Raw genomic sequence first — 144,179 nt, forward strand, 5'->3', positions numbered from 1 at the left:
GCAGACTTCTAAAAACATCTGCGTATACACATATAAAGATGAAAAAAAAAAATCGATAACTTGAAGAGAATTTCTGCCTGATTTTGCAAAAACGGAAGCATCTAAAAAAAACAGAGAGTGAAAGGTGATAACATAAATCAGAGGCTCAAGGCAGAATCTGTACTCGGGTCACTGTATTATCAAACAGCGTGCATGAGAGAGACTTCTTTTCAGACTGAACCCGTCATTGTTTTTTTTTTTTAATTATGCTTGGGTTGGCCCCTCTGCAATTATAGTAGCAGTGTCTGTCAACGCCTCTCGATGTTAACCAGCTATTAACCAGAATCTGTGGTATGTTGACCTCTGTAGTATCATTATGTTGATTAAGTTGCTTGTTAGAGCAACACGGCAAAGCTGAGGGGTTAGTCACCCCCTTAAACCAGTGCACAGATCTATCTCACTACTGCACACTCTGACTCTCCAGACCTCAGCTTCTCATGTCTACAGCATTTATATGATGTGTCCATAGTGGCTTATTTGTTTCTTTTGATATAACATAAGAAAGAAAGGAAGATTTTTCATCATGGTGTGTCTGAATCTTGTTGTTGCCACTGAAACTCACCCAAAACAATAGTGCCGATGTCATGTTTCATGTATATGTTGAACTAATAGCTTTATCCTATGATGTTTTGACTTCTTGATGATAAGGCATTCGCCATCCATAGCTCTTTTTTTCCCCCCCAAGTAGACCGTTGCCCTTTAAGATAAAAGATGTCATCATTTTATTATTTCATCCTGTAACTAGTTTGATTGAAACTTTGCGCTATCTCCAGATGTGTACGAGTTCAAAGGGAGTTCTCGATGTTTGTTAAGCTTTCTTAGGTGTTTTATGTGTTCAAGTGTAAATAATACGGTATGTGGTCAGTGGCGATTCTGGAGTCTGTTGGGGCCCTAGGCAAGAAATAACTGGGGGCCCTACAACCTGTATTTATCACCATTATGTCTGCCAGTGTCCCGATGCTTTCTCCTCATCCTCTTTCTGTTTTCTCTCCTATAGACGGATACTTCCTTTTCATTTTTCTCAATTGACTTTCATTGACAAACTTTTGGTTTTCACAGCAATGCTTGGCAATGCAACGAGAGTGAGTGCTGTCAGATGGGGCCCCCTTAGGGAGAAATTCACAGGGGGCCCCTCCAAACATCGTTCATCCTGATTATGTTACAAATAATCTGACAACAACTTGTTTTTTATCTTATTAAAGTGTTTTCCCACCATATTTAGGGCTAGACAAGCATCATTCAGTCATTTACTTTTATATAAGTGAGTGCTGTCGGATGGGGCCCCTTTAGAGGAGGTATCCTACTGTCATTGCAAAATGTGCAATCAATAGTCCATAAATACATACAGTTAGTGGCGATTGAATGCTTTTTTTCACATTTTTGAGAAGCAGGTCTGAGTATACATCAGCAAAACTATTCCATGACAATTTAACTACCTGCTTTTAGTCACTATAATCCACAATATATTCTTCCTCTTTGTAGGCCACTCTATCTTTTCCCTGATTTACGCTTGCATACACGACTTAATCTGCTTGAAATCTCATGTGCATGTGTCTTGCCAAGATGTCACTTTGTTCCTATTGGCACGGTGACATACTGTAGGTCATTGTGACCTCAAAACCCTCTGCCACAAGCCCACAGCTCAGTGCATTCACCTCAGAGTGAAATGGAGAGAAATAAACACGAGCTCTCCCAATGCATCAAATACATATGCATAGAAATTACTCAAAATATTCAATCAATCAATCATGTCCATGTTAGTGGCAGATAGCCATGGACCTGTCCTACTGTAGTCACACATATAATCCATACTGGTTACTCACCTGTACCAGGTCCAGCAGCATGCCGGCCGACACCATTCCCAATCCAGCCAGCAGGTATGAAGGCAGCACCTGGAGGCAGATCACCCTGGATGACTCTCTGGAGGAAACATGGAACTTCTCCTCGTCCATCTCCTCAGGACAACTTCGGCTGCTGAGGTTCATGTCCGTCCACAGCTGCCAACCATCTCGATCGATCCAAAAAACTGTTTATCTTTCAGTCTGAGAACCTGCACTGTCATGTTTCATCCCCCTCGTTGGTCCACCTGATATGTGAAAGATAAATATTATTTCCTTTGAAACATTTACAATGTTTTCAATTCACATTTTTTTGGGGTGAATTGGATGAGGTTTAGATTTTACATAGTTTTCCTTATTATGTAAGATATTTATAGAAGATCTTGAACAATTACGTAGCCTACAGTATTTCTTTTAGGTTTACTTTGAATTAAAGGTCTTTACATTATCTCACTTCTCTTCCCCTGATCTCTCTCCTGCCGTCTCTAAAATCTGGACACTTCCTTTGCTGTCCTTGCGCTTTGCACATTGTATGTATTTATTTGTGATGGAAATTTGTATCTTCATGTAGGCTCAACTCCATTTCAATCCCCATGGAAACCATATGACTTCCTGAGCGTTTCACGTCATGTATGCTATTGAATGCATAATCTCTTATTAAAGCAGATTAATTTATCTTAAGGCCGCAGGCGTGTGGCATGTTTAAACAGAATTTAGTCCTGTAAAAACAGGAGAAATAATGAAGCAGAGGAAACCTCACTCTTACCTGATGATATCAACACAGCATGAACTTTTCTTACCGGCATATTTATAATTTAGACGTCATATTGTTTACACCTTATGTAGTTTCACTGTAAATTCTACTGTAGGCTACCTGTGTGTTACATTTACAGAGGCAGATATCGTCCAGGAGGGGGCACCTTTAATTACATTAGTAACTTCTTGTCACAGTTTTTAACAGCTGCATAATGAAGAGATATAAAACTGTTTACAGTCTGAACGTTTTGCTCAAGAAACGGCTGGAAAACTTCTTCTGAATTCAAGTCAAGAGCACTCTTCTGTCATCTAGTGTCTAAAATGGTGCACACATTTTGTAACAGCAAACATTTGGAGGACAGAGCTCAAACTGGAACTCGTAAAATAAGAGTGTTAAAGAAATAAAATTGATAATACTGCTTATTCCCCAAAGACTGTGACCACATATTTTATGGGCGTCGCGCTTTGGATAGCACACAGATTAAAAAAAAAATTACTTTCTGACATGGAAGCATGACAGTCATGAATGCAACTGTTGTCATCTTGCACACCAAACTAGTTGCGTTGTTTTGTTTGTTTGTTTTGTAGGGAATTTGTCTCATTTGACCTCAGTCAGGTCAGGACTCATTTCAATAATTCACATCAGCTCCTAAGATGACTAAAGTTCCTTGAAAAAGATGGAAAAAGTAGATAAAAGACAATGTGATCTGAATGAGAAATATCAGCTAAAAAATATCACAGTAAGAGATTTGTCTTCCCTGGCTAAGTTAACGTTGACTAGCTCTTAACTTTGTGGTAATTTAGTATCCAGGTAACCAGAGGCATAAAAAGACCATTTCTACAAGGTGAACAGAAACAACCAAAGCTTTCACACTGTATGCAGGCAATGTTAAAAGTCAAGGTTAGGAGTTATTATAAGAAATTAAAATAGACACTAAGTCATTTATGACTAGGTACAAAATTATTAGATGCTTATGGTGTAGACTGCACTAAACTGCATCTCAACTCTGCAAACCCACTCACTGCACTTTAAACTATACTGCCACATTAAGTCTGCCATTCAAGGTTTCAACTGATATCAGGATCTTATCATGTGATTCATTCACAAAGATTCTCATGACCCGAGCTGGCCTGATAATCTTTCTGGCATACTGGGCATTTTTTCCGGGTGGATGAACATCATTCAGGTCTCAGGTTATATAACTACTTCAGGGGCGTGTCTTAACTTTTTTTTAACAGGGGTTGAACATCTGGGTCAATGACTAATGCAGGAGTTACATGATGTTTGTGGGCACACACACGCAAATTAATGTCATTTTTTTTACCCTTTCTATCCCCACTAAAATATGTACTTACAGAAAAAAGAAACTCAATTTGGCAACACATAAATCTTCTTGTAGCTTGATTCTTCATGTTTGTGAAAAGTTACAATTTCAAATACTTGTAGGCTGTCTAACGTTCACAAATACATTAAATGGCATTTAAGTCCATTGCAAGTGAGACAGTGTGAACAAGTTTTTTACCTTGGAAAATTTTACTGAATGAGCAAAGTATTTACTTACAACTGAAAGTACGACCATTTGGATTTTGGGGTGGCACTTGGGGTGGCCAATCAGTATTAAAAGTGGGGCAGATGTCAGCCCTCTGGATACGCCCCTGAATTACTTATAGCTTTTGCTACTAGTGCTGGGAATGACTGGCCCAGTAAACCATGAACAGCAACCCACTGGTTCATATTCTTAATTACAGTTAGCTGGCCCAGTCACATCTCTTAAAGGGCCCACGCCCTGCTCCATCTGTCCTCTTTTCTCCTGCTCAGATCATGAACATTTCAAATTGTCCTCATCTTACATCAGCGTCACAAATAATCCCCAGTTTTTATATTACCGGTCCAAATTTTAACTTAGGATATTTAAAACTAATTCATGGACATCTGGAGTGATTTTTCATTTTAGATATTCAAAGTTAAAAACAACTCTTTAAAAAAAAAAGGGAGTTAGTAAAGTCAGTAAAGTAAGAACAATCTGTGCGGCTTCATAGGCCTGTAATCATTCCTCTCAGCACTCGTTAAATGGGTTATAATTTTCAGTAATTTGCAGGGGGTGTGGCTTTACCTTATTTCACCTGTTTAGTTGTGTGGCGGGAGGAAGACAAAGAGGGTGCGTGGGTTCACATATTTTCTGTTGCTGGTCATCATCATGGCAACCATCATTATCATCATTATTATCTTCGTCTTTTGTACTTTTTGTTCAGAATTATTTTTGACTTTTTTGTTGAATAACTAAATAAATCTATTTACCTATCTGGACTGAATTTTATGTTTATATACAAACAAGTTGCAGTTACAGGCCAATAGCATTATTCAATCTTAGCTGCCACAATAGTGTCAAAGGTTGAACTTTTATCAGGAGCATCTGCCTTGCTGCTGATTAAAACAAGTTCATGAAGTTGCTTTCATGAAACACCCTCCCCTGACACTGCTGTCAGCTACAGAGAGAGACAGCTTCAGTCTTATTCTGCAGTCCTCCTCATGCAGCAGGACAGACGACGCAATACCATCCGTACACTATATGTGAAATTGTGATTCTGTGATTTGAAACCCATGAGTCTACAAGGGAAATAAAGATGATAAAAATGGCAACTTGTAATACACCTGTGTTTAGAGTCCTTATCTTTGACATTTCAGCTCTTACACACAAAAAAAAAAGCTACAAGTATTGCCTTTATTTGCCTGTTTTGGCTCAGGATTCTCACTGACTGGTCCAGGATTTGAAATCATATAGAAGCCTCTCTATGTTCTCCTTGTGCATGCATCCCCCCCAGACCCCGAACGGGAAAAAGTGGTATAGATAATGGATAGATCATCAATGTTTCAAACATAGTTCATCAGATATATGAATTAAGTGGTAAAAAGTTTGCTTTGAACAATCTGAATTCTCACTCAGCTGCTTTCATCAGTAAAATGTTTATGATCAGACATTAAAGAAGAATGAAAGAAAAATACTGTTAGTCAAGACCTGAGGAGGTAAAACTGACTTAAAGCTTCACATACGACGCTGGAATTCATAACCGAGGATTTACTGAAAATGAGGGAAGAAAGTTCACATTTCACAGTGCTGCTCCTCCTCCTGGAACAAATCACAGCTTGAAAACCCCTCCCTGTTCTTTTGCACTCAAACATATTCTGACCATATCATTCCTTGTTCCCTCCCCTTCAGATCAACAGGTGGAAGGGTGTGTGTAAGCACCAAGAGGTGACATTCATTCCATGACACATATGTTGTGTAGAGCACAGTTTAAACCAGTTTTAATCACAAGGAAGTGAAACTCAGAGGAGTCGTTGTCAGACTCACTGTCGCTGGGAGGTGAAATGGCGCAGAAAGGGGTTCAACTGGACCGGGAGACCTTCTCCTGTTCGATCTGTCTGGATCTCCTGAAGGATCCGGTGACTATTCCCTGTGGACATAACTACAGCATGAACTGTATTAAAAGCCACTGGGATAAAGAGGATGGGAAGAAAATCTACAGCTGCCCTCAGTGTAGGCAGACCTTCACACCGAGGCCTGTCCTGGTGAAAAACACCATGTTAGCAGTGCTAGTAGAGGAGCTGAAGAAGACTGGACTCCAAGCTGCTCCTGCTGATCTCTGCTATGCCAGACCTGAAGATGTGGCCTGTGATGTCTGCACCGGGAGGAAACTGAAAGCCTGCAGGTCCTGTCTGGTCTGTCTGGCTTCTTACTGTGAGAAACACCTTCAACTTCACTCTGAACTGGATCCATTCAAGAAGCACAAGCTGGTGGAGCCCTCCAAGAAGCTCCAGGAGAACGTCTGCTCTCGTCATGATGAGGTGATGAAGATGTTCTGCCGCACGGATCAGAAGTCTATCTGTTATCTGTGCTCCGTGGACGCGCACAAAAGCCACGACACGGTCTCAGCTGCAGCAGAGAGGACCGAGAGGCAGAAAGAGCTGGAGGTGAGTCGACAAAACCTCCGGCAGAGAATCCAGAATAGAGAGAAAGACGTGACGCTGCTCCAACAGGAGGTGGAGGCTGTCGATCGCTCCGCTGATAACGCAGTGGAGCAAAGTGAGAAGATGTTCGCTGAGCTGGTCCGGCTGATACAGAAGAGAAGCTCTGAGGTGACGCAGCAGGTCAGATCCCAGCAGCAAACTGAAGTGAGTGGTTACAGAGAGCTTCAGGTGAAGCTGGAGCAGGAGATCACTGAGCTGCAGAGGAAAGACGCGGAGCTGGATAAACTCTCACACACAGAGGATCACACCCAGTTTCTTCTCGACTATCCCCCACGGTCACAACTCGATGAGTCAACCGACTCGTCCGGCGTCAATATCGGCCCTCGGAGGGACTTTAGGGATGTGACAGCAGACGTTTCAGAACTCAGAGATAAGCTCCAAGAAGTTCTGAGAGGGAAAGGGACGAACGTCGCTCAGACAGTGACTCAAGTGGACGTTTTGATGTCGCAACCAGAACCGAGGACCAGAGCTGAGTTCTTAAGATATTCACACGACATCACGATGGATCCAAACACAGCAAACGCACTGCTGTCATTGTCTGAGGGGAACAGAAGAGCAACATTAAGGGCACACCACCAGCCTTATCCCGCTCACCCAGACAGATTCACTGAGTGTTGGCAGGTCCTCAGTCGACAGAGTCTGACTGGACGTTGTTACTGGGAGGTGAAGTGGTTCGGAGACGGAGTTTGTGTAGCGGTTGCATACAAGGATATCAGCAGAGCAGGAAGCTGGAATAAATGTGGATTTGGACAAAATGACAAATCTTGGGCGTTGGATTGTTACATCAACAATTCTAGCTTTTGGCACAACAAAGACAAATCCCCAGTGTCCAATCCTCTGTCCTCCAGAGTAGGAGTGTACCTGGATCACAGTGCAGGTGTTCTGTCTTTCTACAGCGTAACTAAAACCATGACCCTCCTCCGAAGAGTTCAGACGACTTTCACTCAGCCTCTCTATGCTGGACTTTGGATAAATAACTTCACCGCTGAAGACACTGCTGAGTTCTGTAAACTGAAGTAGACAGGAGGTACTTTAGGAACAGTGGGTTCACTTCTGTGTTTTAATTCTGGAACTTGATTTTTATTCACGTGTGCTGCTGAGAGCCGTCAATCACACCATATCAACGTCTTCTCATCTGTTGTGTAAGTGTTTGAGTTTCTTTCAGTAACACTCCTTCCTGTGACCTTTCACTGCTCATTGAATTTGAATTGATTTGTCATGTGTGCTATTTAGATTTGGGGTTGCTTGGTGGTGCAGCGGTTAGCTCCGTCGCCTCACAAGATACCTGTTTTTTTTTTTACGTCTTTATTTTAGAGATAGGAAAGTGAGTGGGGGATAGAGAGAGATAGAGAGGGGAACAGGAGAGGTTGGTTTTAAACCCTGGCCCCACCCACTTTTGAGGACAAGCACTAACCTGTAGGCCACCGGCGCCCCTAAACTCTTGTTAATATTTATATTAATAATGAATGAGAATTGTACTATTGGGTGTTTAAAAAACGTAATTATCCATCAATAATGAGACATTTTCGTTTATATCTGAGATTCTGATCAAACACTCTGATTGTGGGATTGAAGAGAATCAGACTTTACTGATTGGAAGTGAAGTTTACATCATGAATAAAAAAACATTTGAAAAGGTGTTTTCTTGTTGTCTTCATTGCACAAAGCTGGTAGAGAGAATGTGAAATGAGTAACAGTGAGAGTTTGTTTATTAGTTCATGTTTAGAGCTGAAGAGTATTTATCAGTCAGATTCTGTCTTTTCAGCCAGCATCACTAAAACATTTTAGAAAAGAGCAGAGGGTTAATTTTATGGTTTTACTTTTTAAAAACAACATTTAGTTTAATGAACTCATCTTTACTATCTCTCCCATGTGACCTGAAGCACAGTTACAGGTTGTCATTCATGTGAACAAACAGACTTAATATAAGATAACATAATAGGAAAACGGTTACAATGCATCAGTGCCATTTATTTATTTGTTTTATTTATTAGTATTACTATTGATTCGAGGGATGAGAGAGTGTGGGCAAAATGGATTAACTAAAAAAATTAAACTGATACTGATGATGTCTGAAGCTGCAAAAGTCTCGGTGAAGTTTTTCATGTTTTTCATCACAGCAGGTTTACAACTTTAATGTGAGAGAAGGAAAGCTCACCACATGATGGCACTGTTATTATGCCAAGGTAGAAGATGTGTTTTTGGTACACACTTTCTATCCCTAGTATAGTCCTTCAAGCGTTCTTCTCCTTCTCTCTCTCTCTCTCTCCCTGATCTCTGACTCTACTCACTGTCAAGTCTCTAAATAAAGGAATAAAAAGCCCAAAATTACAGTAAAATATACATACATACATTAAATATATAAATACATTTAAAATGAATTAAAATATTATTATATATAATTCTAGAGAAAAGTCTTATGTCACAGAATGTCTTGTTTTGTAAAAATGAAAAATAAACAGTTAAAAAAGAAAAATTAAAAACTGTATAAAATGTCAACATGCTGGCTCAAAATTTCAGCTGGGTCGTCTTAGTAAGAGGGTCTGATGTTGACACCTCCCAAAACACCCTGCAGTTTGGGGTCCAGTGTTTTCAAGGACATATTCACTGCAAGAGTGAGGAATTTAGAAGCCACGGCTGCCATTATTACGTTTAGATAAGTGAGTCCCAAGTTCACTTATATTACATCTTTGTGTTTAATCAGTGGGCCACTATCTATATGCAACACATGCATTGATTTTTACAGCAATCATTTGGCTCTGTTCTGGCCCTGTTCTTAGGTAGATATAACAATACACATCACAACATAATCATCTTACAATTTCATGCAAAATGAGCCTTCATACAAAGCAGTTCAACAAACATCAGAGACTTTCAATTTTAGGCACTCTGCCAATATTTAGTCCGGCAATAGGTTTCACCCCAAGGGTTCAAAGGTGTGATTTGTTGTCAGTGACTATAAAGAACGAAGAAAGGCATCCTTCAAAGATAAGGACACTGACTTCTGCTATAAATACAGGAGTCTGTCTACACCTCCCTTCCCTGGTTCAGGTCTCATGTTATATGTCAAAGGGCTGAGCTCAGAGGGTCAGAGCCATAGATTACAGTTTGTTGCAATCAGAGGTGGCTTTTGTAAGTCTCCTTACTAGATCATCTGTTGTTTACATTGGCATCATCGTAGCCACTCAAGATGTTGTGTTCCACTGGAGTATTACCGGTATTTCTGGCAGAGGCGGACTCTCGTCAGTCATCTGCTCACAGTTGGGTTTGTAGCGACTTTGCTTCCAGACTGTAAACAAGGTCAATGCAGGAGAGCAGCTCCAGACGTCTCGGCTGTAAAGGTTTGATTCTTTGAACTACATTCAGCATGCAGCAACTTATGCATTTTTTTTCCAATTGAATGGTTTTGTCAAGTCATTTTAGAATTCTAGGGATTGTTTAAGGTTGGGTTGTACATTGGCTGATTTGTTTCTCAAGGTGTGTTTCATGTGAAGAAGAACATGGCCTGGACTTGTGAGATGCCGCAGAAGAGAGGCTTTGGTGAAAACAACGGGATTCAGACTAAGACCATCAACGGCTCGAGTGGTGCATCCACAACTAGAATCACCACCATTCGTCTCCGGGACATTTACGATCCAAAGCCTCAACCCCAGAAAGTTCCCGTGCGGATTCGCCCTCCGGGTCCGAGACCTCCCTCAGTGAAGGAGCTCAATTCAAAACCGAGCTTCCCCGGCGATCCTCCAACAAAGACAATCATGAGGAGACGAGCTCAGTCTCTCCCTTTGTCTGCAGACAGGAAAAAGGAGTTCAGGAGCCTGCAGGTACGTTTTGTGGACTCGTTAGGACTCGAGTTAGAGGAAGTCAAGGTATTTAAAGCCCAAGAGCACCCATCGATACCTGAACATGTTTTGTTTAGACTACTGATGAGTTCTGAGCATGCTTTCGGGAGGTCAATGGAGTTGTCCCTGCCTTACTTCAAACCCTGTTTCCCTGAGAATATGGGGATTCATCCCGACTTCCTGGAGAAACTCTGCACTCAGAGTGTGTGTCTGGAGCAGGTTCTGTGTTCAGAGCAGGGGATAACAGGCACTATACAAGTACTTAACTTAGCATATGAGAAAAAGGTCACAGTGCACTATTCTTTCACAAACTGGAGATCCCAAACAGAAACAACAGCATCATGGCTATCGAGCGGTTACTGTAGAGACGGAGATCACAACGCTCCGGAAGCAGATCTCTTCAGGTTTCGTCTGCCCGTGCCGCCCTTCATTTTGCAGCCAGGAGCTGTCTTAGAGTTTGCGATCTGCTACAGTGTGAAAGGATTTAAACACTGGGACAACAACAATGGACAAAACTACAAACTGTCTTGTCACAGCTACAAAGTGACCGTGCCGAGGGAGTGTGAGGACAGCATGCAGCATTTTACCTGAGTGTCCACACTGCTACTACAGAAGCCCCCAGAGGACATGCATCCATACATACTATTTGGATTGTTTTCTCGAGATCTCAACTTATTTATCTAGATATTTTGGGATTATGGTGCGTGCCATTTTCCTCTGGAGTCGGATGTCGCATCTGGGAAGGTCGCCCGAGGCAACATGAGTATTTTTGTTTTGTTAGCTAACACCCGAGGCTCCATGAGTGTTTTTGTTTTGTTAGCTAACACACTACGTGAATGTTTTCATGTGGAAGCAACATAACTTGCAAGAGACTATTGGTGTGATTGTTAAAAAAAAATAAAAAAAAGACTAAGCTGCTAATAAACACTTTCATGTGCAGTTTAAACTTTACTGTTGATGCACAGAGCAGCCATGTTGGATTGTGAGCTCAGGTTACTGAAGTTCCTCCTGGTTTTCCAGCCAGACTTCTGACTTCAGGGCCGTTCCTGAAGACATCGACTTCGACTTACAACTGGAAATTTCTGTCCTCCGAGTTAAAATGGAACGCACCGCTACAATGCTGTTTTTTTCCTGTGATAAAACCTTAATTTCAGTCCTCTCTCTCGGGGCGTCAAGAAATTAACTATGAATTTGTTTTCATGGGAAAACTAATGCTGCTATATTTAGATATCAACACAGTTAAATTCAGATCTCAAGAAAAACAACCAGAGACTATTAGTTATCACAAGTTAAGAGTAAAATAAAATGTAAGGCTGTATGTCCACTTGGGGCCTCCGTACAGTGTCGATTCTGGAGTCTGTTGGGGCCCTAGGCAAGAAATAACTGGGGGCCCAACAACCTGCATTTATCACCACTATGTCTGCCAGTGTCCCAACGCTTTCTCCTCATCCTGTTTCTGTTTTCTCTCGGATAATTCCTCTGCATTTTTCTTGGTTGACTTTCATTGACAAACTTTGAGTGAGTGCTTGTCAGATGGGGCCCCCTTCGGGAGGTTTCCTACTGTCATTGCAAAATTTGCACGTTTTGGGCTGCTGCTGTGGTTTAACGTTTGTAAGCCCTCAGGGGCCCCCTACTCTGCATCCGTACCTACCTACCTATGTTTCTCTTAAGCAGTAATGAATGCAAATAAATAAAGTACTTGAGTAGTCTAGCTGGTGTGAATACTTTATCACAGATGGTTTTCTGCTGTACTCAATTTTAGAGGCAAATACTGAGGAGATATTTCTATTACTTAATGTTGTTTTTTGTAATGTGAGATGCTTTTTGATGTTACCATGAACCTTCTGCTAAGATAAACATGGCATCACCTCATTCTGCTTTTGTCTTTTTTTTTTTAAGTGGACTAAAGAGTGCAATGTTAACTCCACTGTTGCTCTGTGAGCTCCCTTGCATCCTTTACAGCGCTGACCTTTCACCGAAAAAAGTTTCCACTGAGAGAGGCCAGATTCCAGAGAACTTTTTGGCAGGCCGTAGCGTTTGGCTCGCAGGAGGACATTCTACCATCTGCATGAGTCACTGCAGCTGCCTGACGTGTTTTTAAAATGATAGCAGTTAAAACATTACTGAGTGTGTTGAGCTTTTATACTTCAGTCAGAGAGAACCAGAGGAACATGTTTATTAAAGGTGCAGTCTGATTAACTGTGGGGAATGGTAAATACTACCAGTAAAAATAATCATTTTGACAACTTAATTGATTGATTGGTCTTTACATAAAACATTTTTATTTGTTTCTGCAACAACAAACTATAATTGTACATCAGTATGTTTAATGATTTCTTCTTGAGAAACAAAAATAGATTCAAGAGTGTTTGCAAAAAGACTGAACTGACTGGAATAGAAAACAGCATTTAACTCTAGAACATTAACGTTGGGTGATTTTCACCCATGCGATTGTGGTCACATGAATTTCATTGTGTTGCTGCTGTCTAAGTAGCGTGGGTCCTTGGGTAGCTTCATGCTGCCCCTTGACGTCAATCAAGGTAGGCGTGTTTCCCTGCTCCAATCACAGGCTTTTTCAACAGGCACCTGTTCGGGGTGATTTTCACCCGACGTTAGTGATAGTGAATAAAATATTTCCCACACTTGTCAGTAATGCAGTGAGAGACTTATCCTTCCCAAAACAAGGCTCACATGTCCCAGGAACAAGTGGACTGAAAAACAACTTTCCAGCTCCTTTATTATTTTTTTTCAGGAATTTTTCCCTAATTTTTCACAAATTTTAGATACTTTTTGAAGGACCCCCCCCCATGATACCTTTTTTTCATTTTATGAGACTTTGTATAGGGGAAATAAAAGAAAAGTACTTCAATTTGTCATGCATTGTTGTACTTTAATATATTTTGATGGGAAGTATGTTTTATCGGGTGTATCAGGCAAAATATACGTTAGTGATGGTGTTAGAAAACCTGTTAGTTATAATGTTTTGTCATGACTCATATCCCCGTGATTTTCATAAAATGTACATGCACATCAGTTTAATTAAGTGCATCTCTGCAGGAACATCACACACTCACAGCGCTTGTAATTCTGATGAATTCATGCCATTAAAGTAGTGGCAAAGTGCACTTATGGTACACTAGATGGCGCCATTACTTAAGTCTAAAGCCTCTCAGCCTTTCAGTATGAGGATGCCAGCATGTACTTGGTTTATGTTTTCAGTAGAGGAACCTTTTCAGATTTCAAACAGGAGGAAAAGCATCCAGGTATTATAAAGTCATAAAGTCCTGCATGCTTAACCTCACTTGTGTTTTATCAGAAAATAGACAAGAAGAAGAACATAATATTAGTTATTACTATTTTATTATTCAGGTTTTTTAAGTGATGCATGAATTTTTTGAGTGTCATGGCTGATATTATTTCAATGTCTTTAATTACCCTTCATTATGTTAAATAGCTACTACTCGATTATTGTTAAGTACGGTACAAAAACAAGTATACATAATAAGAATAACAACCAACCAACCAACAAAAATAAATCAAAACTCAGTTGGCACAATGAAAATAACTTCACTGTCGCATGTAGCTTACTGGTTCGCCTATTGGCCCTTTAGAACAACAACATCTGTTTCATTCTAAAGATAACACCATCCAAGATTCATTCAACACAAGTGTCATTATTTCTTTTACTTGTTTCACCCATTTGAAACCTTACGGGCAAATATCTAATATTTCAAATATCGAATGACCTTCTGTTAGGCTTCAAATTCAAAGGGTATGGAGCCCTTAAAGAGACAGCATCATCTTGTGTAAATTGGACTGTTAATTGGTTATGGAGTGACTGATTGACTGATTGGCTGGTGTACCCTCATCATCCATAACTGAACCCTGTGCACATGTACAAACCTTTGTCTCTCACTTTCCTCTCATCTTTTGGTTGCTTATAACTTCTGCATTCACATCTTGTTTATTCCAGTGTAGCAGTTGTTGTAAGGTGAAGTGGAAAGTGTAAAGGAAAAAGCTGTGACCTGTTGCACTGTCACAACACTACAGCACAATCTTTTCCTCAGTGCTGGAAAGCTTCAGTCTGCACCCTGTGCCTGGAATCAAATCGTTGTTTCTCCTAAACCTCTTCACTGACGCACAGATGTTCATAGCTGTCGTGCCTGTGTGATGTCGGGACATACATCAATGCTGCCTCGCTGCACTGTGCCTTTATTTGGGGCTGTCATCTTCTGCTTTTTTGTCTGCAGTTATATAATAAGCCAACAAAGTAGGACGCAACATAATGCTCAATAGTCACAATTGACCGTTGAAATGTCGAAACTGATGCATAAATGAAGGTCCCAGTGATGATGACTTCCTCACATCACTAAGAGCCCGTTAGGCCTGTGTGTTTAGATATGAAACTGTGCCCTGTTTTTAATGACAGTGGAGAGCGTCAGAAATGGAGAGCGAGAGAGAGAGAGAGAGAGAGTGAGTAACGACATGACAGGAAAGAATCCACAAGTTGGACTTGAACCTGGGCCGCCCGCATGAAGACTATAGCCTCCATTCATGGGGCCCTCTAACTGTTAGTCCAAGAGCGCCCCAGAACAGTGCCCAGTGACGATTCTAGAGTCTGGTGGGGCCCGCCAACCAGTGTTCCTTACCATCATGTCTGCCAGTGTCCCGATGATTTCCCCTCTTCCTCTTTTTTCCTGTTTTTTTTTTTTCTCCTATAGACGGATATTTTCTCCTCATTTTTCTTTGTTGACTTTCAGTGATGAACTTTGGTTTTCACAGCAATAATGCGAGTGATGCCAAGCAGGGCAATGATGAGGTCTGTGGGATGGGGCCACCTCAGGGAGGTTTCCTACTGTCATTATAAAATTTGTACATCTTGGGCCACTGCTTTGGTTTAAAGTTTGTCACCCTTAATGGGCCCCAAGCAGTCGTCTGCCTTGCCTGTTGATTCTACTGTTCATTGTCAGTCTCCACTGTTTACTTCTACTCTCTTTACTTCTTACTACTACAAACATTTTATTAATATTAAGCTAATATACTGTGAATCTCTAAAGTTCAGGTTCAGTCCCTTTTACTAACCTGGTGTTGCCACGTTCAGACAAATGAAGGCAGGTCTCTATGTATTTAATGTTAAAATAGTGTTTAGTGTTGAATTTCAAACTCGGTCCAAGAAAGACATAAAAAATGTTCGTCAACGTACCAGTGTGAGACAGAAGGTTAAAGATTATCTGGCTCATAATGTGCATGTGCAACAAAATGCAGACACATCCTCTCAGAGAGTCTGCTGCACGATGACATGTAAACCTCAGTGAGTGACAGGAGGGACGCGGAGGACTCTGCTGCTTGTGATGGCTTCAGAGATGGAAACAAATGTTCAAATTAAGGGGGAGGGGAAATCGTTTTTGCCTTTTTTCAAGTGAGTTTTTAATGCTCTATCACAAGTTTTAAACAAATTGAGGCATTCTGATGCTTACACAGTCAGTGATTATGTTAACAGGTCCTCTCTCTCTCTCTCTCTCTCACACACACACAGTGTAGCAGGCTGTCTTACAAAGAAAGATCAAATCACTAATGTGTCATTTATTTATCCATATCCTGATTTTGTACACTGATAAATATTCTTTCTGGTGTAAATTGACAATTTTTATAGACTTCTCATCTTTGCTGTGCATGAGTTTTGTTTGAAATTAAGTAAAAGTCTGTCTTGTTTTGACGCCTGTCCCAAATAAAGGCAGGGTCGCTTTATAAACTGAAGTTAATAAAAGCCTGAGCTTTAACTTGAAGTTTAACGGTAACATAGAAATAACAGCTCCAGTCACTCACTGAAAGCGTTTGACGTAATTAAAGGAAAACTGTAGATAATATGACGTGTTTCGTAATCCTACAAAGACTATAATTCAACGAGAGAGTCATCGTCCTCAAACTTGGCTGACAAACTGCTGAACATATGTCCGGCATGTGCGTGGTTACCTTTGGCCCCGGCTCATCTGAGGGACTCCCGGAAGTCAGGGTTCCCCCCCTTTTTACGCTCATGGGAGCTTCCCTGAATTCCTCCCACGCAGCTCCACAGGTGAGCGGCCTGTTTCTGGAGCGGACAGGTTGCTCATTTTAATCACTCCACACAGCGAGCGGTCGTGGAGTACAGTCGAGACCACACTGGAGCTGCCATCTGCTCCTCCACGAGGGCTCGGACGAAGGCTGTGACTCACAGAACGTGAACGCTGATGTCAGAAAATAAGCTAAAACCTGCCCTGCCAACCCGAACACAGCTCAGGAGGTTACAGTAAAATATCAGGGCTGCTTCTATGATAGATATTTCCAGTGACCTCACAGGTGCGTGTAAGATCTCTATGAGTGTCACTGGAAATAAGTTGAGGGATAAGTGTGTTACACTAAAACAATAAGTTTGACACAACGGCTTATTTCTCTTTTTTCTTGATGGCTGCAGATCAATTATTAGAGATGCAGAAAACAGTTCATAATGATCAACAGGATAGATCCGCTCTCACAAATTGGACACATGAGGCCATGTCAGCTTCTTGAGGAGATTTAAACACATGAATCTGCTCACATGAAGAGGCCAGGTCCTCATCTGTTAGTGAATACTCTCCTGCCACGATGAGAAGAAAGAAGCTCACTGCCTGCCTTTTGGAAGCTAACTGCTTCTTGATCTGACGAAGCTGAACTTCTCTATAATTTCATCATGTGCTCACTTAAGCATGATGATGCTGAGATAAATCTGATGGGATTACACTTTAAAACACTCTTATGATTCTTAGTCTACCATTTACAACCACATTCTGACCTCTGTGTGAAACGAGGGTGGTATCTGAAATCACACACTCATTCCCTACTCCCTACATAGGGAGGGATATGTAGTGGAGTATATAGTGCACTCATTCAGCATGACAGTGGCATTATCTCCGGTCGAGGATCAAAAAATAACAGTAAATTACAGCATGAACTTCAGTGATAACTCACATTATTTTGAGTTTTCACAATAGTTAAAAGTAATTAATAAATGTTGTGTTATTAAAAAAAATTCTAACCAAAACTCATTTGTTTTGTGCTCACAGACTCTGGTCTCGTGTCTGTCATCATCATTAGGACAATCTGATGCTAACTCTGTTGACAATCTTTTACTTTTTGTTAAAACAGATTTTAAATTTCAGTAAAAACGCACCAAATATGACGTTTTTGTGTTTCTGTGGTCGCTTCTCTCGTCTGTCCAGATCTTTGAAGCGCAATGCATGATGGTATATATTAGGGCCCGACCGGTATGGAATTTTTTGGGGTTGATAACGATATCAGAGAGAAATAATCTGATATATCGTTCGATATCTTTCTTAGGATCTATGTTCGATCTGTAGAGATATATTCTGTTGCTCCCTCACATGCAGTTATCAAAAACTTGTAGAAAAAAATATATAATGAAGACAAAATGGTCACTGAACTGGAAAGTAACTGTGCATGTACGTGCATCACCGCTTGACACTCTGGAGAGTGATGATACTTGTTGTAATCCATATAGCGCCCTCTGCTGGTGACAGTGTAACACAACGATAATCAAATGAAATGCTTCTTGACTGGTGAATACATCTTGTCATATCGGCACATCTGAGATATTATTAGCTGAAACGGTTAGTCACTAGATCTGCTAATATCGGCCAATATTATCGGCTCCTAGTACGTGTTGATTGGATAGTGACCATCGGTTGTACACACTTTTTCACAATGCATTGTGGGATACAATGAGTGGACTAGACAGTGTATGATAAAGCTCACTCAGAATTCAGGCACCACTGAAAAAGAGCTTATTCCCTACATAGTGCACTATATGTTGAATGAGTGATTTCAGACCTTTGTGTGAAACATGGTCACACAGTGCTGTGATATTAAAGTTAGGCTCATCCTTTCATCATGGAGCAGACGGCAAACACTCAAATAAAAAGACTGAAAAAGGACCAGACATATACAGAAGACAAACACAGTTAGCTACAAATTGAAAACTTGTATTGTGCAGACAATAAATAGTGCTTACAAAGGGATTTTTGTCTTTTTACACAGACAAGGTTTCTGTTTACACTGTTGATATGAAACGCGTCATCTACTGAGTCGGTGAGACTCAGACACAGCTCGAGGATGTGACTACTGATACTGGAGTGGGACTGGGCGACTCGGTCACATGCACGTTTCCCCTCTGTGGTAGCATCAAAAAGAATGTCTTTCAAAAGAGTCTGTTTACAAAAAAAGGTCTCCGTTTGTCTATGGCGAATGCACGAGCTTGTTTCCTCCTGCCCCACTGCTGACGAGGTGAAGCGAGGCTTAAGGTCGTGTTCCTCTGAGCAGAAGTGGAGCGTTCTGCATGCGTCCTCGTCCACCCGCAGCTCCATTTCCAGAGACATAGCCTCTAAGGTTTGCTGGACATTAAAAAAAGAAAAACAGGACACCCACTGACTGTGGGCCAGGCCGATGGAAGACTCCGTGCAAAGCCTTCACTGACAGTAACCAGAAATCAGCAACTCTTCACAGAAGAAACCTTGCTAAGGCCGGTGGAACCTGCAAAGAAGAGAGGAGGAGAAACTGTGAATGTGGGCTGAAAATTCACACATAAGGGTCTCATCAATCACGAGCGCTATTATTAGCACAATGGGCAGCGCTCTTACACACAGCCAATGACCTCTCCTTAAGAATAGGCTCTTATGTAAGCATATCTCTGGTTAATTCAGGGTTTTTTTTTACCCCAGAAAGACAAGCTAAATATGGGCACACATTCATTTTTAGTAGGAAAGCTGGTGCGAAAGGTTGCAACTTTCTCATCTCAAGGGGGCCTGGTTGCAGCTAAATATAAATCCTTGCTCTGCAGGATGTCCACTTATTGATGCGAAACTGTTGGATAATGCACCTTTGTGTCTTCGCACAATGTCACACTAACCCTGTTAAGACACAACAGCGTAACAACAAAGCAGACAGAAAGAACCGAGAGAAGAAAGAACTGTTCTAACCTCGTCAGATGCTTGCTCGAAGAATGAACCTCCATCTCGTTACTTTTGAACTCGTTAAGCTCCTTGCGTATCGCTGCCTGCAGGAAAGACAAAAAAGAAAAATGGAGTGTGAGCACAGGTGTGTCCCCTTCGCACGTAGATGGATGTGCTCAGCTGGGGAAGCTTTTGACATGTTAAGAGAACGAGGAAACATCAGGTGCAGACTACGTAAGCTTAGGCAGTGATGCTGATGCCGAGCAGAGCGAACGTCAACACAGTTTCAAACCCACAAACAACGAAAGTGGCATCCAGGGAGTAATATTGTTGATCATCATAGTGGAATAAAACATTTCTAGATCAGCCAAGTTACACTGAAGACATCTTTATAACATTTAGACTTCAAAATAATATTTGTGTTGTGATAAAAAGGGAAAATATGCCCATACATGAGCAGCGTTTACCATGTAGTGTTTATGAAGTAATCAATAAAGCATTTAGCACAGGGCCTAAATAAGTGGCATAACATAAATGAATTAACAAACTATGAATTCATCGTCTCATAATTTCATCCACATTTTGATTGAAACCCGTCACTTGTTTTTATTAAAACAAGACGCTGCCCCGCTGCAGCAGCCTGAAGCAGTGACAGTGTGTTTCTACAGGATGGAATAGATGCTACAAAAAAAAAGTATGAAGCTGCTTCTTGCAACAATTCAACTTTGCATACTTTGAAGAGCCTGTAACCTTACAACAAAACATGTGTCTACTGTACATATCACTAACTATATTTCATTGAAGGGTTCCTTAAAAAAAAAAAAACGTGTCTATGTCTTTAAATGAACTTTAAGGAGCAATATGTAACTTTGACACCTAGTGTTTAAAATGGGTACTGCAGGTCAAATTCAAAACATTAGAGAGAGCTGTCTCCCCCCGCCTCTCTCCTCCCTATAGTGGTACATAGGGTACATGCTGTTGCCATGTCCTGGACACTGAAGCTTCAGTGTTTATCCAGCTCTGCATCGGTCTGTTAATCTTTCTGTGTTCTAACCTCTCTCCATTTTTCAAAAAGCATCTCCGATATTGATCCTAGTTTCTGCTCGTGGAGCTTATTAGAAACATGCAGAGGCTTTTTAGGTCGGGTACAATCACTTCTATCTGAACCACTTCTCTTGACCATCGCTGCAACACCTGTTGGTTTGCTGTTTGAATTACAAACCGTGGAGTGCTGTTTGGGGGTTAGCCTCTAAAACCTCTAGTCAAAACAAATCCAGAGCATTCAGGAGCAGAATCTAAAGTTAGAAGGAGGACATACTGGCTGCTGCGTTGTTGTCAGAGAAGCCAGCACTTCAACATAGCATGTTTCCTAAATGTCTGATCATATAGTAAGATCACTGTATGATTGATTCAGTAAATATTGCTCCTTTAACTTGGGTCAGAATCAAAAATGTACTGTAATTGGCAATAGCTTGAGAGGGGAAGCAATCTTGTAGCTTTCACACGCCCCCCCCTGCTGGAGAGTGGAGTGACATAAAAATTCTGGACCAAAAGATTTGTAAACAAACACAAGTTGGCTTACTTGGAATATGTAAACAAAGTGTGTTCCCATCACTTATGAGCCTCAGAACATGTGTTTGATACGAGACAGAGATAAAACGGAGGAGTGGGGTCACGCATTGTGTTTGTCAAATATTGCTCGCTGTAGTTGAATTATGTTCTTATGATTCACAAGGCCTTTTTGAGGACACCGAGTGAAAACGTTTAAAGACTTTCTTTGCCCACATGAACCCTGGAGAGAGGCTGAAGGTCTTTTTTAATAAAAGAGCTGTTAGAGCATACAACCACTGAGTGATATTCTCACACCTTCACATTTACAAGTGTTCCAGAGTTGCAGATCTGAGAAACGTTGAGTTGTGGTTACCTTGTCAGAAGCTGAGAGTCTGGTCCAGGGCTTGTCGGCTCTCCTGTCATAGTCCTGAGCTTTGGCCACTTCCACGTAGTCACTGAAACGAATGAGGATCTTTCTGTCCCGCAGCTCGTCTACTGTCGGCCGCTGGTTCAGCTGCAGGATGAAGAAAAAACAAAACGTCAGTTCATCAATTTCTTCTTTTATTGTGATGAATTAAAGGGAACGTCTTGAACCGTTGTGGTCTCGTACCTTTCTGTTCAGCCGCTGTTTGATTTCCCTCCTCTCTTCCTGTTCGGTCTGGTCGTTCCTTTCTGTTGACAAACACAAAAAGAAAAGACTTTTAGTACAACGCACACACGATTCAAGATAATGTAGAAACAGACGTTTGAAGATTAAATGGAAATCGCTTTAAAAGTGTGTGTGAATGCAGGCGGCGCCGGTAGCCTAGTGGTTAGAGCACGCCCCCATGTACGGCGGCTATAGTCATCCAAGTGGGCAGCCGGGTTCAAATCCGACCGACTTTACCACTTGTCATTCCCCAATCTCAGTCTATCCACTGTCCTCTCTCTAAATAAAGGCCCAAAAATAAACCTTTTAAAAAAAATCTAAAATGTGGGATATTCAATTCTGAAAGAGCTTGTTGATATTTGAACTCAGCAGCTTATAGCGTTTACAAAATAAGAGGCTTTATTCCCTTTATATGACTTTAAAAAAACAGTTTAATTGCATACCCCACTTTTTGGGACATGACCTGTCTTTGTACAGGTCGAGTAAATACACTCTCTCTCTGTGTTTTATTTGCTGGACCTGACGGTTGATTTCTAATTAGAGAGCTCATATGTCTAATCCTCCCGACAATCAATACTAAGTGAGCCGGTCTGAGCCAACTAAACCACTCTCTGACAGATTTAGTGCTGAATGTGAGTAGGAGAGAGGCACACGGGGATCTGAGGACTAATAGAATTTGTCTTAATTAAATCCAGCAGAAAGATCACTACATGTCATTTATATTTTCATTTAATCTCTCTTTTAATTTTTTCATTCGCCCCATTTTGAGGTACTTTGTAGCTTAAACAGAGCGGGCCGCTCTAAAGCTCTGCTTGTGTTTACTCTCTGGATGAATGCAGAGTAACAGGCATGTGTGGGTTGGTTTATTTTAGATTTTTCTATAGACTTTTATACTCTGGGTCGTATGTTTGGTTGATTGAATGTTGACCATGTTCCCTGTGTGGGAAGAGACGGCGTCAGTGACGAAACAGACAGCTGCGAGGAGCTCACAGGTGGCTCGTCTCAACTGGGAGGCGCAGGTCAGCACAAATATGGGACTTCGCTCGTCTCTTGGCTGTTTCGTAAATGTTCCATATCGTCAGGACAGAACGAACTGTTTCACAGATGGAAATGCTACGATCTGACACCTGCTCACGACTGACGAATTAGAACAGTTTTATCGCCTCCAAAAACGGATGCATTACATTTAGCATAAATCTAAACAACCACAACTAGGACAAATGATAAGTAACAGGCACACTGTAGAAATAACAGATTTATACTATTTTGAGGTATTTGTGGTGTGTGGTGTAGGCTGTACTTTCCAACAATGTAACATGACAGAGATGTCTACTGTCAGATGGATATTGTTAAGCATGGCTGCATGACATGTTTTTATCAGGCCTAATTTTTACATTTACATCAAAAATTCCCAAGCTTGATCAAATGTCTTTAATGTTTTAGCCTGATAAATTGCCAAAAACCCAAAAGAAATGCCATTTACAAATTGCAGTGCACATTTGAAAGATTGAGAAGGTCCATTTTACAAGGTCCACACATTTCTGCCACCCACAAAGCCTTTCAATTATAGCCCAGATACATTGAATTTCCGCTTTAAAAAAACAATAGATACATTTTATTTTGAAAAACCAACATGGGCCAAATTAAACAAATAGTCATAGTAACGATAAACTATCAACTTCAGACTTTTTTTTTTTTTTTTGCAGAGGTCTTAAAGCCATCATGTCAACATTTGCTGAAATGACTGCAGTAGTAAATGAATCCTATTATTCGGATTTATTTGGAAAATGTGCGACTTTTTTAAAGTTTTTTTTTTTTTTTTTTCCAAACACAAATAGAGCCTAAAGAACATTTTGCAGCCCTATCTCTAGTGGGATTTGACTTAACACATTCAGAGTTGCACAGGATAAACGAGTTCTCGATCAGATAAGCAGAAGTCATTCTTGGAGGCTGTGTGGATACTCACGCTTTAAGATGTTCCGGCTCTCCAGCTCCTCCACTGCCGGTCTCTGGCTCAGTCTCCTGCGGAAAAACACCAGAATTACATTCTGGACCATCTTTACTCCCACGCTGCTGGGTTTTCTTTTTGTCCTCAACCCACTCAAAAGTCTATTCAGTCCTTCACAAAGCCTACTACTAGCAGCACTTTGAGGTCTTCTGCCGATGTGCAGAGCGCCGAGATCCGCACATCCAAAACGCGAACACCGCGTCCCACCTGGAGTCCGAAAAGCGGCTGGTTTTAGTTTTAGAACATTTAAGGCTCCACATCAGGAAAAAGTCGGACAGCGCGTTGGATATCACGCGTCAGAGCCAGCTTAGAAAGGAATAAAGGGAGAGAGTTCCCCTCTAGGACGAGAGATGGGAAGTTTTGGAGAGGCGCGTTGGTTGTAGGTCCCGGCAGAGCGGAGGATGCTGCGCGCTCTGACTGAGAGTGAGTGAGTGAAGCACCGCCTGCCTCCTTTTTACCACATGCATAATACGAATGTGAGGGGGAGGGACTGAGGAGGAGATTCCCTCCACATGCACATGCACACACACACACACACTGTGCAGCACAAGCAGTTTTGTCACCACAGCTTTATCAGGAAAACATAGGTAGGGCAGCAACGAGCCAGCGTTAAAGTAAAACTAAAAAAAACCCTCTTTAATCATTTGTGCTTGATTAATTGCTCGATTAATTGCTAATTGATTGTTATCCGCTTATTAACTATAGCACAGAGAACTGTATGATGTTATAGGCTATGTAGCTTGGTGGTGAAAATGCAGCAAAAAGGAGTGAGATGACATGAAAGCAAACAGACTAGAGCAGGTACCAACCCTCTGAATGTATGGAGGCCTAGACCTACATGTTTAACTAGTTATGGTGATTTGCCTTGTCTCAGTTTTCCACATTCCCCATCATCCGAATTTCGGGATTCCTCGCATGACTCTCCAAGATTAACCTCCACCCCGCCCCTACACACACTCACTCACTGACACTAAATCTGCCACACAACTGTCAAGACAGCACCAGATTCCAAACAGGACACTTTTGTATTACACTCACCAGGAAACTAACCCTGATGTTAAAATTGGATCTTAACTGGGGTCCTTTAAAGCTTTCACACTTGGACAAAACTCCAGAAAAAACTCCTGACGTTTTTGGGTTGATTGCAGAGTTTTTCACTCTGACTTTATCTGGAGTTTCTCCTACCAGCAGTATTTTTGAACAGAAAGTCCAAGTTAGTTGATGGAGGAACGCAGAAGGATATAAAAGGAGAATTCACCTGGAGTGAATGGGAGGGGGAGGGGGGGTGACATTTATTCCCTATACCATTGTTGCACGGTCATAGACTGTTTGCACATGACCGCTATACGATCTCTGTGCATATAAACTGCTGCATTGTTGTTAGCATTCTGATCCTGTCGAACTACTGCACACATGGCACATGGCAAATATTCTCTTTATAGCGTTGTGTAGTGGACGCTGTTGCTTCGTCTGCTTCTTGTGCGTCGTTCTTTTAAACGTCCAACAGTCTCCCGCTGTGAGGTGCACATGTGAACAGCCAGATCAGGAGCATTTCAGGGGCCTGACATTCTCTAGACATTTTCAGGAGTGCATACAGTATTTAGAAAACACCCGTTTTTGATCCTCAGGTTTGGAGAGACATGGACACAAATAAATACGTTAACTTGGATGGTGGGCTATGCTACTGTGAAGGTTACGAGTTTAAGTCCCTGGACAAAGGAAAATATAAGCCAGGCAAAGCAATGCCAAAACTTCCGTGAGAAATAAAATAGTTAATATTGAAAATTTTGAAGTAAGTTGTTATTTAACTTTGACTTGTATTGGTAAAACAACAGTGCGCTACATTCAGTTAGCTAGCTGGTGCGATAACTCAGCAATATCCTTCAAAAACTAAATTACATCTTTATCCCCAGTTGTTTCTATGAATTAAAGAATGAAGATTCCTTCAATTTAATCTTAAGAACAGTCAGTTATTCTGGATATTAAGCCGTTGCTGACAACCAAGGTAAGAAAAAAACCCATCTAGCGAGCTAGCTTCTAAAGTGAACTAGCTTCAACATTTTCAGAAACTCAAGTGTTATTAGCAAAAAAACAACAACAGTGATCCATAAGTTTACTCGGCAGCCCGCTGATGTGAGCACAATGAGATGAATTAATGGGAAAGTAAGTAATTAAACCGAAGTTAAATGAATATAATCAGTGACTCAAACAGAAAAAGAAAACAATAGATGCCTGAACGTAATAGAATCTAGTTTCATAATTGAGCAGGACAGGATCAGCGCACACTGTGTTTACACAAACTGTTCAGCGATCAAATGATTCACAACCGCAGCAGGGGCCATGCAGAGCAGACCGGACGAGCGGAAAATTAGATCAGATGTTGTTCTGACCAGTGCAGGAGCTTAACGTGCTGACCAAGAAAGGAACATTACATTTACCAGGAACACAGTGTCTTTTCCAGAGCAGGACAACCCCAATCTGCAGAATTATTGAGGTGGTCGGACAGTTTTAAAGTCTCGGTCTCGCAGCATGGAAAGATGGCACCAATTTCTAAATTGTCAAGATGATCCCTGAAGAACTGTGTGTCCCCAAATGCTCTTCTGCTGTCTACTGAATTAACCACAACCATCAGTAGATTTAGAAGACTGCATACGCTGCAGCGTTCAATAAAACGTTTAAAACAAGATGTAAAAGGGGGCGACAGTGGCCTAGTGATTAGTTTGCACACCCCATGTACAGAAGCAGGTGGCCTGGGTTTAAAACTGACCTTTCCCGCATGTTATTCCCCACTCTCTCTCTCTCTCTCTCTCTCCCCAGATTTCTGACTCTATCCATCGTCTGTCTAATAAAGTCACACAAAGGAGATTGCTGAGGTCTAAAGAAGTCTGAAGGCAATACCTGGATCTTCAAAAAGGGTTAAAAAAACAAAACAATCTGTAGTAAAAAAATGTCTGAAAAGATGCAGGTCAGGTGAAAACATCTGGTTGTTATTCAGCTTGTATCAAAATGACCTGTTGTTAATCAATTTACCATGTTTTTTTTGTTTTTTTTTAAATGATCTGTTTTTAGCTTTGTCATTATGAAACAGCCGTTTGAATAAAGGCTTTTTATTTTATTTCCAGAGGAGTCGAGCCTCGGGTTCCCCCCCACAATAAAGAGCTCCTTTATAACACTTTCCATGAACTTCTGAGCACTACAGCTCTCCCTTGTTTTGATTTACTATATAGACTTGTTAGCAAGTCAAGAAAAATATGGTGGGCATAAATTCTACAAAAATGTGGTCGATACGGCCGAGAATCTTTGGGTGTCTCATGATTCCATTTTGATTCTTGGGGTCATGATTCGATTCAGAATCTATTTTCGATTCAAAACAAAAGTCTCATCTGTGAGACTGCTGAATTTCTTGCTGCTCCATTTGGCATCCGACCGAGATAAAGAGCTAGCCTTAGCATTTAGCAAAAACATTTTTGGAAGTTATAAATCTATTTAAATCTCAGAAGATAAGAATCTCGATTTTTTACATAAATCTATTTTTTCCCCACTTCTAGTGGTCGATGACCCTCAAAGGCTCAAATGTCAAGCTCCTTTCATCGGTCAGTTGCGAACAGAATGAGCAGGAGAAACGTAAGTAAATCTGTTATTTCAATGTGTCAGATATAATCCTAAAAAAATTCTTAATTTTCTGCTGCTGTTTATTTAAAGCGAGCAAGGTTGGCATAGAAGTGACGTTCAGGATGAAGTGAGCCTTGCCTTTGTCTCGTTGTAAGGTTGAAGTATGAGTACAAGTTTATTTTAGGTTGGTAGATACAATATGGGACTTGGTATCATAAAGTATCAAGGAAATAAAGAAAAGGGGACAGGTCCTACCTCACAAATGCAGTTATGATGAATTTGACAGAAATAGAAAGTGTATTTTTCATTTGACCTCACAAGCTCAGACGATTCAAAGACAAAATGATCAAAGTGTTTATAAGCTGTTACGTTTTGTCCACAGCCCTGCAAATAATGAGAGGTGGGATGGCAACCTAGAGTGTAATATCTAAAAAAAGCTTCCTGTCCTGTGACAGCTTCAGCTGTGACCGGGACCACAGAGGGCTTTATGAAACAGCACCACAGACATGGCAGTGTTGGAAGCTGAGGAGGGTTGTTGTGCTTAATGGAGCAGAGTTATAGAAGGATGTGTGGTCTGGAGCAAATACAAAAAAAATCAGGTCAATGGCATTTACCTCACTTCACAGAGTGAATGACAAACCTACTGCAGACACACTCAGAACTCAGAAATGATACGTAAGATGTATTGTCCATGAGAAGATTGACGTGATGTGGATTTAAAGCAAAGACAAAATCCTCACAACACAGAAGCAGGAATGACTCAGTGTGTTTTTACCAAACAATCCTAGTGGGGCCTTTAGTCACAGTCTCCTACAGCGGTTTGCACTTCATAACAACTCACCCACTCTGCTCGGTCAGAGGTAAAAGTTCCTCGTTTGTTTGAGGACTCACCAGCATGTCAAAGCAATGAGCTGCCTGCACAAGCAGGGGCTGATGGGAATGTCAGCCCATGAAAAGTGGAGGAGAATGGGATGCGTCAGGCGCCACAGGCCGGGCAGTGGCCTGTTTCTGCCCAATGAGGTGTATCCTAATGCCTCGCTCCTTCTCCTCAGTGACAGAGCCCGAGGGCAGGAGTGCCACAGTGCGATGTGGAGCCCGGGACAGCCAGGGGGCGAGGGGTTGGGGGGTGGGGTGGGGGGGGGGGGGGGCAGTTGCCAGGGATAATAGAGGATCCCTCTTTAATTGAAGCCTGCCAGAAGCTCTGGGTTTATGTAACTTTGTTGTTTTTTGGTGTTGACCTGGATGTGTCGCACTGTTACTAGGTCACATAAATAAGACGAGTGTGGCTACGAGGAAATAGTGCTTTGTTGACATTTTTACTAGAGCTTTCAAACGATTACATGTCATAATCGCAATCACAATGAAATGTAATCCTATTTTTAACCACGTGTGAAATTCCATTATTTCGCATTTAAAGTTTGCTCATGCTTTTATTTTTGTATTTTTGTGCAGTCCTAACAGTGCTTCCTGTTAGGATACAAACCTGCTTTTATTTTGAAATAAAATATGGAATTACTTAGTTATTTATAACCCCGGAGAAAATGACCTCGCTATGGATCGAAAAGGAAATGCTACAGAGGACGGTAAAAAAAAGTGAGTGTTCGATGTCATAAGGTGGATATTTCTTTTGGTCAACTGAACCGTCTGGGAGTTTTTTTTTAAAGTCGCAGGTGTGTCGTTCTTTCCATCATTGTGACTACAGGGAGACGCTGCTGTCTGTGCAGTGGCTAAGCTACGGTGCACACGATCAATGCGATTAAAAACAATGAATGCATTCATTTCCATCACTGATCTCATCGCTATTAACGCGTTGACGCTAACAGCCCTAATTTTCCCGTGTTAATATTTAACTGACTATAATGAAAAAGCCTTCAACTATCTTTTTCATCTCACCCTCTGCTGGGCCTTTAATGATAGATGAATGGGACACATTCAAAGACTCAGACATGAAACCAAGAATCAATCCTTATCTAGTGTGATTTTTGTCTCTGATCCTTTGCCCTTTAGCAAAAGACCTATGGATCAAGTGGGGTTGGGGGGGGGGGGGGGTTAATGTCTGGCTCTTCAAAACACCTGCCGGGAACACAGTGTGCAGAAGACTTCAAATAACGCGCTCCTACTTAGAACACTATTGGTGACTGAGCTTGAAGCATAAGCTTTCACACACTTCAGGTGAGTCTGTCGGCTCGGGAACATATGGATGGATTCTACCGATACAAACAAACAAGCCTGAGTTCAATGCTTTTGTGAGGCTATTCTTTGGCACACGGGTTCTTTGAGGTTAAAGTTAATGTCGGTAAGCTCTCACTGAAAATTCTAACATGATAAGCTAACGTTATGCTACAAGCAAACTACACCACTTTGCCTCAGGATGTCTCCGACAAGCTAACTAGCAGTTTTGACTAGCTAGCGAAACCGTAGCCTGATACATTGTTTTGTTAACCTAATCTTTGCCTTAACCCAAAAGTTAAACCTACAGGAGACCATGTGTCTAGTTGTACCTTCAAACAAAGATGATGTTGTTTAGTGTCCCCAACAACCAACAATCATTTCATTTTTTTAGCCACTTGTTAGCGACCGCCTTTTTAAGGACACGTGTTTCATGTCGTACAACAAAACGTGAACATCTCTTATGATGTGTTAACCACAGACCTTATTTCAGGCCTCTAACCACCAACCCATTCAAAAAAAATCCATTGAGTTTGAGGCAAACGACCCCATGGCGCTAAAAAGCTAACTCACGTCCTGGTTTTAGAACCCACTCCTGTGGCGCCTTATACTTTGTATTTGTGTGAAGACCCCCTTAAAAATGAGATGCTGCATCTCAAGGGTCTGTCCTTTATGAAATTCAAAGTCACGTCTGTGATTACTGGTGATCGTACCCTCGTTTGTTAGAAAGGAGAAAAACCCAACCAGAGTTCAGTGAGTGGGTGAAGGGGCTTAGAGACTTTTGACATTTCAATTACAGGGGCCTCACAGCTTGAGCTCTAAAATAAAACATTGTATAAGGCTAATTACTACATGTGTGACAAGGACGGTCTATACTGGTGACAACGTGCAATTTGACGATTTAGTTTCATGTCATGTACGTATGTTCAGGCTCTGTCATCCGGTGCTTACGCCTCTCCAACTGCTTCACAAAATCTGCCAGCTCTTGTCCTGTAATTGGACTGATGCCCGGCTGTGATGCTGCTCGATATAAAAGGCACAAATAGAAAAAGGAGGAGGCACATCCTGAGAGCTTCTTATTTAAAGCCACGGAGACAGAAACTAGATACTTCTATTATTTTCAGTCCAATTAAAATCAAAGTCGTATTGGTGCATTGATCTGAACAAACCGCAGTAAAAAGCACGGCCGTCTGCCAAAGCTTGGCTTGGATATTATACAGTAACATAAGCACATTTGCTCTTGGCAACAAGTGATTCATGATACTGCATTGATATCACATTAGATGGATACATTGTTTTTGTGACCGCATGCAAGAATGTAAAAAGAGAAACTGCTCTTTGGACAGTTTCTTTAAATCAAAGCAATGAGCTTTAAAGCATTTTATTTTTTTTAAACTTTCATTGTTATTTTGTGAGTTTGATGTAACATTTGCGCCACTTTTTAAAAAATTACCTAATAAATAATAATAAATACAAATAAGTAGAGATGCACAGCTGGGAAATTCAGAGCTGATACCATTGTTTGTTTCATGGCTTCTTTTGGTGTCCGACTTAACCCAACCCACAATGCCAACATTTTCCTTCTTGATTGACAATGAAATCAAGTCAGAGTTTGTTCAACAGGTGACTTCATCATCCCAATAAAAAACTATTCTCTGAACCAGTAGTTAAGTGTACTAGATGTCAACATTAAATCGATTTAGCACAATAAATAAACATCGGCTCCTGACATCGGCTCATGCCTCATTTTTGGCTGGTATGCCGATGTCTTTCAACAGGGCCGATACCGATATTGAACCGATGCATCTGTGCATCCCTACAAATAAGTGACAAGTCTAATAAAGATAAATGTGAGGAACTTGTTGCTACATATCAGCTTCTCACGAAATGCTGCAATGAACCTGGATTGAGTTTTCAACATGACTGCTGGAGAAAGAATGTCTCTGCCTTTTAAATGTTGGGTAAATTTACTGTCAAGTCAGTCTCAGACTAACCAAACGTTCACATTCTTCTTTTTGAAAGGGATGACTTGCCTTGCTAAGTTTTTTTAGTTTGCCTGCAGTAGAAAAAAAAGCGCAGAGGGAAACCCGCCGCAGAGCATGCATAAATATTTCATCTCAGGAGAAAGGGGTTACGAAACCGGTTACGAAAAAGGTTTCCTCTGTAGTCTCACAAGGACAAACGGCACCCTGCCATTCGACAGCGGTCGCTGCTCGGATTTAATACTTTACTGCGTTCATGTAGGACAGAAAAAAAACCCTAATGTAAGGGTAGAAAAACATTTCTATTCTTTATGGAATTACATTTATAGAAATATAAGTTTGAAGTTAAAAGATCACAGCTAAACAACACACGACAAGAACAACACATTTTTATTCTCCATCCAATATCCTGCCTATAACATGTACAAAATACTACTGGCACATGTTTTTTTTCTGGCCCTTCTGGATTAGTAATTGGCTGCCCCAGCGTTAAACACATTTTGTAATAAATCTAATTGATCAGATTAATTTGATAAGAATCAAACCCCTGCAGTTAGTTGGACTCACTCCAGGTTTTGAGATTTGTAAATGCTAGTCCGCTGCTGTACGGTGAGTGAGTTATTTATAGCCGCCCTGGACAGCAGCTGTGGTGAGCCGCTCTGCCCCTGCTTCATGCAGTGAAGTGTGTCAGCAGAAATTAGACTATGTGCCACAAATATCCAATTATTGGTCCCTCTGTGTCTCAGCAGAGTACGACCAAATACTGAGGAGGCTTCTGCTGGCGTCACTATTATAGCTGCCCCCCCCCCCTTCCTTTAGTCCTCTCTTTATTACAGGACCTGTCATTATCTCTCATGTTAGACCCCTGACATGCTGACTGGATTTAAGGCTGCACTGTTCATCTGGTTAGTTAAAGGTGCAAATCAGAGAGCATGGTCACAAAAAGGAAAAGGCTTCTTCAAAAGGAGAATTAGGCTTAACTGCTCGTCTGAATTGAAAAAAGTTTTAGTAGGAATAAAAATAGTAGAATGGATTTAAGTCTGATTCAGGAAATATAATCGGCATAATCTTTTTTTTTTTCTCAGCCAGCTTTGATTAAAAGTTTACAAGCTCAGTTATTTCCTCCTGTTAAATAATGTTATTTGACATGGGACCCCTAGGATGTACAGCAAAGCCATGAAAGCAATATGTTTACAGCTTAGTTGTTTGGAGTAATGGTTCCCAAACTGTGGTCCGGGCCCCCTAGGAGGGCATTTTCTTAGATATAAGTAGGCAGGGCTCCAAGGAAAAAAGAGGTTGGGAACCTCTGGTTTACAGTATCGGGATCACCTCGAGTGCCAACTTTATTCTGCCTGAGCCAGATGTACATGTAGCAGGCTGGTAGCCTGATTGGTTAAGTATTATTTTTTACAAGAAGTTGAATCATTCAGCTTTAAGATGAGTCTAACAAGCCCTTTTCAGAATATGAAAAAGTAATTTTTTTGGCTTCATCTGTGTTTTAATAGGAATTTATGGGATTTTATACTTTAGGTCCAACCTTTTATAATAGGTCTAATTTCATTTAGCTGACGCTTTCGCACCAAGCAATACATCTGAGAGTAATACAAAAATACATTTACACACGTTGTTCAGATAAATTTAGTGCACGAGTGAGAAAAGAAGATAATAGAAGGTTAGACGTTTGTTCTCCGTCTCTTCACAGGCTGCGAGTCAAAAGTAATGGAGTCAAATTCATTATTGCTTTGTACTGACTGACAACGACTCCTGCCCTGCCTCCGCATTAAGACAGCTGTAGGCTCTGATATTTTTATCTTCTTTCATGAGTAACCTTTCATCAAAGGGAAAGGTTTGGAAAAGAGTGTTTTAGAACATTATTTTGGTGGCTCCTTACACCAGTATTCCCATGTTATGTTAAGGAACAATTCTACAATTCACTTAGCAGACGCTTTTATCCAAAGCGACGTACATCAGAGAGTAAGAACAACACAAGCAAGGATCTAGAAAAAAAAGGGAACAATGTCAGTAAGAGCAAACGATCAGCTTTGAGTCTGATTGGACACACAGGTGCTGACAGGAAGTGACCAGAGGCAAAGCACAACATCGACGGCAGTTCTTGAGAGCTCTAATCAGTATAGAAACCATCTTATCAAACAAAAACCATCTTCATTACCATCATCATCATCAATTATATTGAGACCATCGTCCTCGTCATCATTATTAAGGTTGGCAGAAGTTGTTCTCAGAGATCGACCTCCTCCCTGAATGCAGCCTTAATGTTGTTATGGACTCAGTCAAGGTAACACCACTTATACCTCATCAACCTATGTAAAGATGGAGTTTTTTTTAACGCCTGCCGACAAAGTTGCGGGTAAACAAGAAGTCAAACATTAAGCGGAGAACACAGCCCTTTCTCTATAGGAGAGGAAGTCTTCAGTCCTAAGAGACTGAGGCATGTCAGTGACCAGGTCCAGGATCAGGTCGTACATGCAGCTTAAAGATCACTTGAAGATGCATCCTGTAGGATTGGGAAAAAAATCGATTCAATTAAAAATCGAGATTCCTCTCTTCTGCAATTTAAAATCAGTCACTCCCTGCTAAGTGCTAAGGCTAGCTCTTTAGCTCAGTAGAATGCCAAATAGAGCAACAAGAAATCCAGCCAGTCACACAGATGACTGGAGTATGTACTTATTCATAAATAGACTTTGACTCCATGGATCAATGAATCCAGAATCATATATAATCGATTCTGAATCGAATCGTGACCCCAAGAATCGAAAACAAATCGAATCTTGAGAACACCCAAAGATTCCCAGCCCTACAGTCCTGATAGCATTGTTAGAGAACATCACTTAATAATAAAGAATAATCAATGTCCGGACCTCGCCAACCTCATCACCAAACCCATCAAATATCTTCTCATCCTCCATTTCATGTAACTGTTTCCTCTCAGCTTTGGCTTTTTTTTTTTTTTGTATCTCCTGCATAAATCACCCACCTGATCAACACATGATGGGTAGGAAGGAAAACAAACAATGGAATAACAAAAAAGTCACCCTACTAAATATAGAAGTCACATGTTTCTTGGATTCAGTGGCGTTGATGCTTCAGGGCTTTTTTTTTTTTACAGTCACATGATCACAACCTTCTCACAACTACACGGAGGATCAGGTGAGCTGCAGCGAAATGTCAGCAGTGTTATAAAGACGGCCTTCATGGTGTACTTTTTATGTAACAATGTCCTTAGTTGAGAGCACACGCTGAATGTGCCTGCAAAAGCACATGACATATGGATATGGTACATGGACTTGTATGGGGTGTTTATTGGTCTTCTGATTCTTTTACACTACATGTCACATTCATACAGACTCTACCATTGAGCAACAGGGATAGAGATGCAGAACATTGCAGTAAACCGTGTCCTGAACAGCTCTCCAGAAGACAGCCGCAGGGGGAAGCAGGGACTGTTCAATCAGCGGGGAATATGGGAGAGGAAACGCAATCTCTCTCTATCAGCAGGGACCACAGCTGTGATGTAGACAGGCCATTGATTATGGCTGCTGCTGCACCAATGCAGACTAAATTTAGAAACAGAGGGTTCCCTTCTGTCGTGCCGGGCCAGCCCACTGCTCTGCATTCTGCTGCAGAGTGCTGCAATTCAGTACTGTGAGTCAATACAACATGCCATGTGCTCCTCAATACCAGCTAGAGGATGTGTTGCATCACAGCACAATGTAAAGAGAACAACAATGTTTAGCGATTATTGAATATACCATGAAGGGGAAACTTGCGGTTTCTATTTTGCTAAAGGTTCAATGCACTATTTCCCATGTAATTCAGGGGTGTCACTGCAGTGCAGTTATACTGACATTAACAGTCTGTGACACAAAAGAGTTTCTGCATCCTATGATAATGGGAAGTTCAGAATCCTCGATAGCTAAGTCCCACAAAATATGAACTTCTTGAAGCCATGTTGTGTTGTTCTAACAGACAGCTCGATGGCTTCTTTGTTCCCTGCTGTTAAAATGTCCTACATGACTAAATACAGAACCGCAGAAAGTAAATGCGACAAAGCTCAGACTTCATCCAAGAGATAAACAGATTTAAAATCCTGTGTAGTTGGATTGTTTTGATCTCTCCAGGCAAAAGCACAAGCTGCTAAAGATTGAGCAATGTTAATGTTTGAGGTCATCAGCTTCTCCACATACTGTAACTATCTACTATTCATCCTCGCCCAAATTCCATTTTTTTTACAGCATTTTTTTTTCATCAGAATAACATGAACACAGCTTTATTTCTAGAGTTGATTTTTGACAGGCATGTTTACTGAATGTATGACAGAACAGCTTCGAGCTCTGTTGAGGAACTTTTGTGTTAAATGTGGTGCCCCCAGTGGACGAAAAAGGGATTTTCCAAGAGACTAATTTTCGAAGTTGATTAAAACAAAATTTAAATTCAGGCTGAATGACTGGTGTTAAGTTGAGATTGAGCAAAATTTTTTTTTAAATTGTCTGCAGGCAAACAAATTAATTTAGCTTGCCTGCTAACGTTAGCATTGCTAGAACGGCCAGCCTTCGGTCCTCCCTGCAGGTTAGCGTCCAGATGCCCGTTCTAAATGTTCTTACGGTTACTCCAGTCGATATGCAAGTTTAAAAATGATACAGCCTGCATACATTTTTATCTACATTTTCTCAATCGGAATACTGTCAGACACGCTGCTCCTATGATATGCTATCTATTCAATGTGCTTATTTACATCCGGGCAGTAGAGCCAAAATATTATTATATAATGCGTTTAACTGATAAGTCATTCTGTTCCTTCAACCAACTAAACGCACAACAGCAACAGCATAAGGATGTGTGCGTCTTATTTCTGCTGATTTGTTGTTCCTGTACCTGCTTTCTATTAACAGCAAAATGCATCACTCACTGTGAATCTTTGCTGTGGACAATTTCAAAATAAAAATGACTTGTCTTAAGCGTGCTGCTAAACGTCTTGTCCGACACCTAGCCTGTACCAGCAGTAGCAGGCATTACGTATAACAATATAGATTAATATTAAGACAAGCTTGTTGATGATGGCCTCGCTTGCTTCTTCAGGTCATACAGAGGCATCAGAATTAATTCCAGCCTTTTTCATAGCCAGTTCAAGACTCCTCACAGGAGCTTTAAGGAGGAAAGGCAGGGGGGTGAGAGAGAGGTCAGTTTAGACGCACGGGTCACAAACTCTACCAGGTGTATATTGAGCTTTTATTTCTATCAAATTCTACCTTTAAACTTCAAGCTGTTCACTGAGACATCTACATGTACCTCATGTTGCCTCTGCAGGGGGGAACTCAGGTGAACGCTTCAGCATTATGTTGCCCGGGATGTGTGATTCTGCTCTGCATGTGATTCAAGGTGAAAATTAATGATTGTTATCGCTCCTTGACGGAGTATGTTCTGGTCACCCCCTTCAAACAGATTTGCCGCCCAAGGCTCTTTAACGGCACACTAACACTGCAACAAGTGCTCCAGAGAGGACACGGCGTGCCAGCCACCTCCACAAACATTGCTCTGTTCTCTTCAGCACAATTCATTCAATGTGACAGATTCAGTATGATCCACTCTGTCGACACAATCACTGGTACACGATGGGTGTTTGAGAAGCAGGGTTCAGAGTTGGTCCCTGTGCGCGCTTGCCGGGAAGGGGCTCGTCATGTCCTCTTAGCAGACCGTGTGGTCAGCAGGACAAGAGACACTGGTAGACGAGCACATGGTGCCGTCACCCTAAACAAAGGCATGCCTCAGCTGTCCTCTGCTCTGACTCATTTCATGTTGTTGACTCTGGCTCGACTAGCCAGTCCTCCTGGCAGTCATGGACACAGCTGAGCACTGCAGCACCTGAGAGAGCGGAGCCAGGCTGCAAAAACACGGCGTCTGGTGGAACGTTTACACAAAAACTCTGCTAAAGCTTTGATGTCAGCGTGGTACATTTGTTTTAAATCATCGTGTACTTACTCAACTTTTTGAAAATTAGGTTCATCTGTCAAGAAAAAATCTGTTTACGGAAAAATCTACTTGAACTCTGAACCTTTGAAATGGCTTAATGGAGCCAAGTCTGTTTGACATCCAAACAATCTCCACTACAGCCTTCAGTATTCTTTGTTGGCTCCATCTTTGTTACTTTTGATCTTCTGTAGGTGGCTTTCTGGCTATCAATGCTATAGCGAGAACCCTCAAAATCTTGTGCATCTCCATTAACAAACTGCTTTTATTTCAACCCAACCAAACCTGATCTGTTCCAATGCTCTGTCACTGCTGCTCTCCCTCTTAGTGATCTTTTGTTCAAAATGTTTTCTTTAATTATCATGTTGATAATCCTACCCACAAAGTCTGCCTGGAACTTATAGGTGTCGTGATTGACAACCAGCTTACCTTTAAGGAACACTCAGCCTCGATTAGCTAGGTCGTGTCGCGTTGCCCAGTAAAACATCAAGAAGATCAGACCTCACCTGTCATAGCGTGCTACACAGCTCCTGATACCGGCTCTTCAAATATCACACACAAACAACTAAAACTCCTTACTGGCAGGTCTCCCTGCATGCACATTCAAACCTGAAGATGATCCAGAACGCAGCAGCACGACTGGCCTTCAACCCACCCAGAACATCACACTCAGCTGTTCATCTCCCTACACTGGCTCCCAGTTGCCGCTCACATCAAAATCAAAACCCAGTTGCTCCTTTATAAACCGGCAACAAAAACGGTTACAGCCAACCTGAACTTCCTCATCCAGGTACCCCCTCTGACCACTACAATCTGTGTATGAAAGGCACCTGGTCTTACCTTCACAACAAGGCCCGAAGTCTCTAACTAGACTCTTCTTCTCTGTCGCCCCCTGGTGGTGGAACGAGTAACCAAACCAAACTCAATTCTTCCTGTGCACCTTTAAGAAAAAGCTAAAGACCCAGCTCTTTCCTGGACATCTATGCACCTCATGACATTGATGATGATGATAATGATGATAATTCATGATGATGACATCAAGTAGCAGCTGTTTGTATTGTTGTTGTTATTGATTAAACGGAAAAAACAGAAATACATCTACATGATATAAACCCTGCGTATTTCCTCTGCACTGCCTGTCAGCACCTGTGTCTGATTGGACCAGAAGCCGTTTATAGCTCTCAGTGACGTTGGTTTCCTTCTGTCAAGATCCGTGCTTGTGTTGCTCATCTCTTTGGATCATCTGCTAAAGGAAGTCAAGGATAGTAATTCCAGCCTATTTTTTAAATGGTAAATAATCCCACAAAACGTGTGTTACTACAGTTTATGCAGCACAGAAAAAACTATGTGAAGTTATTATAATACAGGACTAAATAACAACAACAACAACAATCTGATTATACCAATCAGACAATTGACAATTAAAAGAGGATATGTGTTCCTGTATCTCATCACCACAGTTGTTCTAAATAAATAATGTCATTCCAAACTGATCCATTATTACTGAAGTGCATAGGTGCCCCACTTAGAGAATAAATCATTACAGTAATGTAACACATTGAGTGTGAACAGTATGACCTGCAGGGAGCCTGACTCGCAGCAAACCTGCTGCTCTGACCTCTGGCTTTAACCCGCAGACTGTGAACATACTGATGTAACCCAGCATCCCACTGTCACCTCCCCTCGCATAAACACAATTGATTGCATCCTGTTTGTATTATGCAACAGTAATCAGGAGTTCAGTTTACATAAGGAGCCCCCCCCCCCCCCCCCCACATAATGCCCCCTGCAGACGACAGGCTAAAGTACTCCCAGCATCCTCTCTGGCATGTTGAGAAGTTAACTAAATGAGCTCATGCTGCATAATGCCTTTTGAATATTCTGCAGTTACATGCTGGAATTCTTCCACGTGTACATGGAGCTCACATGGAACGAGGCGTGATAGGAACAGCTTTGGTTTTTCTTTTTTTTTTTTTTGCAAACGTCACAGACAACATAAACACGCATAGCCGCTCTGCTATCCAGATTGACACGCAGCTGTGAGATGCCTTGGGTGAAGGCGTAGGGAAAAAAAGGCACATGGCAAAGAGTGATGCAAGGCCCCAAAGAAGCTGATGAGCCGTATTCTTATCTCGACGCCACCCTGTCTTACTCATCCTTCTCAGTGAAGTTAAAAAGTTCAGAGAAAAGGCTCGGTGTAAATCAGGTGCCTCGTTCCCTCTCAGAGCGGTCTGACAGAACGGATACCGGCTCTTAATTGATTAAAAGTCTTTATTGCTCTAAATAGCTTACCTGTGATGGTACCGTGTATTTAACGATACACACTTTACACCCACAGGGGTCCAACCTTGATTTATTGATGCTAAAAGATAATGTCTCAAAGGTTATGCCTGTATGCCTTGTACCTATTTTAACATTTTTACTATATCAGATTATTGCCAAAAATATTTTGCAGATTGGGGTTGAACATGCTATGTTGAAGTGCTGGTTTCTATGACAACAATGCATCAGCCAGTATGTCCTCCTTCTAACTTTAGATTCTGCTCCTGAATGGTCTGTTTTTGTTTTAACCAGAGAAGGTAGGCGGTTTAAAGGAACCCCCACACACGTTTTTGACGCCCCCCCCCCCACCCGACTAATTCTGCCAGGCAGGCGGACTAAAATGCATCTTCATTTTTCTAATAAGCTCCACGAGCAGAAACATAGTAAGACTAGGATAAATATTTTGAAAAATGGAAAGAAGTCAGAGCGCAGAAAGGTTTCAAAGCCAAAGCAGAGCTGGCTAAACACTGAAGCTTCTGTGTCCGCGTCATGGCAACCAGCATGTGCATCGTTTTGGGTGGGACGACAACTGCAGTACCCATATTAATCACTGCGTGTCAGAGTTACTTATTGCTGCTTTAAGATTTGAATAAACACGATGAATGACTCAATGAAAAGAAACGTCTGTTAACTTCAATGATGTCACTGTGCCGAGCTGCCTCATTGATAATGAAAGACACTGACTTAAACTATTCGGATTTTATTACTGTGAAATGATTTTGATTTCACAAACATCTTTTACAGCCCCCACCATGACACACACGGAAAAATCACACGGGGGCATATAGCATTACAAAGTCTGCTATTCATCGTCAGCTGGTGCACTCAGTTCACAGGCAGACTCTACTGGAGACATCAGCACGTTGCCTCGCCTTGCTTTTCTCTCTAATGGATCATGGGTCTGGTAAGCAGATAATATTGGCCTGGGATTAATTTGAGGGCATTCGAATGAGAAGACGATTATAGTGTACGATTTTCTAAATGAACGAGAGAGAAAAGCAATGGCAGTCGAAGCTGCTGATTTTATAAAGAATATAAAAGACCTAATTGTACTGGTTGAAACAGGGAAGAGAGAGAGAGAGCTGGGGGGGTGGAACAACATGCAGGAAAGGAACCACGGGTCGGATCTCAACCCCGGGCTGCCGGCCTGGAGGACCGCAGCCTCCACACATAGGACGCACTAACACCTACACTACTGGTGCCCTGCAGCACACTTTTTTAAGCCGAGTTTAACATTATTTTCTGTTTGCAATTGTAATTTGCATTTATGCATTTTCCATTACGAAGGACATTGTCAGTTGCTTTCTAGTTTTCTACTCTATTGCAGCCACGCTTGCACATAAATCTGTCTTAACCAATGTACTAAGTGCATCGTTAAAGAAACGTCATCTGATCAAGTTCTGTCAATCACTGCACGTCTGAATGGTATCTAGGAGGATTTAGCAAACAACCATCAACAGAGGACATCCAACAACACATTAAGCAGCGGTTAAAATGGAAGCTGAACTTTCCTGACGTCTGCAAACCGTTAAATGTACGGTAGGATATCATGCATGTGATAATCCCGTCATGCTGCAATGCATCATGGATCTGATAGAAGCAAAGCTTACTGTGAAGGTATGAAACGATATCAGTGCATCTTATGTCTTAATTCAGTAAACGAATGAGCTGCAGATGTAAAAAGAAATACACAGCTTCCACTGCTGTCATCGTGCTATGTAAAACATGTTTCATGATCTTTTATATTTTTCTAACATGCTGACAATGTGATATGAAACCAGCTGAACAATATGAGCTCTGTTGAATCTGTTTTCTAACTGGATTTATCCAGTCAAGAGAACAACTAGCTTTTTTTCAAGCCGAGGGTCGATTTAGGCCAGAATTCATTTGAGTTTTCCAATAAGAAAGTTTGGCTGCAGGGCATCGCCTAAAAATAAAATCTCTGATACCTTCACATCACACTGGAGTTAAGAGTTAGAGCTGTAATCCATTTCATGCTGTTGCTATTACATGAGGTGATTTTCTGTCGTCTTGTGGGATTTTGCAGTGCCGCTTACGTCTCCGACTCGAACCTGGGACAGAAATAATTTAATGCTTAATTTCATTTACATCCTTTTTCACTTTTTTAAGATTTTTTATTTAGTTTAAAAACAGTTACAGGATGTTTTGAGTGTATTGTTTCATATCTGTGACATATTCTACAGATATAGACATTGAAGTGAAGTGAATGGTGTAATGTTGCTGGTTTTATGTTTAAGTCAAGGCTCCTATTGCTTCATGTGTGGCGTTATTAAAGTAACATACATGTTACCACCAGCTTTTTGGAGAGAACCATTATTTCACTCTTACTGGCTACTAGTGCTGGTGTTTGTGAATTGCACAGCTTTTGCCATGAAGCACATTTGCACACAGGCCTAATTCCACCTGAATGTATGCATAATGGCTGATTTCACTACATGTTAACAGCTCCGCAGACTCCACTTTCACATGAGTAGTGAGATGTGCATTTCACTCTGTGTTTGCTTTTATCAGACGTAAGAGCTGTGCAGTCATGGGCCCCCACCACCCCAAATCAATAGCAGGGGAAACACTGAACTGACTGTATGTTTAAACTATACATGTATTGTTGTGAGTTTATTCTCACAGAGGACTGATCGCAGATGTTTTCAGTCTGAGCCAATCAGCACAACCTGCCACTGTTCAACTTAAAAAAAAAGGAACCTGCTTGGACTTTTAATCCTATTAATTCCCTGTTTTAAGACCGTTTGGTATTTAACGTTACACAACAAATATGACCATGCTGCTCTGACTGCTTTGCATTCCTCTCCTGCCTTTTACTAAATCCTGTTACATACTCAAAGCTTACTGATGGCTTGGCCTAAAAGCTTTAAGGAAAGCAGAGGACATTCATTTAACTCTTTAAATCATAAGTGTACATCCATCCAGTCATCCATTATCTTTACTGGTTATCCCGGTGAAGATCATGTGGGGGCTGGAGCAGATTCCAGCTGTCACTGTGTGAGAGGCAGAGTACACCCTGGACTGTTCACCAGTCAATCACAGGGCTGACATATAGAGACGGACAAGCAGCCACACTCACATTCACACAGGCATTTCAGAGTCACCAATTAACCTAACGAGCATGTCTTTGGACTGTGGGAGGAAGCAGGAGCACCCGGAAGGGAAACCAACGCATGCACGGGGAGAACATGCAAACTCCACACGGAAAGGCAGCCGGCCGAGGTTTCCAACAACCAGGTAGGTTCATGCTGTGAGGCGAGAGCGCTAACCACTGCACCACCATGCAGCCTTAATCATTTGTATGTGAGATATAAGTAAACAGTGATAGTGTATATATGTTGAATGTCAAAAAGGTTTAGGATGTATGCAGAAAATCAAACAAACCTGATTGTAAAAAAAGATTTTAAAACTACTCCTTCATTTCTTTTTTATGATAACACCGGACAAACAGACAGTGAGATGTAAAAAGACCTCCTTTGGTAACAAATTAAAGTAAATTAAATGAATTAGTGCGGGATGGCTACTCCAACGGGAAGCTGGAGAGCCTCGCACTGTGACTGAACGGAGTCCGTTTCTTCATGTGATATCTTTATATCTATCTATAAAGAGATGATAAACAGACTAAGGATACACATCAGTGATGTCAGTGATGAGAGAGACATACATGGAGGGTGGGGGGGGGGGTGGGTGGGGGGGGGCTGATGGTGGGAGGAGCTGATGGCAGGCTGGGTCCACACAGAGCGACTCACTTGGCCAGCTTGGTCTCGATCTGCTGGCGGATTTCCTGACGCTCCTGATCGCTGCGGACGGGGAAGATGTTGCGATCCTCCAGCTCCTGCTTGCTGGGTCGGTTCCGAAGCTTCACGGCGAGCAGCTCCTTCCTCATCCTGCGCGGGAGGGTCCCTGTTGTTGTTGTTGTTGGGCACATATTAAAAGTCAAGGTCAGCTTTAATGTCAATAAGGTACTGGTGACTTAGTAAAAAAAAAAACACAGAATTTAAATACCACCAGCAGGGGGCTCTCGATCAAAACAATAACAAAAAGATGACGTCAAGGCTGGCGGGGAATCATGGGAGTTTTCTCTGCTACCCCTCTGCCCCCCCATGAAAACGATAAAGTCAAGACGAACGGGCAAAAATTGACCCGAGGAAAAGAATATGTTTACCGACCATGTATCTGAGTATAATTCACATGACGTTTTTATCACAGCAGCACATACAGCAACAGTACGGCAGCTTTCGCCGTTTCCTTGGCAACGATAAACCTTTTTGTGTCTGTCATGGCGGCCGCTGCGACATCCCGTTACAACTATAAAATTATGGATTTCTCTGGCTTTGATAACTGTTGGAAATATTTGAGGTAATGTAAATACTCAACAAAAAATTATATAACACAGGTTTAGTCCGTTTTTAATTAATTTAGATATTTTGATGTAAAATTCTAAGAACAAATCTTATTATTATATTATATATTATTATATTCTACCTTTAAAGTGCCAGGAGCTTCATGCTGTATGTTCACCTGATCAGAGGAGGTCAGTAGAATATGTAAAGTGACATTAGTGTAAAGTGTTCGGGGTGATTTTGTGATTTTCCTGCTCAGGTCTGGGGTGGTGAGGTGGTGAGCCAAACTCAGGTTAAATAAGCACTGAGGTTTGTTTTGGAGCTGCCAAACATAGTTCTGCAGCTTAACCCTGTGAACTGTTCCAGATAATCACACAGTGTGCCTTTGTGTTGACTCATAAGAGCTAACACCTTGTTAATTAAATGCATTTCCCACAAACACTTTCTGCAAGACGTTAACAAGATGTATGCACTTTGTGTTCTCTTTTCAGATTAGTTATTTATTCCCTTGTCATGTGTAAGTCGTGCTTTTACTCTGAAAATTCATATACAGTAAATACAAATACACATATAGAAAAAAACTGAATGCATGTTAAGACAGTATGCCATCCTGCTGCACGGCTGCTATGCATACCAGCATCAGTCTGTCTTCTTGGAACATTGTGAAAGTGTTTTCTTGTCTTGCTGCTTTATCTCCACACCTTTAATCTGTTAATTAATCAACACTACATGCACAGAGGGCTCTAAGTTAGACCTGCCTTTGTTTTAAAAACAACATACCGCTACATCAGGCTAGTAAAGGGGACAGGACCTTAAATTGGGATGGGTGTTTTATTTGCAGTTTTACAGTATTTAGGTCAAAGCGTGTATTCCTCTGACACCACTCACAGCCTTGAGTGGATGTGGATAGGTTTGGACAATGCAATTTTCCCTCATTCAACTCCTGCCACAAACTCAGACTCAGAATCTGACAGTGGTCTTGACTCTGATTTGGATGCTCTGGGGCTTTCATGCAGCTTTATTATTATTTTTTGCCTTTTTTCTTTGGCTTCAGCTTCACGTTGGGGGTTAGTCTACCGGAAAACACTGTTAGGCTTAACGGAAAATTGCAGTTTCCAAGCAGACTGCAGGGACGTTTCCCTCCAAAATGAGTTTGTGTTTGCTGTTTTTTTCTTCTTTCTAATATCCTAATCTGTTACTACATATAAATGTGACGCCATCAGTTGTGTCTCAGATCGCAATTTTAGTTGCAGCAGAATTAGAAAGTGAAAGCCCCATTTATTTCCCTCTCATATACACTGTTATTAGATTCACTATTCTTCCTCTGGGCCATAATAAAACTCTCCCAGATGAGTTATTGATGGCTTGCTGGGTTTTTCACACGTCTCCTTTTGAATAGAACATCTACTCATCATTTATTAGACATAGTGACGGTTATTTTTCATCTCGAGTCAGTAGTCATAGATTCATACCAAACAAATGATCTACACGTTGTGGGTTTCATACTTTTGTGTTGTATTTGCAATAAATTTTGGTTTATTGTGACAATTCTTTCTCCCTGTGACATTCGGGCCCCCTCATATAATGGTAGGGGAAACACTGCGGATAAAGTCCTCATAATTTACAGTCTACATGGCTCATTCAGAAAGCTACCCTCGTCCCTCTGCTGACGTCTCCTCTACCAACCATTTACTTTGCTGCCTCTGCAGTCATTACATGTTTAGAAAAAGATACTTTTGGGTAGATATTAGACAGGACAGCTGAAGAGAGAGATGACATGTCAGGAGGAGAGAGTGGGGATGACATGCAGCAAAGGGACTTGGTTGCATTCAAAGCCACGACCGCTGTGGTGAGGACTATAGCCTCTGAACATGGGGCACGCAACAAAACCACTAGGCTATCCGGCGCCCCAGTCATTATATATTTGTATCATATGGAGTCTCCCTCCTTAATGGTGGCATGCATACAAGCCATTTCCATGGTTACTCCTCAGTCTACCCTTCAATATTTCTGATATAGTCTGTCACAGTTGCAGACATATTATCCCCAGCCGGCGGTGCACCAATGACCCACATGAATGACCAAGAATTAGGCCATCAGAGCAGATGTTGACGGGCGGTTGTAACTTAACACCAGTAAGTCTGCTCCCCGTCATCACTGTAAATCTCCCTGTCATGCTCTCACTGTAAACAAATATCAGCAGAGCATTACACTGCTTCATTAAGCACCGACAGGCTGCCTGGATTTGGTCGGCTTCCTTGCACATCATAGGAACAAACATTGCAACCGCGCGCCGACAGCAGACCTACCGGAGATCACAGAGTCGTTCCAGCTGTCCTGGTCGCTCAAGTATTCGTTCAGACGCCAGTTCTCTTTGTTCTCGTCCGACTCCTTCTTGCTCTCCGACTCCCCGGCCGGCTCCTTCTCCGTGCTGGACGAGCGGGACAGACGGCCGTCGAGCCGCCGCTTCAGAGATGAGCGCGAGTCCTTTGTCTGAAAACTTTAGATCACACAGCACGAGACAAACCTTTCAATTACAAATTAATTGTATCACAGCTGCAGAGAGTTCTCCAGTCGGGTTGGGAAGTGTACATTCACTTTTGGTCACCAATAAATACAACTTCTTACGTTTGAGCTTGAATTCTAGTGTTCTGTTCAGTTCAGTCTGTTCAGAGTTTGGGGAGGCACTATCCTTTAATAACGGATTATATATTTTTTGTGTAAATTAAAGTTTAAGCTTTCTTCTAAAGTGTCTATTGTCATACATATCATTGGATGAGGCCCACAGAGTAGAAACTACAACACAAACAAACACAGTCTGACCTGTCCTGTCTGTGTTTGCTGGCCAGGGCGCGGTGCAGTTCCTCAATAATACAGCTAGGGGGCAGTTGTTGGTGTAGTGTCCCCAGGTGCGGGGACCCAGTGGGTGTGGACATCCTGGCCCTCAACAGGGATCCATGGGGGTCTTTGGGAAGTGTGAAGTTCCTGGGTAGGGTGGCTGGGGACTTCTTAACCGGCACCCGAGGAGCACCTTGAGAGGTAAAAATCATCAAAGTGAGACGTGAGTGCTGCAACTCATCGGGTGCCTCACATCAAAGCTCCTCTGGGGAAACTCACCGTCCAGGCTGCCGAGTCTGGTGAGCAGTTTGACCGGCTTGTTGGGGGGAATAGAGGTGCTGGCTCGTCTCGGAGGCAGGGGTCCTGTCGCCTCGGGTTTGGCTTCGACAGACTCCACCTTCACGGTCGGCTGCTCGTCGATGGGGTCGCTCATTGACGTGCTCTCGTCTTCTCCATCCTCGCTCTGACTGGGGTCTCCCACTGTCTTTGTATCTTCACTCAGGTCTTGCACTGAAATGAAACACGAGCAACGTTAATGCAGAGCTTTGATTTGGATTGGCAAGTCTCTGTCACCACCTAGTGGACAATCTAGGACACTGCATCTCAAACTGGAGCTGCCAGCAAAAAGCTCAACTAGGTACACATTTTATATAGTTCTGGTATTTATCTAGACTTCTCCACTAATGATCACTCATCTTATTATTTTATAAAGTAAGGTTAATGTTTTCCTTTGATTGCTGTTGGTGTGCACACACACAATAGAGCTAGCAGTTATTTCTTCATAAATAGACCAAGGCTGTTTAAATACCTATGAGCCCCTTCATCCCCTTTGATAATGTGAAGAGGAGCACTCTCAATTTGGGCTTTCTCTGAAACGATTCAGCACACGCTTAATATGAGAGGACTTTTCAGTAAGTGAAATAAATGACTCGTTCCTTTTATACAGAAGCTGTTAAAATTCACATTTTTCTAGCCCGACTGCAAAAATGGATGATGGCAGTGACCTGCTCGTGAACTTTAATGCTGCATGTATTTTGGATTAGGATGTGAAATGATTTGGAGGCGGACACATCTGGCTGAGGATGTTCTCCCTGATGTGTTTGTTATGATCCTGACAAACGTCTGCTGTATAAATTTGTTATTTGTTCCCTTTTATGTCGAAGTGTTTTTTTATTTTTGTATTTATATGTTTGGCTGCTCGTTGTTTGTCTGAAACTTCTAAATTGTTTTTTCTAAGCTGCCTGTCTGCAGGACATTCTCGAAAAAGAGATTTTAATGAGTTTCTTTCCTGGTTAAATAAAAATGCATTACTGGATCATTACTGTCAAAAAACCTTCTGCAGCTCAGGAGTAGGGTGGTTAGCACTGCTGCCTGATAGCATGAAGGTCCTGGGTTTGAATCTAGTTGTCACTGTGTGTACTTTGCATGTTCTCCATGTGTCTGCCTGGGAATCCTCAGTAAACAGATATAAGACACAAGCCAATAAAAACATCTTTAACTGACTGAGACATGAATATATCAGTAGAAAATCACTTTACACAAACTAACAATCTTGATATGTATCACCTTACTAGTTTGTTTGTTTTTTAATTGTGAACAGGATACAGACTGAGCAGTCAAAATGAGAGATGCAGTGACTGGGAAAATCCGGGCTGATGGCAGATTCTGATGTTTGTTTCATGACTTCTTTTGGTGTCAGACTCCCACAATGTCGACATTTCCTCTCATGTTTGACGATGAAAACAAGTCAGAGTTTGTTCACAATGTGACTTCATCTGCCCAATAACAAAAAACTCGTCTCTGAATCAGTAGTTAGGTATACACGATGTCAGCATTAAATCGATTTGGCACAACAAACAAACATTAGTTATTGACACCGGCTCATGCACCGATATTTGTCTGTCAACACGGCCGATATCCGCTGATACCGATCTTGAACCGAGTTCTGTCTTGTAAATGTTTTTTTATGATGATATGTTTCAATGAGATGTTGGCAGATAGAGCATCTTGTTCACGTTATAAATGTTCTAGATTAAAAATGTTGTGGCCCTGTGGCCCCTCCCATTAAACAGTATAACTGTAACAGAATGATCATTAATTCATCGTCTGTTTTTGGTACCAGCCTGAATCTGAGTCCACTGTTTACTCTCTTTAGGCTCTGCCTTCAGACCCAACTCCCTCTTTAAGTGGAATCGATGCTTATTCAGAGTTTGTTACTGAGTCTTGTCTGCTGTGTGCTGCTGGAGATAAAGTCTAGAGCAAGAGAGCCACATTCATTAAAACAGCTGACTTTTACAAATGGAAAAAAAAGGTCGATAAGAGCCGGTGAGAATAAACCAAACAGTCAATTTGTTGGGTAGAAAAACAAAAATCGATGAGATGTAAAAATGTTCCACACACAGCAGAGACTCCGGGGTAGTACCTGAATCACACCTTTGACCCCGCAGAGCCATTTGATTCATTATTTATATAAGTAAGGATTAAAGCTAAATGAAGTTGAAGGCATGTGTGATTGATTAGTGTGGCTTTAACCCTTTATGGAAAAACAAACAACAACCACAAAATAACACAGAGGGACCCACGCATTGCACTCTACCTGTGGAGGCCTCTAAGTCACTGCCCAGCTCTTCATTGGTGCTGGCCAGAGGTGCCACGAGCTCCTCGTCTCGGTCCTCAGCGTCTGAGTGATTTGGGGTGTCTGGATCTTCAGAGTTTCCCCCACAAGCAACGTCTGACTCTGCATATGGTGCACAGTAAACAAGCACACGGGTGAGTCTGTGGAGCGGTTGGGCATCATGTGGCTTACCAAGTGAATCGAGATCAGCTTAGAGATTCTGTGTGTGTGTGTGTGTGTGTGTGTGTGTGTGTGTGTGTGTGTGTGTGTGTGTGTGTGCATCATTCTGCACCTGTCTCCGTCTCCCCAGGGTTCCTCCTGACGAGGTCATCTCTCTTCTGACGTACAACCGCCCTCTTCTCCCCCGCTAAACAACACAGCACATTTATGAAAAAATAAAAAAAAAACACTGGATGACTGATTGCATGCAAGATGAAAAACATGTAAAGCCATCCTCCATGTTTTGTTATCTCTGCTTTCCAATCTTCAGCCCAGGGTTTAGTACCAGTGGCAGAAAGAACAAAATATATTTCACTCACTCGTTGAAGGCTTCAGCTTCTCGTTTTTCTTTTTCCTCCATTTCCACGGCTTGAAGATCCGCCCCAAGCTCGCCAGCTTGCTGTTGCGACGGACGGGAGGCGTACGAACCCCTGAGACCAGGCAACCTGGATGCAACGCCCTCTGCTGGTCCATCACATCTACACAAAAAAACAAAACAGCTGCCTTTAAAAAAAAAAAAAAAAAAAAAAAAAAAAACAGGCTGCAGGAAAACAAAATCCAGCCTTAACACAACACGCACTTGTGACACCAATCAGGCCGCCGATAATGTGGCTATCACAGGAAGTCCTGACATCACTTCTGACACAGCTGGCCGAATACTGACCCCCCCCCCCCCCCCCCATCATCACATGAGAGCGACACATGTGGGTCAGTGGCTGTGAATTCTTCATTGATTGAAGGCTTATTGCTGAGAAGCGAGAGACTCGGAGAAGACAGAGAATCACATTGTTTGTGTGTGACTCACATGGTTTCAGGGCAGCCAGACCTTCCTGGCCCCAAACCCACTGACAATAGAAGGCTTGAAACACACACACACACACACACACACACACACAGAATAAATAAAATCAGCTTCAGCTCAGCTGCTTCCTCTGAGGTCAGGGCAGACATCTGCAGCCAGAACCTCCAGCTGATTTAACACTATTTCAAACTGCCTCCTTATCTTATCCACATAGAGGCGCATTACAGCACAGTCGACATCATACAGTGATGTCAGCATCAGCTAATGCTACATGCTAATACTGCAAGAGTGGCAGAGCGTGCAGCTGCCTCTTCACTCACACTTGGTTTTTTTTATTCAGCACTATTTTTTTGTTACAAACATTTATTCTAGTGTGTTAGCACGCCTGTTTTTTTCTAAAGGATGACGTATTTTACAGTATTTTACAGTATTTTACAATATGTTTTCACAGTATATAAACGTCAACTCCCCTCCTGTTGGCTTGAGCTGAATTCTCTGGAGTATAATATTCTGCTGCGTTCTCACATCAGCTCACCTGGACTCGGAAAAAATACATCTCCTCCTGGAAATATCAGCAGTTTTTCAGGCGTTTTCTGCAAGTGTGAAAGCGCCATCAGTTAAGACTTTAATGTTTGCACATCGTTCTTGAACAAGACTTTAAACTTCAACAAAGATCTGAGTTTGTTAAACCAACTGGTTAACTCATACTACACCGGGCGAATTGTATTTATTGTCGCTTTAAAAGTTTTCCCCGCATTTTTCTCTTTCGTCTGTAAAAATGTCACAACTTGTACATCGAAGCTTTCGAGAACTGAAGGCGACAAATTCAAGCAGCTTGGTATTTAAAAAAAAAAAGAAGCAAGATCATGAAAAAATCTTCACGACATAGAAATGTGTTTTAAATTTGTCTCAAACTATATACACTGAAGATCTGCTGATGGATTGCCTGACTAACAGAGAGAAGATGCTCTGATTGATTGATTAACAGCGGCCGTTTAGTCGATGGCTATTCCTCCTATAGCTGGTACTTAGTGCTGCTCAGTGTGAAGGGTGTGCAGGAGGCATCACGCTGACAGACAGATAGACAGCCACGAGAACTACAGAGACACACCGAGCTGACTTCTGCATGGAGTAGCAAAGCGAGAGGGAGTTAGACATTAAGAGGTTCCTTAGAGAAAGGACAGAAATAGACACTCCCACACAGTCTGGCTCCAACAACACCGAGCTGACACCTCAGGGAGCCTGCAGCTGAGCAGTGGGCTGTACAAGGAGCGCTAAATGAATGCCTTTTTTTTTTCTTCTGTTAGCAGAATTGGACTTTAGCCCATGAATGAAGTCAATTGCCGAAACTCCCTTTACATATCCCCACAATCTATTACCAGCTTCTTGTTTAAATCAGTAAAAAAAAAAAGGGAACTGTGCATCAGGGTGTAGCTGCTCCTACAAGCCAAAGACAGGAGAGACTTTATTTGTGTAAATGATTAAATGCTAATGAAGGATTCTGTCTTATGGAAGCTAATGGGTTAGCAGTGATGTTGTTTTACACTGAAACATGAGCTGATGCACATTTTCAAACTTGTGTCTTCATTAACTGCTCCAATGAAAATGTACTTAAGGGAATAAAGTCAATTTGGAGCTCGTGATTGGATCCTGTATGCCGTGAAGTGATTTGTAATGTTCACCATGAAATCTAAATATCCAGACACTTACCATTACCAGTCTCAAAAATCTCAATTCAGAAGTCACTCTTTTACTTTTTCAAATATGTCAACTCAATGAAAATCCATATCTCCAAAACACCTCATTCAAACATTTCCAACATCAACACCTAGAGCTGTTCGAGGCAAAAATCGGAATCACGATTATTTTAATTGATATTGAGATTGTTTAACAAAATGACTTGCATCACATGAATTTACTGGACTTACTCACACTCTCTGAACACTTTGAAAAACGAGCTATTCATGAAAATCCAACCATCTATTATCTTAACCGCTTTTTCCTATTCTGGGTCGTGGGGTACTGGAGCCAATTCCCTCCCAGGTGTCATTGGGCGAGAGGCGCGGTTACACCCTGGACTGTACTCCAGCCAATCACAGGGCTGACATATAGAGACACACTCACATTCACACCTACAGGCGATGTAGAGTCACCAGTTAACCTAACGAGCATGTCTTTGGACTGTGGGAGGAAGCCGGAGAGAACCCACACATGCACAAGGAGAACATGCAGACTCCACACAGAGAGACTGCTGCCTGGCCGACGGGGGTTCAAACCAGGAACCTCCTCGCTGTGAGGCCACAGCGCTGACCAAGTGAAGAAGTCAAAATATAAAAATAATAATGAGATGTTTTAAAGGCGTATCAAATGTTCCTCAAAGTACATTTATCTACCTGAACGCAGCATCAGCACATGACATATTCTCATACAGAATCAATAAGAGTTTTGCTTCTTGTCAGTGGAATACACAAGAAACAAAAAACTACAAAAATTCAGCAGGAAAAGAAAACTGAAAGCATGCTATGATCTCAATCAGCTTTTACTCCGACCATTGCTGCTTGCTGTGAATATTCTAGTTTAAAAATTAATACGTGTCCCAGATTGATTATTTAGTACATCCAGTCAGACGAGCAATAAGAAAAACAAATTAACTGAAGAAGCTAAAACCAGAGGTGTTTTTTTTTTGTTTTTATTAATTGGAAACCTCACCAGGTTTTCTAAAAGCCACCAATCAGAGACTCCAGTTTCATCTCCACTCTACTGGCATCACTGCACTTACAAATGCAAATGATTAGATGTGAGAGATGCACATTAGATAACATGATACATCCTCAGAACACAAGGCCAAACGATGGTTGAGTTTACTGCTCCATGAAAAGCCGTCGATCAGCAGCTCGGCTTTTATCGACACAAAAAGCTTCTTGACTGCCTGCAGTGAGAAGCAGGTCAGTCGCCCAAGTCATGCGCGCCTGCAGAGGATGCAGTGAGGAATTCAGGTCAAGCTTGTAGTAACTGTAGCAGCATGCACACACCCAGGGTCAGGCTGCCGTTGCCATGGCGACCACGCTGGATGCTGCAGAAAAGGCCCTTGGAGGCAGAGAATCATCACAGCATGAGGAATAGGGAGTTGCTGGGTGGATGAGAAGACTGTTGCCACACAGAGAGACGGCGAGCTGCAGCCAATCACAGCCAGCCGTGCAACGATGCATAATGTAAAGTCAGGGAGTGAGCTGCTGTATTTTTAATTTGTAAGTTGATGTTGAAATATTAATTCTTGTGTTAGCGCAGGAGTGAGCACTGACACAGTTTTTTTTTTTCCTCTCCTGCAGATGCACATGTTAGGAAGATATTTTCAATGAAATGTGCAGAGCGGTGTAGCCTAAAGCTGAGCGCTCTACTGCTGCAAACAATACGAGTGCTGAGGAGGCTCCAGTCCAAACATCCTCATCACTCACATTTACTTTAACTTGAAGTCATGATGTTTAAACTCCAGCTTTTTTCTTTTTTTTTTAGATAATGCTGTCTCAAGAGGAAGAGGTTAAGTTAATAAGAAAATGAACACAATAAAAAAAGGAAGGATAATACCTTTAGCACATTAATATTACTGAATACAAAGCAATAAAACGCATTAATATTAAATATTATTGTAGGCAATTATGACATTTAGAAATTAGATATTTCAGACAAGTTAAAAAAAATAAAAAATAGTAAATATGATTTATTTTATTCCTGAACTTCATAACTCTATTATATAAAGGCAAACTACACGTTCTTCTTACATTGATAATACTTTTTGAATGTGATTGAAGGAGATTAAAGAAATCAATGACATGCAAAAAAAAAGTCACGTTATTGAAAAAACGTCAGACCACAAACCGGTTCATTCACACAATCGCGAGTTAAAGACATTTGCCTATACATGTATCAGCTTAAAGTGAATTTACAAACATTTAAAGTCAATTTGGAACATGTTTTTTTTCCCCCTTGTCTCAGGATTTAGTGACAAATTTAACTCTGGGAGGGTTTTAGTGAAAGCAGCACCACGAAGTACAACTCCCGAAAAGCAGATTCCATGACAAGCTTTGTGTTATAATAAGATACATGATGTGCTACTCAAAAGACTAAAAAGTCAAAGTCTCACTTACATAGAATAACAGCTCCCCAGTCCTCGTGCGGCATTCGGTATTCACATCATATGATCCAAAAAGAAAAAAAAAAGCTGACGAGCTAAAAACAACCCGAGACTGAGGGACTGTGAGCCGCGGTGAGTTTCAAAATATTAAAAATCTACGAGAAAAAAAAGAAAAAAAGAAAAAGTGTAGAGTAGAAAGAGAGAAGAGAAGAGAGAGACCAAACCGAGTGTGAGCGGATTGAGCGGCTGCTGTAACTCTACTGTTGATGTGCCATGTGTGGACCCCGCCCCTCCGGACGGGAGGAGGCGGGCAAATAAACTGGCACACACCGGCACACACTCATCTTGTACAGCACAGCACTGTAGTTACTACAATAGATTAAGATAGATTACAAATGACGTAGACGCGCGCGCGCACACACACACACACACACACACACACACACACACACACACACACACACATACACACACGAGTCATTAATGTTGTATATTTATTGTCTTCTGACCTCAAACTTATATGATTTAAAATATTTATTCTCAAAAACAACATACTAACAGTAAAGTCGGTCAACTCTGTTAGAGACAAATTGGGTCAATTATATAAAGTAAAATAACAATAAATAATTTAAAACCTTTTGTCTCTATATCCATAAATGAAACTTTAAGACTGATAAGAAAGCGACTTAAAAAAAAAGAAGTAAACTATGCCAATGCATTTAACTGATAAGATGTCAAGATCGAGTCCTTTTTCATTAAATGTAGCTTTAAAAATCTATAAATTTTAATTTATTGTGGTAAATATGTTAGTTATTACACACTTTCTAATCAATTTGATAACAATAAAACATATTTAATCAACATTTTTAAATAAAAACACAACACAAACAGAGTTGACATTGATGGTAACAGAGATGACGTGCATAACAGAGTTGACCACCCAAAGTCAAAAGACCAAAAAAACGTGCGTGCACACAGTTATTAAGTTAAGTGAAATATCAATAACACGGTTTGTCGGTGACATTATGAAAACTAACAGACTCACTGAGTAAAGTAGTACCCACCGTACAGCCTGAAACAGTCTATAAAACAGTCCTGCAGTTTCACCTCCTTGCACTGATTGATGTCTAATTTATGTTTTTTTCAGGGGCTGTGGTTGTAAATAAATGATAAGAGATGTGTTATAACATTCATTCTACCCTCACTGATTAAAATGAGAGAGAAAAAGAACACACCTCACCTCTCAAAACATGTCTCCTTTTCTCCTATACGTCTCCTTTTGCAATAATTAATAGAGTAATATGATTTGTCAGGGTGTAAAATAGAAAGCCTATAAAAATGTACCTTGACTATTTGAAAACGTTCTTCCTGTACAAATCACATTGTTCTACTGCAGAATTCACATTTATGTGCATTATTTAAATTTCTGACTGTGCAAAATTCTTTATTCGTCCAAGGTTACTTTTTTATTGTGCGTTATATCTGCCGTACGTATTTTTACAACGACATGTCCCTCTTCTCCTTTTTGAATGCAAGTTGTTGCTGATGGATGTCGGCATGTCTGTGAACTTTAAGGTCAAGCATTTCTAATTTCACGGTGCAATTGTGTAACGACAAAATAAGGCTTTCTATTTCATTTCATGTAGATAGATGGACAGATAGTTGGATGTATAGTTTATTGAGTTATCATTGTATCTCTAAAAAGCGATGAAACGATGAGAACATTCTTTATAATCAATGAAGTCCAATGTAACAATTGTAAGTTCCTGTCAGCTGTTACTTAAAAAAACTCTCTTTTGAGTGTCATTAGTAGCCTAAAACCTTCTATATATTCTCTGGTAGTCTACTGTATGTCAGAATGTATTGTTCACAGTATTGAACAGTCTACCAGGTAGAATAGATGAACGTCAGATATGTAAAAGGAAAAATCAAAATAAACTGTAAGTATACTGCAAGCTGCATCACATCTGGTCAAGCTGACAGGCGTCAAGCTGACCGGCGTCTAGAGACACGATAAGCAAAAAGATCGGGTTATTTTTTGTCCAATTTGGAGCCACATTTAGGCTATGTCTCCCTTTCCCTCTTTTTCTCCAGGTCCATATTTTATGTCCATCCCTTGTTGTTATATTGTATGAAGTGTATTCCTCATAAAAGATGGATATAATCTTTGCACTGGTTTAGTTATTGACATATATATGTTTCTATTTGACTGATATCCCTTTGTTGAAACATATAACTTGTATGTTTCAGTATAATGAGCGGCTTTATGGATTATTTCTCCTAAGCCGTTGTGAGTAAATCAAGTGAGCTTAGATTCATCCGACCGATAATTATCATCAGTCACCGTACCGACTTTCCCCCTCAGGTATTGAACCCTGTAGCTCGCCTCATTGTTACAACTCATGACTTTATTATTTATTTTACATGCTTTATTAATCCCTGAGGGGATGTTCTGGTTTTCCTCTCTGTTAATGAGAGACATGCTTCTCACACACTGAAATAAACACATGCACAAACAGAACCTGTGGACGTGCATGTTGTCAGTGCATGACATGCAGCTACAGCGGCTTCCAGCTGACGACCCTGCAGCTGACCTAAAGGCTCTGTATGGAGGTGCGACAGGCTGAGAAGGCTTAAGCCGGAATAACATCTAACCTGTACGACAATTGGGAGCGTGATTGAGTTGTTGGGGGTTCAGTGCCTTGCTCAAGGGCACCTCGGCAGTACTCGGGAAGTGACCTGGCACCTCTCAAGCAACCAGAACGACTTCAATATTTCAGTCTGCACCGAGCCTTTAACCAGCGACCCTCAGTTACCTGGTCCAAATCCCATACTGTAGGTCTGCACAGTTGATCTGACATTGGTGTTTTTAATTTTTGTGAAAAGGATGATTGATTGATTTCTTTATTTGTTAATCATAAGAAAATTAGAAATCATTTGCCAGGTGTTGTTTAAAGTGGCACAGTTTGTCTGGGTGTGTCACCGACTTTCTGAGTGACCAACCATCACAGAATCAAAAGTGACCTCATCACAAGCCTTTACTTATCTGATTGGCTCGTGCAAAAATAAATTAATTAATTGGACTAAAAAATTTGACATGAAAATTTTACGATTTGGCTTTAAACTAGCGTGATCAATTTTAGCCTTAAAAACCAAAGTAGGCTAACGTAGTGAAGCGACCGACTGACACACAGACGTTTCCATGTATTCTGTTATTCCTGACGTCAAAAAAAACACATCTCAGCAATGCAACCTAAAAATGTCAGGGTGCTACTACATGTCTACATGTCTCTGAGTATTATAGCACCATCAATAGCACAGCTAACTCACACAGTCACTGTGAACTCTATTAAGGAATATAGATCATTATAACTATACACTAACAGACTGTTGTACGCTGCTGGTGTTTTTTTTCCTCTACTCACCTCTCCACCTCAGGAGACTTATTATTAGTTATTCTGACAGCATCATTTGGGCGGTAAACAGAGCCTTTGTGGTTTCCGATCGATTTCCTACAGCACCACTGGAACATTAACGGCAGGAAGGGCTGAGCCTCATCACAGATGATCAAAGTCAGAGGCTGGATTTCTCCCCGGGGACACGCTAGCAGTAAGCAAACAATATAAACAATGGTGCAGGCCACTCAGTGAGCATGAATCTCATTGAATATTTACCACCCTTCATTTAATATGGCTCAGGATGGATGGTGTTCCAAAACAGAGGTGAGTGGACGACGCAAACTGTGAGCGCTTAATAAAAAGTGACACATGACCTGCAGCCTGACAACTCAAAGATGAAGAAATGTGACGCCCCTGCAGCAAGCCAATGTTCACATTACAGAAGCTTGAATGGCTTTAATGGGTCGTTTTTTTACATTCACTTCTGCTAAATTATCATTTTCTGAGCAAACACCTGTTTCTGTAGCGACTACAACTACTGACATTAATGATGCAAAGACTGAAATATGTTGCAAAAGAAGGAAACGTGCTGCAACTGGTCGAAACAACGGCATTAACATCAGGTGCGATGCAAATACACGTCAAAAAAACTGCATGGACACTTACATACAGCCGGCTCGCTTTAAACCTCCTCCTAGCTGTTAATTCAATATTCCTCTCTGTTGTCAAATATCCCACTTTCCTATTCAAACAAAAAATCCCTTCCTCATCTTCCTTCAATCACAAACTGCTCCACTGAGCCTGGATTTGCAGCATTTGTCTTTATGCAGTCGTTATCTCAATGTGAGTCATTTTGATTTGGCATCGTTTATGTGTTCACTGTATACTCTTAAATTAATACACAGTGAAATTCACAAATTACGAAAACAGTCATTTGCTAAGAGCAATTCACTTTTTAAACTAGGACGACTTGGACAATTGCATGTCCTTTAAAATGAATATCCTGAATTTTAATGCACGTTTTTCTCATGAAGGCCGTGGAGGTGGTTTGCATTTTGCCGCCACCTTGTTCAAAAAAAGAAAAGAAAAGCTTTCCTTTTGATGGTAAGAGAAATGTTGGTGAATGTTGGCCTCATGTCTATGATGTAAAAAAAAAAATACTCGCTGTTATTAACTTGTCTGAACTAAAGGACAAACAATAAAGCTTTAGAAAAACCATTGAATACAGAATATATCTGATTACCCTATGTGGATGCTGCATACATCAAAGAGCCTTTGAAAGACTAATTTGATCCACAAGAATCTGAAAGCTTTGTATTAGCTAAGGCTGAATAGGAGAATGTAATTACACACACACGCACGCACGCACGCACGCGCGCGCGCACGCACGCACGCACGCACGCACGCACGCACGCACGCACACACACACACACACACACACTGAGACACTGAGACACTGAGTTACTTCAAATCAGTGTTAAAAAGATATATGTCCGCCACTGCAGGACTGGAGGATCAATAACAGCAACCACTAATGATCTATTAGCACGTATGTGTGTGTGTGTGTGTGTGTGAGTGAGTTTTACGTTTAGACCTGAAAAACTGTGAGCCGTTCTTTTCTAAGAGGGAAACGGGGTCTTTTAAGTGTTCTGCAGTCACATGGGAGTTGACAGAAAATGGGGAAACATGCTCTGCATCAGCAGTAAAACAGCTCAAACCTGCAGTTGTTGAGTGTCCATTCGAACAATTTCGCTGCAAAGCACTTTACAGATAATTGCAAACCTCAAAGCATGCGTTTTCTCAGAGATGGTTCAGAGAGTTCGTGTTCAGAGTAACTGAATCATTAGATGACATAATGATGAAACATTAAGTCTTATTCCCTTTATAGATGCTTTATTGTTATCTGACATACTAAGCGGAAGTTTAGTGAAGCTGAAGTCTCTCATTTGTGATCTAATCTGTTGTCATATTCAAAAATAAATTCTAGCTCAGATGTCAACATCTCTGTATTATTCATGTCTGTCATCATGCTGTGGGCATGTCATTTATTTGTGTGTGTGTGTGTTTGCATACATTAAAGTTCACATATTAGGTCCTCCTTTTCAACCAGTTTAAATACCGGTAAGTCTCAGAGCTCCCCAAAACACATCTGTGAAGTTTCTTGTTCTAAATCCACTCTGATCCTGTGTTTGATCATGCCTATAAACCCCTCTATTTCAGCCCTGTTCAGAACAGGCTGTTTCTGCGTCTGTACCTTTAAATATATAAATGAGCTGGATTCGACTGCATGCTTCATTGCAAGGGCTTGGGTGCCTCGGGCTTCTTTCTCCATCTCCTTTTGTTTACTCCAAGAATGCAGAACAAACACCTAGCTGTGGGAGTGTCACCCACTTGGGGGTGGGGCTACTGGCCTTTGTGATGTCACAAAGGGAAAATCTCCAAAACGGCCTGTTTGAGCACACATTTTCTGAAAAGTGGAGCAGGCAAAAAAAGGAAACCCCCCAATTTTCTCATAATTGGGGGGTTTGTAGACAGATAGGGGCGTATATTAGTGTTATAAAAACATGGTAAAGGGTATTTTGCATAATATGTGCCCTTTAAATATTGAAAATAAACCCAATACACTCTGGGATGATTACACAAGAGGAAACCTTCACAAATGACTCACTAAAACAACATCCTATTCGCAAAGCCCAAGAGTATAGTCAAATGCACTTTTGATTGCACATCCAAACAAACAGCAGCACGAAGCTCCTGAGCTGTTTGTAACATAAGATAATATGCTTGATGCATTTGTCAAAAAGTTTGACCTTCTCTGTGCAAATCAGCCTCATTGTGAAAAAGGTCCAAGTAGCCAAACACATTCAGAATAAAAATGATGAGTGTATTGAGAGAATTGGTAGTAACTGAAGAGCAGTGTTTATTTACTGTGTAAGGGATGTCACCCCTAATCCACACATACTCCGGGTCCAGTGGGGGAGGGCACGCGCCATCCGACGGAGCAAAACCTTGGCGCTGACGGACCGCAGCGTACCCGGGAGTATGTGGATATTGGGGGTCCTGCTACACTCTTCAGTGCTGCAAATCAACATTAGGCTCACCTGAAAAGTTTTTTTTATTTGTAGCCACATTTTAGCTAAATGCACAACAACAAAAAATGGTGCAGTCCCCGACCATCTCTCTGATTTACTGCATTTCTTTCGCTGCTTATCTTTTATATAATTTATTCTATCTATATCATTCCTTTTCTATTTAATAACAAATGTGTCAGATTATGAATATTACATCATAAAACAAAAGCGAATGAGACAAAGTCAAAGGAATCAAAAAGATGTAATTTGGAATGCCCCAAAACACATCAGTCAAGTGTTTAACTGGTTCATGAAACGTAACACTAAAACCCACAACGTTGTAGCCCAGGATGTTACATCTGCCTTGGAGCTACTCCATAAGCAGTGAGTAGGAGACTGCCTGTGCTAAATGAAGTGTTTGACCTTTAACTCCTAAACAGACATTACACTGTGACTGTGCTGCCAGCTTTCAAAAAACCCCATAAATGATATGTTCATAAAACTCTGCCTCTGCACCACTCCAGCACAGTCCCCCTTCAATCTGCTGAATCATTCATCAGGTACGGCCCGGGCCTGTGCAGCCTGCGAGCCAATGCAGCATCACAATGACAGATAGAGGACTGTTAGCAGAGGGGAAGACACGGCCTCGACTCTGTGTGAGCTGCAAACTAAACGCTTTCTGGGATTCCTCTGACGGGGATGTTTCAAGGTTGGGAGGAGGCCAGGTAGGACTTGGCACCGTCTATGTTTAGCAGAAGGGCACATTCATGGTGTGCTTTATCCTTCATTCATTACAAAATGTGAGAAATCAGGGCAAGTTATCACCACAGTTTAATCCAAGAGCGCACATTTATCCAAAGCGAGTAACAATAAGACAAGTCCCTTTTTTTAAATGTTGAGATTTTCACTTTACTATGTTTTTCCCTGATAAATGAATAAAGCAAAAGTGCATGACATAATCTGTTATTTCTGTTAGGCTACTATACATTGTTTTAAACGAGGTGTTCACACATCCAACGTTCTCATGGAGTAGGTGCGTAGGACATCAAACTAGCACACTGAAACACTATGAACACTTCTGTCGCTTCGGCATCACAGATAGAAAGAAAAAAATCACTGCGTTTCTGTTCCTTAAAAAAGGTTCAGAGGGACAGAAACGTGGTGATTTTTTCTAACACATTGGTGATGCCGAACAAAAGTGCAGTGCAAGCTACAATACATGAAAGCATAAACTGGTCAGACACCCAGCCCTTACCAAAAAATAAATAAAAAACCTTTAGACAAAACATATTTCTGCTAACGCAATACAGATAAGAATTGCTTTAGTTAATCACAGAAAGTACATGTGTAGAGTATGTTTGGAAAACGTGGTTACTAGAGGTGCACTGATTGACCGGATGAAAATCTTGGAAACCTTCAGTAATCATCGTCTTATACACGATATATGTCCTCTGCATGGATGCTAATTTCTCTGTAATCCAGGTGCAGCCAGCAGTAAGAAGTGTTGAGCCTTTGCTTTTACATCTGCAACGTTAACGCGGCCGTTTCCTGTTCCATAACATCCAGCAGTTCATCTGTTGAGTCTCACTTCAATAGTAGATTCTATTATCGGATACAGCAGCTTCACTCGGGCTCGCTTCAGCGGAACGAGCCCGGAAAATAAACCAATTTTCTTGTGGGTTAACTGCAATAAATGTGGATTAAGTTTGCTGAAACCACATCATGATGCAGATCAGTAAAGATCTGCAAGCTTTCTCAGGCCTGTCCTCAAGAGGAGAAGAAAATAACTTTGTTTTATTTTGTTCAATGGATGTCTGACCGATCTTTTCTGACTCGTTTCAGGAGGTCGGGAAATCTAAACTATCTGCGATGTTCAGCACTTTGGATATGTTGTGTTTAAAGTGTTATATAAATAAAGTGGAGTTGAGTAAACTCTGATCAGATTTATGGCTGAAGTTGAAATGTCATAAATCATCGTTAGATTTCCGCTGATGGGAGCTGGTATATGTCATCAGTGCAGACATTGTTCTGCCTCGTTTTGGCTGTCCATACGGGCTGTTTTTACTGTATACAGGAAAGACTAGTGGTGAAACGGATCACGCATGATACAGGATCAGTTCGGTTCACCCCCCACGGTTCAGTATATGATGTAGCCTACAATAAATCCAACATCTAAAACCCTGTGCATAGTCTCAGTAAAAAGAAGGCAGAGTTTAACAAGTGCCAAACATGAAGACATGACAGTCCTTTAAAATAGATTCTTGTGTTTTCTCGTTTTCCTCACAGAAAATAAGTTACATTATATTTATCTATTTCCCGTAATATTCTGAGGTTACATTGGGACACTTAGATAATCAAACCTCAGCTTGTGAGCGAGTGAGTTAAAGTCTGACCTGCCGTTAGGAGACTCACTTTGCAGGACACATTACAGATGTGCATTTTGATAATTAACAGATATTAAAGAAGATACAATCTCTTTGCAGACACAGATACTGTTCATCGAGGCGGTGAGAAAGAGAGAGGCAGCTACTGGAGGCTTAATTAACCATGAGAATGACAGATGGTCCTGAAACCTGGTGCAGTTTTCAAGATTTGTTTTAATATACAATTAGCCTGATTAGCAGTCAGTGATTTATTATACACATACAACTGAATTTCCATTACATTTTCTGTCAATAATAGTTCTTTAAATAATGAAATATGAAATGGCCAAAATTGGAATGGGCACAGCAGACATTTTGAATCAGCCACTGTTACGTATATATACGTAGGAGTATGAGGGCCACATTAAGGGAGAAATATCAGAAATTTCGAGACTAGATTAAAAAATGTAAGAGATTTTAGTCGTAAATTTACGAGAATAAAGTCGTATTTTAGTATTTTAGTCTATATCAGAAGTGTATAGTTTTTTTGTACAGTTTATTTTTTCTTTGTTGTTACTACAATTTATTATTTTTTTCTCTCTTATGTTTATATTGGTATTCTATTTTTTTACACTTTTACCTTGTTTGTAGAGCTGACTCAATGATGCACAAAAAATCCAATGTACCTGTACTGTCCTATCTGTTCAAATGGCAATAAACATCTAAACTAATCTTTAAGGTGGCCTTAATACGTATTTTGGGTCACTGACAGAAAACAAACTAAATGTCTTAAAGAACCCATATCATTCCCTTTTTGGGGTTCGTATATTTAATCTATGTACCTACTAAAGTATGTTCACAATAGATAAAGTTTGAAAAAAAGTGTCTGTTTTCATGTTCTGCCGCTCCATGCACCGGCTCGCTTCTCACTCTCTCTCTAAGGCTCTTAAGTGCCCACGTTCAGAGTCCCCACGTGTACCAAGTCTGATCTGATTGATCGGCCTGTCGGCTCTGCCGTAATTTGTCAGTCGCCCCTTTTACCATATTGGGAATGCAGCCACTGGCTCCGTCTGAGGGGAGCATAAACATTAGCACCTTAGCACTACTGTGCTACCGCAGACTACGGCATACCGTGGGCGTGCTACAGAAGTTAACGGGCGTGCAACATGAGCTGCTGGGCTTGCCACAACGAGCCAATGGGCTTAGATCAGTGATCTCACACTGACAATGACGTCACACTGACACAACCGAGTGTTACATGCAGCTAATGCTACAGCTAACAGGAGGACGTAGGAGAAGCAGCGTTTACGCTGACTTTGAATTTTTGCAAATAGATGTGCCTAAACATGCACAGGACACTTGGAAAACACACTAAAGAGCATATAAAACCAGAAAAAGCAGAATATGACCTCTTTAAGTCATGCTTAGCAGCACCTTCAGGTTATTCTTAGTGCTCTGAAATGCGAATGCAAACCAATGCAAGCATGCTGTCAAGAAAATGCTGAGCTTAAACTTGGACAATATAAAATGTTATCTATTAGAAAGCAGACTTTGGCTAAATCACTTAGATAAACCTGCCCACCACAACATACTGCCTCATGACTGTTTGAATGTCTTAGCCCAAACAGTGTTAGCTTTGTCTTTACAGCAAGTGAAGCCAAAGTCTGAAGGACAACATTTATTTGTAACTAGATAAATTGCCCGTCTGTGTGTGTTTTTTTTGCTGGGATTCTTGGCTCCCTCTAACCAGCCACACTTTTTAAATGCACATATTTTGTAGGTTTTTCTGAATCATGCCAGAACAACAGCTCATTGCTGATTAACAGCTTTTTTTTACTCTTTAGGGCCTGCATCCAGCATGCGGTTCCAGCAGACAGATTTTTGCAGCTGCTGCCCCCCCCTCCTCCACTTTCATTTACATTGCTGAGAGATTCAAGTCTGTCAGTGATCAGTCCCTCTATTCCTGCTCTGGGCTTAAGTGTTTGTTTTAATTACATCTGCCACAGAGGAAATCGTCTCTTTTGTGATTAAGCTCTCGCTAGACTCCCTCTATTCCCCGTCTCTTTCTCTAGGATGCAGTGTAGATTTATAAAAAAAAAAATATATATATATATATTAATGAAAATAACTCAGCATGTCGGTCTATAGCCGTTGTTGTTGCCTTTCTGGGGCATCCAAGTGCTCATATCACAGCTCTGTTTCCTTGTGTCTGGCCTTTCTTATGTTGAGAGGATCAGCTGGAAGCTCTGGTGTGTTCTCATGTGCAACATATTGCTCTTACTCGCTCTGAAAGGAATTAGGTCAGCACATGAAACATTCATAAAAGATGCAATATGTGTAAATGGCTGACAGCTTAAGTCAAGTCGTTCCCCCCAACATGCCTAGCACCAGTCACCGGGTAGATCTTTGCCTCTGCTACACACATAGTGAAACAGCCTTTATTTTTATTAAAATAAACCATGATGGCATGTGAGCGTCTAAACCTCAGACACGTATCGTTACTGCAACAATTTTAATGCATATAAAACCCAAAGGATGCAAAACACATGCAGAAGAGCATCCATGAAAAGTACCTGTCAACAACACGCAGTAAACAAAGCCTACAAGACGTTTATCTCTTAGGCCGTGGCTCCACAATTTAAGAAAACGGCACAAAAATCCGAGCAGTTTAAATTTCTGTATGCGTGACATCCTTGTTGTCAAGAGATCCCTTGTTTAGTTGGGGGAGGGGAGACAGCAGGGTGAGTGTGTGCCTGTTTGTATGTGGAGGGGAGGAGGAGGAGGGGGGGGGGGGGGGTAGTACAGTAAACCATTTCTGTTTGTGCTGCTGTTGAATCAAGTCTGCACGTTGAGACAAGGACTAACCGTCTATGTGCGATAGTTTCTGCTTCTGTGTGCTCTGAAAGGGAAGCCCGACCTTTAAACAGAAGTAGTATTTATGAAATGTTATTATTAGTATCCCTTAATGTCAGACTTTCACTCTTATTTCATGCAGATGGTCCAATCGAACCAGAGCTAAAGACAAATGTAAATGCTTAAAAGATTGATGACAATTACTCATTTTTTTTGGAAGCTTCTACAGCAGTCAGTGGCTCGTTGGTAGAGTGGGTCGTCTCTAAACCGGAAGGTCAAGGGTTTGATCCCCAGCTCCTGTAGTCACATGTGAAAGTGTCCTCGGGCAACCCCGTCTTGCTCCCGTTGCTATGCCAGCGGCACGTAAATGTGTGTGAATTATGCATACGATTGGTCAGTTAATGTGGCAGCTTCATCATTGCCATCAGTGTGTGAATGAATGTGACATGTGGTGTCTGAAGAGTTTTGTAGTCAGAAGAGTAGAAAAGTGCTGTCCAAGTCAATTTAACAGTCAATATGCAGCTTGACTTCTAGTGAAAAATTATTTTGGGTAATCTGTACCGTGCCCAAGCAAAATATGACCCCCCAAAGTCCAGTTCGAAGTTGGAAGCCAGCAGGGTACACTTCCTTGGCCCCCGAGGTGTGCTTCAGCATGATACGGTTACATAACACATAATCGATCCCGGCCATGCATAATCGAGAAACCCAGGAGTGGTGGAGGGCCGGATCTGACCGAAACAGCTCCAAAAAAAGTCACAAAGTTAGTAAAGATTCATTCATGATCCCCTTTTTAAGACCAGAAAAAAAAAAATCACTGTGCTCCTATCATACAGTCTTCGGAAGCTATTTGACAGCTACAGGACATTTTAGTGATTTTTTTCTTTTATGTTATGAGTTGACGTTGTGAAGAAACCTTAAATGTCAAAATAATAACCGACCATTGTGTTTTTTTTTTATCATATCCCTTGCCTAACATACACTTTAGCGATGATCCGACCTTGAAGCGCTCAATAAAGTGTAAATGTACCAAACGGATTATGCAAATTCTAAATATTCTATTTCCTCACTTGGAGAAAAAAAAGTCCTGGAGCGTCGTCGTTCCGGTGTGCACCGGCAGCACTACACTTTATGGTGATGATGTATGTACAAGAGATTATTACCATGCTCAGACCTGGTTGTGCCTGGAGCAGTGTGAGTGCAGGCCAGCATGGGGGCTGGGGAGGGCGGGGACAATTGGCTTCGGCAGCACTTCTCCCTATGGAACTTTTTTATTCATACAACTACAAGCAGTTACCATCTCCTCAGCTTAACTTTATAAGAAGTCAAAAAGAAGATGTATGCCCAAAGTCACAATTTAAAGTTCAAAAATGAAAATGCAAAGAAAGCAACCTGTTCTGACACAGACCAAATACTTTATTTTAGCATAAGTCCCGCCACTGATGAAGCAAATAGCTAATCACAGTTAAGGATATTGGGGTGGTGTCAGGGATGGCCGATTGGATTTCAAAGGGGGCCCATGCCACCTCTGGCCACCCCTCTAAACAGCCCTATATGTACAGTACTGTGCAAGTCTTCTAAATGGTGACGTTTTCTCCTCATTACATTGGTTGATGTCATGCTTTTGTCCTGCTTCTGTGCTGCTCCCTGAGGGTCCTGCAGTCGGGGACGTCACTGCCTGGTGCATAATGGCACGAGAGATGAGTTGGCATAAGAAACAGTAGGTGCTTTTTAAAAGGAGCCACTGTGTCTTGGCTGAGAAAAGAATCAATGCTGCAGCAGCGATTCAAGGGTAAAACTCAACGATGGGACAACCTATTAGCATTTTCAGCAGAGTCACATTTTTCATTTATAGCCAGAGAGATTAGAGTCACGTCACTTCTGCAGCGCTCCACAGTAATCATCAACATGCTGTCTGTGCTAAATCCTTTATCACTGCTTTCAGTTGTTCCAAAAAGACATGAGAACTAAAAAAAAAAACTCTGAGAAGTTGCATCAGCTCTAAAAATAGCCACAGAGAGAAATGGAGTAAGCAAAGTTTGCTTTTCTGAGTGTGTGTTTTTTTTATCATTTCTAACCTCGTTTGATTGGGCTTCAAAGGTTTCAAAGCCTCTCCTAATGCTGACTGCAAAGTTTATGCACGTCTCGGAGATTTGGAATAAAGTGAATATTCATTCAAAGCTAATCTCACTAAAGTCTGATGCCAACTCGTCTCAAGCCGTGCAGCATAGTTCTGAATAACGTTGAGTAAATGGCTGTGCATGAAGACTATACAGCACAACCTTGAGCAAATGATTGGTCCCAATACTTTGTTAGAGGTCGGCTTGCTGCAGTGGTGGTCTCCTTATGACAGTGACAGCTTAACTTATACACATACAACATCTTACCAATGCTAGTAAGAGCCCTTTTTTCTGCAGTTTCACTTACTTATTCACTTTCAGGTGCTCTTGACCCGGCTCAGCAGCATTTAAAGACCTCTTCTGCTGAACGAGCACTAAAGATGCTGTTGTACAATCCTCAGTTTTCAAATAAATCTGACAACAGAAACCGCTTTCGTGCTGCGATTGTCATTTCTTGAATTTTGTCAAATATAAACACTTGTACTCACGCTATCTTCAAAATATGCGAGCCCTATTTCAACGAGTAAAAGTCATTTCATCCCTTTTTACTCAGGATCTCTTCATATTAACTTCAGTGATGAATACCATTACCATAAATACCAAACTCGTCTTTCTCAGAACCTTAGTGTACATTTAATGTTAGCATTAACTTGGAACGGTTAACTCTCTAACGTTTCTGTACTAGACCTTCATCAGGCAAAACAGGATATTACATTCCGAGACAAGAATACACTTTCAGTGAAGTCCAAGTGTAGGTCTTCATTCATCTTCTTGGATCATTTATGACCCAACACAAGTTTGACCCTGTTCAGTTAGTTCAGTCAGGGTCTGGTCCCATTCTGTTACCACAAGTCCCTGATCTGGTTTTATGTATAACAAGACGGTGGAAACAAGAAGATCCCGAGAGACAACCATAATCATGTGTGTATAATTTTGTAATGATGAGGCAGATTTAGGATCAGATTCCAAGAGCAGACAGAATGTGGAAAATGCTGACTAGAAGCTCCAGTGAGGTGAAAATGAAGCAATAGAAAAAATGTTTTTAATAATTAGGTGAAACTTTCTTCTCTCTTGGTGTCCTTCATTCAATTGTCAGACAACAAAACAGTGTGAGCTTTGTGTATTCACAGCCGACTGTTTAGCTGCGTGCTGGGCACTTCCCAGCAGGTAAAAACACAACAATAATGTGTGAATGGAAGAGCAGCATTTCAGATTAATACAAGAGTGCCAGCTCAGTGAGATGATGGGAGCAAGGGAAGATAATCCTGCAGACAACACCACGGCACCTAAATCATTTCTGTATGTGATGCTGTTTTCAAGCTATCGCCTGAACTGAGGTCACAACACTTCATGCCAGACGATCTGATATACTAATGTATGAGCCCCGAAGAAAGTCAGCTCGTGTCCCCATGAATCCATTTTTGTTTGTTGCACTGAAACAGCAGGTCAATATGTGCTGCCACGGTGGATCTAGTAGGATACATTCTGACACTTGAAGGAACTGCAAGGACTAATTTCAGGTAATTCATCACTTCATGATAGTAAACGACGTGGGGCAAGGAGAGAGGCTAACCTGAAACGCAACTTGCAAAACATTCAGTTTTACAATCAGATTAAGTAAAGTGTGATATCTATTCTTATTCCAATATAAAAAAAAACAGCATACAACAGATCATCTTTCAGCTGGCCTGCAGACAGCATTGTTTCAAAGTGGTTCAGCCTATAACACATACGTTATCACAAGTGATGTTTGGGGTTTGATTAGTAAATTAGAAGTTGTCACCCTCACTCACAGGCTCAGCAATTGGGTGGGTGTCTATGGAAGCGTGTTAGCTTGTTCCTCGTCACATTTGTCAGGCAGAACACTTTCAGTTACTGCTGGTTAATTTTTGGAATCCGTACAAAACCCTGTCCTGTGGTGTCCCTCAGGGTTCTGTTCTGGTTGGTTAAACCAATTATTCGTGTTTAATCAATGTAGACCTGCAAAGCTGGTTAAAAGGAGCTACAGCCATCTGCCATTAGCAGGATCTGTTGCTCTGTTGTACCCACTCTAATGCCTGGATGTAAACCAGCACAGTGGACGGGTGACACCTTGTCACACTTGATCACATGCCAACCTAACCATATTCATCACAGACATGGATGTTAATCTGCAAGGAGGACTGAAGGCTGGTAGCTACACTCCACAAACCAATTTGGCATATTTTACCCACAGAGTAACGTACATTGCAAAGTGTCCCACGTTTAAGCAGCTTAAAATAGCCGTCAATTTTGTTTTTAAAGAACGTGCTGAACTTTTTCAAATAGCAGTCAAATTGGCAACGGGCAGTTTTTGGACAGTTTAGCTGTGTTGAATAAATTTGAGATATGCAATTTTGACTGTTTCCAATTGTTTTCTTCCCAGAAGTCGACTAGTCTCAAATAAACTTAGCATATATTTGAATTGTATAGGATCATCCCTAGTTATCACTGAAGCAGGGAGCGGCTAACAGAGTGAAGATGAGCTGCTCTACCCGACTCTGCCCTTCATTTCTATCGTGATTCCTGTCAATTTTGATAGTCCATTTGATTTTCATTATGTGTAGTCTACTGTTTGAACCCATGGATTACGATACACGCAGTGCTTCTACCAAAAGCAGAGTCCCTCCGCAGGACTCTTGAATTCAAAAGTGCCATTTTGAGTTAAATTTGACACACATCAAAGATATCCATTTAAGAGTAACCTATATTATAAATTAAAACTGGGGCTCTGGTAGCAATCGGTTAGTGTGAGCGCCCCGTGGACAGAGGATGGAGTCCTCCGGGCGGGCAGCCCAGGTTCGAATCTGACCTGTGTCTCCTTTCCCACGTGTCATTCCCCACTCTCTCTCTCTCTCTCTCTCTCTCTCTCTCTCTCTCTCTAAAAAAAGCATAAAAAGGCCAAAAATAAATCTAAAAAAAGAAAGAAAGAAAGGATTATAAATTCAGGATAACCTCAGGCCAAACCCAACAATAGAGTATATTGTGTCGGGTCATACTTTTTAATCAATTATTGCGTTATGAATTTAATATGGATGCTTTCCCAATCACACCAGTCTTCACTGCCAGCAGACTGTTTGAAGTTGGAAGAATCAAGTTCTGTTTTGCAGGCACGCTACGTGTCACATTGCATCTGTGCCTGTTGAAAGCCATGAATATCCTGTTTTCCGGCGACTGCATATGCCACAATCTGAGTGGAGAGCGCGTTTCACCTTTGGGCTACGATGTTTTGGCTGCACTTACTGTTCTGCATCCTCTGCAACAGAGTAAAGTGATGTAACCTGTAACGTGCTGAACAAAGCGGCTGCTTGTCACGACTCCAGATGGAAACAACCTACAGTCAAGAGCTTCATGGGGAGATTTTAATTCAGATTAGTGTTTTGTTCCCGTTGGCGCGAAAATGCCTTCGGGCGAGAAGTTCTTCTTGACCTGTATTGAGGAGAAATCAGAATTCATGAGGATCTGATTTGAAAGCATCTACTCAGCGTTAATAGGAAGGGATTTTTCTGTTTGTTTGTCTTCTCGATCATATGCTGTAGAGTGAATACTTTATCTTCTTCCTACATCTTTATACTGAAGCTATGACGTATCTTTATTAAGAACAGCCTATACTGGGCAGCTGATGCACTGTGACACCGCCCAGCTGGGTGCCGTGATAATATCATCATCACAGATCTGTAGCACCCTTTTTTTTATTCCCTTTAATGGGGGATGATTCTTCAAGTGCCGGGATCAAAGCTGCAGTGGTGGTGCCAGGGCTATGAAAGGAGGGGTTGGGGAGGGGGTTGGGGGGGGGGGGGTTTCACTGCTGCATTGCCTGAGCCCTGCCTGCTTGACGCTGCACCGGCTTTTGGAATCAAATCTGCCACAGCACTTCAGAGAAAAACCAGGTGTGTTTGAACCTGAAGCTTAAGATGGCAAAATGAAGGGCACATCCCAGGACAGTCGTCTTACAGTTGCATCACATAACACCAACGCTGTTACGTAACCATAACAACCGCACAACGTGACGAGCACAGGATTGGAAAGCGAAGGGCACGAGCACGACAGCGTTCTCTGTTGGAAAGAGAACGTGAAGATCCTTTTCTGCAGTTGCTGCCGCGGCCCTCGCCTCTAAAGATAGCTGGCCCCCGTGAACCGGTCTGATGTTCAAACAGACTGTAATATCACACACAAGAGAAAAATGAAAGTGTAGTGGAGTATGCGTGCCGTAATGTGAAGCCAAGAATCCAGTCTCATATATTATGTTGCAACCCCCACACACACACTTCAGACTACTATTGAGTAACTGAACCCCTTATTTGATCAGATATAACAGCTGCATGAACCAAAATCACCTATTAAAGTCATCTGTTTCCCTGCTGTCAGTCTCTCATAAAACCAGTTGAGTCTTCAGTATGTGGGCGATGATGGCTGGCAAAGAGCCACAGTGTGGGCCTGCAAGTTGAAATCAGTGATTTTATAAGGTTTCAAACTGATCCATCCATTGCTCGATACTTTTCAAAACAGCCTGTCTTAAGTCAGCTCGGAAGCTGTCGAGCAACAGTTATGTCCTGGCCCCGGCGGATTCCCCAGAGGACATGTGAATCTATCTCACAGATAAAACATGATTCACTGTCTAAGTGGCATTTCACTGTGAATGGCTTTGCTGCTGTACATCACTGAGTGCAATGGGAGGGGAGGGAGGGGGGGAAGGGGGGGGGGGGGCGAGAAAGAAAAAAAAAAAAAACGACCAGTAAGTGAAGCAGATAAACCACCATGTCGACTCAGTTGGAGAGCCAAGTGCTGCCTTCTGCCATTTGGGTTACCATGGAAACAGCCAGAAACACAACCAGCACCCCCATCAGCCTCAACTCAAACATACTGCAGTCCATGTGGGATGCCAAGTTTTACATTCTACCTTCCCATCAGAGGTATCACGCCCATTACGGTTTTTTTTTTATATCTGGAAGTTATCCTAATTTTAGTGTAATTATTCTTATTATCATTCTGATGTGAAATCCGTGCTGCAGGGGAAGTCATTTATATCTTTAAGGAGTGATAAATAAATGGTTAGAGCATCCGTGCCCTTTTCAAACTTGTTAAAATGAAAAAAGGATTAAAACACACTTTATTGTGTTGTTGGTGTATGAATCATTGCTTGTGCTTTGCAGCGTAATTGGCTGGTGTAGGCCTGTACTAGGTTAAGTGGCTTGACTTCCTTCAATCAGGTTGTCTTGCTTCTTCTTGAAAGCCCTGACCTGTCCTAGTGGAGTCTTGCAAACAGATATTAAGGTAAGTGTTAAAAGCCTGTACTTGGCTATTATTACTCCCCCTCTCTTACTCTAGTAATGGCAATGTGTGAAGGTGTGCTGACAGGTTATATAGGCCACAGAGGTTATGCTACGATAGGCTACATCCAACAAGAAGGCGACGCAAAATATGTTAGGCCCACTACTGAATGAAGCTGTTGAGCTTTTATTGCCAATGGAGCAGATTCCCATGTCTCCAAAGCTTCCATTAAAGCCTTTTCTTTCCATGTCATTCACATGCAGCAATGTCTGTGATAGATGCAGTGAGCAAGGCAGGCAGTGGTTGGGGTGACAGGTGGTAATATAGACAACGGTTCCTTGTGGGCATATAGGCCTCAAACTAACCAAAATCAGCCAGTTAATGCATCCCATTACTGTCAAGAAATGAATGTAGGACAACCGCCAAAAGGATTCTACGAGGGCAAGACATCAGTTGGCCAACATCTCACGCTGCTGCTGCTGCTGCTGCTGCTGCTGCATGACACAGATGTAGGCTATACCTGATGTTGTTGTGAAGGACATTATGGGGAGCAATTTCATATGAGAGGCCTGCAGCACAGCTCAGTATTTTGGGAACATGTAGGGATAGTAGGAGGCTATATGACGCACGTCTACAGAACGACCTGCGTTTATTGCATCCAGATTCAGATGATGACCGCGGATGAGATGGGGCTGCAGGCGAACCCCGACATCGCGACGTGGTGTTCCCCTTTTGAAACCACCAGCCAAAAGCGAACAGCAGTTCCAAACAGGTAGAGATGTCCAGCTTGCGTTAAAGTCCCCCCCCCCCCTCTCCTCTCATCTTACCTGCTCTGTGCGCTTCACCCAAGCGGACCTCGGTGATGCTGCTCGGGTCACTCTGAGATCTCCCCCGCTGCAAAACGCAATCCTCATCCAGCCCGTCTGAAGATGCCATTGTGAGCGGAAAAAGCCCAATGCGAGGCTGAGAGAGAGGTAATCTCCGTCAGCCAGCCAAGGTCACCGGCATCAAGTGGTGGAGAAGATGTAATGTGGCTGGACCGCTGCAGCTGCAGCTCCTGGACCCCAATAAGCAGTGCTGGGGAAATCCATTACGCGCGCAGCATCATGCCACCTTCAAGTGCTGCTCGTAAACCCCATCAAGGGCTCGATTCGTCCTTACAGTTTGTATTAGGCTATTTAAAAACAGGAGACATACTAGGGTTACATCTTTTATCACTCTGCTGTGCGTCAGACAAATTGCAAACATGCAGGAGGAGAAGAAATCAGTCTCCGAACTGGATTTGATAGAAAAATAGGCTTAATCAAATATTAAAAGTCCTAGTAATTTTTATGTGCACACACAGCTGATTCAATCGGCTGACAGCATCTTAAATATGAAGCCTAACAGGCAACTAAAAGTCTAATGAATTTGCTGTTGAGCACATTTTTCTGAGTGCGTTGATCGCTCATAGCACAGGGCAACTCAAAAATCCAATTATTCCCGCATCCCTTAAAAGCAGCGCTGGATTCACGTCCGTTCGGGATTGGTAGAAAATGGGGACTTTCTTCATGACCTTTTCCCTCCGGACTAGGTCTTCTTCAGGATGTATTGTGTAAGGTATGCAGGCCCACAGTCTGAGATGACGTCACGTTTTCAGGACTGTAGAAGGGTGAAAAGCGACAGCAGAGAGAGCAACCAGGCTAATCATTTTATTACAGAGCCTACTGAAGGTCAAGGGCCACATATAACCTAAGAAATATATTCAGATACTCAAGGTCATTATTTCACTTCATCTCACACACATTGAAGATGTTCTCATTCAGCATATTAGAAAAAGAATGTCAGAAATCTCCGTTTCAGGTGGATTTTAATATGATATAATAACAGGCCTGCTCACTGAAATGGCTGGGCCCCTGAAAGGCCCTGTGAATGGGCCCTTCCAGACACGATTTAACTCAACGTATGCACATTCAGTCAGTAGGCTACTGTTAGCACTAGCCTCCTAGCTAACATTAGTTCCATATGCCTGGCTCCCAACAGCCTTTTGGAGCAGACCAAAACAAGTTTGTTCAAGTAAAATATTGTTGGGGTCAAAAGTCGGCGCCAGCTCCCTCCTTTTCTTCTTCTCTCTTTTCTGGCATCCTTCCTGCTTCTGGATTGGCTATACTGGCTGTGACATTCCTGGCCTTACAGTTAAGTTCAGTGGGCACATTTAGGTCGGTAACATTACCACAAAAACAGGCTCATGTCATTTGTAGAAGAGGTTTACATTTTGAAACAGGTGACGTTTTACTGAAGCAACAATAGATCAAATGTGTTGCTTTTAGGGGTAAATGTGAGTATTTAGGCGTAAACTAAAATGTGGTCACTGTTGCTTTAAACTAGGATGGACCATGGTTTTTTTTTGTGTGCTAAAGTCAGTCGTCCGTTAATCTAAGAGTCTGTGTGAGAAGGATGCAAAATGATGTAATCAGAGCTTTCTTTGTCAACTCTTAGACAGCGAGCAGTTTGGATTTTAAAAATCTTTAATGGTTAAATTTAAATAGATAGTACATTCACAAAAGATTGAATCAAGGATATAAAATTAATCTTTAAATAGATAGAACTGTTTAAAAAATCTGGGATATACATAGGCTACTTATAAAACGTGTGGGTGCAAATAAGACAAAGATTGAACACAGGAAAGACAGCAGTAGGTGATTTAACAGGAGATGAGTAGAGAGTTAACGCTGCTGCTTTGACACCCTGAAGACGAAACCAGCAGTTTCTCTCTGCTCTCTCCCGCTTCAGAGTCTGCTCCGTTTCCAAAGAGATCCCTGGACGACAGGCGCACACAGAGGGCATCGGCTACCTGCAAGATCTGAGAGGGACCTGCAGGTGGAGATGATGTAAAAAAAAAAAAAAAAAAAAGTTTAAGCAACAAGCAACACTTCAACATGAATACATGGACAACTAGAAGATGTGAATTAGACGTACCCTCTCGACTCCTGCTGCAGACATCCAGAGTGTCCGTCACGATCTTCCCCAGGGCTCTGCGGGACACGTTCTGGAAAGGAAGCAATAAACGGATGATTTTCATGCACATAACGACAGACACTGCAATCATAAGCACAAAAACAAACCAAATGTTTCTAAAAGGTAAAAAAGAAAAAAAGGAGAAGAAAAAAAGACCAACATCTGTCATCATCTATACAATGTAAAGAAGCATTAAGAAAGAATACAACATAATAGATATAAGTTCATACCCCTCAGTTGTTTGAAAAATAAACCTTCTATAAAGAAAAACTACGACTAATAATGCAGATTGTGCCTCCCTGCAAGACTAATCCATAACCTGTGGAATTGCACAAAGCATGTCTGGGAGAAGATTGAACACTAGATGGCACTGACGAGTTGTAAGTGTGTGTGTGTGTGTGTGTGTGTGTGTGTGTGTGTGTGTGTTTGTGTGAGGTGCATGGTGAGAGAGTTTGTTTTTGGTGAACCTTGTTGCGTAGCTGCAGCAGCATTGTGAGGGCATCTGTGAGTTTATCCTCTAGTAAAGACAGACGTGTCTTTTCTTTCTCTTCCTCCAGCCTGGTCTCCTCCTCCTCCTCTTCTGCAGACTTCTGGAAAAAACAAGAGGAGAAATTAATGAAAGCAAAAAGCTGTCAAATAAGTTTATTTCAATCTGATAAGACAATAGGAGAAAGTTTCTCAAGGTGTGTTTGAATGTGCTTAGAAATAAAATTCAATGTGTTTCTCTGGATTCAATTTTGATTCATCCGACTGAAATGAATCACAGGCGTATCCAAGTCCATCTTTTTCTCTTACCTTGTCTTTGTCAAAACATCTGCCCCCTTCTGGCTGCTCTTGGTGTTGTCCCTTCCAGTCGCAGCGCCCCCTGCTGTCCTTCAAAGTGCTTAGATGTCTATCATGAGGGTGAGTTTGGGAGGAACGCGGGTGGGCCATATTGTTCTTGTGACATCTAGAGGAATAACAAAAATGTCTCTCATCAGTTTTTGGGGTTAAAACATCTAAACAAGTTGGCGTCTGCAGGTGCACGATGTCGACTAACCCTTTGTCACAGTCGTGCTGTCGGCTGATGTTCTTCTTCGTCTCTTTCAGGATGCGCTCTCCGTCCTCCCTCGTTCCTCCGTCCTCCTCCTCTTCATCCGAGGCCGCCTTCCCCTCCACTGCTCTCTGCAGACACTCTGAATCTGCGAACAAGGGGACAAGGACAAGGGGTTACAATATGTTATGTGAAAAAATTGTGTTAAATTATTACACTCTTGCAGAGCCTTAGTAAAAAAATGATCTTATGTAGGAGGAGAAATGACAAGATTACAAATGACCACATTCCATTTAGGGGCGCTAGCTCCAGGGTTCTGGTATATTTAATGAGTGTCATCTTTACTTTCTGTTCAGTATACCCTGAAAAATATGCTAAATGGTTCTTTATTCTTTATTTATTAGAAGTTGATGTCAAAGTGAAGTTAAGACAGAACAAGTGTCTGATTCCTGATACTCAGAGCAAATCATTCTGTTCTTCCACTTCAGAAAGGACTCACCAGTCTTGCCACATGTGTCCTCTGCTCCGATTGCGTGAATTTGTTGATGGGCGGGGTAAGAGATGCAGGTGCAGCAGGACCTAAGGGTGGTAGAGGTACACAAATATAAACTTAAAATACATTGTCCAAGAAAAGATTAAAAAAAAAAAATCTGGACAGAAGTTCCTTTACTTGTGCATTTGTTTGAGTTTGTTTGAAGCTGGTATATCTTTCTTTTCTCCACCTGGAACTGTCTAATAAAAAAAGACTAATTCAATTTAAGTAACACATCCAAGCTGCATTCTTAGTGACGGCCGCAGCACAGATACACTCAGTGACACAGGAGATAACAGCAAGTTAAAGCCAAGATCAGCAAACAATACATGAACATGTCGTGTCCTATCATGAACTGCAAGGCGTTGGCGTTGGAACGTGACAATGTAAGACAGGAAAATGAATGTCAATGACCCCACTACCTGATGCATCATAGGGCATGTTGAGAGAAGTGGACTAGATTCTGACTTGTCAGTATTTCCATCAGCGTTGCGATCAGCTATCTTTCAAACAACACCAAACACAGAATTAAGCCAGTTAGTGTGTTGTCTGATCCAAACTCTTAAAATGACGTCAGAGTGAGACATATCAGGCGTGACTCTTCAAAGTCAAGGTGTCTTCAGTATGTTTATTGTGCTGTGTTATTGTCCTTTATCTGATCTGAAACCACAAATGACTTTTATAAACGCCATCATTTCTTTGATGAGTCATGTTGAAAGCCTTCAATTCAGCAGCTAACTTAAAGTAAACATTTGACTTTGTGCACAACCAGCAGGCGCAGACCAGTTTTAGTATTAAGTCGTGCTTTTGTCCAGCTAATGAATGTGATCCAAACATGCTCTTCCTTTTCATCTCTGACTCCACCAGCGTCACCTGCAGATATCTTTCCCTTTAGCTGCTAACTGCTCCACTACGTCATCAGAAAGTCTCTGACTTTGTGTGTGTGTGTGTGTGTGTGTGTGTGTGTGTCTTCTTTTGCTTTGTAGGCAAAGTACATAAATGTGGACATATGGACAGTGAGACTTCGCCCATAGTTATCAGGACTACCATTCTGAGGCCAAGAGTTGAAAGCTTGTGTATTGACAAAACACTGTGACTGAAAACAATCTCTACCGGGTAGCCAAGCTTGAAGCATCGCCTGCTTTATTTTTTATATGATTGTAAATGGAACCATGACTCACGAGGTAACATTATGCAGAGTCGAAGACTAGAAACTATCGATTGAGACCACCCAGTGAGCACCAGCCGGGATTTCAACTTTGATCTTTGCTTGAAAACAGATGTGAATAAGGTCTGAACGTCAACAGTTTTCAACCTGCTCTCACACAGTTATAACACCAACGTGTCAGAAACACAGTTTGATATATCATTTTGATAACGTGTTCATTTTGGCATCGAAGCAGTGACGAAAATGAATATTGTAGAGACATTCATACAAAATTATTCGGTGTGAAATCCCACCTACTGAACGTAAAGACATAATCTCAATAAAAAAGAAATTCACACAGAAATATAAATGTGGAGCTTTAAGGGCCGTGAGTTGTAAACAAGAAGGTTCAGCGACATCGTAAAATGAGGGCAAGTTTAAAACATCCTTCAATTATGAAATATGAAAAATGACAGTGTATTGATGTGTGATGATGAATCTTGTGATAGTGTCACATTTCTTGATAAAATCTTAACATAGACGTTTAATTAATGTCTTCAAAAAGCGTTCACTTCTGAAACATTTTTAAATGTCTTTTTAACTCATTTGGTAATATATATCAAAGAAGTGGGGTGATTTTTCTGAGCAGGTTCCATTCAATTGGAAGTCCTTTTGCTCCCTCCTGGCTATTAAAATACTGCAGATTTAAGTTGCTTCAACCTTGTTTTCACTTTAAAAAAAAAAGAGGCTTCTTACATTTCTTAAACACGGTTCATGGTTTTTAGAGCTTTTGACAAAATAAGGTTGATGAGCTTGACCAAAAAAAAGTTAAGTTGTTGTTAAGTTGTCGGCTGTAAAACAAAAAAAAATGTTCAAAGATGCTTTAACATTTTGTTTGGATCGGGGTTTTTTAATGAGTGACGCCTTTTACATTAAATTGCTTATTCAAATGTTTGTAAGACAGAGGTCAGAGCAGATTTATACAAGCCTCTGATGCATTGTAGGTACAATGAAAAGAACTTGTCTTTGTGGGGGGGGGGGAGAGTCTTTGTTTGTCGTTAATACAGCGGTGTTTGCTGGAATGTTACCCAGTCTACTTTTCCCAACACTCAGACAGAGTGTAAACTCATGAGTAACTTAATCTCTCGGCTTTAGTGCATTGAATTTCAAATGAGTGGAGCTCAGAGGCAAATGATGTGTAAACGGATGCACCAACAACGCCCATGCACTTTCCTCTGTTCTCTCCGGGACCACACACAGTGTTCGTACCTGTACTGGTGTAGCTCAGTCTCCAGCTGGCTGATCCTGGACTGGAGCTGCGGCACAGACTGAGCCTGCTCCTGGATCATTCGAACCCTCTCAAGCCCCAAGCTCAGAGCCTCCCTGGCCTCCTCCGCCCGCCTCCTGATGGACAACATCCAACATCGTTAAAACCATTCATGCACTTCCTGTATATTTCCTCCAATCAAAATCCCCCAAATGACTTTTTTCCAACCTGATGTGAGTGTTCTCTTTTCTCAGCGCTGACTCCACCCCCTGAAGTTTACGTACTTCCTGGTACGCCCACCGCAGCTCCTCTTCCAGACGCTCGTTAAATTTGATGGCCTCCTCCAGCTGCCCGTCGCGCGAGGAGCGGATGAGCCTCAGCTCCCTCAGAAGGGGGTCCCTGATGTCACGTCTCCTGCCCAATCTACTTGTCCCATCCACTCTAGAAACGCTGCCCTGTCCTCTAATTCTGTGCGTTGGTACCAGTTTGCCTTCTTTAAGGGTGATGGAGCTTGTAGGAGATGAAACCGAGGATTTGAGCCTGGATGGAGACGGAGGCGTGCGGCCCCTCTCCCGTCTCAGTGCTACCTCCAGGGCCAGGCAGCGTGCGTCGCTTCCCTGCAGCGCCGAGCGGAGGTCCTCCACCAGCTCCCTCAGAGCTGCGACCTCATCTGGAGAAGAAGAGGGGGAAACGAGAGAAGAGAGAAAAATGCTTAAACTTGGGGTGAAACAAAAATGAGAGTAAAACCGAATCACTTCTTATTAATGGGTACTTTTACTCTGGTTTAAATATTTATCCATCTACAACAACACTGGGACTGTGGCTCAGAGGCCAAGCGGGTCATGCTCTTATGGGACGATTGATCACCAGTCTGTGCTTGCAGTAAACATTTCAAATTGTGTTTGAGTAAAAATACTGAACCCAAAATCCCTCCCAGAGGCTTAACCATCAATGTGTGGATAAGTGAAGTCCATTTACGAGTCAATTCAAGCAAATTTGCCATTTAACAGTATTCAAAAATCAAATACATGCTCTGTCCTCCTAAGATGATATCCTCGCTTCACGTTTGTCGCTTCATGTTTTATACTTTTTTTAAATACTGCTTGTGTAAAACTATTGTATACATCTAAGGTTCAAAATACTCACACTTATTTTAGTACTTCCATCCAAGATAATTTATATCTGAGAATCATTTTACTGAAGAGGTAAATATAACATGTGATGAGGTGAGGATTCAATTTGATATAAGTGGTCAGGTGGAAAATGGATATTAAGATTATCCATGTCTACCATCAACAACAGCTCACACACTGACATCAGTGCTCATCCTATTATATAATATGATATAATGTGTGGTGAGTGCAAGCCAAAGAGTAAAGGCCTGTGTTTACTCAAGTACTTCAGCTACAGGCAAATATTGCTTTGAAATAAAAAACCTACAACCTGAACCCGAAAGTTAAAGATCAGAAAAGCCTTTTTGGTCTCAATGTCAAACATAGACGACATGTAGAGCGAGCACCTGCTCTGAGCTGGTTACTTAAAGCTCCTGTGAGAAGTTTTTAGCTCGTGACGAAACAGACTGAAAGTAATACTGACCTTTAAAAAGCAAAAGAGACCAATCACTGACAAGATTGTTAATTTCGTTAAGTTCTTCTCAAAAACTGTAACTGCTACCACAGGGTGGGTGTCAGATCACTGAGGAATGGCTGTTACAAAAACAGCCTTTTTTTTTTACGTTTTCCACAAATATTCACAGTGAAGGACAAAAGACTGTTTAACAAAACAGGAGGAGGCTTTTCATCAGAAAACACAACTTGCACATTTAAAGGACAAGATTAGCAAAGAGATATGTACAGGGGGCATCACAATCGACTCAAAAGAAAAGTTCCCCACAGAAGCTTTAAGGGGGAATTTACAATCTTGATTACTTGTTGTTCATCTATTTGTATTTATGATGTTTTATGGGAGTTTTGGTTGAATAAACTCTGACTCTTGGGGAATAAGAGAATGGGAACAGGTAGCTCTGGACATAAAAGAAGCTGAGAACAATCAGATGAAAATCACTTTGAAATAATGGAAGTGGGGAAGGCTGCATGTTGCTTTTTCTGTTACTCGAAGTCAATAAATATTAAATTGGGATGTACAAATTATGGGTTAATTTTGGATAGTTGAAAGGTACAAACAAACTTACTTGGAATAGTCCCCTTAAAGCCTATTGAGCTTAAAGAGGTGGAACAGTAATGAAGTAGGGCTATGCTCTGCCACAGTGAGAATCTAAATCAAACGTATCATCCTGGAACTTTACCTGACTCGCGCTCCTCTGCGGTTCTACCCTTGGTTGATTTCTTAGAGGCTCCGTTCTGCTCCCCTGTCAGATCAAAGCTCACACATTTTCTCCGTCTTGAACGAGGCCACCGGACCCGGATCTGTGTCTCCACCAGCTCCGTGGCTTCGGTAACAGGCAGGCGCCAGGCGCACTCCCCGGTGCCTGTTCGCGAGCTGCGCACACGGAAATATCCACAGAGCCGCGAGTGGAAGTCTTTAAAGGACAGGTGGCAGGGCAGCCCGGAACACACATCCCTGAACTCTTCATCTTCCTCACCTTTTTGTCCCTCTCCGGCTCCGTCTTTAATTGCCCTCTTTCCTTTCTCGACCCGGCTGAGTCCCAGCACGGCGCACAGCTCAGTGAAATCCTCTGCGGACACTGTGTCGTCCCGGTTGGGGAAGGCCAGGTGGTGAAAGACCTCCTGCAGGTATTGGTCTATTCCAGTTGCCAGTACCACGATCTCGTTGTCCACGCAGGGATCAGGGCAGTGGTGATGAGCCAGGGCGCTCCGGAGCCACTCGCTTTTACGCGCCGCTCGTGGTGAGGGCTGGACGCGAGGCATGGTCAATGCGATGTGCTCCAAGACTGCACAGAAACTAGACTTTGCCTCTGGCTCGTATTTGAAATCTGACTACTGCTACTGCACCGGATACGATTTCAAACAGGAATTGAGTTGTCACACATCCCGGTGTGGTTTTCATCTGCGTAATTCCTCTCCTGTAGTGCGTTCCTGGCGCGTCAAGTCAAGATCTGATCCCCTCGGGTGAGAAGAAAATCCCACTGCACCGACTCCACCCTTTTTTGTGCACACTCTGACCACATGTGTATGTGTGTGTGTGTGTGTGAGTGTGTGTGTGTGTGTGTGTGTGTGCATGACTGTACCAGCGTTTTTCTTTTCACCTCATAGTCACAAAGAGACAGAGACCGGGTTTTATTATTATTTATTAAAACAGATCTCAACAATTATTGTCAAAACAGTTCATATTTATCCACTTAGCTGATTCAGTGTGATAACATATCAGATTTAGTTGTGATGGCATGATGTCAAATGAGTTTGTAAGTGCTGGAGGTGAACTTTGAGACACCTGTCATCCAATAACAAAAAGAAACCACAACAATCAGAGTGAGTCATGGTGGGTTTCAGTTTACCCCTTCAAAGCTACCAAGAATGAGTCTTAAGTGTGTTTGACTCACGACCTGTGTGACAGCAACAACAATAAAACTCAAAGCACTCCTGATACTCTGCACCCTCTGACTGCAGTCGCCAAAGGTTCTCAGGTAGCTCCACACATACCTTTACATGGAAGTCACATTTGAGTTTGTTTCCAAGAAAAACTGAGCAACTCCCCTTTCGGAAATACCTTTCCCCACCCTGAACGCCACCTATCACCCACCTGACAGCCAGAACAAAGAGGGCTGCTTGATTACGCTCACCTGTGGTTAGACCACGCAGCACAAATTACACGTGAATTACACTCCACTGCAGCACTTAGCCGTGCATTACGTACTGCAAAAGAATTCAGCACACATGGACCAGCGCCAAAACACTTTGTCAGTTGATAGATGATAGATCATTCAGACGTGCAAGACATTCATTGTTGTGATTGTTCAATGGTGAAATCGTGAAATCGTGAGACAGGATAAGGATTATTTTAGGATTTAATCAGCCGAGGTCAGACGAAGCAGCATAAAGGACAAAGTTTCCCTGTGTCACATTGTCCCATTGAGACACAAGGGCTCCAATAAAGAGGCCACAGCAGTCAGGGCGGGTCATTCCTTATCCGGCTATTTGTTTACAATTTGCTAAAACTGCAAGAACATTAAGAAAGAAAAGATATGGCATGTGGTGTGAAAATGCTTTTATAGTCAGAAGGCTAGAAAAGCTTTATATAAGCTCAAGTCCATAACTTAAAAAAAACACCACAATAAACTATTCTAAACTATACAAACTCACTCTTATGCTAAACAACTAAAACAACTCACCTGAAAACAAACAAAGCACTGTTCATTTATTTGTCTGTAAGGTTACAATATTATATTCTTGCTTATATTCTGTTAGCAGGTACAGCCTATACATTCCTTTCCATTTGTGCAACATTTACATTTCTTCAGTCTCAGGAAAGCATACAGACCCAAAGAGAAAATCACACTCAGATGACCAAGCTGAACATAAAAACAGATACAGTTCGGAAAAAGGAGCATTTTTAAGTGATCTTTATTCTGCTGGTATCTTCACACTGCATGTAAATTTACCTGAAATGAGCGTGATCTAGAAACACAGTTAAGCAGTGAGTACAGTATGTTATTCTTCTTTTCTCTAGTCCCTCAATTAAACAACTTTTATACACGAGGGGAGGAGTCAGCCGGCCGTCCTGGCGATGTAAACAAAGTGAAGATAGGACTCTGAAAACTCTGAAAACATCACAGACAGTGGGACTCGGGTGTTACACCCATTGTAGACAGTCATGACTCACAGAGTTATTTTCAGAGGATATACTTGATTTATATTATATTGTGTGAAAAATCACATAGAAAGCCTTTAACTGTCCAGATGATACATTTTTGCTAATTCTTTGATTTGACTCTGAAAGAGTGATTTGTTAATTGTAGGCTATATGAATAAAAATGTGCTTTGCGGGGCGCTGGATAGCTGTACCCCAACGGAGATCATAGTCCTTGTCACAGCGGCCATGGAACTGAATCAGTCCTCCGCCCTTTGCTGCAGCCCCCCCCCCCCCCCCCCCCCCCCCCTCCTACCAACATTTCTCTCGTCACCTGTTGTATCTAATAAAAGCTAAAATAGCCCAAAATATCTTAAAAATAAAATAAACAAGTGCTTTGTGTGTATTAGCATAGACTGACAGACATGTGTGTCCATCTGTTTCTTTTAGCAAGACAATTCCATTTTACTGAGTAAACTCAATCGAATCGTCTGTTCCTCCAATGATATGACTGCCTATTGTCCTCCTGGGTCATACCTTTTCACCTTTGCAAACCGCAGACAGATGTACTGGCTAGCTGATGAGTCATTCTGACCCACAATGAGCTCAGAGAAGGAAACCTCAGATATAGTTTAGACTTTGTTTAGCTTTCCAGCGCTAATCTTAGTGTGGCTGAATTGCAGCACTTGCCATGACTCATCTTGGGCATTTACCTTTTTTGCAGGGTGTGTGAGAGCACTGTTTCATTAGGTTCTACTTAAGGCTACGGATATGTCCTCCCTTTCGACAAACAAATGTATCCTCTTCAGCAGCTACGGATTGTCTTAGAGACATATAACTGAAGTGATAGACTGCGGCGTGTTTCATCGACGTGTGGAGACAGGCAGAGGGGTATTCAGCTCAGGTCCTCTGGCTGTGTCTTGGAAACTATGTGCGTTTCCTCCGACGCTTCCGGGGGAATAACTGATGATAACATAGTCACGGTCAAGGTGTGCCCCAAAGCCATGGATACAAAAATATACATTATAGGAAAGTCTATTCATAGAGCAACTCAACGTGATAGAGACGGTTAAAAAAACAGAGCATGAAGAACATCATTTATCAAAAATAAGACATTAAAATACAGATAAATAAAAGCCCACAACTATTCTTTTTTCTATATTTTATCCATTTGAAGCGTTTAATACAAGCAACACTCTTGTTAAGGCCCAATTTTTCTTTCTCCTGAGGTTACTTTCTCAAACCAAAGTGATTAAAAAAATACCTTTTTAAGTTAACTCGTTGTTTCTGTTTGTGTAGAGCCTCGAACCCCGTAGCTGGTTTTACCAACAACCTTTTATGGAGCTTTTAACTCTTCACTATCGCACACATGTAGGCTACTGTTATATACAACCTGCACCCCTGAAATGGTGTCAAACAGACAGCAAACCTAAGTTTCTTCATGCATTTTTAAAAATAATTTGATATGGTGTTCCCAACAAAAAAATCTACTTTCATACAAATATGTACGGAAGCCCTAAGCGGACATACATCCATACATTTTATTTGACTCCATTTTCCTGTAATAACGGGTAAATTCCAAATGTTTTCTCTTCACCTATTTGTCTCGTTAACTCAGGAAAATAACTTTGGTTTTACCCTGATAACAAATTAATTCATGTCTTGTTCTCAACTATCAGGAAAATAAACACGTTATCACAAGGAATAACGAGCATTGTAACCCCGAGACAACAAGATAAATAAGTCAAGTTCTTGGAAAAACAACCAAAATGTAGTTGCTACACAGTAAAAAAAAGTGTGAAATAAAAATTACTGATGCTTCTTTGTTTAGGGCTCCTGCAAATATCTTTAGAGGACTTTATATTGCACAACACAACAAACCATCACTCACATATACAATGCACACCCAATAAGTCAGTGAAAGCCCTTTGGTGTTTCTGAAATCGTAAATTGTCAGCTGTGGGTATGTCAAACTTGCAGCCACACCTCCTTCACCTGGGGCAGAAAAAAAAGGCTTTCATATATCAGTTGTCACTTCAAGCTTTTCATAAATATACTTAAAGTTGCTGAATGGGAGACCCTCCCTTCTGTCATTCTGTTTCTGAGGATTAACGCTTTTCTTTCCCCATCGAGATGTGTCCAAAAAAGAGCTTAAATAAGTCACATAATAGGTGTTTTGGTTTGGGTTAATGTGGTATATGTGTGTTTGACTCTGTGTGCGGGAACTAGTAGTTAATGTGCAGCTCAGCACCTGCCTCTTCAGTCCTGCTGTCATGGTGTCTCCCTCTCTGAGAGCCAGGCCTCCAGCTGCTGCCTGCTGTGGGTGAAAGGACCCCATCTGAAAATGAAAGGACGGGCAGCAAGAAGAGGGGGCTGTTAATAAAGGGGGGTGCATGTTGTGTGTGTGTGTGTGTGTGTGTGTGTGTGTGTGTGTGTGCTCATGCATGTATTGCCTCAGTGTCCTGTCGTTCACCTTTGAGAGGAGGAGTGAGGCAGTATCAGTATTGATAGGAGTTGGGTTAAAGCATTGTGTTGGCTGCCATATGCTGCTCTGAGGGTCAACAAAAAAGTACAGCCACACACTCCACACAGACACACACACACACACACACACACACACACACACACACACACACACACACACTCACAGACAGATGCACCCCCGTCTTTGAAGTGGTGACACTGAGCGATATTCATTGAAGGCTGGTCCTGGTTTAACCCTGCAGGGAAGTGAAGGTCTCTCTTGATGTGAGGTCACACGGTAACCTATTTTTCAGCCCCCCCAAGTCCTTTGTTCATCCATGACCATTTCCTGTCAGGGTAACACAAGTCAGCTACTACATCAGAGTGAAATGAGTAAAATAGAATCAGGTTTCAAAATAGAAACAGGGAATTTTAATGAACAGGAATTTTAAGTTTTGTCTTTTGTTGAACTTTTAGTTTTGGAAACACTTTGCAACTCACTTTCGTCTGAATTGTAAGAACAACACAGAACTCTGAAAACACAGAAAATTTATCATCATTTTTTAAAAACTGTCTTTAAAAAAAATCTGTAAACAGCAACATGTCCCGCACATAAAAATTATTAACAACTTTTTAAAAACTTAAACTAGTGAATAGAAAGCAGCATTAACAGATCTGATCACTGGATTAAATCATTAATTTTCACATTGGTCTGTATTTGTTTTTCTACAACTTCTAAATGGAAAGCTGACTCGGACTGTTAAATATTCTAAACAACAGGTAGTTGCGTCCTTTGTCGGCTGGTTAGTGATGGTTAGCAGAGGCGCTGCTAATCAACAGGCAAGACGGGCAACTGCTTAAGGCCCTTGGCCACTTAGGGGCCCCCAAGGGCTTATAAACTTTAAACCACAGCAGTAGCTCAAAATGTGCAAATTTTGCAATGACAGTAGCAATCCTCCCTTATGGGGCCCCATCTGACAGCATTCACTCTCATTGCCCTGCTAAACGTCTCATGTATTTCTCCTGTGAAAACTAAAGTACGTCATTGAAAATCACTGAAGGAAGAGGAAGAGGAGTTTTCTGTCTGGGAGTAAAAAAGAAAGAAAGAGGAAGCGTGTCAGGATACGGGTAGATGTAATTGGAGGGGCCCCTAAATAATTTTTGCCTAGGGCCCCAAAAGACTCTAGAATCACCACTGCTGGTTAGTGCTGGTTGGTGGGTATTCCAAGTGTTTTGCCAATAAAAGCAAATTTTTTTCTGCACAAAAACAATGATGATGAGCAAAAAAAAGTAAATATGCTTGAAAAACCAAAAGAAGTTGCTTCATTACATTCATGCTTCCCAGTGCTTTGGTCTCATGGCTGTAAGTGAAATAGAAAGACTATTATGTGCAAGGTGTGTAACAAAAAAGGGGAGATGGGGTAATATGCAGGAAGGAGTTCGTCTTTGTATTCCTCACGTTCCTGTTGTCCACCCTGAGGTGGAGGTCGAAGCAGGCCGTGCATGTTAGAGTCACTTGTTGTATAACAGAGTATCTTTACCTTACAGCATGCAATTTGCCTGTTTGTGTGTTTCCGTCTATGCATTTGTATGTGTATATGGATTTTTTTTGCTTTCCTCAAGTACTTGTTTGTATTTGTTGTGTGTTTCTCTTGTAGACTTTTTGCATGTGTTTTTGAATTTGCATCATTGCGCCGTGAATTTTGGCAACCACCATGTAATGCAGTCAAGTTTCCTGATTTGAAAATGTTGCAAGTCATAAAGAATGTATTGGATGCTAGTTCATGCATCCATTAAATATTTTATTTCGGGGTGCAGTTTTGTGAAGCAATGGCTTAAAGCAGCTTGAAGTACAAGTACCTCAACATGCAAAATACACTTAAGCACAGTTTGTTAACTTAAATTTAAGTTGGCTGTATTTAAATAAAAAAGTAGGAGTCTTTTGTTGTGCAGTTCAAAAGATCATCTACAGGAAGACTGGATTCAAAGTGTTTCTTTGTTCTTTCAGAGCCACTCTATATGACTACACCTCAATCCAGCTCTGCATTGTGTGAGACCAAACAATCTTTATTCATAATGACATAGGCTTTGATTGCTTTGCTGATCCCCCTACTTTGTGCACCCAGGTGTGGTTATCTAAAGTATCTGGAGCAGGACAATCACTGACCTAAATCTGGGAAAAAAATCCAACTCTGATATGTCATGGAGACGACAAACAAGGCAGCCAACAACTGTCGAGCTGTTCTCGGGGAAAAGGAGAACGCAAAGAGAAAGGAGAGAGGAGAGGTATTAAAAATACTGAAAAACATGACAACATGAAAGAAGAGAGGCAGGACATGTCAGATTAAAAGGATTGGTAGATATTGTTAGAGGAACTTTATAAACCAACAGACTTCAGGTTGCTCTTCAATATCACGATGATGCACCAACATTCAATTAATATAATTAATAGACTTTGTTTCCGCAAAAAGTTGTAACTAAGCGCAGCTGTCATTACGTCTTTGTGCATTCATATTGACCCCACTATGGCTTAACATTCTTGTCCCAGTCCGTTAATTCACATTGCATTTTGGCGTTGTAGAAGCACGGCAAAGCGGGAGCTCCACACACACAAAAACGTTCAGACACACCGCTGCGCTCCACAGCTGATCCTGTCTCGCCCCTATAACGCCTCTGTTTCTACCTCTAAAGACGGTACAGAGGCAGGATCACTTGGTCCCCCCATTACGCCTCCCCGACGTTCAGATTGAGGGGCGAAGCGTCACAAATATTGGGCTTTGAACTGGCAGTCTGAACGGAGCTAAAGAAACATTATTCTTTTTTGCTTAGTTAAGCTCTGTATTTGCTACTTTAGATGTTTGGTTTTATCAAGCCCATGGTACCATTGGACAAAAAATGGCACCTTTCTTGTCAGTAAAGGTATAAACATAGTAAACTAAAATCCCAGAGTTTTCTTTCTCAGAGGCTAAAATATTGAAGTGACTTGTGGAAGAAAACTTAATTCCAATCGCAGAAAAAAAAACCCACGTCTGTGCATCTGTATGGTGTGAATCGACAACTATGTGCAAACAAGCTACTGGGAAGCTGTGGGAGCTGTGAGTTTGTCAGCTCCTTTGAAATGTCTTTGGTTCCTCACAAGGACATCTTCAACTGGAATAAAAAATGTAACTTTTCTTCAGTTCATATTAAGTTGTAATGTTGTGCTTTGTGACGATCTTTTGCAATATGAGTAATTTGGAATACTTTGTTGAGCGGCTGTGGATGAGTTGGTAGAGAAGTCGTCTCTCAACCGGAAGGTATCCTTGGGCAAGACACTTAACCCCAAGTTGCTCCTGCTGCTTCATCAGTGGTGTATGAACGTGTATGAATGGGATTAGTTACTTCTGATGGTCACTTTACATATCAGCCTCTGACATCAGTGTGTGAATGTGTAGGTGTGACCTGCGGTGTAATGAAAAGGCGTCTGATCCAACCTGCACAACAGGGTCTTTAGACACTAACTAGACTCTTTTCCTCTGTCGCCCCGCGGTGGTGGAACAAAATTCCAAACGCCATTTGATCTGCAGAATCCCTTTGCACCTTTAAGAAAAAGCTAAAGCTATAGAAAAGTGCTTTGAGTAGTCAGAAGACTAGTGAAGCGCTATACAAGCTCAGCTCAAGCACCATTTTCCATTTGTTGGAAGCAGCAAAATGTATGCAGCACTCAGTGTCCGAGACAAATTGACCTACAAGAACAATAAAGTGAATGATATGGTGACGGGATGGGACAGGACGTGACTGCAAATTCCATTTACAGATTTGCTACTAATTTGTAAGTGTAATTTGCCTCATCGCTAAAATCTTGCTTTTCACAATGGTTTCAATGTGATGAACAGTGACCTTGAAAATAATTTTAAATGACGATTAGAAAACAAAAAAGGAGAGTACAGCAGACAAGTTCAGTCGGTCACAATCCTCCATTTCAATCTAACCCTCACCCTAATAGTCCAGATGGTCAGACGTCCTTGAGTGACCTTCCACTCTATTGTTTTGTAGTAGATCATAAACTCTGCACATTGTTCAGTCACTAAAAGGACATCTGCCAACTTAGACACCCAGCCATGTTCTTCTCTGTGCGGGGTTTGTGTCAAACTCTGGGTTGGCTGTATGTGAGAGCAAACACTTCTAGCAGTGAACAATTCAAAGCTCTTCCCAAACACTCCGATTCATTCTGCTCATGCAGCCCATGATAGATGAGGAGTGTGTCAACATGAGCCTTGACATGAGAAATTAGGTCAGACAAGAAGCAGCGTGTGTGTGTGTGTGTGTGTGTGTGTGTGTGTTCCACATTGTAAACAACACTCCACTGTGTGACAATGTAAACATTTCCTCATTCCTGAGCTATCACAGGAGCACCTCTCTACCTTTGAGCTGACCCACCTGTGTACAAGGTCATGACTGTAGCACACACACACACACACACACACACACACACACACACACACACACACACACACACACACACACACACACACACACACACACACACACACACACGCATCCACACCTACCCATCCTCACATATTGCACACACAATCTGTCAGCTGCATTCCTGAGAGCCAGCAGAAAAGGCTGAATGAAGTTTAAGGAGAGCAGATGAGACATGTGGCTACAGGTTAGAGCTGTGGCTTTGAGCTGCTCACACTCTCTTCCTGGGTGTGATGGCACACACACCGACACGTCACACTGAGTCCTGTGAAATGAAAAAGTGTCTGTAAGTCATTTAAAAAACATGTTTAGGCATTAACACATGATGAATACCTGGACTGGGTTTTACATATGCACTCCTGAAACCCCTAGTCGTCGTTCACACATGCGCTTCACAGCGGGAGACTATCCCTATTGGACACCTTAGTGGGGGTGGGGGGAAAAGGGAGTATTTGCCTTTATATCAATGCTATGTGTAGTTTGATAAAATAACAATATCAACAAAAGAGCGGAGAACAACATTTAATTACGCGGCAAGGACATCGTGCTGGTCACGAGCAGAACGTCTCTATGTGGTTTCCTTCTGATCACAAACGTCCCCACCCCATCCCTCTCGCTCAAGTTGATTTATCCTGTTTACATCCGGCTGAGTTCTCACATCGGCTCACTCAGACTTTCTGTGGAGAAAAAAAAAAGATATAGGTGGCTTCAGCTGTGAGTGGTACAACAGACAGAAATAATACTCCAGCCAAATTGTACATAAAACATCACAGCTGAAGTTCCTCATTACAGATACAGCATGTGTCACATCACACAAAACCTAAATGCATGTATATCTTCTACTACCAGTAAAACAATTCACTGTTATTGAATTGGTTTAGAGATTTTATAATGCAGTTAGTTACGATGGAGTATACTCTGATTTGACAAGAGTGCTGATAAAGAGCAGAGGCTTCCAAACCTTTCACTCGCAAGTCCCAAAATAAGGGTACCAGACACTGGGGACCCCCACCGTCTCTGGATTGTGGATGGTAAATGGCACTCATTCCTAATTTTGATTTCTATCGCACGGTTACGGCCACAACTTTTAACGGTCTAAGTGAGTGACACGCCTGCTGCACACAAGATTAACATTTTTCAGTGACATTTATGGTCTTGGTCTTGTCTCGGTCTCGGAGCACTCCGGGTGTCGGGGTATGTCTTGGTCTTGGTTAGTGTGGTCTGGACTACAACACTTGAACAAACTACCGGTATTACTTTTTCTTTTTTTGGGGGGCTTTTTGTGCCTTTAATGGAGAAACAGGACAGTGGATAAAGTTGGAAATCAGGGAGAGAGACAGAGTGGGGAATGACATGTGGGAAAGGAGCCACAGGTGGGATTCGAAACCCGGGCCGCCCGCCTGGAGGACCAAGGCCACCAGCGCCCCAACAAACTTACTTTTATTAAAATAAAGACATAATATTGCAAATTCGATCGCATATGAACATAAAGCAAGCAACATGTGTAGAGGGATAAATGATGCATTCCATTTTTTGAGCACAAGAAAACCCCAAAGAAACAAACCACAAACCTTGCAATTACCTCTAAGCCTGGGAAAGGTCTATTTGTTTTGACATCTCCCCGGTCATTAGCTTTTTCCTGAGAAGAGGATTCAAAGTTAAACTGAATAACATTATGATATAATTCCAGGTTTAATTATGAAACATTTACCTGAGAACAGACTGGATTGCAGTGAGTGATTCTGGGACTAAAGAACTTCCGCTTTACTAAATGCAGCATTGTGGCTGCTTTAATACATTTGCTATGGAAATATTTCTACGGCTCTATGTAGGCTCTGACTTCCAAACAGTAGACATTACAAATGAACATCCCCCAAACATCCTGTGGACTTGTTTACATGTCCCAGGTTAGTATACACACAAACACACATTGACGATGTAGCGTTTGCCTGCAGCTATGAAGGCAACAAGTTTGAGCAGATATAGTGTGATGAAGCTTCACCAACTACCAAGATGCATGGAGAGGGAAAGGCTTGACTTGTAGTATGAAGATCAACTTTATTAACTTTATTAGACTGTCACATTACAGCTTGTGGCCTTCATCCGGGTCCTCCAAATAAAGTTGATCAAGTTGATCTTCATACTACAAGTGGCCAGACGTCTGTGGTTGTTCAACAGGCTGCTTGTATCATGAGGTTTTAGAGAATCATAGGAATGAAAGTGGAGCTCAGAATGAGATGAGAAGGTGACAACGCATGGGTAAACAAAAATCAAGAAAAATCTTTAAGTCCCCAAATGTTGAATAGCAAAGATTTTAAATACTATCAAAAACAACTGTGCCCGTGCCAACAAATTCTATCAAAATGTCATATTGTGCTACAGTTGTGGGTCATATTTGGTTTCTGAAGTCTGGAGTGTTTCACAGCTGAGAAGGTGTGTTAGGTTTCTTTATGGTACTGATTTATATTGAACTCTCATATGGTCAGTTTAGTTATAAATATGCATTAATGATTTTACTGATTTGACCGTGCATCATCTCCGCTACATCAGGCATCGGGCAAACGATGCTGAAGCTCTTGTCAGTCTAATGAACCGCTGTGTTTTTATTCTACTGTCACGTGTTGTGTGAGTTTGACAGCTTCCAAGTTTTGGCACCTAACTTCTGAGTTTATGACGCCTCAGTGATACTTAGCAATATTGGCTTTTGAGAGAGCAGATTGATTTTGAAATAAGGAGGAAAAACAGCATTTTGATTTAGTTGCGCCAAATAAGAAAAGGTAAGCAAAATATTTTTCAGAGGCCGAGGAAATCATGAGCCAGAAAATGAGCCGACTGAAGCCTAAAGCACTGTGGAGAAAAACATTCACGATGTAAAGATCTGTGAAAAATAAAATGTTGCAAAAACCCCTGTTCATGGCAATCATTCTCAAATGACTGATGAAGCAAATGTCTGAATGTGATGACACAAAGCATTATAGATGACTCTAAATGTATTTTAAAAATCTCTGTGACTGTCAGTTCCTTCTTAGCTCACTAGAAAATGCACTTATTGGGGTAGTTTTATCTTCATGAGCACTTTGTTATGAGGGTAAAATAACAGAAACACTGTTAATTTAATATTTAGCATAAGTTTAACAAATGAACATGCAGCTTTACATAACTTTTATTGCAGAAATTTCTGATAAAAACAGTGAGGTATGGGGCGCCAATGGCCTAGCGGTTATGTCACGCCCCATGTACGGTGGCTGTAGTCCTCAAGCGGGCGGCCTGGTTTTGATTCCGGCCTGTGGCTTCTTTCCTGCATTTCATTCCCCACTCTCTCTCTCCCTGCTTTCCTGTGCTTTTTACTTTCCTGTCCAATAAAGACCAAAAGCCCAAAAATAAATCTGCTTCTGTCCCACTATTAAAGCTGCTTTATTATATTTTGCCACCAGATGTCACTGTTTCTCCTCAGAATGAAACCCAAAAGCTTCTAATAGAAAGAAAGCCCCAACGCTTCACTAGGCTTCATCCGCCCATCCCTACTGGAAACATAACCTGAAAAAAACTGAGCATTTGAAATCTGAAGTTTGCTGTTTAAAAGACAGAAAGTCTGTCAAACTAAATAAATGTCGATAAATCATTGATAGTGAGACAGCATTCCCTCATCGATTTATCAGGACTAAGAGTTGTACTTTTTTCAAGAATCCTTCAAGACATACTGTCCCCACTATTCAACAGTCATTTACGTTACTATACTGCCTCCATGTGGCTGTGTGTTGGTACTGCCAGAGAAAAGGTTGCTGTAGCAGATCACGTCTCCTCTAGATAATCAGCACAGTACTAGGAACTTACTCAGTTTAATGTGACAGTGTTTCATGATCATTATGTGTCAAGCCTCCATCATCATTCAGGTTATTTAAGCTTATGCATCATTCTAAAAATAAACAATGAATGTAGGATTGATAATTATGAGGGAGTAGTTTAAAATTCAATTGTCTAATAGTATCTAAAACTAAATCAATGATAAAATATGACATAGAATCCTCAGTTAAACCAAAGAGCACCAAACAGTTAGAGATACAGATAGATAGATAGATAGATAGATAGATAGACAGATAGATAGATAGATAGATAGATAGATAGATAGATAGATAGATAGATAGATAGATAGATAGATAGACAGATAGATAGACAGATAGATAGATAGATAGATAGACAGATAGATAGATAGATAGATAGATAGATAGACAGATAGATAGACAGATAGATAGATAGATAGATAGACAGATAGATAGATAGATAGATAGATAGATAGACAGATAGATAGATAGATAGATAGATAGATAGATAGATAGATAGACAGATAGATAGATAGATAGATAGACAGATAGATAGATAGATAGATAGATAGATAGACAGATAGATAGATAGATAGATAGATAGATAGATACTTTATTGATCCCGAGGGAAATTCAAAGCATCCAGTAGCAGGTTACAAAGACATGACATGAAACATTTGTTACAAATTAAACCACAAAACCGACCCCCCCCCCCCCCCCCCTCCCATACATATATATTGACCTGAAAAAAAGATTTGAAGAACACCCCTAGAAGAATCAAACTGTGTGCAATTAAAAATAGACTTATACAAGAAATGTGCATAACCCGTGCAGGGATAAAAAAATATGTGACATTTAAACAAGAATCTATAAACAGTTGAGGAAAAAAATCTGTAATTAGACCTGAATATAAAAAATAAAAAAGTGTTGACCTTCTGAAGTTGTGTTGTTTATATATGTACAGCAATGTTTAAAAAAGCAGATAGTGCAGAGTTATAGAAACAGACATTAAATACCAGGCAGTGCAGACATTAAATTAAAGGTGCTATTTAAGTAATTGAGGTAATCATTAAAGAGTCCAACTAGAGGCTGACTCTTGGGACAGCTGTACAGATGGGAAATGGAAAAAGGAAGATTTAGTAGATTTAGTAGATTTAGATGTGCACAATACATAATAAGTCTTATTTACTTTTTGAATAAAACATAAAAACAGCAGCTTATTTAAGTAGTTTTACAAAACACCATGGCTTGTTCCAGTTGTTAGCAGAGAAGTTGTTCAATCTTGGATGTTTCCATAAAGCCAGCAAAGCGTTAACACTTTCTATACCTGGAACAGCCCAACACCTACGTCAGAATGTTGTTAGTTGACTTCAGCTCTGCATTCAACTCCATCCAGCCCAGCAAACTGGTCAGCAAACTGCAAACACTGCAGCTAGGAACCTCCCTCTGTCTGTGGATCCAGGACTTCCTAACCAACAGACCTCAACATGTCAGGCTGGGAGACAACATCTCCTCCACCATCATCCTCAACACCGGTGTACCCCAGGGCTGCGTCCTCAGTCCTATCCTACTCCCCGTACACCCACAACTGCACACCCACCTACAACTCCAACATTTATTTACTCAGTCACTGCACTTTAACTTTAACTGTCTATTTATTATTCATTCATTGCACTAATGCACTGTTTATTTACTCATCCAGTCACAGCAAAATAATAACTGTATATACTCTGTCACTGCACTATAACTTCACTTATTTGCACTATATCTCCATATTTATATTTGTTTAATTAATCAGTCACTGCACAATAATAACTGTATATACTCTGTCTCTATATTTATATTTTTTTAATTAATCAGTCACTGCAAAATAATAACTGTATATATTCTTTCAGTCACCACAACTGTCTATTTATTTATTATTATTATCATTAATTCACTGAACAGCAACTGCTCTGGCCACTTTTTGCATACTTCTCTCTCATATCACCACAAATATATGTTTGTTGTTGTTTTTGTAAACGCTGCTGTTTAGGATTGCTGCTAACGAAGTTTCGTTGTGTCTTTGTAAACAATGATAATACAAAAAAAAAAAAGAAAGAAAGAAGAAATAAAGATTCTACATAGCTCGGGTGTATTCGGGTATTTCCGGAAATAGTGGGCGTGTTCGGCTGCGTTGCGTCTCAACCGGCGGTACAATCGGATGATCCCGGGCGGGCGGAGCCAAAGAGGAGGAAACTGTAGCGTTGAATGACTGCTCTCAAGAAAACCGGCGACGAGCCTCCATACCCGGCAGATTAATCGCACCATCTTTACCGCTTTTCCACGCATTGATATCCTTCCAAAAAGCGAGCAAAAGCAAAGATACCACTGAACTCATTCAACCTAAATCTCGTCCACATTAAAACCTTCACTCAGCGACACCTGCATGCTGCGGCTTCTGGAAATATCTGCGAAGGGCTCGGGAGATTAGCGTTGCAGATAACCGACTGCAGGGATGGAGACGCAGATACATGTGCCCGTGGGGTCGCCGGTGATTAGGAAAATTCCCATTTTCGTGGACGAGCACAACGTGGCGGAGGGGGCGATGACGCTCATCCAAGAACTGAGACCGGCGTGGGACAAGAGTCACGTCAAGACGAAGGTAACGTTAGCCTGCCGAGCTAGCAGCGCTGGAGGAAGCTAGGCTAGGCTAAGACTGGCAGCTCTTGCAGCATCACCAAGCCAAAGCAGGGGAGGAGGGCCGAGGGGTGGAAAAAAAACAATAATAAGCTTGTTTAATTCCATTTAGCAAACAAGTCAGCATTTGATACAGTCTCCTCTTATTTTGAGACTTATGTGTGTCGCAATTTTAATCATAAAAAACTATGAAAAGGTTAACTAAACTAACAGCTGTCAGTGTTGACTAAACCTAAAAATCGAGATTTTTAAAACTATTTTATTCAGTCTAGTGCTTTATATCAAATCTTAACATTACTGTATTGTCTTTTTTTTTATCTTACTACAATTTTAAATATTTTATTTTAATATCTTGTTGCTTTTACGTGTCATATTTTATTTTATTTTATTTTTATACATATTTTATTTTTTTATTCTTATTGGTGTGCATTAGTCTCTCAATGATTTTATAAACAGCTTTTTGTCAATAACTTTTCTGCACTCTTGTTAAGCACTTTTTGAACTGCAATTTAATTTGTCTGAAAGGTGCTGTACAAATAAAGTTTTGGTTGATAAACTGAGCTTAACGAGAAAGTAAGTAACCACAGAGGCCACTTGAAAAATATTGAAGTCGGCTCTTTGTGTTTGAAGTTAAGACTAATTATAATTATTGCATGAGAGCCAAGTCATGGGAGTGTCATCCTCCCTGGTTGAGACCTGGTTTGGATAGGAAATAATAAGCATTGAATAACAACTTTCTCAAGACTGCAGACATCTTTATAAAGTTTGGTTTATAGCCTCTTCCCTGAACTTCAGCCTTGCTTCTTTATGGCGTCTCCTTTCTCTCTGATCACATGTTTTAGTCAACTGTTAATAGGTAATGAAGAAACATTAAATATTAAGCAAGGCTCAATGGCATGACAGTTTGCAGCATTCATATAATGAAAGTCAACAGGAGGGAACAATTCAAAGGCCAACAAAGAGGTAAAATAACAAATTCTTAGTTGTAGAAGAAGCTGAAGTTCACAACCTTTTTTATGAAATCTAACAGAGACACGGTGTCAAGATATACTACTCGCGACTTTAAAGTTTCAGGAGCACAGAAGGGTCTACAAGGAAGTTAAATGATTAAATACAGAACTGATATCCTCAGAGTCAACAAGTCAAGAGTTAACGGCTCATCTGTTGCTTCCTTGTTTGGAGGGGGGACCCAGCAGAATGAGTCCTGCTGAAATCTGTCGTAGAGCGCTTTGTCTGGGAGTCAGAGAGCTCAGTGACAGTCTCATCCCACTCTGCCCGCCCCCCCCCCCCCCTCCCCCACTCACACCAACGCTGTGCCATGACATAGTGACGCCCATAATGCATCAGATGGTATGATGTCAAACGTGTATCTGTTGCATAAAATGTCTCACTACTGAAGATAGATACACTTTTATAGAAGAAGATAAGAAAACCCTTTATTCATCCCGAAAGGGAGAAATTTTAAGAGTTACAGCAGCAAAGAGCAAGGTTAGACGATGAAGAGAACAAAGTGCACAGGTTAATAATTGACGAGCAGAAACAGATCCGCAGTCGTTACAAACGTAGTCTGAACATTCACAGATGTATAGAAAACACAATCATGCACACATTGTTATATGGCACATAAATATCAGAGGATATGAGAGATGGAGCAGATATTTTATATGATAATATTGTACGATTGGTTGAAGTGAATTGTGTCCAGCTTGTGTGTGTGTGTGTGTATTTTGTGATACACTGGGAGCAGGCTTGGTTAAACAGTCAGGCTGCAGCAGGAAAGAAGGACCTTTCAACACCCTCAACATACAAAATTGCAAAACGTTATTATTACTCCCTGCTTACCTGTTTTGTCTTTGTCTATGCTGTGCATTGTATCGTCGTGTCTCCTTTACACACCGTGAGGACTTAGCCTGTTGCTGAAGGAGCTGCCCAGTGCTGTTACAGTGCAGTGCCATGCATGGGTTGGGAAACGTTCTCCATCAGAGATGATAGCTTTGCCTTCAGCCTCCATATCTCCCACCACCTCCACAGGGTCGAGAGGGCAGCCCAGAACAGAGCTGGCCTTCTTCACCAGCTTGTGCAGTCTGTTCCTGTCTACAGCTGTGATGCTGACGACTCTGTGCAGGATGGCTGAGGCCACCGCAGAGTCATATAAAGTCCTCAGGAGTGGCCGGTGCACTCCAAATAAGTTTTGAAATATTTCTAATAATTTAACATATCAAACCTTGTTAGGGATAGAATAAAAAAAGTCCAAACTTATTTCCTTCTTTCTATTTGAAGACGAGGTAGAAACATTTGTATGGACATTAAATGTTAATGTCATTTTGCTGTAAGCGATGTGATGGTATCAAATAGAGAGTCTGATGCTCTTTTTCTTTCCAGTAAATTAATATCGGCAAAAATTGTAGATGAAGTCTTTGTACTTTAACCTTTCTCTACACAATCACTCGCAATCCAGTTTAGAGACGCTGCTCGTCAGGAAGGGAAAGGCATAATTAATTCCTTGTTAAAGGATCAAGTGACTGATGAGTCATGGCCAGGTCAAAGTCGTGGAGGTGGCTCTGATAGGGGACACAATAACACAAGTTGCATCTTTAACTCTCAAATGGCATGTTTGCTAATCTCCCTGGATCAGATACCCCACCTTGAAACCAGATGTAAACTAGCTGTAAGTCTAACTCGGGCCCAACAGTTGTGTTGTGCTGCGCATGGTTGCTGTCAACTCAATCAAACTCAACTAAACCACGATAGAGTTGACCTTGAGCTAAAAAGCCATAGGAGTGTTTCTGTGATCGACCCCAAAACAGGGTTCTTAGTCCACCTGAGAATGTTCTCTCATAAGGAGTGGGATAGTTGCACAACTAGCAGTTTAATCATGTGGCAGGTCTGAGCATAATACAGAGAAAGGAAAGTGTGAGATTACTGTGAAGAGCGTGTTCAGGGGACTTGGGGTTGAGTTTTCTTGAGCAGCGGGACCATTGTTTTCATGGCAACAGGAAGCGCTGAATGTGGTGAAGAGCAGCAGGGCAGCACTGTTGACAGAAACATCTGATTAGCCTCGCCACCTGGACAGGAAGACCTTCACGGGAAATACACGCTGTCCATGTGCACCCTGAGTTCATGAAAACAGCAATGTGTGCCAACAGCAACAGAGCAACAGTCTCCACTTACAGCATTCCCATGCTGAAGATGAAGGCGGCCCAATAAAGGTCGATGGTGTGAGTCATCAGTGGAGAAGACCACATGTAGACTTGATTTTTAGCCTCATCATTCTCTGCATACAGTAGAGGATCAACGGCATGACGAGCTGCATCCTACGCGTCTATCGATCCAGTCTCTAATGTACCACAAAGCAAAATGTAATGGAGTCAAAGATGGATGATAGAAAGGAGTGCAGTGTGAGCGTTGACAGTGTGAGGCACGGCATAGCAACTCAGTTCTGTTAGCTTCTCAGACACTCTGCTCTGGTGATGATGACAGTCAGTGTGGTGGGCTAAACCACTTTTTAACTGGGGGGGTGGTACAGTCTTGACGTGTCACGCAGGGCAGTCATCATTTGATCTCAAATACGTTTTTTTTTTTTTTGCCAGTGTAATCCAAAATCATACTTGAAATTGAAACTTGTTTATTTACCGAGCACTACAAACACTTGCTGTCAATCGCTCCTTTTTGTCAGAGCAATAGAGCCTAAAAATGTATCCTACAATTTCCTTTTCACACCAGATTTGCGTCCCAATCGATTTGAAGCTACTACTGTTACCTGTTGTTTTACAGGTGTTGAAGAGTTGCTGATTCCAACAAAGTTTAGTGCAACTTTTCAAATGTAGTTTTCTCACAGATTGAACCCTTTTCAGAGGACTGAAAATCCTTTTTTGGAAACAAAGTTATTAGCACTTGCACATGCTAGCATCTTGCATTGGTATGAACAACAGAAGCTTAGGGTAGTGTCTAGTTTGTCTAAACTCCATTTAAATATTTTAACTACATACTCATACTGATTAAAATGATGTATCGCCCAGCTTTAGAAGAAAGTATTAAAACGGGAGTCTAACAGATAAAACCTGACAGCGGACCCACAGATCTACTAAAGACAGTGTCCCAAAGACAGTCCACCTCAGAGGGCTTGCAGTCAGGCCACACATTGTAGACTCATTCATGGGAGAAAACAAAAAAATCAAACGTCAGGCAGTATATAGCTGAATGTTTACCTCTGTCTGGGTCCAAGCTTATCGCTGTCTGTCGATGTATTGATCGCCGGTGTTAGCGGTGTATTGTGTGGCGGGTAGAATGGATCAGTCATGTGGTAGCAAAGGCGTGTATGCTTGCATATATACGGCCATAACAGGGATGCCTGCATGCCCATCTTTGTGGTCAGCCACGTGTGGAATGTTAGATATGTAAGAGTGAGCGTCTGGACTGGGGGAGATGCAGGCAGTGTGTATGTTGTTATTGTGTTCATTTGAGTGGGACGGACTCGCCCCTGGTTTCCAATGGAGTGACGTGAGATTTAGGGCCTGGCTCCAGACATAGACGGCTTTTTGCTTACTCGTCATTTCAGATGAAGCGTTTGACTTAAATCCTTGATTGACTGATGCAACACCAACAACACCCTGCAGGCCTAATGCAAGACTCGTTTACTTGTTTTGACATGCATGTATGAATCTCATCTTGTTTATTAATTTGTTTGTATTCAGTAATTTCTCTTGGTTCCCATCATCCATTTAAGACCTGTTTGTTAAAAGAGTTCAAATGAATTCCACTGGCCGTGCTGGTTCAAATAACTATTAAGATCTTTGTGGCTGGGATGTTTTGTATTTTTTATTTTCACAGGAAGCCGACACAGAAAAGCTAATAATAAGGGAAATATATGATGTTTTCCCTTTTCCTGTCAGCACACTTGTAAGCAGCATTTTGGACTTTTGAATCTTGCGTGACTTATTGGCCAAATCTTAACTTTTAAATCAGGAATGTGTTACTTAGTTGAGAAGGGAGGTCTGTTAAATTTGGTTTGTGTGCTAGTTGAAAGACATATCCTGATCTGTGATAACCCCCACATTCTTTACATTGGTAACACCAACTATGGTAGTTGGTAGTTGGCGCTGGTCTTTATGTCCTTAAGGTGTGTTTCGAGTTTAGTTAACTAAGTGGACTCATCTGGCTTAATTTATAAGTATTACTGAGTATCATCTGCATAAAATATATGGAGGGTTTCTTCAAATATTACAAAGATAAAGGTCTGTGACTAGCCTTTTATTTTTTATTTTTTATTATTTTTTTTTTTATTACAAGGGATTCATTGTTAATGTTGAAATTGAGATCAATAATGACATTATAGAGGCATCCACAAAGATGATGCTGCTAGATGCATATAGGGGAAACACTAGTCTCTCTTTTGGCATTTCAGAGCTGCAGAAATGTGCTTTAAAATATATATATTCCATATGCTATGAACTTCCTTGAGATCTCTCATGTTTAAGATTGCCTTGGAACATATAAGGATGGTTGCTACACATGCTGAGGCTGGTGATATTTGGTCACATGATTTCTTCTCTTCTTTCAGCTCTTTACTGATGGAACCACCAACAAGCTAGTGGGCTGCTACGTGGAGGACAGTCCAGAGGATGTGGTCCTTGTCCGAGTATACGGAAACAAGACGGAGCTATTCGTGGACAGAGACAATGAGCTCAAAAGCTTTCAGGTAGTGTAAAAGCTAATGAATCTGTTGCGTGTCCCAGACCAATTGCCCCAGTAAATCAATTAGTGCCTAGAGTACGTTCCTGTCTCATTCTAATGAGTTGTTTATCTTTTTTTTTTTTTTTACTCTCCTGCAGGTGCTACATGCTAATGGTTGCGCTCCTCACCTCTACTGCACCTTTCAGAACGGCATCTGCTACGAGTTTGTGCAGGGTGACGCTCTTGGGACGCAGGATGTCAGGGATCCTTCTTTACTCAGGTCAGCACCTGGTAGTGTGATGGACGTACTCAGGATTTTATTTACTTAGCTCAGAGGTAATTGTGTTATCAAAAGTGTGTCAAGTTCCTGGTTTAGAAACCTCCTTGATACAGATACACGAGGTATTAAACAAGGAAAAAACACACGTCAAAGATGTATGAGCATGAGTCACAAGCAAGAGCATGAGTCACATGTAAATGATAGCTGGTGGACGGATTTAGTCGTGAAACTATTCTTTATTTTCTGAACTAAATACACAAACTTTACTCAAAGAAAAAAATGGGTCCGTGGAACACTGTTTGGAGCTAAAAAGCTACCAGGAGAGTTACTGTTTCACTGTTGCGGGCCCACCGCCATCACTTCTTGTGTAGCATTTTATCTTCAGTGTTACAGGGATCACATTTTCCTCTGAGGACAGTTTGCGTATAGAGTTATGAACATATACCACAGAATCTGTACTCTTCTCCATCTTTCACATGTCTCTACCAAAACTCCATAGAGCACCTTTAACGTTAAAAACAAACAAACCCTGTAGCAGAGCTGTGTGTCTTTGACTGTTGTGTTTCTGATTTCAAATCATTGTTGAAATGTCATTTTTATCAGTAACTGTTTGAGTATGTGTCTCCTTTCAGAATGATAGCCGGAGAGATGGCTCGTATCCATGCCATCCATGCCCACAACGGCTGCATCCCCAAACCCAACCTCTGGATTAAGATGAGAAAATACTTCTCTCTTGTGCCCACAGAGTTCACAGACCAAGCAACCAACCTCAGGTGAGATCAGGTTTCTCTTATGTTTGAGTAATTCTTCATAGGTGAAACTGCTCCAGGTTCCCCTCGTCATTACATACGTACTAAGGCTTCGTTCTCATGACCCTTTCATCTCTTAAAGGGAAGGGGGGGGTGGGGGCAGTTTCCTGAAGTTCAGGCTGAGGCTGTTTCAGTTTGCTTCTTGGCAGCGGCCCTGTGGAGCCGACAAAGGTGGACCATTTCATAACCTTGCAAGCTGCTCGGTCGCAGCTAACGTCTTTGTTCTGATGGCTATTAGATTAAATCCAGCATGTGGCTTTATATAACTGTAACAATTATAGCCGGCTGGATTAGGGAGTCTGAGGCATGCAGTAGGCCAGCAGATGTTTGCTCGGCTCAGGTCACTTTACTCTCTTCCTTGGTTACACAGACAGCTAAAGTGTTCTGCACCTGGACGCCAGACGCTTGTCTCTCTGTGGTCCGAGGCGGACTTTACATATGCCCTCATGTTAATGAGCATTTTCAAATGAGTTGTCTGACAAAGATTCATGTGAGGCAGTAGTTGTAGGAGAGGCTGTGGATGTGTGAGTGTGTGTGTCTTACACAGCGTGCTTCTGAGATTTCTCTCTTCTTGTGATGTCATCCTAGCTGTGGATTAGTTCCCATAAGCCCATTACGGTTAGCACCGGGGTCTCTGTTCAGTCAACCAGTCTGCTTGGATCAGACACTAGCTGGTGGACTTAACCCTCTCTCTACTAGCCGATGATAACACCTTTTCACCCACAAACATTGATGATCTGAAGTGCTCAGTGCGTTGTCATGTGACTGCCGCTGAACACAGGTTTGATGATGACCGCAGATGCAGAAAGATCAAGAAAGGAAGGTATAAAGTAAACACAAAGCAAATGTGGATAATCAGCTCCCAAAAGGAGACAAAGCTGTATAGCCATAGTGACTCTGGAAGGCTTTCAAACACCAGGAGTTTCCACTGAGACCTTGTTTTCTTTAACACTCCTCCCAGGAGCCCGTGCTGAGCAGGTGTGGCTTTTGTGCATGTTTGTCTCAGCTGTTTTCATTTCAGAATATGATCCAACAGTTCGATGACCTTAAAACAACAACAAAAATATGTATTAAAAAAAAAAACAGACATTTTCTCAGGAGGCTAATTTTTGAATTATTGAAGATCAATATTTTCCTGGTGCACCTGAGGTGGTAGGATCCTCAAATTGTAACAGCTTAAATATTAATCAGTGTTGCCAGATCTCGCGTGAGAAACAAGCAACCAGCTCTATGGAAACAAGCCCAAAACAAGCGACCTGTCTCCTCAAATAAATAAAATGAAGCCAAACAGGTGACCTAACCTACACATAGTTTAGAGCAAAGCAAGCCCAAACAAGCAACTGCACTTAAGAAAACAAGCCCAAAAACCCGCAACCCGCAACTCGCAACTGTCGATGTTTGCAAGCGACTTTACAGGAAAAACAAGCCCAAAGTCGCTTATAACAAGCGGACCTGGCAACACTGATATTAATCTGTGTGCCAGATGTGAGATGTACAGATAGATCTGAATACTGCTTTTGGGTGTTCTACGTGTCACAAAATGTGAATATTCAGTGTTTGCACATAGCTATGTCGATATCGATACTTATATCACACAGCCATATTTCCGTCACTTCCCTTTACCATGCTTGTGGAGCCAGTTTTCCAGTCAATCAACACCATTGTCTAGCCACATGTGTATGACCTCGCTGACTTTTCTCCCATCTCTCTCTTTTACTGTCTCCGTTCTTGCAGGATCCAGCAGGAGTGTCCCAGCAAAGCAGTGCTGGAGCAGGAGATAGTGTGGATGAAGGAGCACCTCTCCACACTGGGCTCCCCCGTGGTGCTCTGCCACAATGACCTGCTGTGCAAGAACATCATCCACAACAGCAAAGAGGGTAGGTAGCTTAGCCACAATCGAGCGCCACACTTCTTTCCTTTTTTTTTTTCATCCTCTGCCAAAGCCAGAATTACCAGTCCCCAATCTCTCAGCAGCTTAATTGACCCCCAGTAAATCCAATAATAAAAGTAATGCAGATAATAACAAAAAGGAGAGCATTTGGAGACTTTCGAGGGTCACATACAGGAGGCAGTTGTGGGGTCACTTGTACAGCCAAGCTAGCGTTAATGTGACGTCTACGGAAAAGTAACCAAAGTGTCTTCAGCTGCGTCTCCTTGTAGGGAGTATTAATTCTTCTTTTTTTTTAGTTATTGTGTATGTTAATTCCTGTTGCATTCCCTAGAGTTCAAGCTGTCTCATGAGGTCTTAGTACCCACAATTCAGGTTGTGGTTTGCTATCACGATGCATGTTAGGCAGCGACAGTTTTTGTAAATGTGGGGTGTGGTGGGAGGGATACTGGGCTTTTGTACTTTTTGGAACTATTGCCATCATCAAGACAGAACAGCTGTTTTAAAAAAAAAAAAAACCAGTACAGCATCATGACTTTGTATTGAATGCGTCCTCTTGTTGTCTCTCAGGTCACGTTCGCTTCATAGACTATGAATACTCAAGCTACAACTACCAGGCCTTTGACATCGGCAACCACTTCAATGAATTTGCAGGTTTGTTATAAGCCACGCTGTAGTGAATCACGAGTTAAAGTTATATCCATAAAGTTTCCCTTATTTTATTACCATGGGCTCATGTGTGTGATCAGGAATGGCAGAGCTGGACTATGGGCTGTACCCGAGTCGGGAGATGCAGATGGACTGGCTCAAAGTGTATCTGCAGGCATACAAGCTCTTCACCAAGAAAACAGAGGAGGTCAGCGAGCGAGAGCTGGAGACGCTCTTCGTACAGGTCAACAAGTTTGCTCTGGTGAGGAGGAATATGATGACACACACACATGACAAGCACTATCTTTTACACACTTGCTTTACTCAGTGACTCACATTACTTCATTTGATACCTCGCTTGTCTCTTTCAAGGCCTCTCACTTCTTTTGGGGCTTCTGGGCGCTCATACAGGCCGAATACTCCACCATAGACTTCGACTTCCTCGGGTAAGTGGCTGCGTCCAAGTGTCAAAGATTTGAAGCCGTGTGTGGTGACCCCCCGAGTGTAGGATGTTACGCAAGTGAAAGGCCACTCTGTGTGTCTGAAAATAATCCAACAGGGGGGTTATGCAAGAGTGAAACCAAAAACCCCAAAAAGCCAACATGACTCTTGTTTTCCTTTGTGATCCATACCACTCAACTGGGATGGCCCTGAGGCTCCAACATTTCAGTATACACATGAAAAGTCTAGATGGAACAACACTTCTTATTTAGGATTTGACAGAACCAAAGTCCCATGTAGCTTTTAAGCCTATAAAACAGAGGAGACAGCAGGGGGCTTCTATTTAACATGTGGTATCAATTATTTTAGGGTTTATCTTTCACATAAATCATCTTTAGGTAAAAAATGGATAAAAAAAAAAACAGCCTTTAGCTGAAATATATTGTTGATATTTCTGTCCTGAAGAAGAGTGGAGAATTCAAAATCCAGATTTCCTCCTTTCTTGCCACCTCCATCGTTTTGCTCCTCTGCCTTGCAGGTACGCCGTGCTACGTTTCAAGAACTACTTCAAGATCAAACCTGCAGTGATGGCCCTGCAGATCCCAGAATGAAAAGAAGACGTAGGAAGGCAGAATCCGGAGAAAAAGTGAGGGGAGGGTGCATCAGCTTTCATGCTGGAACTTCCTGTACACTCTCTCAATCTTTCCAGCCCAGCTGTCGACGGACCGGTACCCGCTCTACCTGGCCTCCTTTTCTGCGACGAGCGCGATTACTCTTTTATTCCTCCCAACTTAGCTCCAGGTCTGTCACAACTCTTCGCTCAAGACACTTTTCTGAGTTCTGTCTGTCTGTACAGTATGTGTGAGTGAGTGAGTGAGTGTGTGCGTGCTTTTGCTGTTTGTACTGTCCACCCATCCTTAGAAACCTGACTTCCTACTTTCACACAGACATGTCCCACAGCACCCTCAACAAAAAAATTAGACTTTTTAAAAGATACACACAGATAGCCTTTCCTCTTATTAGTTTGACTGTCTCCATGACTCAATGCAACGGCCTCTTTGTAGTAGGAAACTAACTATAGACGCCTTGCACGTCATATTCCTGAGATTTTTCAGGTTGGTAAAACCATTCCTCCTTCCGTCTGCAGATCTTGAAACATTTAAATTCCAACCCTCCTCCTTTCCTCTGCATCTCTGGTGCTAAGTGCTTCTAGCTGTGGTATCTATGCACTGCCCTCTCCAGACACCAGCTGCGTACTTTGGGGCAGTCCTGTGTGTCCCTCTCTCTCCCTGATTCTTTTTTTCTCTTGTTCCAGTAAAAACGTTTGTCAGTTTCTATTTTAGTTACTCAAAATAAACTGCTGCTAATTTTAGAAATAAAAAAAAAGTGAGTGTTTGCTTGTGTACCTCTCTCCTAAAGGAAGGACTGAGTGTGCGAGACAGAAACCTGTTCAAGCTTTTCACGGGCTGGCTTCAGGTTAGGTCACTATTGTGTTCTAGCAATGGATGATAGAGAGAAGCTAAATGTGCATTTATTTATTGATGTGAAGACCTTCTGGATTATTTAGTATCTCAGGTGAAACGGCTCCATGGTTCTGCTTGCAGTGATACTAAAGGAGGAGGGGAGGTGGTGCGGGTTTAAATGAGAGCACCTGTATCACTCTGTGTGCTTTTCTCTCCTCAACCCATTTTTCCACATTCTTGACTTTTATGGTAACGGAGCGTCGCTCTGTTAAACTTTCCATTAAGACTTCCCGGACCTCTTGGAAAATTACAGCCTCCGTCACCCTCACTACCAACCCCTCCTCATACACCAATATCCCCTCCTCTACTCTTTATGGCCTAATCTGTTTGCTCCCTCCTCACGTTATCATCTTTGATCTCCAGCCCCCAGTTTGGTTTCATATCTGGCCTTTCAACAGGTTGAAACTGCAGCACCTGCTTCAAAGGCGGTGTTGAGTTCAGAGGCTGCTCTCACCGCCACACGATGTGCCAGTCAGTTCCTGCTCACGTCTCACATTTTGAAGTACGTTCTGTTACATAATCGAATACTGCACGATTTATATCTGTGATTCAATCGAGGCTGATTTTCCATTCATTTCATTTATTTGTTACATCTTGGTCACACGTTTGACTCGTGTGGTCTTGTTTGTCCTCTCATATCTCAGTTAATTTGATGAAATGGCATTGAAGGATGTTTTCCTTCAGCCGTTTTAACTGAACACTGCAAACAATAAAATGGTTTTATTTGACTGTTTGAATCCTGCAGACATCTTGGCGCTAACCGGTCCGTTAGAAAGATCTTAATGGCTTCTGTTATAATGAACCTGAGCTCTTTATTTGACTTCTTTAAAGTCATGAATAAATCAGAGCTTCAGATGATATCTTCAGAAACTACTTTTGTCCGCCGGTCTCCAGAGCAGGAACACGTTTCCCTCTCTTTCCCCCAAACACTCTTCAGGATATTTAATCTCTACTAGGAACAGCAGGGGGACACACTGAGCGCTGACCTTTGTCCCACACTCCCCCGTCTCATGTATCTTACGGGCTCAATAATTTACAAAGTGAGCTGCCGCTGCCCCTCACACCATCACCACAGACTCTAATTTATGTTAATGGTTTCCAGTCCGGACATTTAAGCTGGGAAGTAGCCCAGGTGCTGTCAGGTGAATCACGTCCATCTAAGAATGTGTCAGAAGCTCTTATCCTAATGAGTGATGATCAGAAGCTTGTTAATGTGAACTCTTAAATGCTTGTGGCATTGTGAGGGTTTAGAGTTACTCAGTAAAAGAGTCGTTTTATGATGGCACGTAATTGTCTGTTAAACAAATGATCCACATCGGTGTGTGCAATTTCGATTTGAGAGTATTCTTCCACTTAGATTTCCAAAGAGAAAATTGTTGAGCTTGAACGCACAATCCTAATTAAACCACAAGTGGACTAGACACGGGTGGGGACTGAGGAAGAAAAGACTTTGGAAACATATTGTTTAGGGTTTTTTTTTTTTGGATTATATCTTTGGCCCAACCGATATGAGACAAAATCAGATACCGATATATCGGCCGATATCTTTCTTCGATCTGTGTTCGCTCCGTAGAGATAGATTCAGATATAATCCACATTTATTGCGTTGACTCCTCAAATGCATATTAACGACTTATGGAATAGACCTGCTTGTTTAAAACAATGATACTCAAATGAAATGCTATTAGACTGGTGAATAAAATCTAGTAATATCGGCGCATATCTGAGATAGAATTAGCCGATATCGGCCGACATAATCAGCTGGCCAATTCATGGGTGAACGTAGCCTTGGTGATGTCTCCCATATGTCTGGTGGACTGCAGTTTAAAAGCTCTTTAGTCTGGCTGTATATTGTTTCTTTTTTAATAGAGGGTGCATGCACTTATCCTGGTTGATGAGTCGCCACGGTAACGACTTGTCCATCACAGGTAGACTCACCGTCCTCTGTCATCTATTTTGCTCTGAATGGCAAATTTAGAAAGTTAGGACCATTAACTTAAGAAAAAGTCTATTTAGGTAAATTAACAAAAAAGGAAGTAAAATGTTTTGTTGTTTTAGCTTTTTCCAACAAGTGGAGTCGCCCCCTGCTGGTCAATGAGCAGAATGCACGCTTCGGTAACTTGTACTTTGGCTTCACTTTTGGAGTCAAAAAGAGCTACGTCCACTTCTTCTCAACAGGCTGACCGAGGCTCTCAATACCTAAACAATGTGTTCACCAAGTCTTGACTTAAACTATTAGTTATTCTAAATGATGTTTTTTCTTCTTCTACATCAGCAATAAAAGTAGCGTTTTTGTTTTAATGCTCACGTTAAATATTTGGATAAAACTTCAGAGATTTCTAAAGTAACAAAAGTGATCTATATGCCCTGAAAGTGTATCGCAGGAGGAAGGATCTTAAGGTTGAAAATGAGACCAATGGCAGATCCTTCTTCTTACAAGTCTTAAAAGATATTTATTTTGCTCACCCAAAAGTTAGCGAATGGTAGCTAAAGTGTTTGCACTGTTGACTGCACTGACAATTAAGCTTAGGCATCGTCTCTGAGGGGAGGGATCTAGAAAATATTCAAGTTCAAAAAGCTAGAAGAAAAGTTAGATTAATCTCAGTCGAATGTCAAAGTGTTTGACATAAATAGATGAAGTAGTTCTCTTGACGTTTCATACGGTGAAAAGAAGACGAGCAAACCGAACCAGTTTAACGACCAATATTTACAAATCTGTTTCGCCCTCTTGTATCCCCGACAGGATGCCCCGAATCTGTCCAACTCTACTAAAGTAAAAGTTTAAAGTCTTTTTTTAACACATGGGTTTATTTATTGACGGGACCTTACATTCATGTTTCCATTTCACAACAGTCTGTGTTCTTCTAATCGACCCACGGCGGTTAGCTTCAGACGGTTTTGCATTGCAGTTCATTTGAGATTAACTGTGTTTGTGTGTGAATGTACTAACTGACTTTTAAGAAACACTGTACAGGTAACTGTTGTTGTTTTTTTTTTTTGTTCTTTGTACGCTGATATTTACTTTTTTGTAAATGCTTGAGCGCTTTGTAAATGTACTTATCCACTGCTGAAGGAGAGGCTGCGTCGCTGTGTGCGCGGCCGGGAGAGACGGAGGATGTAAATACTGTAAGAAAAAAACTGTGAAAAGCTTACTGTACAGTGATCCTTCACACCTCCGGAAGATAAAAAAAAAAAAAAAAAAAGAAGACTTATATAACAGTTGTCAGTAAATATTTCCATTAAAATGTATAAAATAAGAAACGTGTGTCTGTGTTTTATACGTCTAGATTCAGTTAATGACTTTGAACAGTTATAAAAACATCGTGCTTGAAGCTAAACGCTGAAGTGAACATGCACTGTGCTCACAATGACTAAACTAACATACTGCAAGGATGATACATTAATATTCACAGTGTTGGTTTAGCATCTCATCGATTAAAACAAACAGCTTATGCTGACAGTATTGTCACTTTGCAGGTATGAAGTATAAATGTGTCCTTCCATTGTCTTCTGCAAACCTGGGTCTGGATCGCTGTGGCAGAAGGCTAAGCGAGTGCTCATAAGAACTTTTAAAGGACGCATTTTGACCGGGAAGATTTATAACCCATCACTCAGCTTTAGGAGTCGGTTTAACTGCTGCCGTCTGGAGCAGCTGACGTCAGTAGATCCCAAACTTTTTCTGAAATGAAGAGTCATTTTTCTCCTAAAATTTAAAATATAAGTATAAATGTGTGTTAATGGTAAATGGACTTCAGCTTGTTTAGCGCTTTTCTAGTCTTCTGACTACTCAAAGTGCTTTTCACACCAGAGCTCACACCTACACGTTCACACCGTGATGGCAGAGGCTTCTATGTAAAGTGACCATACTTAACTCCATTCATACACATTTATAAACCGCACACAAAGCAGCGGGAGCAACTCGGGGTTAAGTGTGTTGCCCGTGGACACATTGGACATTTTGCAGCTACAGATTTGGTGGGAGATGGGTTAAATATCGTCATTCCGTGCTGGTGTGAGCTGTAAAGGGACTTTGCTGTGTGACTTTATCACTACAGTAATGTGTGGGGAGTCTCTGTCAGTCTGGAGAGAGTTTGATTAAACATCATCATTTAACAGCTGATAACTTAATACTTCTCAGATTAGACACATCCAAATGAATTGATCTTAATATATATATATATATATTTTTTTAAGTGATTTAGTGCAAACCTTTAATAAAATAATGTTAAATGTTACAAGATAGACAGTGTAAAGTCTTTAGTTTAACTGTAATAGGAACAGATTTTGATCACATTTCTCAGAGTTAATAATTGAATGGTAAAATATTGAATTTGAATGTTTGAGGTGTTGAATTTGTAATCAGTTTGTAAAAGAGTTTGAAAACTGTTATTTTTGAGATATTAAAACATTATAAATCTACAGGTGAACATTTAAGACAAAAGACGGCGTCTGCGTTTTTTGAATAATTCCAGAAATAAGTGTGTTAGGATCTAGTAATGTACAGACAAGTGTTCATTTAAACTTGCACAGTATGAATCCTTTTTTTTTTTTTTTTTTAGTTTGAAGAGGATTTATCTTCAGATTTTATGTGTGAATTGTTTTTATGTAGATAAAAGATGTATTTTTTAGGCCATTTTTGCCTTAATTGGACAGGACAGCTACGAGAGAGCGGGGATATCATGCAGCAAAGGGCCGATGTCAGATTCAGACCCACTGCCTCTATGACGAGGACATTTTTGACATAACCACTAGTCTGTACGGCGCCCCATGGAATCTTGTTTTTTTGTTAGAGCAGCTTTTGACTCACCTCTCAATCAAAATGTCAAAGCCGTTTGCTTTTCAGCCCCTGCCGGTTAGAAGTCAAAGTCTCTTTCAACACCTGTCGTCTTGTGTGAGAGCGAGTGTGAAGGGGAAATGTGAGAGTTGTGTAAAAGTGCTTTGAGTGGTAAAGCTATATGTAAGTACAGTCTATTCACCATTTGACTGTTTCTGCAGCTTATTCAATCACACAGTATAATACTGAACATTGTTGTATGTGGCATGGTGAAGCACTAAGTGAAGACTGCAAACCTTTTGAGTGTGTGTCCATATTTATACATTGTTTAAAGCCGGTTTCCACCAAGAGGTTCGGTTCAGTTCTGTTCGTTACAGTTCACATTTTTTGGCGTTTCCACCGTCTAAAGTTGGGAAGTGTACCAAAATTACTAATCCCTACGTCCTACTTTTTTGGTGCCCTTCTGTTGTACCGATCCGACCGTAAAGGTTGGAGCTAGAAACACTGCAGTCCGTTGATTGGTCGAATGAATCTTCACTTCCCGTGTGACAGCGGTGATGAACACAAAAAGCACTATGTTTAAAAGCTCTGCAGATTTAGAGAGAGTCATTTCAAGGCTGTTTCTGTTATTCTCCTCGGAGATGCAGACCGTCCTATGAATCACTGATCTTTGTTTACTGACACATTCTTTTATTTGTTGAATTTATTGTTTGCACTGCTGTATGTAGTCCATGTAACTGATCTGAACCAAACCTGACCGCTAGGAGGAAACGGGGATTAATTGTTTTCTTTTGTTTTATTTCTTCAGACTAAAAATGTAAATTTTTTCGAAACTGTTCTCTTGGAAAAGGGAACTTTGACATTTTGAATCACTTGATGTTTTTCATTGTTATTAATTATAATTCTCCTGAGATTTTAATATTCAAGAAATAAAAACAGAACACTGAAGAGGACAATGTTGTGCATGAGCGGGAAAGAGCTGAGGTGATGTGTCACCACCAAGGACCAAATTATTAAAAACAAAATCAAACACGATTAACACAACCAATTTATTTTCTCTCAAGGAAAAAAAAAAACAACATCAACACAAAACTCTTGAAACATAAAGAAACATACACCTTTAAATTACACAAGCTCTTATAAACAAAATAAAGTCTCTCTCTATATTTACATCAGCAGGGGTAACGACAGGTGACTCCACAGCACGTCTCTGTTAAAATAAGATGAACACATTCCTCTGATATCGATCTCTCTCTCTGTGCACATCATCCAGCATTATTAAGTCACACAGTCCTGAACATGATTGTACATGATGAGCCCCGAACCCTGAAGACCAAAGTGTGGCGTTTTCTGACATTATGATTTGTAAACCGAGCTTCAGGTGGATTGACCCCAAAGTGTACAATTAAGTTTTCTACAGTATGGTCATTAAGTGATGAGAGCAAAGACACCAAATTCAGACATGAGCCAAGAAGAAGTGTTAGCCACAGAACGCTACAGCATGTTGGACATTCATGTCTGTTTATTTCTGGCTCTAGTTGAACAGTGTAGGGAGTTTCAGATGAACGCAGTCTACAGAACTTAAATGAAACGAGGTTAAGCAGGAGCTAGCCGGTTCTCAGCACCTTCACTCCCAAGATTTTTTTTAAATATTGTAAAACTTTTAATAAACATCCTAATTTAAGGCCCAGTCTCTTTTCCTAGCCTGGTGTTGCTGCACGCTTTGACACATGAATGCAGATCTCCATTAGAGGCCTCTGTGCATTAAGTGATGATTAGTTTGTAGATTTAAAATATATCAACTAGATGTCTCTCTCTCTCTCTCTCTCTCTCTCTCTCTCTCTCTCTCTCTCTCTCTCCACACGGTGCAGCATGTTGGTATGGACAGGCTGTCTTACAACGTCAAAGAAAATCAGTGATTTGTAGAATCTGTTTACTGTTATGTTAACTTTGTACACAGTTTAATATCCTTTCTGGTTTAAATTGACAAATTTGTAGTCTTGCCCAGTGGACAAGTGTTGTTTTAAAATAATTAAAGGCGGTCCATTATTCACGCTTGTCCTGTCATTAAATAGACTTAAGTTAATAAACGCCTGGGCTTTTATTAGAAGTTTTACGGTATTTGGTGTAAGTCTACTAATTTTCTAATCAAGCTACATAAACCTGCAGTTGGCATTACAATGAAAGTATAATTTAAGTTGAAACTTTTAACAATCTGATCTTAAAACATTTAATTGAAGTGCTTTTTTTAAAATAAAGGTCTGTCCTGCCTTTAGTGAAGAGTCTATATTTGTGTTTTTGCATCACCTGTGTTTAAATGACATGAAAGAATGACCTTGGATTAACTTCCTCACAAACACTCTTACAGTCATGAGTTTGGTGTCTTTGTTGTCATGAGGTTGATCAGTGGTTCATTAACACAGATCTTTAAGAAGTTGTTTCCCTGTCCACAGCTCAAAGCCAGGGATTGAACATGAATCCATCGATGTGTCCGCTCTGAGAGGGAGAGGGAGGATACTATCAGAAACATACAGCTACTGCCCTCGTGTGTGAGCGGGATTTAAGGATAGATTTGCCTTTCTGTTGCTGGTCTGCAGATGGAACATTATTTAATGTGAGGTCAATCGATATGTCACTGCAAAAACTGAAAATGAATTTTACTTCCGCTGTCAGTCGTCAAATCTGAAAACTAAATTCCAGAGTTGCTTCAGAGAAGTCGTAGAACGAGGTCTGATGCACAAAGAAGAACAAAGAGTACGACATGTCCTAAAAAAAAAAAAAAGTTGTGAACATTATTTTTAAAGATTGCAGAAACGTATGTAGAAAATAACTTGAAGAAATTATCGCCTACAGTGCTGTGGGAGGCTGCATCTCGAAAAAAAATCAGCCAATGAGATGGAGAAAAAAAAGAAAGGGGAGGGGGGCGCTCAGCACAACAATCAATCAACAATCATTTAAAGAAACAAACACAGAGGTATAAAAAAAAAAAAAAAAGGCAAGGCCTGGGTCCACCCATCGTGCCCTCGAGAGGGAACCGATGGACACACAAATACAGCATTTACAGCACAGCTCAACCAAAACAGTGAGACGTGGAGAGACGGGAGAGATGAGGGGGTGGTTTGTTTGTTAGCTACTGCATCGTTTCAGGGTAGTAACTTCTTAAACAACGTGATGAAAATCATTAATCAATGAGACGTTCCTCAGCTATAAGGATCACTTCATCAGTGATGACAAACAGATCTGTTACAAACACAAACATGTGACTTGGAGTTAAAACTTTGTCAATGAACGCAGAGTGAAATCACCTTCTGTGATGAACTCTCTTTTATCATGGAGACAAATTCAGAGATTTACTTTTTCACTTTAGACTGCGCTATTCTCCTGGAGGCTGGGGGGGTTTCCCTCTACACGCACGCACGCACGCACGCACGCACGCACGCACGCACGCACGCACGCACGCACACAATCTATATAATAATATAACAGAAAATAATCCTGTTGCATTCATCGCTTTGCATCATGGGAAGTGTAGGATCCGGTGTTTTTGAGGCATAAATAACAAGGAACTAAAAGCTGAAAAATGTCCCCCTTTCTAAAAGTTCGGGAATACTTCTGTTCCTAATATTTTCAAGGTGGAAAATTGAATTGATGTGGCAGGCTGACAATCTGAACCATGTGTTAGGTAGGTGAGAACTAAAATGGTGAGTCCATGTTATCAACAGCATGATGATGAGAAACTAAAGGTTGTAGGTCTGCATTTTTTATTCTTTACCAGCATTCACCAGCAGGGGGCAGCACTGCTTTACTGATAACATAAAGCTCCATCACATGCCAGTTACTGAAACAGGTGAAAATCCCCGTGAGGAATTGAATTTGTGAAAGTCAGCGTGGAAAGAAACAAAGCAGCTGATGACAAATCAATGAAAGGAAATTAGTACGGAAACAGCTTGCCTTTGTGTGTGTGTGTGTGCGTGTGTGTGTGTATGTGTGTGTGTGTGTGTGTGTGTGTGTGTGTGTGTGTGTGTGTGTGTGTGTGTGTGTTTTAATGAAAACAATCTACAAGGGTAAGTTTTTTATACCACGTCTTCATTTTTGATTTACCGAGGGGATAGCTCAATCCCTCTGTGTCTCCTCTGTTCTTTTTCTTCTTCTCTGACAGTCAGCCAATCAAAAGCAACCTTCCTCCTGAGCTACACTCTCCCTTTCACTTCACTCCCCCCCCTCCCCTCCCCTCCCCTCCCCTCCCCCCCTTTTCAGTCTGTCAGGAGCACCAGTTCCCCTTCACTCCTCTCTCCTCCATCACTTTCCTCTCCTTCGCTGTACAGCGGCCGCTCCCTCTCTCTGTCCCTCTCCCGCTCTCTGGGTAGGGAGGTGGGCATGGCCTGGCCCTCCGCTCGACGTGGCGCCGCGGGCACCTGTGGCAGGTAGTGCTCCAACAACGCAGGGTGAAAAGGCATGGCCACGGAGACTGAGCCGGCGGTGACCGGGTACTGACCGTCGCTGTGGGAATAGTGGATCTGCTGTGGTTCTGTTTGACTGAAACGACAAGAGGGGACATGTGGACGCTTATAGCAACACTTTGGTTTACCTGCATTTCACAAAATCTGAGGTTTGACTATAAAATGTCGGTTCAATACACTTTCATCAAAGTCTCAACAAGTGTTCATGAATATGTTCACGATTTTTAGTAGCGTGTTCAGACTTCTTTTGAGTGGTATGGCCCAACTGAGGCACTGACTTGTGCAGGGCTGGCCCGATCAATTAAGTTCCCTTTCTAACTCCACCAATCATATCTACTTCATCCCAAAGATAATGGCAACATACTGTCATGTAGATAACATATTCTAATCACATGCAAACTCTTGTACACTGTCAACATTGCAGAAATACATCGATTGGTAAAGTCTTGGTCCTGAAACTTTGCCAGTTAGTTCAGGCAGAATAGAATAGAATAGAATAGAATAGAATAGAATAGAATAAAATAGAATAGTATAGAATAGAATAGAATAGAATAGAATTACTTTATTGATCCCAAACTGGGAATTTGTGGCGTTACAGCAGCAGGTTATCCAAACACACAATATGAGCAAAAAACACAATGTAGGCAAATCCAAACACAATATAATATTAAATACAAAGTAAATAAGAACTAAAAATATCAAAACTAAGAATGGGAATATATACAACCAGGATTTAACTAAGCATTACTATTATTAATAGTCTTAAGTCCCGCTTCTGAGAGGGCAACATGCCAATTACAGTTTAGGAATATTTAAGATGGCACCTAGGGCGGCCAAAAATATTTCAAGGGGGTGCCACTGGACACATCCCTACTGCCAGTCATAAAAATCACAACAGTTAACGTGTATATTTAACAAAACGGGAGAGAGGAGGGGAAGAGCAATAAAGAGGAAGGAGCTATTCATCGCACGGATTAAAGCCAAGGGGGTTCTTTTTTATATTTCCATTTGGCTTTAATGAAGAGACTAGAAACAAAGAAACTGACAATATTTGACACGAAGGAAAAAAACAATGAAACTGAAAAACTTTTCAAACAGTTCCAATCTCTCAGCTCAAGTAGGTGAAGGAGTTTAGAGGAACGATGGTGGCGGAGGCTATTCATTATCAAGGACAAACAAAAGCTCAGTAGTGCACTTTTGTTTTTTGTTTTCAAGAATGAAAAAGGAATGCTGCTGGTGCTGTTTGTCTCTACCTGTGTGTGTAGGTGGCTCTCTGCTCCTGCCGCCTGCTCTTCATCATGGCCTTGTACTCGCCGACCCTCAGCCTCCGCCCCTCCACGATGCAGGTCCGCTTGGGCCGGGGTTTGTACTTGTAGTCCGGGTAGCGCTCCAGATGCTGCCTGCTCAGCCTCGCCTGCTCTTCATAGTAAGGCTGCTTCTCTTGGTTGGACATGGACTTCCACCTGGAGCCTAAAGATGAAGGCACATTTTACAAAAAGAACCAGGAAGGCTTTCAAACAAAAAGTCAGGCTTGAAATAGAACCATCAGTGTGAAAACAGGCACGGACATGGATCCTAATGATACTAGTTTTATAGTGTACTGAACAGCCAATAGTAGGACACTAAAGCAGTTATAAGTTTAACCAAAATCTAAATAAATCAACATAAATGGTTCATATGACTCTGCAGAATTTGCATGCATGTCTGTGTGTATCAGTTAAAAAGGGATAGCTCACAACAACAACCTTGCCACAATAGAAAGGAATGTAAATGTTTATTTCAAGGAAAGGGATTCAGGCCAGTGTGTGTGTCTGTGTGTGTGTGTGTCTGCATGTTTCTGTGTGTGTGTGTGTGTGTGTGTGTGTGTGTGTGTGTGTGTGTGTGTGTGTGTGTGTGTGTGTGTGTGTGTGTGTGTGTGTGTGTGTGTGTGTGTGTCTGTGTGTGTGTGTCTGCATGTTTCTGTCTGGTGGGGAGAAGCAGGTGGCTGTCTGTGCCCTCACATGTGCCAGGGCAGCGTCTCAGAATAGAGCCACCGACTCACCCAGGATCTTGCTGATAGAGGAGTTGTGCATGTCAGGGAAGGCCTGCAGGATCCTCCTGCGCTCGTCCTTGGCCCACACCATGAAGGCATTCATCGGCCTCTTGATGTGGCCCGAGGAGGGAGGGGGCCGGGCCTCGGCATAGCTGCCTGCGACCGAGACGGGCAGGGCACCTAGAGGAAAGAGGGGTTTAGTGAGACGACCACATCAGACTGCTTGGTTTGGAACACGTTGCTCATTCACCCTTAATTATATCTCTTTTTAATCTTGTCATTAAAGGGTAAATAAACACCAGAGTTTCAGCTAAATAGCATCTAACCTGGAATTACAAAAAAAACAATTTGAGTTCAGAGCCGTATCACTTTGAACTGTTAACACAAGGAGTGCTGAGACCACCGATGCAGAGGACATGAAGGGGCAGACCAGGATGGAGGACTTTTCTGAATTGTCTACAAATCCCACTGGAGGATTTGAATGTTATAGCTTTCACGTTTTTAAACTAATTGCCCTGTTTTTGTACTTTACAATCACCATCTTTTAAAGCAATATTAAATGTCTTCCCCCTGGCTGGGCTCATGATAAACTCTGGGTCCTAGATGAACCCTTTGGAATAGCAAAGGGTTTTTGGTAGAACCTGTGTCTTCTTTTTTTTTTTTTTACAGCCCTATAAAGGCTGAGCGCTTTGTGATAGAACCCACCATGAAGTGTTCTGATGGAACCATTTCACCAGAAAAGGAAAACCTTTTTTGGAGGGTTTTAGAAGGATCCTTTCAAAAGTGGTTTTAGATTTAACCCTTTATTTTGGGACCAAGGAAGAACTCTTTGAAGAGACAGTTTCAAGAGAAACCAAAAAAAGGGTTCTTCTGTGGGGATAAGCTAAAGAACCCCACATGGATCTTATTACACCATTATGGTCACCAGTGCGGTCATGGCTTAGAAACTTTTTTCAATGCAAATTGAGGTTTCCACATTTCTACACTGGATTAATTTAAATATATCATGGGTATTGTCACACAAATATGCACATAAATTTCATTTTCATTGAACATAGGGGCTATATCCTTCTCCTCTTTTTTTGTTTGTTTTTGTCTGTTTGTTTTCTATTTTATTTTATTTATTTTATTTATTTTATTTATTTATTTATTTATTTATTTATTTATTTATTTATTTATTTATTTATTTATTTATTTATTTTTATTTTATTTTATTTTATTTTATTTTAATTTTTTTAAATTTTTTTCTCTCTCTTATTTCACTGTTTTGATGTGTATGTAAGTCTGTTTATTCTTTTCTTGGGGGTATTTTTTTTTTATTCATTCAACATCTTATGTCTGCATCAGTTTAGATAAAGCCTTATAGAAAACAAGCTGCTCCGGGGACACGTACCCTCAGAGTCACTGCTGAGGTGGTCCTCGGTGGGCGGCAGGCCTTGACTGTCTTCACGCCGCTCTGAGTGAGAAATTCTCTCGCTGCAAGAACTTTTATACTCCTGCAGACATAAAAAAAAAAGACAATGACGGAGGAAGTCAGACATGGAATATTCACACCGACACAAAGGGATGATTTGAATTTTGTCTGCAATAAAAGATGACCCAATGTTCAGGGCACGCATGTGCTACATAAGAGTGCTATTTAAGGTAAAGAGAGCGCGCACTCGCCGTATCAGCTGCTGTTTAAATGCAGGGCTATAAATGCAAAGAAAGGAAAGTGCAACACTACGGAGGTGAAAGAATGGTGTTTATTGTTTGAGAGAGGAAAGGTGAAGGAGAAAAGGCAGAGGCGGGAATGTAGCAACTCGGAATTTGCAAAACTATCACACCACCATCTTTTCTATCATCCACCGCTATGCTGTTAAACATTATTCATTTTCCATGCATAGGAGTGCAATACCAAAATAGGTCAGTGATCAGTGATGGTGTTAAAGCAGCAGCGGAGGTAGGACGAGATGGAGCAGGAGAATACAGAGGAGGAGGAGGGGGAGCTCCAGAGTACAGTATTACTGTGGACAAAGAAAGCAGGCAGGTGGCTCAGTCAATGCCACACTGAGGCCTTTGTGGTATTGTGAGGCTGCAACAGCTGTTGCCTAAGGACGAGGCTGAGACCAAAGCTGCAGCCACCTCAAAGACTGAAAACCAAGACCGGAATAGAAGACAATTTTTACAAGAACCAAAACAAAAATATGACAACCAGGAGTCAGCGAGGTGCTTCAACAGCACTTGGAAATACTACAAAAGTTAAAAGTCATGCAAGAGGAACATTTTGTTTTTCATTTGCTTTTACTACCAAAGTCATGTTCTTGCACAACACCTTTCACTGTAGCACATGTACTCACAAGAGATTAACAGCCGTTAATAAGAGCTATGATTATTATGTAGCTGCATAGCGTCTGTGTTTGATCGTTCACCGTGTTCAGCAGCATTTTTCAGAAGTAAACACCTAAACTCACTGAGCTGTATTTAACAATGCGCTTCTGTGTGTGGTTCCACTCCAGCTGGGGTATTTTTCAGCTGGTCTCAACCCTAAGAGGCACGGTTCCCTGAAACCCTAAACCTGACTCTAACCCCCCGATAAGCCCACTTCATGTCAGCCAGAGAAACAGAGGAGGTAGGACTGTGAATGTTTCCACTTCTACAGTCTGCTCAGCTGAATCTGAACCACTCGTATCAAGATCTGAACACGTGGTGATATAAAACCCTTTTATGAACATTTAAGCATTTTAAAAGGAGCAATATGCAGCTCTGACACAGCGTAGCGTTTAAAATTCAAAACATTGTAGAGAGCTGTCTTCCTTCCGCCCAGCCCCCTCCTCCTTACAGTCAACGGGCATGCGTGTTGCCATGACGCTGACATGGAAATGGAAGCTTCAGCGTTTGACCAGCTCTGCATCAATCTTGAAACCTTTCTGCTTTCTAACCTCTCTCCATTTTTCAAAAGCCTCTCCAATATTGATCCTAGTTTGAGCACGTTTCTGGTTTTGCAGCATACTAGAAAAATGCAGAGGGCTTCTCTCGCCCGCTTCCATCGCTGCAACACCTGTTGGTGTGCCGTTTGCGAGGCAAACTGAGGGGTGTCAAAAACGGCCGTGTCTGGGTGCCTTAAAGTCGTCTACCTTTGTCTGGTCAAAATAAAAACAGAACACTCAGGACCAGAATCTAAAGTTAGAAGGTTGTTGTCAGAGAAGCCAGCACTTCAACTTAGCATGTTTCCTTAATGTCTGATGGTATAGTGATGTCATTGTATCATTTAATTAAGTAGATATTTTACAGATTGGACCTTAAATTGCTCTAATTCTTTTTGACAAAGGGTCGCTAGGTTGATCGATACCTCAGAATTCCGTGTGGCACGTGTACATTTACTGTAAAACATGTTTTATTTAGATATTTTATAATAACAATGTATAGGAACAATGTTAAAAAAGTTGTTTTTAGTAATACACCTACACTGAATTAGCATTACAAAGCTTAATAGTGAGTTTAAACCAAGCAGAAACTCCAGTGTTGAGAAGTGAAGCCAGTGTGGCCTGCAGTTCCTAACGTGTCCACTAGAGGCTGTTTACAAAAGCCCTGGTAACTCTGCTGGCCTACACGTACAGCAGAGTTAAAGATGTTTACAGCCTGGTGCATAAAACAACTTAGGTCTCAGTGGCTCATTTCTTTATCTGAACATGCAGAAGTGGGGTGAATGTATTTTTACAACTCATCCGTTTTGATTATATGAAGGCTAAGTGGTATGCGTACATTTTCATAAATAGAAACGTGGCTAATTTGACTGACAGGTGGGCTTGTTGTAGCTGTTTACAGGCGCTTGTTCAAGTACCTTGTGTTTATTCAAATCACGGCTTATCCCTCACACTGCTATGGTCGGATCATCCGTGTGGCTTTAACGTCAGAGTGTGTGAGCTTATTAAGCCATGAGAGAAAAAAAACATGTCTGACAGGAGGTCTGGAATAGGTATGGCACTGTGTAGTCTGAACATTTAGCTCACCATCTTTCCCCCGCTGTCCCTCTCTCTCTCCCTCTCTCGTCCTCCTGCGCTGTGGTTCCTCAGGAGCAGTTGGGCGTCGTGGATGGCCTGAGTGACCACATCTCCATCTCCGAGGAAACCTGAAGAACAAAAACACCGAGCAAGAAGGAGAAAAGAAAAGATGTGAATGATGCTGATGAGGTAAATGAAGATCAATGCAGTTGAATCTTTGGATGCGGCTGCACTGAAGAAACCCGTGTGACATACAGCTTCACAACTCTTCCCCGACACGCAGATGAGAATCACCTTTATGTCCTTCTGATGGAAATATGAGGAAGGTAGAGCCTATACAAACTCAGCTTATCTGAGAGAATGAGGCATGCAGAGTTGAGATAAAATCAGACGGATTTGCATGTGTTTCCATAAAACACTGAATAGCGCATAACATGACATTCTTTTCTCTGTATAAGCCAAGGTCAAAGAGCTTTTCACAGATACCAAGCATACCATAGCTTACACTTGTATTAGTAGCACAGTTTTAGGACTAAGTTGTTGAAAATTAAGAGATGACACCAGCACATCCATCATTCAGTAAACGTACAGACACCCTCAGTATTCTACTAAAATTGTGTCTATTTAGCATAAATTGTTAATCTGCATTTCCTGTTTTGAATGTAGCTACAGTACTGATTGTTACCAAAAGCTCATAAATGTGGGTAGTCTGAATAGCACAGAGATTCTCGGTTTATCACACCATGTGGATGGTACCATGCCTTCTGCCTTAAGAGTTTGAATTCCTTTTGGCTGCATTTTCAATAAGCAAACAGCGCTAATGTAATTTTTCCTTTTCTTCCTTCACTGTTTATTTGTGTTTTTCTGCACAGATTGTAGTTCTTAAGTTTGAAAGCTTCTTTTCCTTTAACTTTGTTGTCAACTTCAGGTCTAGTCGCATCAGTGGAAAGTCCAGTGATACACTATGTATGCACGACTGTGTATCGAGACACCTGAGTACTTGATGCATAGGCTGTATACAGATGGACAATGAGCCTCAACCTCCTTCTGCTTAACAAAGATGACGCCAATTACCCCCCTGACGGGCGCTGACGTTGCGCATTTGTAGCCAAAGTCTGCTCAATAGTGATTGGACGGCCGTCAAACCACTCCCACTACGAAACACAAGTTTATCTTACTAATGAAATGTTGTGGATCCCTCAGGTCGGTACAGTCCACAGCAGAACAGGTTCTGTCAGGTGTTTGAAGTAGACACTGACGGTTATTGGAAGTTCCAGGGCTCTTGTGTTAGTGTTCATTATGTTTCCTCTTTTACTCTACTCAGTGCAGGCAGCTCTGCAGGGGGCCACACGCATCAACCGAGCTGTCAATCACGGCATTTTACGCCTTTTAATAGCATCAAATAATTAATAAAAAAATGTTTCTCAGAAAAAAAATGAATTTAACACAAATAGCACAGTTAGCATGATGATCACTGTCACAACAACACCAGGTGCAAAGTTGTGTTTTCATTTTATAGTTTGACTTGTGTCCCATCTGTTAACATGGTGGTTCATGAGCTTTACCGCAACCAGTCAGTAGGGGGAGCTCTACGTCTTTTTGGCTTGGCTTGAGGCGAGTTGTTTGCGCTGTCCATTCTTTATGTAGTCTTATGGCTTGAACCAAGATACAAATAAAAAAAGATGCTAACTCTTTTAATGATAAACTAAATTCAAAGAAAAGTTAAAGAAGAGTTGGTTTGGGTGCAGCCTCTTGGTGATAAAAATGTTGTGACATTTAGAAATCTCTGCAGGATTAGTCAAACTAATTAAAATGAGTCAATTATAGAGCCATACTTTCTATCAAGGAGTGTATCAGTCAGGTGTGTGGGGGGGTTGGGACTCACTGAGGGCAGATCGAGACGGGCTGTGGTTCACTTCTCTATGATGGTCTCTGGGTCTGTAGGTCCCGTGCATCCCCAGAGATCCCAGCTCCAGGCCCTGCGGACTAGGTGTTTTCCCCAGCTCCAGCCCCTTTGGCTTGGAGGTCAGGTTCAAGGGCTGACTGGCTTCCTGAAAAAACACAGTGAGAGCGAGCGATGAGCAGGGGTGGGGCCACCGACACACATTCAGGCGTAAACCACAAAAGGCGGAGGGTGTGTGCGTGTATTCCGGTTATGCACGGCAGATTTGGCATGTCGGAGCGCATCCGTCACACCTTTGAAGCGTCCCAGGTTCTTTTGTCTTTGTGTTCCCCTCATCCTCTCTTCCCTTTTGTTTTTTTTTAAGCCGTGTTGCTGGATCCCTGCTTGAGAACCAGGCGTGCAAATACAGTTCACGCTACATTCTCTCACACACACACACACACACACACACACACACACACACACATGTATGAGCACCCTCACACACGTCTATACCACACACGTTAAATCTTTGAACAGAGGGTGTGGTGTTTTCAGAAAGTTTTTTCAGCTTCCCTAAGTGCCCCAAAGTAAAATTCTCTGTTTAATCTGGAGGGTGTCACTTACTGTGCATTTAACCACAAGTAAATGGCATTAAGTAAACAGTACATGAACACACACACACACACACACACACACACTGCGCAGTAAACATATTGGCAATATTGGCAGTATAATATTTGTATGTTTGGGACTTGAGAAAAAGCTTTTATACTCTAAGGCCCCGTGTCCACCCAGAGATTTTTCCAGTTGTTTTCAATGGGTAGAGAGCGATCTCAGCAAGAAAGCAGCGAAAGAGCCCAGCGTCTTCTTTTTTTTACAAGTGCTCTGCTGTTTTTTTGCGGCCGCTCTGATTGTCAAGTTGAAGATCTTTCAACTTTTCAGAAAGGCGCTGTTGACGGCACGGCACTCTTTTCAAAATGATATGATAATGAATGATATTCCCTGTAGTTTTAGCCTCCTGCAGATCGTATCTTGCACTCACATCCTCTTTGCTCCGAGTATGCTTTGGTAAAAGACGATCTCAAATATAAAACATGCAGTAAAAAGTAACGGAGCCGTGTCGGTCATACAGCGGCTATTGTCAACAAACTGTTGTCATAGAGACAGGACGGACGAGCAACGGTTTTCTTCTAAAGAGCAGAAACGCTTCATGCAGACACTCCCCGAGCCGACAGCTGACGCATTTCTGCCCGGACAAAAAACACTAGGTGGAAACAGGGCCTTAGAATAACTTGGAAATGGATGACAAACAATACTGTCATAAAATTGTACCTGTCTGAAGGATCCACTGCTCCTCTTGACAGAGGTGGGGTGAGGGTTCTGCAGCAGCTGCATGGGGTAGTCCACGGCTGTGGAAAGGGGTGCAAATTCATGTATGAATTACAGCATTACTGATCGAAGCTAAGACTTGATTCAAATCTAATAAACAATCAAATACCAGAGAGTAACTCTAACAACAGCAGTATCAGAGAAATGTGCAATAGAAGATTGAGGGCCGGATTGAACGGATTTGCAAGCCGCTAAACCTTTCAGAAGGCAGCGTCTGTAAATAAAATCTGTAAATATCTGACATTACTAATACAATCAGGGGTTAAATCAGTCAATCTGTCATCCGTTCAAAGCTTCATCTGTGAAGAGGCTCTGCAGCCGTTACGCACATTTTCATTCACACGCGCTGACTATGCAGCAGGAGCAATTACAGGTTTAGTGTTTGGCTGGAGGTCACTTTGACATGTGACTGTAGATGCCGGGGATTGTTCCCCCAACGTTCCAGTTGGGACACGCCCAACTCTTCCAGTTAGCCACAACCACCCCATGAGTAATGCTAATTACACTATGAGCATCAGTAAAAAAAAATGACGTAATGGGAGACCAAACCATCTTCTACGGCCATATCTCGTTGGGAGGTTTATTTATTTATTTGAAAAGGGACAGTCTACATTAAATACATACATTACGCATGTAAACGTACCCGAGTTAGCCGAAAAGGCTAATTTTCATCGGCAGTCCCTTTGTCGGATGTTTTTTGGCATTGTAGAATTGAATATAATCCATTTACATGCGTTCATTAGTCACAAATACACATATATATATATATATATATACAATACAATTTGAGTTTCCAACATAAAACATGATACAGTTAAAGGTACCACGGGGAGGAACAGCATCAGTGTTGAGATTGTTGGTTCTCAATAAAACTTTTTTTTTTTTTAAGATTCATTTTTGTGCTTTTTGTGCTTTTATTGGAGAGATAGGACGGTGGCTAGAGTCAGAAATCAGAGAGAGAGAGTGTGTGGGGAACAACATGCAACAAAGAAGCCGCAGGTCGGATTCAAACCTGGGCCACCCGCATGGAGGACTATAGCCTTCGTAAATGGGACGCACGCACTAACCACTGTGGCACCTGCGCCCAAATAAGGCTTTTTTTTTTTTAAACATTAAATATAAATGAATGATAAGATGTTGATTTGTGGATTTGTAATACCCCATAGTGTATCAACACATTGCTTTGCTTTAAATCCACAGTATGAAGCATTGCAGGCCATGACCTTCAAGTTTTGCACGCTAAGCAAATTGTTTTTTGTTCTCTTCATTATCACAGAATTTAGAAAAGTAGCTGAACACCGACCATCAGAATGGGCAACATAGATTGTGAAATCCTACAGTAAATGGTAAATGGTAAATGGACTGGACCTTGTATAGTTGTTTTCTAGTCTTCTGTCTACTCAAAGTGCTTTTACACTGCAGGTCACACCTACACAGTCACACACTGATGGCAGAGGCTGCTACATGTAAAACGTCATCAGGGGTTAAGTATCTTGCCCAGTGACACATCGGACATGCAGGAGCTGGGGAGCCAACCCGACATTCCAGTTGAGAGACGACCGACTCCACCACCTTCCCAAAGCCGCCCATGGCTCTACTTTTTCCTAACTTTGTAACATGTCAATACATTACATTCAAATAACAACAACAGACTTTTGTGTAAGCCTGTCGTAGAGGTGATGTGCACTGAGACGAAAAAGGAACACAGGCGACTCTCCAACGTGGTTTCACAATAGACTTTGATTGTGTTTCATTTGAGATCAAATACGAGTTAGTTCTCCCTTCTCTTGAACTCGACTACTTCTTGAAAAAAAAAAAGAAGCTGTGAATAGAACAAGTTTCTAATAGTTAAATTCAAACAAATAGAGGTCACCACTGCACAGCTATTTGTTTTATCCGTCTTTATCATCAAATAAAAGACGCCATCAAATAGCTGACTTATTCTGACCTCTTTCAAACAACCCGACCGTTTTTATTTATTTTTTATTTATCCGTCAGAACATTCTGAGACACTCAAACATAGCCACTTAAATTCCTCAGAGAGCAAATAAATGGTTATCCGCAAATTCCGCCTACAATGTTTTAAAGACTGGCCTTGTGTCTTTTAGGTTTTTGAAAAGATGGAGGAGACAAGGTCACACACAAGCCCGGCTTTTAAGACTCGTGAAAGCATGCACACAGCTCTCCACGCAGTGCCCTCTATAGCCTGCTAACTGTGCAAGCATACGTGTATGAAAGGAGCGATCAGGCACATTGTTCAATTGAAGCATACATTTGTATCTCACGAATGCCTTTCCTTTTCTATAAAATGGGCCTTGAGCTGCAGTGCAAGGAGATGCTCCAGCATCGATGGTGCTGTTTGTTTTTGTGGCCACAACTTTTCAGCAGAAAAGTTTCTGACCTTCAAAAGCTTTCAGTCGTTTTCAGAGAAGTCCAGTTTTTTTTTTATTCTTCCTTCACAAAAGGAGGGGAAGAATGACAGAGATGAAAGAAGAAGAAGAGGAAGCCCGTCATAATTCATTCACTTGATTAAAAAGTGTTTTAAAATGGACAGTGAGGAAGTGAATGATGGGACTGAATTTGGTTTAAACCGCGATTTAGGTCAGAAATGAATGCATACATTAAACTGCATTTATCATGTTATCTTGTAGATTAGTCTCCTCAGTGTCTCCCTGTAGTCACAGTGACGGAAAAAAAAGGACGACCCCTCTGCGCCTTTGAATGTCTCACCTCACTTTAAAAAATCTCCTGGACAGCTCAGCGGACGAGTCGAGAGTAATCTTCACCTCGTGACATGAAACTTTTCATTTTTTCTTATTTGTGAATATTGGTTGTGAGTGACTCTGCCTGCATGTCACTGCTGTTGATTGAGAGACACTTTGTGATTATACTAAATGTCCCACACCTGAGCACACACAGTAGGTGGAGCTTTGTCTACTTAAAGATCACGTTGGGGAATTGTTTGAGAATACACATGACAAAGATTCAGAGGGACTCGAAACGTTGTGATTTTTTCTAATAACCTTGTGTTGCTTAGCAAGAATAGTGTGCGGGTTATTTTCTTTTTGTCTTTTTCAAGTGATAGTTTGTCGTCCTAAGCACCAACTTCATGAGCTAGTTAGATGTACGAACACTTCCTTTGCTCCTTTGAAAAGCATTTGATATCCTAAAAAAGTTAGCAAAGAAACATGAATTGTGACTATTAAACCCAGTAAGCTTTGCTGCCAGTTGTGCTTCACATAACTGACTGAAGACTTGTCCATATGAGAACAACCCTGAGGCTACTTTCTTTTCCCCCGTTGCGTTTGCTATTCATCCGTGGTTATGTGATTTAATGCGAGCCAATGTGTCCCGACCCGTCTCCTCTCCACAGCGCTGAAACCTGTGTGTGTTAGCTCGATGACCTACCTGGCTTGCAGGGGATCGGCTGCAGGGGTAGGGTCATCTGGGACTCAGAGGTGACCTGCGGGGGCTGCGTGTTGGGGTGGAAAGCTGGGATCATCACGTAGGGCATGTTCACCTGCTGGGACGAGGCAGAAACAAACACAACTCACGTAAATGCTCCTGCGTCGTCTCCTCGTCAAACACAGATGTCTGATCTGCTGTGTGAACTTCTCATAAATATATATATCACAACCCCCCATGGTCATGCACCTGTCTGAAGTGTGCATAGACGTGTGTAAGGTCTCGAGAGGGGCTGACCTGGATCTGCTGCTGGAGCAGGTTGATCTTGTGCTGCTGCTGGATCAGCTGCTGCTGCTGCTTGGCGATCTGAGACACAGGACATGGTCATTTTCACGTACATCATTTTTTTGACAGTGTGATCAGGGCTTCATTCAAGAACTCAACCTGAACCCCAACAGCAAAAATACCTACAACTTGTTCTGTGTGTCTATTACATTCAGATTCAGTGATTAGACACCTGTGACCGTTACCTGTTCCTGCTGTTGTCGAGCCAGCTCCATCTGCTGCTGCTGTTTCTCCAGCAGCAGGGCGGCCATGTTCCTCTGCTCCGAGTGAGCCCCGAGGAGCTGCTCCCTCAGACCGCTCAGCTGGTTGATCATCATCAACAACTGGAGCTCCTTCTCTGCCAGGGACTCCGGGGTTCCTGGAGGAGTCGGAAAGGAGAGCTTTCTCATTTCAAACAGCTTGTGGATTTTTTTTTAGGAGATGCTGTAGCTTGAGTGTGAATCCAACAGTGGGACAGTGACAAAGGAAAATAAAAAAGACGCTGCTTATCAACAGACAATGCAGGAAACTGCTTCACTCTCCTTGTGATGTCACAGTGGGATTGTGGTAAAAGAAAAAAATCCCCTCCCCTCCCCTGATATCTCCACCCATGGACTCCACCCCCAGACTAGATCGAAACCTTTGCAGCAGGTCTGCCATTTTTATTCTCACTACAGAGGAGTGATGTCTACAGGGAAAATTCAGGAGGGGGCTCACTGCATTTAAAGAGACACACACACCAAAACGGAGCGTTCTGAGAGCGTTGGTTTATACAGGGCCACAAACCTCCTCTGGTGCTTGATTCATGTTATATTTTGACCAAAGCACAGCACAGATGTTTCATTTAGACTACAGGGGACTGTTTGAAAAGGTAGACAAGGGGGATAATATGTCCTCTTTAAAACAATACAGATGTAGCAAACGATTATGACATCCAACCTGTGCTGTATCACATTATTGCAGGTATGTCAAAGAGGTTATTGAACATGACTGAGGTGAAAAACACAAGGTGAAAAACATATGCACTTAATTTAATCAGAAGGTCAGAAACTCAAGAGATATGTGTGTGAAAGGGAAGCAGCTCTCTGCAGATCTGAACTGAAAGAGTGCGGCAGATATTTGCACAATATACCAGTAACATGCAATACTGGTATGAAAGCAGTAAATAAAGTGGTGAAGAGATGTTGGTAGCGACTGCAAACTGACCTTTCAGTTGTCCTGCCCACCCTGAGCTTTTATCCAGAAGTTTCTCCTTCCAGTCGACATTCAGCAGCTTCTCAATGGTGGGCATTACTGTTAACAGAACACATGAGGTACTCAGCAGAACTGCACTGAGCTGCACTAGATGGCATGAAAGAAAAAACATTTTCTGTCAAATAAAACCCATCTGACACCAAACTACTCTCTCAGCCTCTCCTCTGCCTTCCTAATGGAATTGATTGAAGAAGGGCAGAGGTTGTTTGTGCGTCTGGGAGAAGTTTTGAGTGTTTGAGTGGATCAATATTTGAACAGCGAACAATCCAAGGTCAGCTAGTGGAAAGAGCTTGAGAAAAATTTAAGGCGAGGAGTGCCTGCTGGTGAAAGACTTAAGGGCAGGGAGAGGCTTGGGGGGGCGACTCACAGAGCAGCCTTTTACTCTGTTAGTGGACGATGAAGAAAACCAGGCTTAAAACACCCGGTCCCTTAGAATCCATTCAGAAAGAAATAACAACACCCTCGCTTCAGTAGACAAACTGTCACTTCTACGCATCGATTTTCAGCAGGCTGCATTGTTCACTGCTGAATGGCGGCAGAATGTAGTGCACTTAAATACATAAGATACAGAGTCATCTAAGTGTGGTCGATGCAATAAGTTGTACGGACGTTTGTAACCAACTGTTTCAAAGAGAGAAGGAAAAAAAAACATGTGCAGGAATGAGATCAACACCAATATCTTAAATCCTTCATTTCCGATCTTTAAAAACTTTCACTGATTAGACGAGTGTTTGCATATTGTATCAATAAGAAGCGATGTGCAAAATATCAAACCTGGTGTCCTTCCTGAGTTGTTTCGCTAAATAAACAGAACTAGAATGAAGTCCCCATGCTCATGATTCTCCTTCTAAATAACAGAAGCTATGTCTTTAAAGAGAAGAGATCGCTTTCTGTTTGAAAAGCATGGAAGTCTTTTACTCTCATGTAAAGTCGTTTAAAGAAAAGAGAACATGTTCAAAGTTTGGACGGACCTTCCTTGAAGTTCGACTGTCCTTCTGGTCGGTCATGTGTCCTGGCCTCCTTCAGTCCCAGGGGGCTTTGCCTGTGAGGCAGCTCTTTACCTGGAGAGCCCTCCTGTTAAGACACAGAAAGAGAGTGTTTACTTACCAAAGCATCAGAGAAGGAAAAGAAAGAGTACTCTAAAATACCCGGAGAGAGTTATTCTCACTCTGTCATGTCTCTTTTTTCTTACCGATGGGGAGCAAGAGAGCGGAGGGGTCAGCTGGCGGGCCTCCAGCGGATGATTGGCTGACCAGTCGCACGAGGGAGATGTCTTGGGAGGTTTCACATTGGTGATGACTCCGACCGCTCCGCCAGACTCCTCCTGTTCCACTTTGACACCGACAGCCGCCATGCTGACATCCCCGCCGGAGAGGAGGTGCAGCGCCGGAGGGCTGGGCTCAACCATTCTGTGGGAAGACAAACACAACCCACGCGTGAAGGTAGCGCTTACAGCGTGTTGCGGTTTGGGCACAGGCCATGTCACTTTTTAATGCCATTGTTGATATGATCAATGGCATCGGAGAGAGATAAAGTTACAACCGGAGCAGAAAGATAACAAGTTAAAACAGCTTGAGGGGGAAACTGATTCAGTCTTTTGGTCCAGTGATTGAAAAATATAATTAAAAAAGAGCTTTTAGGATACAACTGGGAACAGAACTGTTTTCAGCTAAATGGTAACATCAGCTCACAATATGATGCTAATGTGCTGATATTTGGTAGGTATATTGTTTTTACCCGGTCAACATATAACATTAGTAATTCGCTTAACACAAAGTACAGCTGAGGCTGATGGCAATGCCATGAAGTTTGTATGTGAGACATAAATACAGCAGAAATCCAGTGTAAATGTCTCTCTGAGTCACGACTGTCTACAATGAGTGAGAAGCTCGAGTCCCGCTGGCTGTGTTGTTGTCAGAGCTGTGTTTACATCATGTTTACATGGACGGGGCGGCCTTGTGTATAAAGCTGTTTGTGACAAAGACTAGAGAAAAGAAGAATAACATACTCACTGCTTATTTGGATGTCTTGTAAGTGTCTTTATATCACAGTCTTTCTGTGTCAAATTATGTGCATGTATGTATTTAGGCGGAGGCTTCAAATAAGCTCTTTGCGTTTTCTAACTCTTCCTGCACTGAATGATGTCTATTTTGTTATTTGTTTAATATGCTTTTTTTTTTCCCCCTTACTGCAAATAAATAAATACAAAAAAAAAAAATGAGTTAACTAAAGTGTGTTAACATTAGCCTGCTAACACAACAATGCAAGACACAATTGCTACTCAAGAAAATTACAATTTTGTCCGCCTAATGGGGTTTATATACGGTGCGTTCTAATTCATAACTCCTTCCTGAGTGGAGAGGGGTTGGAGGTGTGTCGCTGGAGGAGAGCGGAGGCTTCAGAATAACCAAACAGAAGTTTGTTTTGGTTTCATGCTGGTGCTCAAGGGGCGACATCTACTGGATCAAAATGTCGCACGTTCTTCCTTTAACCAAAGTTTTGAACAAAGCTCACGCAGATGCTGTCATGATTTTCTGAGAAAATGAAAATTATGAGCTGCCAGTAACGCAAGAAAAAAAAACAGATCACCAGAGTCATTGGAGTATATCCTCCAGTTCCTCGAATATCTCAAACAACTTTAATGGCAACTCATCCAAGAGTGGTCAACATATTCCACTCTGGTCAAAGCAGAAAGAGGATTGCCAAAGACAGCATCATCATTATGAGTGAAATATCAGTTGAAAATGAAAAATTGGTGAGTGGATATATAGAAGGGGAAATCCCATACACACTCTGTTATTGAGACATGCTACACACACATAGGCTGAAATACACACAGATGCACAAACAGGATCCTATGCACTAATGGAGAGATGTCAGAGGGAGGGGGCTGCACAGCGGTTGGGGGTTCAGTGCCTACTCAAGGGCCCCATCGGCACCTACTGCTGCGTCTTACAACCAATTCTTAAAGAGGAAAACGTATTAGTTTTTAGATTATGCAGCCTAAATCCTAAATCCTAAAGAAAAACCTTTCAACAGGACTGTGCACAACAATCAGAAATTGTAAAGGTATGCTCCCATACCTTGTTCTGCAGAATGTGCTTTGCCAGACAAACCAGGTGATGACAACTGTTTGACTATTAACTGTTACATGTTATTTGATATCAGGAAACTTTAGATCTGTCTTTGATAAGCCCGTATCAGCTCTTATCATCAGCCAACCTTAAATGAGTTAGGATCTACACTAGCTTTTTATTGTGATTGTGTTGTTACAAAAACATGAGGAACAGCCTGGCTTACTATCAAAGTGTGTGTTTGTGTGTGAGTGACAGTGACTAATAGAAGGTTACAGGAAAGGCAGACAGACAAAACCTCAGAGAGGGAGAAAAAAGGAAGAGAGGACAGGTTGAGTGAGAAAAGTTTGAACCACGGTGAACTTGAACATATCAACTCAAGCTTGTGTGTGCCTGTTTGTTGTGTGTGTGTGTGTATGTGTGTGGGTGTATGTGTGTATGGGTGTGTGTGTGTGTGTGTGTGCATGTTATTTCCCAACCTCGGCAGCAGGAGGAAAGAAAAACATGGCAGACAGCAGAACAAAACAAACAGAACACACAAGGGCAAAAAGTGCACATATATATTAAGAGGCAGAAAAAAAAAAAGCCATTGTTGGAGCCGGGGAACAAAGGAAGCCGGGACAATGGGGGAGAGGCTGACAAAAGCAGCCGGCCGCAGGAAACAGGCCGGATAACAATGCCAGCGGAATGTGCCGACCAACTCGGGAACACGACAAAAAAATGCAGAGCGCCACCGTTCTGCGGAAAGCATGATAATGATTAGAACCCTCCCACCACCACCCCACTTCACCCAGCTCTCCCAGCCCTGCACACTGTGATTCTGAACAAAGCCACCTGTCTGCCAGGGGCCAAGGCTCCAACCCTCTATGATGTATGTGCATGTGTGTGTGTGTTTGTGTGTGCACTGACTGCACCAATAAAACACGGCTAAGAGCCTGAATGCAATGTTAAGCCACACTACAGTAAACCACCGGATCGCCTAAACCACTGGAACACATTTAATAACTCTCACCTGCAACGCATGAATGAAATCAAGCAGTGCATATGTGACTTCAAAACAAGAGTGACGAGAAATGGGCGGCAGGGAAATTTTGGAGCAACTCTGATTGACTTTTATTTGCTGTCGGCCGCTCGGCACAATCGGCCTATTGTTCTGCGCTGAAAGAAAAAAAAAAAAAACCTTCTTAGACTATAAGGTGTACAGATTTCTTCCATGTTAACCGCCGTGTTTACCTTCTTTGTTTTCTCAACAAACCATATTGTGCGTGTCACCCTGAGACCTGACGAACACATTCAATGCATTCTGTTCCCTCAAAGGAATGCGATTGTTCACTTTGTTTACGTCCATGTTTGTGAGCTAGCTCTGTTCTTGTTGGAAACAGCGAAATTCTCAGTCCTTAGAATAGCATGTATCTGAAAGTTAACCAAGTGCTATATGCACCTATACGGGGGCCTTTATTTCTTACCTTATCCTCGGGGGGGGGGGGGGGGGGGGGGGGGTTAAGTTAAAGTAGACCTGTTGTAAAACGACAACAGGTCTACTTTAACTTAAACTGAGAAGTTTTTAAATCATGCTAAAAAAGTGCACATTTTGCCTGAATGGTTTGAGTGCATTTTGTTTTCCAGAATGAGCGTTTAAGGTGTTTTGAGCGGTTCAACTGTATCTCCTACGATCAAACATTTCTATTCTGATGGGAGTGCTCTCTCTCCATTATAACAAAGCCGACATCCTTAAAAGAGTTACTGAATGATTTAAGTCTTAATGAGAGATTTTCCGCTTCACCGGTTGGATAAAAGGAGTAGCCAACAATTTTTAAAACACCTGTCAATCAATTCATATACACGCCAAACTACACATAACTCGGCCAATATCATCTTTTGAACATATTTAAAATTTTACATGTGTAAATATTTCTTGTACCTATTATTGAAATCTTACTTACATTCCTATTTGGAGCAACTGTAACGACCGAATTTCCCTCTGGTATTAATAAAGTATTTCTGATTCTGATGTTAATTTTTGCTTTTAAAAACTGGCTTTTTTTAAAAAATGTGACTTCCAGGGGTCTTGGGGTCAGCCTCAATCGGACCCTCAAGCGGACTGCAGGACTTGCACGTCTGCATTGGCCTCATTTTTCAACACCTGAAGTTGCAGCTTGCAGATTTCACAGCAGGGCCCACTTGACAGCCAAAGCTCTTAACCTGCGCAAACTGTTTGTGAGTGTATTTCAACCTGTGTGTGTGTGTGTGTGTGTGTGTGTGTGTGTGTGTGTGTGTGTGTGTGTGTGTGAACTGTGAATCATGATAAAACCATTTCACACAGCTGGTAGCTTCAAAAAGCACTGTAGCCAATAAAATCCAACGAGCCCGGGCCAAGGACTGCACTCAAACTCATTTCATGAACCTGCTTAACCCACGTTGACCTCGCACTCAATATCACTCACAGTCATTTGTTTGCATCTGATTTTTTTTATGTGGGCTCATTTGTGATTGACTCTCTCTGGCCTAAATTTAAGAATTCTGAAAGAAATCTGGTTTGCTCTGTAATTTCAGCGAATCCTAATCTTTGCACTCCAGTCTATCAACTGGCAAATGTAAACCCTTACTAATGTGTGTCACCGTTTTGATTCCTATCTTTCAGGTGTGGTGGAGTTTTTTTTTCTTCCGCTGAGTGTAAAGAAGGATTGAGAATGGAGGAATGAAGACAGAGAGGTTTGGAAACTGTTTAGTCAACATCGCTTTGGCCCCCGTTGGTATCAGCAAGGGGTTGATTGTGTGTGTGAGAGTTTTGTCCCACGCTGGAAGTTATTCCTGGGTCTCCCCTCCACGTTCCACAGAGGCTGGCGCTGTGGAGCTGCCACAGGTGGCTTTCACACGCCTCTGCATAGACTCTGTGTGTGTGTGTGTGTAACAGAGGTATGCACAGAATCTCAGCGACCCGCAGCGCTGTTGACAGCAAAGAATGCGTCAAGGTGTGTGTGTGTTTTACAAGCACAAAAGGTTTTTTTGCTTTTATTATTTTCAAACAATGCCTTCAACGTCTCAGGCGAGAACAATGCAAACCAGTCTGGTTTTATGGCTTCCCCTCAAAAATCACTCTCATCGACTCAGGCACACACTTCGCCTATCTACAGCTGACTGCACCCATGTGGAACGCGACCTTGTGGATGTATGTAGCGTATGCATTGCGTGATTTTTAAATAGCATTCGCTTCCTACATGGTTATCTGATTGAGGCCTGTTTTCCGACCACCAACAGTGTTGTTCGGCTTTTATAGGCGTGTACCACATGTGGCTAAGAAATCACAATAAAAACAAACCTCAGCTCAGCTGCTGAGCTAAACAAAGAAGAACACAGTGACCAGAATACTTCCATTACAGACTTCTGAAACTACTCATCAGATGAAAGTAAATACGACTGACTTATTACTCACTGCAGAGCGGAGTTCAGCTCATAGAGGGAATAACATGTTTGCTTCTAAAGATGTGATGGGAATAATAAGGGCATGAAAAAACACCTGGAAACTCCGGAAAGCCGAGTGACAAACACGTTAAAGCTCCTGTGAGGAGTTTTTTAAAAAGGTGATGAGACAGACTGAATTTCATACTCACACCTCTGTATTAGAAGTCAAAGCAAAAAGAAGATTAGATATCAGGATTGATTGTTTGTTTTGAATGATTTTTAAAGCCTCAAACCACTGCCAGTGGGGGAAGTATCACATAAAGTGTGAGTGAGTTAAGTGTCTGACTGTCAAAAGAGAGCAGGACGAAAGAGTTTCCTAAAAAGGACTACTTGCACATGTAAAGGACAAAATCAGTAAAGAGCTGAAAGACGCCACTTTGTCGCCAAAACCATCACAAACCGAAAGTTCCTTCCAGGAGCTTTAATTTTATTTAACTGATCTCTGGTTTATATTGTTGCACTTAAAGCTGCCCTGATCTTTTTTTTTTGGGTTATCAATAATGGATAAAAGTGTATGTGTAATGTGAGAGGTGTTGCACAAAGTTCAAGATTCAACAAATAATTGTCACCCAACTCTCCAGTTTTCCTGAACTCCAGGAACTAGTTTGGTCTCAGCTTTCGTACCCCACAAAATACACAACGTCGCTTGGACTGGACGTCGACGCAGCTGTTACGCCTCTTCTATAATGTGAAAAAAAGTCATTCCTCATTCCTCATTTGGTCGGCCTTTGGATGTAGTAACAGAGGGCGAGATGCGGCAGTGAGCAATGTTGGATCAGGCGAGACAGAGCAGAGCTGTGTGTGTGTGTGTGCATGTCCGAGTGTGTGTATGTGAAGCTCCTGCTGCTTCTTAACAGGCTAGCCTCCTGTGCTTCCACGACAACGTAACTCAGTGTGAACTCACACACTGTGACATCAATATTATGAAGCTGCAGATTCAGTTCATTAGTACAGTACAAAGGCGTAATGACTGGAACTTGGTTATGGCACTATTGCGGATTCCGCAGTGTGTAAAGAGCTATCGTCAGAAAGTAGTGGGGCTCTGGTTATACTCAGTGGTAACTTAGCATGTCTCATGTACAGTTGCTACAGCCCTCAAAAGCGGTGCCTGCCTCCACTGCCTGTAATCCACCACTATCCATCCTCGATAAGGCTTGAAAATCTCAACTAATAATCTTAAATAAAGTGAAAAGCAGCTTCTCAGTTAGCAGATAAAGCATGACAATCATGAGTCTGTTGCTGCTGCAGTTGCTGTAGACTACACCTACTGTATAGGGGGTATAAAACTCTCATCTGCAGTTTGTTGTCCATCCAGAACCCAATTATTCAAATCGGGAAAAAAGTGCCGTTGTATTTCACCCGAGGGCTTGTGTAGCCACATATTTTCAATCATCTCTTTTTTTAATCAGCTGTTGTGCTAATCTCACATTAGCCACACATTTGAAAGCTATAGGCCAAATGATGTGAATGCATTCATCCAGGACTTCATGTCATAGGTGAAATGATAACATATATGAGTTTAAATGCATTCAAGATTGTTCTTATTCATATGATTTTAGTAAGTACTTAACAGGTATTTATTTGTCTACTTTGGTGTTAATGTGTGGGTCATCCCAACAGTAGTAAAAAAATAACAGCTGAACGAAAAAACGACATTAATTACACAAAGTTTGTAGTAGTACTAAAGTAATTAACGAAGTGCAGGGTGGATTCTTTAGGTGTTTTCTTACATGCACAAAACTCCAGAAGATTTCCAAAAATGCTTGTGGTGAGCAAACTGAAGCAAACTGCAAAAAATCTTACCCTGACTTTACTCACTGCCAACCCCGAGTCAAATTTAGGATTGAGGCCAGGTTGACTCAGTGTGTCACGCAACAATCCAGGAAATAACACAAGAACATTCCTGATGAGTGAGCTGGCATGGGTGTTTATGTCACGGGACATGTTGGCAACCGGTGCGATCTTCATGCATGCAATAAAGCTGCTTCATACTCCTCTCCCGTCACCAAAATGTAGGTCCAGCTCAGTCCTTGATAGTGTACCTTCATGTCACATTGATATTGATAAAAACGCAAAAAATGTCATCCCTGCGTTGAAATCTTTTGCTTGGTCCACCATTATGACACCACCATTTTTACGTCATATCCTGCCTCCTGAGACACCCCCCCCCCCCCCCCCCCACTTTCTGTCCTACAGGGAAAGTCTCCCGCTGTGAGGGTGTGTGCCATTTATACATTTGCATGCCTGAAAACAATGCAGAAATGACGAATAAGGCAACTGATTTGGACACAGTGATGACAGTTTCTGTGTTTACATCAATGCTACTTGTAGTACTGCTGGTGAACATAGAACATAATGAAGCAGTGTCATTACACGCGCAGAGATCACAATGGCCACACGCCAGTCGTGTGATGTATATGACATCACTCCTGCTTGCTTGCAGTGAATTTTACAGAGTTCTTCCTGCAGGATTCTCACATCGGATGACCCAGACTCCTCCAAGATTAAATGATTTTGGGGATTATTCAGGAGTTTTGTGCATGTGTGAAAACACCAGAACAACTTAAAAAACTTGACATTTTTAATAAATATAACCTGGAAATGTATTCATGCATATGTCCCAAATACAGAAGGAGGTAATATGCATCAAATGAGCTTCACAAAGTCCCTCATTGTGGCTTGCTAACAGTCTCACCGCAGTAATGGCTGTGCTGTTACAGAACTGCTCTGGTCCTGTCCTCACTGAGAACTTAAGAGGGAGTTGATGGAGGATGACCGCGGACAGAGAGAGAACATGCCTCTGCGCCTAGATAAAAATCAACTCCTCTCCTGTGAGCGCTGAAAACACTGAAACTCTACACTTCCCACGACACAAGAATCACTTCACACAAAACCTCAGTTACCCAACAAGTTGTTACACGTAAAAAACCGACATTTCCCCCCCCAGGGGATTGGCAATGCAAATCCCTTCTGTTGTTCTCCCTTTCTTCTCTTCTTTTCTTTTGTTTCCTCTGTCTCTCTCTCAGTTTTTTTTTTTCTTCTTCTTCTTCCCCCTCCCAACAGGAGCTTGTTGGATTTATATCGTCCTTGTCACTCTCAAACTCTTGCCTGAGGCAGAATAGCAAAGAGAGAGCACAATAGACAGAGAGAGAGAGAGAGAGAGAGAGAGAGAGAGAGAGAGCGAAAGAGAGTGCCAGGAGCCGGTCTCAGCAGTTGAGAGCAACAGGATAAAGTGTTAGACATCTAAACAGGTTCACATGGTGATAAACAAATAAAGACGTCCCATTGTGAGCACTGAGACTGACAGCTGTAATGGCAGAAGGTTCCCAGCAGCAACATAGCAAAGACAGAAAACCGTAACGCGTCTGTCAGCAGGCACAAACTAAAACAATCCACCATGGAATAACAACAAAAAAAGACACACATAATAATGCATCGCACACCCAAACCTTTGCATATTTCCAAAGCCGGATCCATCTGACCCCATCTGACTCTAATAATGTTCACAATCACAATCAGTAATTCTTTTAATAAGAACTGTCCTCTGTCTTTCCACAAGTGAAAGTGTTTATAGTATATGTTATTTTTACTAATTATACTACTGTTTTGGAGCTGTTGAAACAAAGAAATTTCCCATAATGGGAGCTCAATAAAGTTTATCTTTATCTGTATCTCTTTTTCTCCCTGAATAAGAAACTGTTCTCACTGATTGTTCAGTTGTCCGCAGCGTTTTTGTCACAGAGCTCGCACAGTAAGTTTCCAACCTGCTAATGCAGTCCTGTTAAGACAAGTGTGAACAGATGCATAAACAAATGTTTGGGGAAATGTTTCACAGCTAGCAGTATTTACTCAGGGATGATAAAACAATCCAGCGATCCGTG

At 41.6% G+C, this 144,179-nt stretch overlaps 7 protein-coding genes and 1 long non-coding RNA gene across 17 annotated transcripts in view; 3 read left to right on the plus strand and 5 right to left on the minus strand.

Annotated features, from left to right (window-relative positions):
- Positions 1-1,814, minus strand: part of LOC109994150 (solute carrier family 41 member 3) — a 16,248-nt gene extending 14,434 nt beyond the window's left edge. The window contains exon 1 of one of the 2 annotated variants that reach the window (XM_065955352.1): positions 1-1,814. This exon is cut by the window's left edge and continues 1,945 nt beyond it. The gene's annotated coding sequence lies outside the window, so the exon portion shown is untranslated. The other variant, XM_020647348.2, reaches the window with a different exon arrangement.
- A 4,033-nt stretch (positions 1,815-5,847) lies between these two features.
- On the plus strand, positions 5,848-8,303 carry LOC109994149 (tripartite motif-containing protein 16-like). The gene has a single exon (XM_020647346.3). The coding sequence runs from the start codon at positions 6,004-6,006 to the stop codon at positions 7,681-7,683; it is 1,680 nt and encodes a 559-aa protein (XP_020503002.2). The 5' UTR covers positions 5,848-6,003; the 3' UTR covers positions 7,684-8,303.
- A 1,261-nt stretch (positions 8,304-9,564) lies between these two features.
- On the plus strand, positions 9,565-17,546 carry LOC109994162 (protein phosphatase 1 regulatory subunit 3D-like). 2 transcript variants are annotated; one of them, XM_020647365.3, is made up of 2 exons: positions 9,565-10,004; positions 10,141-17,546. In XM_020647365.3, the coding sequence occupies exons 1-2, from the start codon at positions 9,968-9,970 to the stop codon at positions 11,091-11,093; spliced, it is 990 nt and encodes a 329-aa protein (XP_020503021.2). In that variant the 5' UTR covers positions 9,565-9,967; the 3' UTR covers positions 11,094-17,546. The 2 variants fall into 2 exon arrangements, with proteins under 2 accessions (XP_020503021.2, XP_029135808.2); XM_029279975.2 differs by having other exon boundaries at positions 10,158-17,546.
- A 955-nt stretch (positions 17,547-18,501) lies between these two features.
- On the minus strand, positions 18,502-74,901 carry phactr3b (phosphatase and actin regulator 3b). 2 transcript variants are annotated; one of them, XM_020647372.3, is made up of 13 exons: positions 74,649-74,901; positions 50,117-50,275; positions 49,870-49,944; positions 49,560-49,700; positions 47,243-47,473; positions 46,949-47,156; positions 46,435-46,625; positions 43,532-43,685; positions 23,650-23,705; positions 21,645-21,706; positions 21,408-21,548; positions 19,511-19,587; positions 18,502-19,064 (listed from the first exon to the last, which is right to left on the minus strand). In XM_020647372.3, the coding sequence occupies exons 1-13, from the start codon at positions 74,755-74,757 to the stop codon at positions 19,049-19,051; spliced, it is 1,620 nt and encodes a 539-aa protein (XP_020503028.1). In that variant the 5' UTR covers positions 74,758-74,901; the 3' UTR covers positions 18,502-19,048. The 2 variants fall into 2 exon arrangements, with proteins under 2 accessions (XP_020503028.1, XP_020503029.1); XM_020647373.3 differs by lacking the exon at positions 74,649-74,901 and adding an exon at positions 54,744-54,982.
- A 1,333-nt stretch (positions 74,902-76,234) lies between these two features.
- si:ch211-112f3.4 (EF-hand and coiled-coil domain-containing protein 1) lies at positions 76,235-83,880 on the minus strand. Its single transcript, XM_065955353.1, has 9 exons — positions 83,103-83,880; positions 81,026-81,467; positions 80,800-80,934; positions 78,351-78,430; positions 77,858-77,999; positions 77,614-77,767; positions 77,286-77,408; positions 76,780-76,849; positions 76,235-76,674 (listed from the first exon to the last, which is right to left on the minus strand). The coding sequence occupies exons 1-9, from the start codon at positions 83,683-83,685 to the stop codon at positions 76,505-76,507; spliced, it is 1,899 nt and encodes a 632-aa protein (XP_065811425.1). The 5' UTR covers positions 83,686-83,880; the 3' UTR covers positions 76,235-76,504.
- A 14,648-nt stretch (positions 83,881-98,528) lies between these two features.
- On the plus strand, positions 98,529-113,517 carry etnk2 (ethanolamine kinase 2). The gene is made up of 9 exons (XM_020647352.3): positions 98,529-98,959; positions 104,555-104,692; positions 104,826-104,947; positions 105,580-105,720; positions 107,491-107,633; positions 108,215-108,298; positions 108,394-108,554; positions 108,665-108,738; positions 109,272-113,517. The coding sequence occupies exons 1-9, from the start codon at positions 98,813-98,815 to the stop codon at positions 109,342-109,344; spliced, it is 1,083 nt and encodes a 360-aa protein (XP_020503008.1). The 5' UTR covers positions 98,529-98,812; the 3' UTR covers positions 109,345-113,517.
- LOC136179278 (uncharacterized) lies at positions 99,356-103,743 on the minus strand. Its single transcript, XR_010666452.1, has 3 exons — positions 103,203-103,743; positions 102,166-102,331; positions 99,356-102,026 (listed from the first exon to the last, which is right to left on the minus strand). It is a non-coding gene; the product is annotated as an uncharacterized lncRNA (long non-coding RNA).
- A 5,736-nt stretch (positions 113,518-119,253) lies between the features above and the next one.
- Positions 119,254-144,179, minus strand: part of LOC109994164 (SRY-box transcription factor 13) — a 44,671-nt gene continuing 19,745 nt past the window's right edge. For 4 of the 7 annotated variants that reach the window (XM_065955359.1, XM_065955358.1, XM_065955360.1 and 1 more), the window contains 13 exons: positions 134,955-135,171; positions 134,734-134,836; positions 133,715-133,801; positions 132,715-132,887; positions 132,434-132,550; positions 132,188-132,302; positions 128,723-128,799; positions 127,391-127,556; positions 125,515-125,633; positions 122,916-123,018; positions 121,532-121,702; positions 120,744-120,960; positions 119,254-119,566 (listed from right to left, as the gene is read on the minus strand). In XM_065955359.1, coding sequence (XP_065811431.1) covers positions 119,284-119,566; positions 120,744-120,960; positions 121,532-121,702; positions 122,916-123,018; positions 125,515-125,633; positions 127,391-127,556; positions 128,723-128,799; positions 132,188-132,302; positions 132,434-132,550; positions 132,715-132,887; positions 133,715-133,801; positions 134,734-134,836; positions 134,955-135,170 — 1,947 coding nt within the window. In that variant the 5' untranslated portion in view covers position 135,171 and the 3' untranslated portion in view covers positions 119,254-119,283. The remainder of the gene's footprint in view (positions 119,567-120,743; positions 120,961-121,531; positions 121,703-122,915; positions 123,019-125,514; positions 125,634-127,390; positions 127,557-128,722; positions 128,800-132,187; positions 132,303-132,433; positions 132,551-132,714; positions 132,888-133,714; positions 133,802-134,733; positions 134,837-134,954; positions 135,172-144,179) is intronic. The other 3 variants (XM_065955357.1, XM_065955356.1, XM_065955355.1) reach the window with 3 other exon arrangements.

The sequence above is a fragment of the Labrus bergylta genome, chromosome 5 (assembly GCF_963930695.1).
Source record: "Labrus bergylta chromosome 5, fLabBer1.1, whole genome shotgun sequence".
NCBI classification, from domain to species: Eukaryota; Metazoa; Chordata; class Actinopteri; order Labriformes; family Labridae; genus Labrus; species Labrus bergylta.

Coding starts and splice junctions, on each gene's coding strand:
- LOC109994149 (XM_020647346.3), top strand. CDS start 6,004: ATGGCGCAGAAAGGGGTTCAACTGGACCGGGAGACCTTCTCCTGTTCG.
- phactr3b (XM_020647372.3), bottom strand. CDS start 74,757: ATGGCATCTTCAGACGGGCTGGATGAGGATTGCGTTTTGCAGCGGGGG. Junction 49,945..50,116: donor GAAGCTGAAGCCTTCAACGA/GTGAGTGAAATA, acceptor TGTGTTGTTTAG/CGGGGGAGAAGAGGGCGGTT. Junction 21,549..21,644: donor AACAGCGGCTGAACAGAAAG/GTACGAGACCAC, acceptor TTCATCCTGCAG/CTGAACCAGCGGCCGACAGT.
- LOC109994162 (XM_020647365.3), top strand. CDS start 9,968: ATGCAGGAGAGCAGCTCCAGACGTCTCGGCTGTAAAG. Junction 10,005..10,140: donor CAGACGTCTCGGCTGTAAAG/GTTTGATTCTTT, acceptor TTGTTTCTCAAG/GTGTGTTTCATGTGAAGAAG.
- si:ch211-112f3.4 (XM_065955353.1), bottom strand. CDS start 83,685: ATGCCTCGCGTCCAGCCCTCACCACGAGCGGCGCGTAAAAGCGAGTGG. Junction 77,768..77,857: donor CAGCACGACTGTGACAAAGG/GTTAGTCGACAT, acceptor TTATTCCTCTAG/ATGTCACAAGAACAATATGG. Junction 77,409..77,613: donor GATGTTTTGACAAAGACAAG/GTAAGAGAAAAA, acceptor TGTTTTTTCCAG/AAGTCTGCAGAAGAGGAGGA.
- etnk2 (XM_020647352.3), top strand. CDS start 98,813: ATGGAGACGCAGATACATGTGCCCGTGGGGTCGCCGGTGATTAGGAAA. Junction 108,299..108,393: donor CCACTTCAATGAATTTGCAG/GTTTGTTATAAG, acceptor GTGTGTGATCAG/GAATGGCAGAGCTGGACTAT. Junction 108,739..109,271: donor ATAGACTTCGACTTCCTCGG/GTAAGTGGCTGC, acceptor TCTGCCTTGCAG/GTACGCCGTGCTACGTTTCA.